At 44.6% G+C, this 144,179-nt stretch overlaps 1 protein-coding gene across 1 annotated transcript; it reads right to left on the reverse strand.

The window, feature by feature from the left end:
• Positions 1–20,433: 20,433 nt before the first annotated feature.
• Positions 20,434–103,022, reverse strand: LOC141110435 (uncharacterized). The gene is made up of 9 exons (XM_073601781.1): positions 102,874–103,022; positions 90,659–90,775; positions 87,754–87,903; positions 84,478–84,618; positions 68,635–68,775; positions 42,185–42,301; positions 35,174–35,323; positions 27,180–27,320; positions 20,434–20,920 (listed from the first exon to the last, which is right to left on the reverse strand). The coding sequence occupies exons 1-9, from the start codon at positions 102,923–102,925 to the stop codon at positions 20,727–20,729; spliced, it is 1,203 nt and encodes a 400-aa protein (XP_073457882.1). The 5' UTR covers positions 102,926–103,022; the 3' UTR covers positions 20,434–20,726.
• Between the last annotated feature and the right edge of the window lie 41,157 nt (positions 103,023–144,179).

Below are 144,179 nucleotides of genomic sequence, written 5' to 3' on the forward strand. Positions count from 1 at the left end.
ACCCACATCTGACCTCAGTGAAGAAGAAGGTAGCCAGCAGGAGATGGATAATACTATTCCACTGGAGGATGGCGCTGGATCCCCTTCTGACTGGGCCGCAGTGAGTACAGTATCACATCCCTATCAGGGCACTCAGACACCAAGTATACCCCTGGATAATGCTGAACCCACTCTCAGAGACATTCTCTCTGCAGTGACTATATGCAACAGATCCATCTCAACCCTGACTGATGAAGTGAAGGGTGTTAAAGCTGAGATATCCTTTGTGAGACAGGACATGCGAAAGCTGAGAGAGCGCACAGCTGCAGTGGAGAGCAGGGTCAGTGTAATTGAAGATGATTTAGTACCCATGCAGAGAGATTTAAAGTATAACTGCCATCTTGCAGATCAGCATGCAGCGCGTTTAGATGATTTGGAAAATCACATGCGCTGCAACAATGTCCGCGCCTTAGGATTCCCAGAAAGGATAGAGGGTAAAGACCCTGTCACTTTCATCGAACAATGGCTCCTCACTACATTTGGAAAAGAGGCATTCTCTCCGCTATTCGCGGTGGAGAGAGCGCATAGAGTGCCATCTCGTCCACTACCCCCTGGCAATCACCCTCGTGCTTTTCTGTTTAAGCTCTTAAACTACAAGGACAGAGATGCCATCCTTGCTAAAGCCAGAACCATGGGAAGTAAGTTGTCTATTGAAAACTCCAAAATCTCCCTGTTTCCGGATTTTTCGGCTGAACTTCAGAAGCAGCGAGCAAAGTTTATGGATGTCAAACGAAGATTAAGAGACCTTAACTTGCCATATGCGATGCTATATCCTGCCCGCCTTAGGGTAGTCGCACTCGGAGAAACCCGCTTCTTTGAACACCCGGACATGGCGGCTTAATGGCTAGATCGTGAGGATAGGGCCCTTAAAGCTGCCAGACCACAAAGAGATGTCCCTGCTTAAGAGATAAGCCCTAGATATGCAATACCCTGGCAAGACCAGGTCTATTTTTGCTGGGATGAATCCCTGGGCCGTGTAAAGGCCTTAGGATTCAAAGCAATTGTTGTCTACGGAGGACAGTTCCTACTCTCATATCCGATGTTCAGGCGGTCGAGGAGAACTGTTTGCTTGTATTACCCTCCTCCCCACACGGTTTTTTTTTTTTTTTGTTTCTTTTGCCCCCTTTTTTTTCCACATTTTTGTCTGCAAATAATGAAGCAATACGTGCCTACTGTAGCTGTGAAACCCCTACGGGAACTAACCTACTGGTTAACTAGGAGTTTTCAAGGCTTTTACCCCCCCCACACCTGTTGTGTGGGAAAAGTTAACACTGCAGCCAAGTGGCTGTGTGAGCTGCTGACCTTTAGATTCTTGCCATGCAGAGTAACATGCATTAAGCCAACAATTTACTGTCTTCTGTACCTATATACTAACCTAATAATGTATTTCACTTTGCCTTGCAACATGATTTCATGTCTACAAATACCTACATGTTCTCTGAAAGGAGAATTCAAGCATGATTTGGGGAGAGGGGGCCTATCCCCCCTTCCAGATAATATGTTATGGTATGACCTGGGAGGTCTGATGAGAATTATGCCGGCCTGGTCAATGATCCTAAAACAAGATGGGGATGGCTAAATTGTCCATTGTGACTTGGAATGTCAGAGGACTGGGAAATCCAGTAAAAAAAGGGGCGGTTATTAGACATCTCAGGTCGCTGAATGCGGGGGTAGTCTGCCTACAGGAGACCCATTTCTCTGCGGACCCTCCCCCCAGCCTCAGTCCACGATTGTATACTAACCAGTTTCATGCAACCCACTCCACTTACTCAAGGGGAGCAAGTATACTGTTCAGAAAAGATATTCAGTTCAATTGCATTAGAAAACGCATTGACCCGGCTGGCAGATATGTCTTTCTTTTATGCTCAATTACAGGCCTCAAATGTATTCTTGCTAGCATCTATATACCCCCACCGTATAACCCAGAGGTTATCAGGCACCTAGCAGGTTTTATGGCCCAATACCCAGAAGTACCCTTACTGGCAATGGGGGACTACAATAATTTCTTAAATCCTCTCAAAGATAAATTTCCTGTACCTACTGCTGGCACATCTCAGGTGAAAAGTAGCACCCCCTTTGCCAGAATACTTGAAGAAACGGGATTGATAGATGTCTGGAGATCCAGACACCCAAATGATAAAAAATACTCCTGCCACTCAGCCTCACATGACGGGTTATCCAGAATAAATTTGGGCCTTGGGAATGACAAGATGCTGCATTTAATAGAGGAATCTGGCTATGCAGACAGACATATATCTGACCACTCGGCACTCTGGGTAACTATCTCATTACCAAATAGATACAGACGGCCAATGTGGAAGCTCAATCCCTTTTGGCTCTCGCTGTTTGCCGAGCCAGATCCTATAGCCAGAGCACTTACACTGTTTCTACAGGATAATATTGGTACGGCTGGGCTGGGGGTGGTCTGGGATACAGCGAAGGCCTTTTTGAGAGGACAACTTATCAAAACAATATCACGGATTAAAACTGACACCAAGGCTTGGGAACTATTGGTACGAAATAGAGTCACCGAGACTGAAAACGATTATATTAATAACCCCACAGGAGACAATAAGAGGGCATGGTTGAGTGCACAGACAATGTCTGGGCAACTGGCGTTGCAGCTGGCGGAGAACAAACGCTTTTTTTTGCAACAATCACATTTTGAGGAGGGGGAGACGACTGGTCATATGCTTGCAGTAATGGCGCGGTCTCAACAATCGACCTCTCTCATCTCCGCCATCTGTGACGCACAGGGCGCTCTAAAATGCTCTACTCCTGATATCCTGACGGTCTTTGGTGATTTCTATGCTGATCTTTATACTTCTAAAGTTACACCCACTGAGAGTGCAATAACAGACTTCCTAGGTAGCTGTGAACTCCCCAGTCTGCCAATAGAAGATAGGGTCATGCTTAATGCCCCTTTAACTGCAGAAGAACTGGATATCGCCCTATCTCAAACTAAAAACAATAAAGCACCAGGTATAGATGGCCTCCCTTCAGAGATATACAAACGCTACGCTGATTCCATGCTCCCCACACTACTGAAAGTTTACAATGAGGCATTAAAGTAGGGCTCACTGCCAAGCTCAATGAATGAGGCGATCATTATTGTTATATTAAAACCGGGTAAAGATGCGAATTCCCCGGGATCTTATAGACCCATTTCATTGCTCACATCCAATATCAAGTTGCTGGCCCGGATGTTAGCAAACAGATTGGCCAAGGTAATTCATAAAATAGTACATAGAGACCAATCCGGGTTCATCCCCATGAGATCCACGGCCCAAAATATAAGAAGACTATTCCTGAACTTACAGCTCCCAGTGGACAACACAGGCAATAGAGCAATTTTCTCGCTGGACGCAGCTAAGGCCTTCGACAGTGTCGAATGGCCTTATCTGTGGAAAACACTACAAAACATGGGACTGGGAGATACCTTTATTCGATGGGTACAGCTTTTGTATGCTGCGCCCACGGCCAGGATACGGATTAACGGGGAACTTTCAGAACCTTTTCCTTTATTTAGAGGCACCAGACAGGGGTGCCCATTGTCACCCCTGCTGTTTGCCTTGGCCCTGGAACCTCTGGGAGCAAAAATTAGAGGAGACTCTAGAATAGCGGGATTCCAAAGAGGAATGAATAAAGACGTAGTGTCCATGTACGCAGATGATACCCTGCTCTACTAAGGAGACACAAAAGATTCATTACAAACAGTCATGTCCCTCATTAAGGACTTTGGGGAATTATCAGGCTTCTCCATTAACTGGGACAAGTCAGTGCTGATGCCGCTTGACCCCCTGAACACTCCATTACCACTAGGTGCAGAGATGATACAACAGGTAAGCTCATTCCGCTACCTAGGGATCCAGGTGACCCCTAGCCCAGCCACTTATGTTGAACAGAACCTAACACCCTTATTAACTAAATTCCGTGAAAAAAGCAGGGCCTGGTGTAAACTACCCCTGTCTGTTGTTGGTAGAATTAACCTTATTAAAATGGTCTGGGCACCACAACTGCTTTATATTTTTAACAATTCCCCGGTATGGATATCTAAAAAATGGTTCGATAGAATAGAGACCCAATTCAGAGAGCTCATATGGAGAAAAAAAATAGCGAGGATAAAACTATCAACATTACAATATGGCAAAGAGGAGGGGGGACTTGCAGTCCCTCATCCCAGGATGTATTATCTCGCTTCCCAGTTACAACAACTGGGAGGATGGGGCTTGCTGGACCCGAAAGACCCGATTCGTAAACTTGTAATACTAGAAGACAATAACTATTCAGCAATGACAAATTTGGAGGCGGGATTCATGCACTTAGACCCGGAAGCTCCTACAGTTAAATTATTGATTTCACTTTGGGCCTATGTCAAAAAACTAATAGGCATCACGGGCTTTCTGTCCGACACGCCTCTCTGGCGAAATAGACAACTGAAAGAAATACAAAAACTAAAAGGCTTCCAGAGCTGGGAGGACGCAGGCATCAAATATATCTCACAATTATACCAAGATAACACTCTCAAATCATTCCAGCAGATCCAAACAGAGTTTGGGATCCCACATAATAATTTTTATAAATACCTCCAATTGCGACATGCCTTACAAACCCAGAATAGAACTGTCAGGATCCAACCAACAGAACATCCGATTATACAGGATGTATTTATGGATGAAGTTAAAAAGGGCATGATATCTAGATGCTATAATACACTTATAGCACGAATACAAGACCCCTTTAGACTACCATGCAGGCAGCGGTGGGAGGAGGATATAGGAGCAATAGATGGAGACACTTGGGAGATATGCCTTATGAATGCCCCCCTGGTATCAATTTCTGCGTCACAGAAACTTTCACATCTTTACCTTCTACATAGGGCGTACAGAACCCCCCTTCAACTTTATAAATGGGGAATTAGGGACTCACCCCTGTGCCCAAAATGTGAACGGGATCATGGAAATTTACTCCACATGATCTGGAAATGCCCCAAGCTATTCCGATATTGGAAGGAAGTACTGGACACGATTTCAGAAGTATACATGATACCTCTTGAGAGAACTCCAGTGGTATGTGTACTGGGGGAATAGATGAAGAGTTAGCACCCCCACCTACACGTATAGCGCTTATTCGTTTACTATACATAGCGAAGAAACTAATTGCCCAGTGGTGGATTACCCCGCGAGTTCCCACCAAAGGGCAATGGATAGACAGCGTGAATAGGCTCCTAATAAGAGAAAAAATAACCTACCAACGTAGGAAGGCTCCACAAAAATTCCTCTCCATATGGCAGGCGTGGTTAGATGTTCCTGGTTTGGCCCCGCACCAATTAATTAAAGACAGGTTACTCTTGGGTTGATGTAGACTTGACTACTGTATAGAAACTATACGCATGCAAGGAAGTGTGAAATATAAAAAGAGACAGCCCCTGGGGGATATATAACAGTATATATGATGAGGTACTGCATGGCAAGGTTTTACTCTGCTTTGTTCCTATCTTTCTTTTTCTCTTTCTCCTTTTCTCTATTTCCCCTGTTTTTCTCTCCTATTTTCTTTCTTTAATTTACCGATGAATACTAGCTTGAATTAAACATAACAAATCAAGTCAAGGTTGTCGGAATTATAATGCAGTAGAGTTGAGTTTGATATTACTGTTAAATGAACAACAGGTTCGCTATTTTTATACTCTAAGATGATCAGAGATCATTAGAACTTTCAGCATATAAGGGTAATATTATTATAGCTGATATTTGCTTAAATTTGTACCTTATGTGGAGTCATACTCCTTGCGTATTATATTACATGTTAGACCTATTATAATTAAAAAGATAAGAGTACGATAGGTGATATTCCTGATAGGATATAATCGGAACTGTCTTACAATAATCTTAGATAGCTGATAAATGTTCCCATAACATGCTTTGTGAGAATTCTGAAATTTGTATATGTTATATACAAGTATCTGTATGCTATCTGTATTTGTTTTTTTTTTTTCTCTTATGCAAAATAAAAACCTTTCTGATTAAAAAAAAAAAAAAAAAGAAAAAAAAAAAAAGGATGATCTCTCCTGTGAGGCCCGCTTACTTGACTGCGTACTTTCCCTCCATTCCTGGTTAAAAAAAAAAAAAAAAAGGGGGGGGGGGGGGTGGGGGACCAAAACTGTCCAGGATACTGGAGACTTTACTTGTCTTCATGGAGCCCCTAGGCCAGAGAGATACGAGAAAGTCTAACCAGATGAGCATACGAAAGAGAACAACAATAGGCAAGTAAATAGCCAAGTTCAGGCTTCAGAGCGACTTATCTCTATGAATTCAAGGTTCGTTGTCTTGTGGGGCCAGCGGTCTTCTACGTTGCGATCTGTTGTTGCGTCGAGGTCTTTGAGGTCTGCCCGAAGGGTTCCCTGCCGGTATGTTAGTAGTAGGTGTCAGGACAAACGCCAGCCAGTTAGGTAGTGCCATTGATGGTAGCCCGAGGGTAGTGAGAAAGGTGGGAACATCCCTAGGGTGTCGGAGGGTGTATGTGCGACCTCCCTTCCTTGCTATCAAATGAAAAGGATGGCCCCACTTGTAGGTGATTCCTTGTTCACTGAATTTCTCCAATAGGGGTTTCATGCAACGACGCATCTGTAGGGTCCTGCGGGAAACATCTGGTAGGAGAGATATCTGGGCTCCATCAAAGTCAATATGCCCTCTACGCCAGGCTCTTTGGAGAATGTCCTCTTTAATAGAGTAATTATGCAGGCAACATAGAACATCTCTAGGCCTGTCCTCCACCGCATTTCTGGGGCCAAGGGTTCTGTGGACCCTGTCTATTGCGATAGGTGTTTCTGTCAGGCGCTCTAAGCAATCATTAAATAGAGCAGTCACTGTCGTTTTTAAGTCCGCTTGCTGGGTCGCTTCTGGCAGACCGCGGATTCTTATGTTACGCCTGCGGCTGCGGTTTTCCTGGTCATCTAGTAACAAGTGTAGCTGTGCGATTTGGTCTGCCATCTCCTCTTTTGTGTCATTTAATTCTGTGAAGCCCTGGCGCAGGGTTGTGGTTTCTTCCTCAATGGAAGTGACTCTTGCGGTGACTGCTGTTACTGATTGCTTAATTCCAGCAATCTCTCCTCGTAACGCTGCCTCCATTCTAAGTGCCACTGAGTCCAGGTCATCTCTTGTGGGCAGCTTTTGCAATAGAGCCCATAATGTCTGTTCTCCAGTAAACATAGATGGGGGCATATGTGCAGGCACAAGCAGTGGGGCAGAGCTCATGGAAGTCTGCTGTAAGATGGGCAGAGGCGCATCAGGGGTTAAGCTCTGTGACTGGGAGCGTTGTATGTCATGTGAATCCCACTGCGGTGTGCAGCTGGGTTCTCCTCCCGGGCTTGTAAATGATGTGAGTGATAGTGAGCGGGGGAGGCAGGGGGAAAGGTCGCTGCTCGGTGAGAACGGCAGCATGTCATTACACTGGACTTGTCTCCCCCCTCCTCCTGTCGGCGGGCCATGCTCCTCACCTTCGCTTGTGCTCAGCGCCATCTTAGGAATGTCCGGTGTAGAAGCTGCTGGCTGTTTCGGTACCAGGTATCTCTCCATTCCGCTCTCCGCTCACACCACACAGCTGAGCAGTCTTCCCTGGCCAAGAGGATAATCTGAGAGTCCAAAATGTGGGGTTTTCCTGTGCAGGCGATCTGTGAACAAGCCGCGACCCGGGAGCCCTCTGAGAAACACGGCCTCACTCCTCCATGCCGAAACCACGCCCCGGCCGTGGGTGGATTCTATAAGGAGTGGGGCTTATGAGAAGTGGGATGCGTCAAAAAGGAAAGATGGGGTCTGGTGCCCCCCCATTCTAAAACTTCACCAGCCGCCACTGGTGGCTACACTCACTCCTCCATTGTATCTATTGAAGGAGTCATGGTTTTGAAGCAATTGCATGCAAGTGGCCATGATCAGCTGTGAGAGCAGCCAGCCTCCCATTGCTTTCAATGTTGCTTCTAGAAGCTTATCCTAAGAACTCCCTCTGGGGTCTCCCTTCTAATTGCAGTGCCCATGCATTTGCAGGTGTGTTTTCTTATGGCAAGTATACTATAAAGCATAGTAGAACATAAAAATACAATTTGTAAGACAAATCATGACAATAAAAAAATATTTAAACACAGGTTCATCAGTGGATGTAAATGTCTTAGATCCAACCTTAAAGCTCTCAACCAAGAGATGGGGTTTACAGGGTTAGTTCACCTTTACAAAAAAACTGCCTATGCAGATAAGAAAAACAAACTCTGCAGCTCTGACTAAAGTTAAATAATGCCCTTGCTATTAGGTGTAGGCCATTTACATACCTCTTGAAGCCTGATTGGAATACTCCCAGAAGGTTGCTAGGACATTGGTAGGCGACGTCCAGTTGTTATTGCTCACCTCCTCCATCACCGGGGGGTAGGCTCGCAAATGCTGAGCTCAGGGTTACTGCATGAGGGGAGAGAAAGAGCATGTGAGTGGGTTTGAATCAGTGAAAAAACTCACTCCGGTGGAAAGCAGTGATGACTAGGTCACTTAGCAATGTCTTAGCAACGTCTTAAGAATATTCCAGCCAGGCTTTGGGAGGTATGTAAAATGACCTACACCAGGGGTCTCCAAACTTTTCAAACAAAGGGCCAGTTTACTGTCCTTCAGACTTTAGAAGGACCAGATTGTAGCCAGTGGGGTAGAAAATATCCTGTGCCCAGCATCACGAGAATAAATATGACCGCAGGGTTGGTGGTCAGCAGGAGGAGTGCCCCATCATTGGTATTAGTGGGAGCAATAGTCCTCATCACTGGTGTTAGTGGAAGAAATAGTGCCCCATAGTAGGTGTCAGTGGGAGGAATAGTGTCCCATATCATTAAAAGGAATAGTGCCCCATATCATTGGAAGGAATAGTGCCCAAGGGCCAGATAAGAGCTAACAAAGGGCGCACCTAGCCCTGGGGCCCCAGTTTGAATACCCCTGGCCTACACCTATAACAAGGGCATTATTCAACTTTAGTCAGAGCTGCACAGTTTGTTCTACAAAACACACCTTATCTACACAGGAAGATTTTTTTTTGAAAAGGTGAACCAACCCTTTAATAATAACAACCATAATATCCTAGTGTTCTGTTTTCTGAAACCTACTTCCATTTGCGTTACTTTATGTAGCTGCTGTGTTTTCATCACTTCAGGGTTATAAGATTAATTAGTAATTACAGGTTGAGAATTTTGGCACATTACAAATGCCTCCCTGACTGGGAGCAATGTAGTCTAAACAAGCCTGTGCCAAATAAAAAAAAAAAAAAAATGAGCTATTATTCTGCTGCTTCTACATTCTACTTCATACTCATCTATTATCAAGCAACGCAGAACATCTATACTCTATGTCCAAAAGTTTGTGAACACCTGACCATCACAGCTGTACGGGCATTAAAATGGAAATGCACCACTTCCCTTCTATTTGTGGCTATAACAGCCTCCACTAATCTTGGGAGACTATTCATAAGATTTTGGAGGTATCTGTAGGAATTTTTGCCTATTCAGCCAAAAGAGGTGTTGGATTTGTGGAGGGGTCATGTACTGATGTTGGATGAAAAGACCCGGCTCACAAATGGCATTCAAATACTTCCCAAAGGTGTTCAGTAGGGTTGAGGCCAGTCAGATTCCTCAACACCAAACTCATTAAACCATGTCTTATGGAGATGGTTTTGTACACAGGAGTACAGTCATGCTGGAGCAGAAAAAGGTCTTCACTGAACTGTTACTACAAGGCTGGAGAAGCACAATTGTCTAAAGTGTCTTTTGCATGCTGTAATATTAACGGTACCCTTAAAGGAGAAGTCAGCTGAAGTCCGCTCTCTGCTGACGTCTCTGCTGTCAGTCCAGGCACCACATCATCATGACAATAAAATCTGATGACTGACACCCCTATCAGCATCTCAGTGAGCCGCTGAGAGCCTGAGACAGCCCCCCTCTCAAGAGCCCAGCACTCCAATGAGAAAGGAGGGGGCAGAGCAGAGAGCTGTGACTGACAGTCTACAGCTCTCTGCTCGGGGAGCTCTGAAAAGCGAGTGATCTGCGGTGTTTGATCACTCGGTCCTCAGTGTAGAGGCACCAGGGGACAGATGCAGCATCGGACCGATGCTGCATCCACCTAGGTAAGTATGATTCAGAAAAGAAAAAAATCTTTACTGTACTCTTTTAACTGGAAATACGTAAACTCAAAATTCCATAGAAGTGTTCACAAACCTTTGGCCACATAGTCTATTTACTCTTAAAGAGAAATTTCACCTCTGCTTTTTGAATTCTTCCTCTTTTTCCTATCATGCAGGGTTGTCCTCAACTGAGATACACACCTGCCCAGGAATCCAGCGTTGTTCTGCTGCAATCCACTACTCAGGTAACCCAGCATGGCTGTTTTTGACATCATCAGGAGCCCTGCTACTTCCTCCTGGTTGTTTCACTGGGCCCCCGGTGATGTGTACCAGGCCCGCCCACTGGCTACTGTGAGTCCAACCTAGCCACTTCCGGGCTGCCCACCGTGTATATACGTCACTACTTTGACATTAAATACCTAGCTGCCATAAGCCCAGTATTTTTTACACAGTGGGTGATCCTCTTTCACATAAAAGTGGTCCCAGCAGCAGATTTGCCACGGAATCCCTTTTATGGACAGCGGGAGAGGTGCCCTCCCCTTCCCGATATGATCTGGTGGAGTGATGGGCAGGAAGTCCAGTAAGGGCAAGATGGCCCCCACTCGACTCTATGCCCTTGGAGGATCAGAGCAACGTCAAACGTCACTTCCGCCCTCCAGCCTAAAAGGGACAATTTTTTTTATGTGGAAAAGTAAGATTACTGGGCACTGGAGCAATGCCATATCAAGCTGACCAAGATTTTCCATAGATGCCAATGTTAGTTGTTACTGAAGCCGTGCCATGTCAAGCTGACCAAAATTTTCCATAGATGCCAATGTTAGTTGTTACTGAAGCCGTGCCATGTCAAGCTGACCAAGATTTTCCATAGACGTCAATGTTAAATGTTACGGGAGCAGTGTGATCTCAAGCTGACCAAGATCTCCCATTGTTGACACACATCTCCCAGGGGCCAGTGCAAAGCTGGAAATGAGCGCCGCACCGCCGCCCCTAAAGGAGGAAGTGACATTAGTTTAGGCATAAATCAGGTAAGCGAACAGAAAAAATAAAAATACATTTCCAATTCATTTTGAGGATGCACATTGGTGCTGCATGGTGAGGAGTGAAAAATATGTGTAGAACTCCGCTTTAAGCTCTTGCAGTGCCCCACTGGAAAGGTTCACAGAGTCTGATTTAATTAGAACTTGGATGAGTTTGGTAAGATAGTGTATCCTGTATGCAGGTAAGAATTAAACTGATCAATTCACAGGAATGGCTTGAACCCTTGAGCACACCTTTAGGGCTTCAAAATATATGGCAGAAGATGGTTGAATGAACACGGAAGGCCTCCTGGATGGGTAGCTGTCAAATTGTGAATAAACTGAATAAGAAAGTTATATTATGACGTACATGAAAAACTTCCAAGAACAATCATTGAAGATATTATATTTCACTAATCAAGCCCAACAGTGATATGGAATAGGCAGACTGACTTGGGCTTGGCCAGTCACAGGTGCCCTACAAGTCCATGAATGTGATGGTGGATGAAGGAGGGCCCAGCAGAGACAGCGCCAAACATGATCTACCGTATTTCACTTTAGTTTCTCTAATGGAGGACTAATTTACATTGTTGTGTAGCTTTGGATAATTAGGTTGATTTTTTAACCAATTTATTTGTTCGTTAGATTGCATAGTTAGATTTTTAAGACCATGTGTTGTTCAAGAACCAAGGCTCCCCCTATTGATATGCAAATAAACCAGTTGGACTAGTTCATGAGCTAAGCAGAGGAATCTCTTGAGTAACTGTTTAGTTTACTTATTGCATACATATTGTACATGCTTATTTTGCTAGAAAAGATAATTGGCTTGTGTATGTTGTAGGCATATTTTGTAACTATGAATTGTGTTTTGTGCAGTTTTACGTGCAAATTTTTTTATTAGACACCAAGTAAAACAATCGTAAAAGCTCAAATCTTTCCCCAATAATGCCAAAAAAGTATCAAAATTGATTGTTATTTATTATATTGCAGCTTACCAGTTCTTAGTAGTGGCTGCATTAATTCTTATACATGTGCAATTCGTTTTATTTCGAGTTTGTTCTTCGACAAAATTCGACAAATGTGTTCATTTGGAAATAATCGAATTAATGAAAACCCATTTAACAAATTTTTCCAAAAACTGAAAATTGAAAATTCGTAAATTCATAAATTCGAAAGTTCGAAAATAAGAATGAATATCCAAAAATACAAAAGAACGAAATTCCAAATATTTAAAAAACCGAAAATTCCAAAAGCCGAAATAATAACTAACTAACTAATAATTCTAACTATTACTAACTATTAAATTAAAGGTAATGGAATTTCCTTTCAAATTTGGCTGCTAGTGAATACAAATTTATCCGAAGTTACGAATTATTCAAAATAATGAATGGTGCATCTAAACAAATAGAACCTAACTAATTAATAATAATAATAATAAATTTTTTAATTAATTGAATAATTAATTAATAATAATAATACATTTTTTAATTATTATTATTTATTATTAATTCGCTACTGTCCATTCATTTAGATGCGGCATATGTTATTTCGGATAATTCATAACTTTGGATAAATTCGTATTTGTTACTTTCACTAACAGACACATTTTAAAGGAAATTCCAATACCTATAATTTAATAGTTAGTTATTATTGGATAGTTAGTTATTATTTCGGATTTTCGAATTTCCAAATTTTCGACTTTCCGAATTTCAAAATTTTAAAATACCGTATCTAAACGAATGGAACATAATGAATTCCCATTTTTTTTCAAAGTTATGAATTTATTCGAAGATAACAAATTTTGATCATAATGAATGACCCGAAAAAGGAAAGAAAAAAATGAATGAAACAAAAATGGAAACAAACACATTTTTTTGGCAATGCACATGTCTATTCATTTTCTTTTTAGGCTTTCTTCTATTTTCATCTGGTGATCCAGCCAGTAAGTCTGTTGGTTTGCAACAGAACACACTGTCCTGCAGACGTAGAGCAATTTAGTTGGTTGAGACAAACCATTTATCACTGACTGGGGTGCTGACACTGATCACTTTTTATTTATTTATTTATTTATTCAAAACTTTTATGCCAAAAGGGGGGAAAAAATGTTTTCTGTAACTGCTTATAAAGTGTGAGCTGGAGTCTGGCTTCAGTTTGTGAGTGTATCTAAATCTATTAGATCTAACACTCCCCCCCCCCCCCCAGACTGACAATGCTGCTTTGAAAAGGTGCCCCCTGTGCTCCTTCCTCCAGGGTGGGGACACTCTAATACAGGAGGTGTGTTACTGGCCAAACAACCAGGTGAAAACAGAGGGAAGAAAACCTAACAAAAACAAAAACAAAAAAACAAATGCAGCCACCACATCTAATGATTAGCAATAATGCAATCCACACATTTTTGCTTTTAGGTTTGCTTCCACTTTAAGCTGCTAGCTTTAATGTCTAATTTTGTAAAGTCTGTGATCTAGCCAATAGCTAACTTCCTTTACATACTGCTTTTTTATTTTATTTTAGAAAAAAAACATGAAATCTTTAGAAAGAAGGTCAACAGTCTGTCAACACACAATTCCCGTCGGAAAATCCAATCGTGTGTACGAGGCTTAACTGGTTCCCTATGATAAATTGATTGAAACCACAAAAAGAACAACACGACTTTGCCAAGATTTAATTATGCCTCTATACTGGCATATGTCAGATTTATTAAAGTATTTACCACTATATAAATGCCAATTTTTTACCCCCTGGTGTGGGTTATCTAATCACAAGTAGGGAATCGCTAAAGTATGAATGAAACATGACAGATGGAAATTTTTTAGCTTCTAGCTACAATGGCAACCTATATAAATTATTACTAAAAGAACCGTGCTAAGAATAAATCTTAATAAAGCAGCAAACCACCTGCCAGATATACACAGTAAATAGATAAAAAATAGATAGAGCTGCGCTACTTTCAAACAAATATAGTGACAAAATAAACTGTGCTAATCAAAGGTGACTTCATTATCCAACTAGAATAGCCAATAAATCAATATATACAGTGAAACAAAGTCCAGGTGAAGTAAAGTGTCCTTCCAAATTCTTAAAGTGTCCTTCCAAAATACTAGTGTCCACCACCACAGAATAGAAGTGCAACCTCCACCGCAAGAAATGCCTGCTAACCAGCTGATGGGGACCTCCTATTACAGAAGGTCACAATCAATTGTGGCTAATACCCAGCCAGGGCTTTTGTCCAGTGAAGGGGTTATCCCAATGGCACCTCTCACCAAGCCTGTAATCCAAAGACCAGGACTCCTATATGAGCACATCCATGCCCTGGTTTTTGGATTATGGGCTTGGTGAGAGGTGCCATTGGGATATCCCCTTCACTGGACAAAGGCCCTGGCTGGGTATTAGCCACAAGCGATTCCATAATAGGAGGTCCCTATCAGCTGGTAAGTGAGCATTTCTTGCGGTGGAGGTTGCACTTCTATTCTGTGGTGGTGGACACTAGTATTTTGGAAGGACACTCTGAGATTTTTTAGGAAATTGAATTACTGAAATAAATGAACTTTTTGATGATATTTTAATTTTATGAGATGTACCTGTATAGGGGACACAAGCAGAGTGCAACATAGTGTAAAACCAAACTTCAATTGTTTATTAAAATTATTTGGATACACTTGTACATTGTTGTGTGTCATGCCTGACACAAGGGGGAAACAGCATGGGTAAAGTACAGCGAGCACCACCAGTTCCATCCACATCCAAAGATTGGGAGCCTCTACGGGTTGATACGAGTTCAGGTCACCTCAGAAAATCCGCCTGAAATGTTTTGATGTATAGCCGTCATACCCATGGTCATACCCATGGCCTGTCCATTAAGAACGCATGTGTGCCTCCCCCCTATCCATGCATCCGGCCCCTTGCAGGATGCCAGATGCATGAATTCCAATGGGGGAGCCAGAGGCTCTAATAGGCTTCAAAATAGGGTGGGCTTGGGGGGAAGAGCCCACCCAGGTGTGTTACAGTAGCGAAGGAATATTTGCTAGTGTAACACTGATCCTTCTCCTGGCCAATCAGAAAGCGGGTCTTGAGACCCATCGACCATTTGGCTGAAAGGACAGGCAATCCTATTGAATGCCTAGGAGGAGTGGAGGAGCCGCACGGCAGAAGCCGCCATGATGGAGGAGAGGACACAGGAGCTACTGGCCCTTGGCCGCCGCTCACCACCCGCCACCTGCCACCTTGATGGGGTAAGTGCTGAACTGAGACAGCGAGTAGGGTGGGGGGGGGATTTGCCGCCTCCACCCCCAAAAAAAAACACCAGCCGCCACTGGTCATACCATTTCTGATGATGGCTATACATCGTAACATGTAAGGCGAATCTTCTGAAGTGACTTCAACTCATATCAGCCCGTAGAGGCTTTCCATCTGCCATGTTTCATTCATACTTTAGCGATCCCCTACTTGTGATTAGATGACCCACACAAGAGGACAAAATACTGAACTTTATATAGGGGTAAATACTTTAATAAATTTGAGATACGTCAGCATAGATTTAATTAAATTGCATTGGCCGTATTGTCACTTTATTTAAAGTTGAAGATTCCATAATAATTGTTTACACTTTTTGTACATATTGACCTTTTTTAGTACGGTCTTTATTAAACTGACAGTTATTTTCACATATATTGTGATATAGTACCTGCTGCTGATCCAAACTAATTTGATCCCATATCCATGGCGCAAATTTATTATACATTCACTTACCAGATAGTTATAAAGCCAAAAGCCCTCCCAAAAGAAAAGGCATTATAAAAGTCCTCTAGGTTGAAGTAAAGTAGATCTTGTATTGGGCACTGCCGGAAAACTTGAAAGACTTGTTTTTCAATTTGTACTGCCTTGCTCTGTAGTCATGATCATCTTAATATAACAGGAAACCTATGATGAACTTATTGGAACCACAAAAGACCTTACCAAGTTTCCATTACATCTCTGAGTTTGATTAACTCTATACTGACGTATCTCAGATTTATAAAAGTATTTACCACTATATAATGGCCAATATTTTGTCCCCTGGTGAGGGTTATCTAATCACAGGTAGGTGACTGCTAAAATATGAATGAAGCATGATAGATGGGACTTTTTGTCTCTCTTAAAACAATAATGCCTCAGATATATATATATATATATATATATATATATATATATATATATATATATATATATATATATATATATATATATATATTTTGGATCGGTGTGTGGCCTATATTGAATAAATATTCACACATTTGCTGGGAGAATTTCCAATTTTTTCATCTTGACTCTCTGGTTACACTTTGAAACGAGAGAGTAAAAATCTAAATCAGTGGTTTTCAATGTTTGAGTTAAAGGGGGCCTCAAATGCGGCCCCTGACATCACCAAAGGGGAGCACATATTGTTCAGTATATGTAATGTTTGAAAGGACTGCCAGATATGACAGCCCTAATAGAGGAAATGAGGGTCAGAGGGTCTGGACAGGATACATTGACGGCTGGGGATATGCCGCAGAAGACAATAAGAAGCTGAGAACATGTTACATGGGGCTAGTAGCGATCAATGCTATCGCCCTATTCAGTGTTCCTATTACACGTTGCTGAGGTCCATGGGCTGCACATCATATACCAAAGGGCCACATGCAGCCTTAGGGCCACAGGTTGAGCACCAGGGACCTAAATGAAACACTGGAACAATATTATTGAGATGGGCAACCTGGCACACCGATAACAACAACGTATATCAGACCTTTGATTGCTTGACTTGAGATCATTCATTATCTAATAACTCCATGTCCAGTATGAAGAGAAAATGTAGATATATAAAAAAAAACCTTGGACGGGATCTTTATTTCGTTAGTGAGCAGTGCTTGTTGGCCTAAAATCCTAAAGAAAATAGTATAGTATTTACAACCAAATTGGAAAATTGGCACACTGATCTCTGGGTAAGAGCAGGAAGGTCACACTGGAAAAGGGAGGGGAGATTTCCTAATATTGGTGGAAAGCAGTAGCGGTATAAAGTATCCATTACCTACAACTGTTCATTCATCATAGAACTTTTCACTAAAGTATGTGGGCTACTCTTCTTCTATAAAGAAGCAAAGCAAGTCCCAAAGTTATGCTAACACGTTCATTTTATACAATTCTTGAAAGGAGCAACTTTTGACCGGAGTAAAAATACAAATTTTATTCTGCGTTTATCTTTTGACTTTTGGTTAGCAGCAAGTATTGTGAAGCATATGTATAATTTCAATATTTCAGCGATATTTTTGGGACGTCTGGTTTGAATAGTTAGCTTCAGATCACACTATATAATTTTACCAAGATTGAGGTCAAGACTCTGACAGTTACAAAATATGGACTTAAAATACGTATCCCATACTCATTCACATGGGTGGGGGGTGGCATCTGGGGGCCCCCTTGTTAAAGATAGCTTCCAGATTCCGATAAGCCCCTGCTCGCAGACCCCACAACAACTGGCCATGGCTGTGGGGATGAGGCCCTTGTCCAAGGCAACATGGGGACAAGGTGCTCTAGGGTGGCAAACTCACCCCCTCCATGTTGAGGACATGTGGCTTGGTATGGCTCATTAGGAGGGCGCTCGTTCGCCCCTCCCCCTTTCCTGACCTGCCAGGCTGCATGCCGAATAAGGGTCCGGTATGGAATCTGGGGGGGACCCCACGTTGTTTTTTTGAGGCAGAGCCCCTCTGCCTCAAAGCAACCACCCCCATGTTGAGGACATGTGGCCTGGTATGGTTCAGGAGGGTAGGGCGCTCCACTTGTTCCCCCCCTTTCCTGACCTGCCAGGCTGCATGCTCGGATAAGGGCCTGGTATATACTGGGGGGGGACTTCCCAGCTCCACCGCCAGCTTCTTCTTGGCAGCAGCACAATGTAAGGGAGGGAGAGTGACTCTTTCCTTCTGATGGTGGGGGCTCCTGACAGCTGATGTAAGGGGGGGTGGGGTGCTTCAGACATCTAGTCTTAGGATACAACCAACCCTATGAGGGCAACCATAATGCTGATGTGGCCCACAATGAAATTGAGTTTCACACCCCTACTTTACACCATTCATACTCCTAGTATCTCTTTATTTTGTTTTCAGAGTCACACCTCCTGTTGTGCAACCTACATCTTTATTGTTTTTTGGGCAGGTAAAGGTAGCTGGGTTCCTTGACACCTTAGGTTTCCATGGTGTTGATGGCCTCACAGGCCAGTGCTCCTGGCTGCCTTGACGGGGTCAGCACAGTACACAGGGATTGGTTAAACAGTCAAGTCGCCCGGCAACAGGGACGCTAGACCCCACCAATCATATAGGCACATCTGAAAGAAGGATTAGTTTGATTATGCACATTTAAGACATATGGCTGCTACCCACAGTGATAGTAAATTTCCTCCTTCAACTGTAAATCCCTTCTTGACCATTTGTTTGACTGTTTAGGCGGGGGGGGGGGGGGGGGGGGGCAGCTCCTTTTACCTTGTTCTTGATTGGTGGATTTTACTTTAAATATCTTTGCACTGCTGTATGCACATATTGCATGCTTGACAAAGGGGTCCTGTATGATTTCAAATAGTGGCACTCTTCTTCTGTGATGTGATTGCTTTGAACAAAACCTTGGGACGTAATTTGAAGATCCATGGTGTGCTGGCAAATATGTACACTGATCTATGAAGTTTCCAGTCTCCAGCTGGGTGTTGCTGTAGCACTCGCTATCCCCTGGCCTACTCCCGTAACATGTGCCAAGGGCAGGGTCGCCGATAGGCTGGTAACACTGGACCTCCTGTAGGGGGCCAGGACACACAGGGGGGTCCAGACAGCAGGGGGACTGGCGCAGCGGGCGGGAAGACAATTACAGGATGATACACTGTGTCTGTGTCTCTCTCTCCCCCTGGCTTTTTTTCCTTCTCTCTCCCCATGGCTTTAAGCTGCTGGAGGGAGAGACACAGACACAGATTACAGTGAATCATCCTGTAATTGTCCTCCCGTCCTGCCACACCAATCCCCCTCTCTGGGCTGCCCACATCTGATTTCCTGCTGTCACTGTGCTGCCCCCCTCCCCCCACCCCACCCCAGTCCTTGGTCCCCTGCTGCGGGTGCACAGGCGGATGGAGATTGGGGAAGGGGCTAGTAAAAATGACATTTACTGGCCCCTCCCTTTTCTGAATTGAACACAGTGAGCGATCTGTGCAGATCGCTCTTGTGTGCATCCATAACTGAGCATAGTAACTGTGTTTACGATGCTTCGGTTCATGAATGGGGAGGAGCCTCTGTCTGCTGTTCATTCTTCTTCAGTGCAACTGAGGCTACGGAGAAAGGAATTGAAGAATCCGTGTCCACGATTCCTTTCTCTGTCTCAAAGGTGACATGTCAGGAGTCCAAAAAAACAACATGTCTGGAGTCTAACAAAAAAATGTAAAAAAATTATTAAAAAATTTGAAAAATACGTAAAGAAAATTAAATAAAATTGGAAAAAAACATTTTTAAAAATTGGAAAAAATTATTTTAAAAATGTTTTTAATGGGGCCCTGTGATTTCTAACAAGAACCCTGGCCATGAGAATATTGTTATCTGTTTGGGGGGGTAAGTAAAAACACAGCTTGCCTGCCTATTTGTACTACACCCCCCCCAAACTGCAAATGTAAATTAAGCCTTACGCAGCGTACACATGGTCGGAGTTTCCGACAACAAATGTTCGATGTGAGCTTGTTGTCGGAAATTCCAACTGTGTGTAGGCTTCATCGGACATTTTCTGTGGGAATTTCCGACAACAAAAATTTGGGATCTGGATCTCAAATTTTGGGACAACAAAATCCGTTGTCGTAAATTCCGATCGTGTGTACACAATTCCGATGCACAAAATTCCACGCATGCTCGGAATCAAGCAGAAGAGCCGCACTGGCTATTGAACTTCATTTTTCTCGGCTAGTCGTACGTGTTGTACGTCACCGCGTTCTTGGCGATCGGAATGTTCGACAACATTTGTGCGACCGTGTGTATGGAAAACAAGTTTGAGCCAACATCCGTAGGAAATAAATCCATGGATTTTGCTATCGCAATGTCCGTTCGTCTGTACGCGGCATTTGAAGTATATACCATGACCATACATGCTGAACGAATTTCAGATGGGACACAAACTCTTCCCTCTGTTATGCGCATTGGATTTCCAAATAACAGACAGTTGTAAATTTGTAGGCCACTAAAAAAAAAAAAAAAAAAAATGTATTACATTTTTTTATTTGTAACATAAATTGTTTTATTCAAGTGGTGAAAAATATGAAATACATCAGCAATTTACAAACACTGAAATTTCTAAAAGTGAAATTTACATCAATCTAGTGCCTCTATATGTTTCATGTAATCTGTGCTCAGCCAAACTTTATCAATTGTGTTTATATTAAAACGTTTATTTATTTATTTTTTTTAATTATCTACTACTTAAGATTTAAAAAAAAAAGCATATGTTCCACAAATCAACCTTTTTTTTTTAGTTTCTGGTCTAAAAATAAAAATGTTTTTCATTTCAGATCAATAACTTTAAAAAGAAAATACAAATCACAGCTGGGAGGTAGAAGCCTTTCTGGAGTCCAGTACTTCCACTAGTGCAGGTAAATTTAACCTCTGAGGATTGTCCTTGGCTGCTACTAGATTGGCTGCCTAAATCGCAGATGCTTTTTGTGGCACAACCACGCATTGCTGTTGCTCCTTCTATGCTGCCTGTAAAAACATAAATAGAAAAATAAATGAAAAGATTCAAACCGAAATGGCAATTTCATCTCTAACACCAAAACATATCAATAAGGTCCTAAAACTGGAGGCTCCAAATGTGCTCCACTTTTTTTTTCCCCTTAAAAGAGAATTTTTATTGAAAATTGTGAAGTTAACCAATTGACCTCCAAAAGGTTTACCCCCCTTAATGATCAGGCCATTTTTTTTGTGATACGACACTGCGTTATTTAACCACTTGCCAACCAGCCGCCGCGGTTTTACTGTGGCAGAATGGCACGGCTGGGCGAAATGACGTTATGTAACATCGCTTCGCCCTGTGGCCACTAAGGGCACGCGCTGCCCGCTGCTCGCCCCCGGAGCCGATGCGAGACCGCCGGGCTCCCGCGATCGCTTGTGACACACCGAGAACCGGGATCTGTGTGTGTAAACACATAGTTCCTGGTTCTCTGAGGGGAGAAGAGACGGATCGTGTGTCCATACAAAGTATGAACAGCGATCTGTCATCTCCCCTACACAGTCCCCTCCCCCCTTCAGTTAGAACACAGAGAGAGAACACAGTTTACCCCTTAATCACCCCCTAGTGTTAGCCCCTTCCCTGCCAGTGACATTTTTACAATAATCAGTGCATTTTTATAGCACTGATCACTGTATAAATGCCAATGTCCCAAAAAGGTGTCAAAAATGTCCGATGTGTCTGCCATAATGTCGCAGTCCCAATAAAAATCGCAGATCGCCGCCATTACTAGTAAAAAAAATAAATAATAATAAAAATGCTATAAAACTATCCCCTATTTTGTAGACACTATAACTTTTGCGCAAACCAATCAATATACGCTTATTGCGATTTTTATTACCAAAAATATGTAGAAGAATACATATCGGCCTAAACTGAGGAAAAAATTTGCTTTTTTTAAAAAAAAAGTGGTGGATATTTATTATAGCAAAAAGTACAAAATATTGTGTTTTTTTCAAAATTGTCGCTCTTTTTTTGTTTATAGCGCAAAAAATAAAAAACGCAGAGGTGATCAAATACCACCAAAATAAAGCTCTATTTGTGGGAAAAAAAAGGAAATCAATTTTGTTTGGATACAGCGTCGCACGACCGCGCAATTGTCAGTTAAAGCGATGCAGTGACGACTGGCAAAAAATGGCCCAGTCATTCATCAGCTAAATCTTCTGGGGCTGAAGCGGTTAAACTGACAATTGTGCAGTCATGTAATGCTGTACTCACATAAAATATATGTAATTATTTTCCCCACAAATAGAGCTTTCTTTTGGTGGTATTTGAACATCTCTTTTTATTTTTTGCCTTATAAACAAAAAAAGGCCGACGATTTTGAAAAAAAAATGCATATCCAATAAAAAAAAATAATCAAATGTATTCATCAGTTTAGGCCAATATGTATTCTGCTACATATTTTTGGTAAAAAAAATCCCAATAAGCGTATATTGATTGGTGTTATAGCATCTACAAACTATGGGATACATTTATGTAATTTATTATTTCTTTTATACTAATAATGGTGGTAATCAGCGACTTGTAGTGGAACCAGGGGCGGACTGACCCATCGGGCATGGACTGAGGGCCTGTGCCGCTAGGGGGCCCATGAGAGCCTCTGCATCTGCAATACATGCAGCATCCAGTGGGGATCAGGACGCGTCTGTAATAATACCTCTCACAGCGCGCTGCTCCCCGCCGGCTCTTCCTTCCCTCCCGTCCACCCCAGGTGCTTGTACATGACATCACCTGGGATGGACGAAAAGAGAGGAGGGGGCGGCGGGGAGCAGCGCGCTGTGAGAGGTATTCAGGCATCAGGTGACCGTGAGGTGCTGTTTTTCTTTGCTGGAGTCTGGAGGTACCATGGCCGCCATCGCGGGAGCGGGCCGGCAGACAGTACAGGTGGTGTAGGGGGCCCGGATATTCTCCCAGTCCACCCGTGTCCTCTCCCCCCACAGTGTACTCCAGACCTCCACCCACAGTGTCCCCCCACAGTGTCCTCCACCCACCCACAGTGTCCTCCACCCACAGTGTCCTCCACCCACCCACGGTGTCTCACTGTGTCCTCCACCCACCCACAGTGTCCCCCTGTGTCCTCCACCCACCCACGGTGTCCCCCTCTGTCCTCCACCCACCGTGTCCCCCAGTGTCCTCCACCCACCCACAGTGTCCCCTTGTGTCCTCCACCCACCCACAGTATCCCCCTGTGTCCTCCACCCACCCACGGTGTCCCCCTGTGTCCTCCACCCACAGTGTCCTCCACCCACCCACGGTGTCCCCCTGTGTCCTCCACCCACCCACAGTGTCCCCCTGTGTCCTCCACCCACCCCCTGTGTCCTCCACCCACCCACAGTGTCCCCCTGTGTCCTCCACCCACCCCCTGTGTCCTCCACCCACCCACAGTGTCCCCCTGTGTCCTCCACCCACCCACAGTGTCCCCCCCCGTGTCCTCCACCAACCCACAGTGTCCCCATCTCCTCTACCAACCCACAGTGTCCCCCTGTGTCCTCCACCCACCCACGGTGTCCCCCTGTGTCCTCCACCCACCCACGGTGTCCCCCTGTGTCCTCCACCCACCCACAGTGTCCCCCTGTGTCCTCCACACACCCACGGTGTCCCCCTGTGTCTTCCACCCGCGGTGTTCCTCTGTGTCTTCCACCCACCCACAGTGTCCCCCTGTGTCCTCCACCCACACACAGTGTCCCCCTGTGTCCTCCACCCACAGTGTCCCCCTGTGTCCTCCACCCACCCACAGTGTCCTCCTCCCAACGTGTCCCCCTGTGTTCTCCACCCACCCATGGTGTCCCCCCGTGTCCTCCACCCACCCACAGTGTCCCCGTCTCCTCCACCCACCCACAGTGTCCTCCTGTGTCCTCCACCCACCCACGGTGTCCCCCTGTGTCCTCCACCCACCCACAGTGTACCCCTGTCTCCTCCACACACCCACGGTGTCCCCCTGTGTCCTCCACCCGCGGTGTCCCCCTGTGTTCTCCACCCACCCACAGTGTCCCCCTGTGTCCCCCACCCACCCACAGTGTCCCCCGTGTCCTCCACCCACTGACGGTGTCCCCGTCTCCTCCACCCACCCACAGTGTCCCCCTGTGTCCTCCACCCACTCACGGTGTCCCCCTATGTCCTCCACCCACCACAGTGTCCCCCTGTGTCCTCCACCCACCCATGGTGTCCCCCTGTGTCCTCCACCCACGGTGTCCCCTTGTGTCCTCCACCCACCCACGGTGTCCCCCTGTGTCCTCCACCCACCTACAGTGTCCCCCTGTGTCCACCCACCCACAGTGTATCCCTGTGTCCTCCACCCACCCACAGTGTCCTTCTGTGTCCTCCACCCACCCACCCTACCCCCCTGTGTCCTCCACCCACACACAGTGTCCCCGTGTCCTCCACCAACCCCCTGTGTCCTCCACCCACAGTGTCCTCCACCCACCCTGTCCTCCATCCACCCACAGTGTCCCCCTGTGTCCTCCACCCAGCTACGGTGTCCCCCTGTGTTCTCCACTCACCCAACATGCCCCCCTGTGTCCTCCACCCACTCACCATGCCCCCCGTGTCCTCCACCCACCCATGGTGTCCCTCTGTGTCCTCCACCAACCCACCGTGCCCCCCCTGTGTCCTCCACCCACCCACGGTGTCCCCCTGTGTCCTCCACACACAGTGTCCCCCTGTGTCCTCCAACCACACAGTGTCCCCCTGTGTCCTCCACCCACACACAGTGTCTCCCTGTGTCCTCCACCCACACACAGTGTCCCCCTGTGTCCTCCACCCACACACAGTGTCCCCCTGTGTCCTCCACCCACCCACAGTATCCCCCTGTGTCCTCCACCCACAGTGTCCCCCTGTGTCCTTCACCCGCCCCCTGTGTCCTCCACCCACCCACAGTATCCCCCTGTGTTCTCCACCCATCCACAGTGTCCCCCTGTGTCCTCCACCCACTGTGTCCCCCTGTGTCCTCCACCCACTGTGTCCCCCTGTGTCCTCCACCCACCCACCCATGGTGTTCCCGTGTCCTCCACCCACGGTGTCCCCCTGTGTCCTTCACCCATCCACGGTATCCCTCTGTTTTGTCCACCCCCTCCGGCGCCTCGAATGTAGATTAGGGAGCCGGATGCATGGATGGGGGAGCGGCACCCCTGCATTACAGGCCGCCACCGGTTGGTTCTTTATATGTTATGGGATTGATTCAGTCAGATTGATTTCATTCATCCAATCTGTTATTTTAGTACACAGTCACAGGTTTTCACAATTTTAAAGGAACAGCGCACTGTACTAATGACAGGAAGGAGTTAAACATTTAGGGGTTAGCTGTGTGCCTAACCAGTGTTTTTGTGTACTGTGTTAGGTGCTTTTACTAGGGGAAGGGATCAAATGTACAAAATCCATCCCTTCCCCCCTGTCAGAATGGAGATCTGCCTTATTTACATATGCAGATCCCCGTTCTGTGTGTTTTACCCACGATCAGTGGGTTGCCAGCAGACATCCATTGCCCGACACCCACAGTTCCGCTTCTGCTGCGCCTCGCTCAGGCGGTGCAGAATCACATATATATATATATTCTGCACAGGAGAGCCGCCTTGTAGTAGTAAAATATGCTATTGGGTGGCCTTTAAAAGAGGACTACGGGTTTGGGGTTTTTTCCATATTCATTCGGTCCGATGCTGCATCTCTCCCCCAGCGCCTCTACTCTGAGAACCGAGCGATCGCATACAGCCGATCACTCGGTTTTCAGAGCTCAATGAGCAGAGAGCTGCAGACTGTCAACCACAGCTCTCTGTTCTCACCCCTTCTTGCTCATTGGAGCGCTGGGCTGTGGAGAGGGGGCGGGGGTAGGGAGCGGCCGTCTCAGGCTTTTAGCGGCTCGCTGAGAGGCTGAGTCTGGTGTCAGTCAAGGCACCTGGAGGATCCAGGCTTTATTGTTGGGATGAATCAGCAAGTCTCAGCCGTGAGTCTTTGCTGAGACCTGTTGACAAAATTCCACTGTGTCCAATCAGAACGGGAATCGGCTGGGAGGGAGGGAGGCGCTTGCATGTGCCCTGAACCCGGAATACACTGCCAACGTATAGGTACATGTTTGTGCCTGTAAGAGCCTCCCACCCGCAGTAAAAAGTGGTTAAAAATAGAAACATAAAAAAAGAACGGCAGAAAAAGAGTGAGTAGTCCATCATTGAGTCTGCCCATTTTATTTATTTATATTTATTTTTTGTTTTTGTTTTCTTTTTTTGGGGGAGGGGGGGTGTTCATTAACCTTGTTGTATGACTCTAGATACGGTTGAGCTCAAAAGTTTGCACACCCTGACAGAAATTGTGAAATTTTGGCATTTGTATTGAAAATATGACTGATCATGACAAAAAACTGTCTTTTATTTAAGGATAGTGATCACATGAAGCCATTAATTATCACATAGTTTTTTGGACACTTTTTAAATCATAATGATAACAGAAATCACCCAAATGGCCCTGATTTACATTTCCTGGAATGTTTGGCCTTGGTACAGACACAGAAGGTGGCACACACAGGTTAAAATGGCAATTAAAGGTTAATTTCCCACATTTGCGGCTTTTTAAATCACAATTAGTGTCTGTGTATAAATAGTCACTGAGATCATTAGCTCTTACTTGGATGCACTAAACAGGTTAGACAATGAGCCATGAGGTGGTAGAAAAGAACAGTCAAAAGACCTGCGTAACAAAGTAATGGAACTTTATAAAGATGGAAAAGGATATAAAAAGATACCCAAAGCCTTGAATATGCCAGTCAGTACTGTTTAATCACTTATTAAGAAGTGGGAAATTAGGGGCTCTTTTGATACCAAGTCAAGGTCAGGTAGACCAAGAAAGATTGCAGCCACAACTGGTGGAAGAATTGCTCAGGATACAAAAAACCTGAACCGTAGTCCACAGCCTTTGCAGCTCAGAGGAGTGGTTGGGGAGTGTAAAAATTATGCCCAACCTCATATTTTTATCACCATCACCACAAATGTAAATGAGGCCAAACGAGGTCCAGGACTGAAGTCAAAAAAGGAGTTCTGATCCTTCTCAAAGTCTAAAAATCTGTCTATAGATGCATTTTAATCTTGGTTCAAGATGAATGGCACCCCCAATGCACCTCACTGTGTGTAACGTGGAGCATGACACATAATAATAAAGGTCGTTTAAGCACGTTCTACTGCAATTCAAAATTGAAAATGGGTAAAAATTATTTATTTTTATTTTTTTAGCTTGGTATGTAATACTGACCTGATAGTTTTGTGGTCTGGAGAAGACACATGTTCTCCTCCCCCGTACACTGCATCGTATCTGAAGTGTAACACCAGGTGGATGTAGCAGACATGCAGGATCGGCACGTCAATCCATTGGATACTGAGCTGTCCCTTGGCACTAGGGTAAAAAAACATAACAGGTATATAATGGCATAAAATTAAACAGAACCTACAGTATCTCACAAAAGTGAGTACACCCCTCACATTTTTGTAAATATTTTCTTCTATCTTTTCATGTGACAACACTGAAGAAATGACACTTTGCTACAATGTAAAGTAGTGAGTGTACAGCTTGTATAACAGTGTAAATTTGCTGTCCCCTCAAAATAACTCAACACACAGCCATTAATGTCTAAACCACTGGCAACAAAAGTAAGTACACCCCTAAGTAAAATTTTTAGCCCAATTTTTTGTATAATGTATAAGATGATGTTACGAGTAAATAGATACCTAACGTTTTACGGTTTAAAATTGCGCCAAGCTTGTGGAATGGCGATGAACTTATCAGTGAATCAAGCCATCATTAGGCTGAAAAAACAAAACAAACCCATCAGAGAGATAGCAAAAACATTAGGTGAGGCCAAATCAACTGTTTTGAACATCCTTAAAAAGAAAGAACGTACCGAAGAATTCTTTCCCTGGTGAAGAAAACACCCTTCACAACAGTTGGCCAAATCAAGAACACTCTCCAGGAGGTAGGTGTATGTTTGTCAAAGTCAACAATCAAGAGAAGACTTTACCTGAGTGAATACAGAGGGTTCACCACAAGTTGTAAACCATTGGTTGGCCTCAAAAACAGGAAGGCCAAATTAGAGTTTGCCAAACAACATCTAAAAAAGCCTTCATAGTTCTGGAACAACATCCTATGGACAGATGAGACCAAGATCAACTTGTACCAGAGTGATGGGAAGAGAAGAGTATGGAGAAGGAAAGGAACTGCTCATGATCCAAAGCATACCACCTCATCAGTGAAGCATGGTGGTGGTAGTGTCATGGCGTGGGAATCTATGGCTGCCAATTGAACTGGTTCTCTCGTATTTATTGATGATATGATTGCTGACAAAAGCAGCAGGATGAATTCTGAAGTGTTTCGGGCAATATTATCTGCTCATATTCAGCAAAATGCTTCAGAACTCATTGAACGGCGCTTCACAGTGCAGATGGACAATGACCAGAAGCATACTGCGAAAGCAACCAAAGAGTTTTTTAAGGGAAAGAAGTGGAATGTTATGCAATGGCCAAGTCAATCACCTGACCTAAATCCGATTGAGCATGCATTTCACTTGCTGAAGACAAAACTGAAGGGAAAATGCCCCAAGAACAAGCAGGAACTGAAGACAGTTGCAGTAGAGGCCTGGCAGAGCATCACCAGGGATGAAACCCAGCGTCTGGTGATGTCTATGCGTTCCAGACTACAGGCTGTAATTGACTGCAAAGGATTTGCAACCAAGTATTAAAAAGTGAAAGTTTGATGGATGATTGTTAATCTGTCCCATTACTTTTGGTCCCCTAAAAAGTGGGAGGCACATATACAAACTGTTATAATTCCTACACCGTTCACCTGATTGGGATGTAAATACCCTCAATCTAAAGCTGAAAGTCTGCAGTTAAAGCACATCTTGTTTGTTTCATTTCAAATCCATTGTGGTGGTGTATGGAGCCAAAAAGATTACAATTGTGTCAATGTCCCAATATTTATGGACCTGACTGTATGTGTCTTAAATAAACAGGATTACACTATGTGCATTTTTCCTTGCATTTTATGACATTCTTTGGAGCCCTTGTACCTCTGGAACTCTATGGAAGATGATGATGATACAGATCTAATTGGTTGAGGAACACTTTCCTTAAGGCTGGTTTATTAGAGGTTTCTGGTCAGTTTAACCCCCTGGGGGAGTGTGCCTCACGCGGTGAAAAAATACGAGAGTTTGGTGGAAGGTGAACACTTGGACAATCGTTTACAATCACCTATAATATTTTGAACTGTTTTGCTTCATCATCACTACACACAAAGACTGTTCTGATGTGGTGTTGGCCACACGATATTTGCACTATTATTTTAAAATTAGCGCTGTTTTAGTATCTGATCATTACAGGAATTGGACTGTTTTCTTCCTATACTACATATATATATATATATATATATATATATATATATATATATATATATATATATATATATATATACATATATATATATAGTATAGGAAGTAAACAGTAATGTAATGTACAGTGCCCACCATGTGGTGAAAAAACGTAAGAGTATGAAGCGGTGTAGTTACCACTAGTAACAAACATCCACCATATCACTCCGCTGCCAGACTCCCATATATCACTTGCAGAGACAATGAACAGTCCTTTGCTGGTTTTGCTTTTGTTTATTCGGTGTACAACTTGGTTGGGGAAAGGGGGTATATGGGATGCCCATAGAATAATTCACTTTGCCATCATATTTAGAGATTTGTTTACAGATTAGCACATAATTTGAGTCTGAAGGGTTGATGTACACGTTTTAACAATTACAGTCTTTTCCCTGCATCACCATGCAGACTATTGCTCCTCCTCTGCTTAATTCCCGCAGACTATTACTTCCGGGACTTCCTCACCTATGACTGTGTAAGGATGAAGACATCACTCTTGACCGTGTAAGGGTGATGAAATCCTTTCTTCCTCCTGCACAAACTTATGCTGTAGTTAAAAGTGTAATGTCACATCTTCTTCTTTAAGCAAAAAGGACCCACTCTGAATGGTTCCTCATGCAGACTCATCTGCACGAGGAACCATTCAGAGTGGGTCCTTTTTGCTTAAAGAAGAAGATGTGACAGATCATATGTTCTGACAGCTTCACCTGCCCCTCTGCCCCAGGAATTCCTCATTAAGGACCGTGTAAAGATGAGGACATTGCCAATGAGGCAAAGTTCCTTCACAGTTCTCCCCGGGCGCCCCCCCCCCCCCCCAGATGGGGGTGCCCTCCTGCTGCTGTCTAGTATTCCATTCTCCACTTCACCCGGCCGACATCTCCCCCCAATGGCATGTCACCTCAGCTTATATAGGAGGCCCGCCCCCTGCCAGTACCAAATGGGGATCGTTCAGGGCTCCCATATGACCTGCCTGCCACTCCAGTTCTAGGCCCTGCCCCTCTTCCAGAACATTCTCCCTGGAAGCAGGGGAGGCAACTCAGAACTAGAGCACAGGTGGTCACACCCACTGCTACACTAACCACTCCCAACAAAGGAGCGGAGAATGGGATGACCTTAAAATTATGCCCCCCCTGAAAAAAGTTCTGAGGACGCCCATGGTGGGGACGTCCCCTCTCGCCCCTTGTAATAACAAGTGAGCGGCTGCTTAGCCTCATCAGTTGTTATTACTAGAAAGCCGATCATCGGCTATAAAAAAAATGGTACCGGGGTGATGCCTGTAGCTGCATGCATCACTCTGGTACAACCACTTCAGCAAAATGATGTACCGGTACATGATTTTGCGGGAAGTGGTTAACATAAACACATAAACATTCCACAATGGTTCGGTAAAGTAAAGTGGACACAATGCTAGTCACATCTCCAAGAGGATTAGCAGACAAAAACAATAGGTGACTCAATTAAGAATGGGGATTCACACCTAGGAGGCACACAATGGGGAATTATAAAATGAGGTGAAAGACACTTTAAAGTGATACTAAAGTCTTGTTTTTTTTTTTTCTTTAAAAATAAAAAACATGTTCTACTTACCTACTCTGTGCAGTGGTTTTGCACAGAGCAGCCTGGATTCTCCTCTTCTCGGGTCCCTAGCCGGCGCTCCTGAATTCTCCCTCCTGCCGGGAGCCCCCAAAGCAGGTAGCTTGCTATGGGGGCACCCGTGTCCAGCCGTGGTTTGGCCCTCCTCCTCTATCTCCTCATTGGTTAATTGACTTTTATTGACAGCAGTTTCTCAGTGAATCAGGAGGGACACACAGAAGGTTTTTTAATCTTAATACATAGAATGCATTATGATAAAAAAAACCCTTCTGTCTTTAGAACTACTTTAATAAACAGATTACACATAACAGCAGGAGACATCAGCATTAGGTTGTTTTGAGCTGATTATAGTAACATCTATTCTGAGTATGGCAGGGGGGGGTGAAGTAGTCATTTCTGGTTTGGGCACAGAGGCCCCAAATCTGTATCTGGGTCCTAGGTTCCCAGAGTCTGTGTTTTTCGGGGAGACATGGACACAAATCCAAAGCAAAACCACTTCAAAGGTCCCCCAGGCACACACCTCTCAAAGACTAGACCCCCCTTTAAAAGCCAGGGCCCATAGTCAGTAGACAAGAGGCTACCCTGAAGTCCCCTCTAAAAGCCCCTGTCCTGGTTGAGTTTGTCACAGTATGCACGTGCCCCAGGCCAGGTTTCAGTCTATACAATCACACCTCTGTTCCTCCAAAACTGTAACTAAAACTAACTACATGAAAAGATGGGAAGAAGAAATGGGGAAAACACTTGATGAGCAGATTGGAATTAGATATGGGCCTCCATTGCCAAAAAAAAAAAATACCAATATCTTACTGTTAGAAAACTCCTAAAAAATTGATGATGATGACAATGATGATGATGATGATGATGATGATGACGATGATATCTTCCTCTCGTACTACATATGAACTAAAGTAAAGTAAAGTAAATTCCAGACTACTCATCAAATGGATCCAGATAATGTTGGTAAGGAAGACGGCACAATGGCTATGGATAGGGGTCTATAATTTAATGAATTCAGTACTAATAAACAGACCCATCTATGACATTCCCAGTGCAGCAATTTAGCTCGTCAGCTTTATATTTAGTGTGACCAAACAATACTTCACTCATGGAAAACTCCCACAATAACCTTCTCAGAGGTCAAAGTAAATGGTACCATGGTCAACTAAAAATGGACTTCAATTCCACAGTTCCTGAAATATTGATTCCTGTGGATGGGGACAGGAGGTGAGGACAAGGAGTGGGCAGGAGGGATGCTGCCCTGGGTGCTGTGGTATCATGTGAGGTGGGGCGTGGGGGGCACCACAAGGAAATTGGGGGGAGGGTATTTGTTTTGAGAAGGGGAGTTTAGGGAGCGGCAGGGGGTAAGAATTGTTCTAGGAGGGCAAATTTGGGGCAGTGCGCTAGGAGTGGTGATTTGGGGGGGAAGGTTGTGTTGGGAGGGGGATGGGGGAAGAGGATTTGTGCTAGGAGGGAGGATTTGGGGGGTTTGTGTTAGGAGGGAGATGGGGGAAGAATATTAGTGCTAGGAGGGCAGAATCGGGGCAGGAGGATAGGGGCAGGAGGTGAGGACAAGGGGTGGGCAGGAAGGATGCTTCCCTTGGCGCTATGGTATCATGTGATGTGGGGGAGCACCAAAAGGAGATTGGGGGAGGGTATTTGTGTCGAGAAAGGGAATTTGGGGAGCAGCAGGGGGAAAGATTGTTCTAGGAGCGCAAATTTGGGGAGGTGCGCTAGGAGTGGTGATTTGGAGGGTTTGTGTTGGGAGGGAGATGGGGGAAGAATATTAGTGCTAGGAGGGCAGAATCGGGGCAGGAGGATAGGGGCAGGAGGTGAGGACAAGGGGTTGGCAGGAAGGATGCTTCCCTAGCCGCTATGGTATCATGTGAGGTGGGGGGGCACCAAAAGGAGATTGGGGGAGGGTATTTGTGTCGAGAAGGGGAATTTGGGGAGCGGCGGGGGGGGTAAGAATTGTTCTAGGAGGGCAAATTTGGGGAGGTGTTCTAGGAGTGGTGATTGGGGGGGGGGTTGTTGGGATGGGGAAGAGGATTTGTGCTAGGAGGGGGGATTTGGGGGGTTGTGCTATAAAAGTAATATGGTAGAGGGGAATATTTTTTTGGGGGGGAGGGGATTTGTGCTAATAGGGATTGTGTGTGTGTGCGTCTGTGTGTGGGGGGGTGTTGGGCTAGGAGGGGAAATTTGTGGGGAGGGTATGTGCTAGGATGGGGGGGTTGGGGGGGGGGATTTGCGTTGGAAGGGTGGAATTTGGAGTGGGGGAAAGGATTTGTGCTTGTAGGGGAAATTTGAGGGGGAGAGGATTTGTGCTAGGAGGTTTTTTCTTTTTTTGGGGGGGGGGACTTACAGATTAGTGCTCGCTTTTTATTTTATTTTTTTGAGGGAAGGGATTTTCACTGACACACAAAGCTCATACATCTTGGGGGGGGGGTTCCAATTTGGCATAAAAATACCTATATTATAAAACTTTAGAAGTGTCAATACAAAACAAATATGTATAGTGAGCAATGTTAAATACAATCCTTTTGTGAAAATACGCTCAAAAGTGCAACATGCAAAAAGGAAAACGATATATGCTTATAATATAGAATCCTGGGGCTGGTTGTGTAGCAATCAAGTGTCCACATCCAAAAAAATCAACTCATAAATAGCAAAAACTAAAGTGCAAATATATAATGTCCATAGAAGTTAGTGTTCATCATGCTCTTCCTTAATAGTGTCCACAATAAAACATGCTTCAGTGCTCTCCTGTGACCCCCACTCGTGCTTGCGCTCACCTCTAGGCGTGTGACACGGTAATTAAACCGTGTCTAATCACGCATTGGAGCCACTCCTAGGCTCATTCAGGGTATACTGTTGTAAACTCCAAGCCTCTCAGATGACATCAATAGTTTCACATAAAAGAAAGAAAAAGCTCCATAGTGTAATATAGCCAAAGATTTATTAAAAGTAGATTAAAAATTCCCAACAGGAGGGTACTCACAATATACAGGTGCGTGAGTGCACCAACCTATCCAGAGTGTGGTATACAAACAAACGCTCGTATGGCGTGCGGTGTGGTGTGCTCTCCTCTGCTCCTCTGTACTGACAGCTCCGTCCTACCCCTCCCCTACGCGTATTCGGCACAGGGATCACGTGCCTTCATCTGGGGGATCTGAGGGGAGGGGTAGGACGGAGCTGTCAGCACAGAGGAGCAGAGGAGAGCACACCACACCGCACGCCATACGAGCGTTTGTTTGTATACCACACTCTGGATAGGTTGGTGCACTCACGCACCTGTATATTGTGAGAACCCTCTTGATGGGAATTTTTAATCTGCTTTTAATAAATCTTTGGCTATATTACACTATGGAGCTTTTTCTTTCTTTTATGTGAAACTATTGATGTCATCTGAGAGGCTTGGAGTTTACAACAGTATACCCTAAATGAGCCCAGGAGTGGCTCCAATGCGTGATTAGACACGGTTTAATTACCGTGTCACACGCCTAGAGGTGAGCGCAAGCACGAGTGGGGGTCACAGGAGAGCACTGAAGCATGTTTTATTGTGGACACTATTAAGGAAGAGCATGATGAACACTAACTTCTATGGACATTATATAGTTGCACTTTAGTTTTTGCTACTTATGAGTTGATTTTTTTGGATGTGGACACTTGATTGCTACACAACCAGCCCCAGGATTCTATATTATAAGCATATATCGTTTTCCTTTTTGCATGTTGCACTTTTGAGCGTATTTTCACAAAAGGATTGTATTTAACATTGCTCACTATACGTATTTGTTTTGTATTGACACTTCTAAAGTTTTATAATATAGGTATTTTTATTCAGCACATTTTTATATTTCACTTTAGTTTTTAGCGCAGACACAATTATTTATATTTTTATTATGCACACGAAATGAAACGTGGTTAGTGTTTGCAGCTTATCTAGAATTGGTATATATTCCAGAGGCATTAATCCATCTGTGGCTCGCAAGATTTTTACATAACCTCCCAATTTGGCATGTTCGCCCTAAATCTAGTGAAACACTTCAGCTAATTTAAGTGCTCACAACCCCCTTAATGAGAGTTTGGTGCTCTCATTGGACTGAAAATATGAGGACTGTACTGTGTGGAAGAGCTGTGTAAATCTCAGAACTGGATGGACAGGAGTATAAATGGCAAGTAAAAATAGCCTTATATGTGTATTTAACCGTGTATAAGGAAACAGCAGATAGTCACTTACAGGAAGGAAGAGTCGGGGTGCATCCATCAGTTTCACAACACGATGTCCCCATCTTCACTCTCGCATTGTAGGGAAGGCTCATACTTCCTCTCATGTTACACTTGTTCTGCAGTGTACAGGACATCACATATGTTTTTGAAACAAGGGTACCTACAAGTAAAAAAAACTTTATCATTCTCTGCAACAAAAATAAACAACGACTTAGGAGTCCTTTTAGGCCCCTTTCACACGATCTGGCCGCCTGTCCATTTTTTTCAGGTGGATCCGGTCGGGCCACCCATTGACTTCTATGGGGAGGCAGATGTCAGCGGATGTGTGTCCGCTGCCACCCGCCTGCCATCCCATCCGACAAGATCTGCTCAAAACAGATGTATGGTGATCAGGGCTGCTGTTAGAAATCACGGGGCTCCATACAGCCTACCTGACAGGCACCCCGCCCCCTCCCCCCCGGCCGGAAGTGTCTGAGAACATCATAGATTTATCAGTCACTGTCTTTGCGGCCTCAGGTGCAAAGATTAATGAAATAGAAGAGCTCTGAAGCTTCTTGCTCATTCACAAGCTGAAGCACAGTAAACACAGTTTACTATGCTTCAGTGATGAATGGACACAGGAGTGATTGGTACCAATCACTTACTGTGTTCGTTCAGGAAGGGAAGGGGCCAATAAATCATATATTTGCTGCCATCTTCCCCCACTCTTTTCTTCCTGAACCCCCCTCCCCTGTGTGCCCGCAGCAGCTGACGCCAGGAGAGGAGGGAAGCTAGGAGCACTGCAAGGAAAGGGGCCCACAGGGGGGCGCAGGCAGCATATGGAAGGGGTGCAAGTACTAGAACCACTCCCCTGCAGTGCAGCTGGAGGGAGAAGCTGCCAGCGTTGCAGGGGAAGGTAGAAGAGGATCGGTGTCTGCAATGAGACAGTACAGCCGGCCCTCCTGCCCCGCGGGTGCCTGGGTCCCCCTTTTGACCTGATGGGACCCAGTACTGCCTTATCAGCAGCCCTGCTGATGATTGCAGCCTTCTTTAAATCATTAACCATTTATGAAACTGACTTAGGGTTGGCACCTGTCCGGAATTCACCCGGGCAGTCCGGGTTTTGATTTTGAAATATGTGTCCAGGTTTCAGTCCCCCTGAAACCTAGACACAGTATTCAGACAGGAATGTGGCTCAGAACGGGGCCTGACAGGAGGGTAAGGGGGCATTATGCATGCCGCATTATTATTCTCTTTGGCATGCCCAAAGGTATCCCAGGTGTGTTACAATCGTTTATATACTAAAGCAAAAAAAAAAAAAAACTGTGTGCCGCTAAAAGTTTCCGGGTTTGGCTTGTAAAAAAAAGTGGGCAGTACAGTGGTGTAGTGGGTAGCACTCTCACCTAGCAGTAAAAAGGGTTGCTGGTTCGAATCCCAACCACGACACTACCTGCCTGGAGTTTGCATGTTCTCCCTGTGACTGAGTGGGTTTCCTCCCACACTCCGAAAACATGCTGGTCGGTTAATTGGCTTCTGTCCAAAATTGTCCCTAGTATATGAATGTGAGTTAGGGACCTTAGATTCAATGGCGTTCCTAGAAGGGGGCCAGAGTGGGCCCTGACCCCCCAACATTATGCTGTGCCCCACCATGTACCACCCCCCAAAAAAAATTTTTTCTTTTTTTTTTTTTTTTTACAAAAAAGGCAATGTCTTTTTGTTTGCATTCATATCGGATGCGCCGCATCTTACTCGGGCTGCCGCTGGAGTAACACAGTCTCTATTGAGAGGGAGAGCGTCCCCAGTCAGCTCCTGCGGGTGATTCCTCCCCCCTCCCTCTGCTCGCTGACACTGCATAATGCGAGCGCTCACACAACCACGGCCGCCCGATCTGCTCCTTCCCCTGCATCCTCATTGGTAGGGAGAAGTGCGAGTTGCAGGAAGGACTCCACCAGGACTCTCAGTTACTGAAAAAACTCCTTAGGACAGGAGAACCAGCACGTAAATTCCAAGAGATGCCAGACCAGTGCTGTCAATAGCAGGGGCAGAACAGCAAGAGGAGGCCGGGGAACCCCACAGTGGCAGAACACCAGGGCCCGGTGGCAAGACAACCTTTGCAACCCCAATAGGTCTCCCACTGCTTTGGACCCTTATATTTTCTTGGCATGCTGGTGACATATATATCTTGTTTTCTGCCACCCTGGGGGGCCCCAATACAGTAGGAAAGGAGCTCACTGCAGAACATGTGAAAGGGCCGTTGTGGGATCATAGTAAAGGGTCCCAATATATATATATACATATATAATTGCATTTTATAGTTGCCCCCCTATTTTTGTCCCTGTCCCCCCATGTGCCCCCCCTAAATATGAAAGCTGGAGATGCCATTGCTTAGATTGTAAGCTCTTTGAGGGTAGGGACTGATGTGAATGTACAATGTATATGTAAAGCGCTGTGTAAATTGACGGCACTATATAAGTAACTAAAATAATAATAATAACCTCTAAACCAAGTTGATCAGCAGAAAAAATGTTCTCTGCTGATTGTCTCAGCACACTGAGAAGCTGGCACTGCCTGTAACAGAAACGGTCAGTTTACAAAAGTGTTATCTCAGCACCTCACTGGCAATCTCTGTGAAAATTCTCCCCCCTCTCTATCCGAGAGGGGGGAGAAGAGAGAATCGCCGGAGAACTGAGTGGAAAGGAGGACGTTCATTGACTTCCTTCTTCCTCAATCAGAGCCCCTAAGATAGTGAAAAAGCACCCTTGCCTTTCACAACCCCCCCCCCCCCCCCAAAAAAAAATCTGTAGAGAAGGTTAGAAACAGAATACGCATATATATACTGGTATGTGTAGATTGGTAGATTGTAAGCTCTAATTTTAGATTGTAAGCTCTAACGAGCAGGGCCCTCTGATTCCTCTTGTATCAAATTGTAATGTAACTAATGTCTGCTCTCAAAGCGCTGGGCAAACTGTTGGCGCTATATAATCCTGTATAATAATATATATATATATATATATATATATATATATATATATATATATATATATACACACACACACACACACACACACTTACAGTATCTCACAAAAGTGAGTACACCCCTCACATTTTTATAAATATTCTATTCTAATTTTTCATGTGACAACACTGAAGAAATGACACTTTGCTACAATGTAAAGTAGTGAGTGTACATCTTGTATAACAGTGTAAATTTGCTGTCCCCTCAAAATAACTCAACACACAGCCATTAATGTCTAAACCGCTGGCAACAAAAGTGAGTACACCCCTAAGTGAAAATGTCCAAACTGGGCCCAAAGTGTTAATATTTTGTGTGGCCACCATTATTTTCCAGCACTGCCTCAACCCTCTTGGGCATGGAGTTCACCAGAGCTTCACAGGTTGCCACTGGAGTTCTTTTCCCCTCCTCCATGACGACATCACGGAGCTGGTGGATGTTAGAGACCTTGTGCTCCTCAACTTTTTGTTTGAGGATGCCCCACAGATGCTCACTAGGCTTTAGGTCTGGAGACATGCTTGGCCAGTCCATTACCTTTACCCTCAGCTTCTTTAGCAAGGCAGTGGTCGTCTTGGAGGTGTGTTTGGGGTCATTATCATGTTGGAATACTGCCCTGTGGCCCAGTCTCCAAAGGGAGGGGATCATGCTCTGCTTCAATACGTCACAGTACATGTTGGCATTCATGGTTTCCTCAATGAACTGTAGCTCCCCAGTGCCAGCAGCACTCATGCAGCCCCAGACCATGACACTCCCACCACCATGCTTGACTGTAGACAAGACACACTTGTCTTTGTACTCCTCACCTGGTTGCCCCCACACACGCTTGTCACCATCTGAACCAAATATGTTTATCTTGGTCTCATCAGACCACAGGACATGGTTCCAGTAATCCATGTCCTTAGTCTGCTTGTCTTCAGCAAACTATTTGCGGGCTTTCTTGTACATCATCTTTAGAAGAGGCTTCCTTCTGGGATGACAGCCATACAGACCAATTTGATGCAGTGTGCGGCGTATGGTCTGAGCACTGACAGGCTGATCCCCCACCCCTTCAACCTCTGCAGCAATGCAGGCAGCACTCATACGTCTATTTCTCAAAGACAACCTCTGGATATGACGCTGAGCATGTGCTGTGTGTTGAGTTATTTTGAGGGACAGCCAATTTACACTGTTATACAAGCTGTACACTCACTACTTTACATTGTAGACAAGTGTTATTTCTTCAGTGTTGTCACATGAAAAGATAGAATAAAATATTTACAAAAATGTGAGAGGTGTACTCACTTTTGTGAGATACTGTGTGTATGTATATATATATATATATATATATATATATATATATATATATATATTACATACACACAGTATATCCTGGAGCACATGTATTAAAACAGGAGGGTGTTTAGGCCATGTTTAATATACGGTGTTTACATATATTTATATATATATATATATATATATATATATATATATATATATATATATATATATATATATAAAAATATATATAAACACTGTATATTAAACATGGCCTAAACACCCTCCTGTTTGGTTCGCAGCAGAACTCCCGAACAGGGGAATAGTTCTAACCCAAACGGTGAATCCCATTGAAGTCTATGGAAGCCGAACAGGAAAAAATCAAGAGAACACATTTTGAAGGCTTATTTGCAAGTAATTGCCCATAAAAGGGGTATAGGGGCCCGGGTACTGCCCCGGAGGACATGTATTAATATATATATATATATATATATATATATATATATATATATATATATATAAAAACAATCTTTTTTTCATGAACAGTGATTTTAATTATGCCTAAAGTGCAACATTAAAAATGGAAAATTCCATTAAATGTAGTGCCCAGGGGGTCCCTTTAAAGGAGTTATAAGGCAGAAGGTTTTTTTACCTTAAAGCATTCTATACATTAAGATAAAAACCTTTTCTGTGTAGCAGCCCCCCCCCAGCACCCCCTAATTACTTACCTGAGCCCCGTCTCTCTCCAGCAATGTCCACAAATGTCTAAGCCGTCCAGTACACTCCTCCTGATTCGCTGAGACAAAACAGCAGCGCCATTGGCTCCTGTGGCTGTCAATCAAAGTCAGTCAGCCAATTAGGGGAGAGAGGGGGCAGGACCGGGTCAGGGCTCCGTGTCTGAATGGATACACAGAGCTCTGACTCGGCTCGGGTGCCCCCCCATAGGAAGCTGCTGGCTGTGGGGGCACTCGATAGGAGGGAGGGGCCAGGAGCAGCAAAAAGGGACCCGAGAAGAGGAGGATCTGGGCTGCTCTGTGCAAAACCAACTGCACATAGGAGGTAAGTATAACATGTTTGGCCCTTCGGGACTGGTATGATTTGGAGGGGAATCCCGCACCAAATAAAAAAAAACGGTGTGCCCCCCCCCCCCAAATCCATACCAGACCTTTATCTGGGCATGCAGCCTGGCAGGTCAGGAAAGGGGGGAGGAGCGGCCACATGCCCTTAACATGGGGGGGGTTTGTACAGGGGGGGGCAGTTTACTATGCCACAGTTATAAATGAACACAGTGAGTGAGTGTGCTCAAAGTGTACATTTAGAAAATAAAGGGGCAGGTAAATTACGTAATTCCTATCCCCTTTCCCTGAAACAGGAGGGAAGCCAGCAGCACTGCGGGGTAGGGAGGGGGGCCAACACGGGGGGGGGGGGCAGTACGGGTAATCGGCAATGCCAGTAGAGATTAGGGTGTGCCCAGGCAAACATGGCACACCCCCTGAGCACACATATGGACACTGTAATGTGAAAGCAAAATGGCAACCATCTCAATTTATAGCAATCTTTTAACAAACAAGACAAAAGTTTCCCAGCACACTTAACCCCCCCCCTCCAAAAAAAATTCAAAACAAACTACACTGTCAATTCTTTGTATTAAAATGGAGGTTTTATTTGCACAACATTTACAAATATATGTAAAGGCTGTCTCGTTAAGGTCCTCCTGTATAGTGCGGTCCTAACCCTAATTTTTGAGGATCTCCATGTTAGAGGATATATAGCGATAGATAAAATAGTAGATATGTTTGGAGGCGGCCCATTTCTCCTTAAAGGTGGAGGGGCACACCAGAAGCCCAACAAAGCCCAACTGCAGATTTATGCCCCGTACACACAATCGCACATTCCGACAACAAAATCCACGGATCTTGGACGGATGTTGGCTCAAACTTGTCTTGCATACACACGGTCACACAAAGTGGGTCGGAAATTCTGAACGTCAAGAACGCGGTGACGTACAACACGTACGACGAGCCGAGAAAAACGGATTTTGTTGTTGGAAAATTTGAGATCCAGATCTCAAATTTTGTGTGACGGAAATTCCGATGGAAAATGTCCGATGGAGCCTACACACGGTCGGAATTTCTGACAACAAGCTCCCATCGAACATTTTCCGTAGGAAAATCCAACGGTGTGTACGAGGCAGAAGACTGGTATTTGCACATCTCCCAACATTTTGAGATGGGAATGAGGGACACCTACTAGCAAACCTATGTAGGCATAGGACACGCCCCCTTAAAGGAGAATTAATTAAAAAAAAAAGGTTCATTAAATCCACAAGGGATTTTTTTTACCACTACTATTCCTTTATATTGGCTTTTAATATTTACAAATGCAGCAATTTAGAATTTGGATGAAAGGTTTAGTGCTGGGAAACACTTTTTGAAAGATAAAAAGTGAATTTTATATACAACTCTATAGATCAGACCAAAATGAGGGACAAATGAGGAGGAAAGAGGGACAGAGGGACATTTGCTTGAAATCTGGGACATTCCCTCGAAATCCGGGACAGTCCCTCGAAAGCCGGGTCAGTTCCTCGAAATCCGGGACAGTTGGGAGCTATGAATTCGTACTGTGTCAGGATCTTCCTGCTAATTATAAATTGTGCACATAAAACATCAAATGGACATCTCTGGAGCAACAAAGTATCCGGGGGCCTCTGATGTGAACTGACGCTTGTGAAACACTGACATCAAATACACATAGCATTTTTATTGAATAACTTACCCAAAGCCCAGCTTTCTGTGTATACAGCTCCACACACAGAGCCAGAAGGACAAGTCTCTCTGGTGCCGGTACATGAGTCTGATGAAGAAATACACTGTGTACAAGAGAGCGAGTATCCTAAAGAGAGAAAAAAAACAGTAGAGAATGAGCATCGATCATAGCAATCCTTACGTTTGACCATAGCAGTTGTGTTTGCACTAAAATTAATTTCCTGAAAACATATGTTTGTTAACCACTTAAGGACCGGAAGGATTTGACCCCCTTAATGACCAGAGCACTCTTTTTTTACAATTTGGCACTGCGCTGCTTTAACTGGTAATTGCGCAGTCATGCAACGCTGTACCCAAACAACATTTTTGTCCATTTTTTCCCCTCACAAATAGAGCTTTATTTTGGTGGTATTTGATCACCTGTGGAATTTTTATTTTTAGCGATATAAAAAAAAGAAAAAAAAATTATATTTTCAACGTTTTGTTATTAAAAAAAAAAACACAATAAACTCAATTTCAGTCATACTTTTAGGCCAACTTTATTCAGCCACATGTCTTAGGTAAAAAAAAATGTCAATAAGCGTATATTGATTGGTTTGCGCAAAAGTTATCGCATCTACAAACTATGGTACATTTTCTGGAATTTACGTAGCTTTTTGTTTAACCACTTAAGGACCAGCCTCGTTTTGAGATTTTGGTGTTTACATGTTTAAAACAGTTTTTTTTTTTGCTAGAAAATTACTTAGAAACCCCAAACATTATATATTGTTTTTTTTTTCTAACACCCTAGAAAATAAAATGGCGGTCATCGCAATACTTTTTTTCACACCGTATTTGCGCAGCGGTCTTACAAGCGCACTTTCTTTGGAAAAAATTCGCTTTTTTGAATAAAAGAATAAGACACCAGTAAAATCAGCCCAATTTTTTTTTATACTGTAAAAGATAATGTTATGCCGAGTAAATTGATACCCAACATGCCACGCTTCAAAATTGTGCCCGCTCGTGGAATGGCGACAAACTTTTACCCTTAAAAATCTCCATAGGCGACGTTTAAAAAATTCTACAGGTTGCATGTTTTGAGTTACAGAGGAGGTCTAGGGCTAGAATTATTGCTCTCGCTCTACCGATCGCGGCAATACCTCACATGTTTGGTTTGAACACCGTTTTCATATGCGGGCGCTACTCACGTATGCATTCGCTTCTGCACGCGAGCTCGTCGGGGCGGGGCGCATTAAAAAAAAATGATTATTATTCATTTTACCTTTTATTTTTTATCTTTACACTGTTTAAAAAAAAATGTCACTTTTATTCCTATTATAAGGAATGTAAACATCCCTTGTAATAGAAAAAAGCATGACAGGTCCTCCTAAATATGAGATCTGGGGTCAAAAAGACCTCAGATCTCATATTTAGACTAAAATGCAGTTAAAAAAAAAAAAAAAATTGTAATTTAAAAAAATTATTTAAATAAAATGGCCCTTTAAGAGCTGTGGGCAGAAGTGATGTTTTGACGTTGCTTCCGCCCAGCAATTGTATGGAGACGGGTGGGGGCTATCTTCCTATCACTTGTCTCCATACCTGACAGGATGCAATCGCCTCCGCCGCTGCCAATGGCTCCGGTAACCGGCGGAGGACACCGGATTGCAGCGGGAGGGGGGGCTCTCCCGCCACCTGATAAAAGTGATCTCGCGGCAAATTTGCTGCAGAGACCACTTTTATCTTGTAGCGGACCGCCCGCTGAAGACGAGGATACCGGGGTTATGGTAGCTAGCTGCTGCCATAACAACGATATCCTCCTTCAAACGGCTGCCGTAAAACCGTGGTTAATAACCTAAAAGTGGCTTGCCAGCAGCAGTCCGTACGCCTCCTTCCTGGGACCTGGAAAACTGCTACCATTGGACTAATCGCCTCTGTGCCATATACAAATGCGATTTTTTCTTCAACCTTTGTGAATAGATTTTATCTTATTTTTAATCAATAAATCTGTCAAGGATAATGCACTAGGCTGGTGCGCTCTTTTTTTCTTTCTTTTCATTTAATATTAGGACATCCCATCCTTAAGAGCAGCAAGGCCGAAATCCACAGTCCTTCCTGAACCCTTGGGATCTTTTAGCTAATACACCTGTGCGCAAGAGTATTTTTGCATTTTTCTTCAAGTGGTTAAGTGATCCATTGACTCTTGATTACAGTTGACCCTGCCCACTTATCAACTCCATTACAATGTGCAAATGCTGCCAATGAGCAGATTTGTTATGGCCGGTGATTTGTACTGGATTGGGCCAGGGAGATATATGGCAATGTAAATGGATTCTTTGCTTTGTTGACGGCCACATTGGTTCTGGCTTTATTTTATGGGATGCCTGCTGCACTCAGGAGTTTGGGCTCCTGGTTCCTCACAGAGGTAGGAATTGAGTGGGTAGAACCATGGGCGTAGCATAAGGGGTTGCAGGGGTCACAATCGCAACCCTGCCCCTAGCTCCAGGGGGCCCCTGCAGCCTCCCTGTCATATTATCATATCCTCCACAAACTCCAGCTCCGATCTGCCCTAGGGCCCCACAGCCACGTTCCAGTACTGGGCTTCTACTACGCCTTCCACAGTCCACACCCCTCTGTTCCCATTGGCTGGGGAGAAGCTTTGAGCCATTTCCTGAATGGAGAGGAGCACGGGGTGAGAACAGCCCAGGATGGGGAAGTGTCTGTGCTGTGTGCTGGCAACATGGAATGGTAACTGAGCTCAGAGAGGCAAGAGTAAGGAGAATGCCGTCCTGTAGCCATAATGGGACGGATGTCACTGGTGAGGTATGACACTGCTCAGTGTCTCCTAGTCACCAGCTGGGATTCTCTGTACCCCCCCCCCCCACCTGGGGATATCTACTTACCCCATTTCCCTGACAACTAGGGAAAAGACACACTCCTCCGGGAGGTGACCTCCTGCCAACACTGACAGAGAAAACTTCAGAAATTGCTAAAACAAATCCCTTAACACCTCCTTAGGGGGCCCCTGAGGGGCTGCAGGCTCCAGATTTTGTGTCACATAGATTTGCCCTCCCAGATCTAAGTTGCCCCCTGACCACCCGCTCCACCCTGCATGCTATGCCCGGTTGCTGAGCTCCTTTCCCATTACAGCACTCTATACTGTTCCTCCTCCGCAGGGCTGAAATCACATTCCTTTACAACACAGCCAGTCAGCCATGATCTGCACAGGGTGTATCTGTCTTCTGCAACTACACTGCCGTTCTGACCAGAGAATTTTACAGGTCAGAAGGGCAACATAAAAGCCAGATACACCCTGTGAAGACTGACAGACTGTGTGTAAAGGAATGTGATTCCAGCCCTGTGTAGTGTGTGGGGGGGGGGGCTGTATACAATGCTGGGATGGGAAAGGAGCTCTGCCAAGTGACCTGCCAGGGGTCCCTGTCCTCTGATTCTTCAGCGGTGATCCCCATCCTCCGATTCTCCAGCAGTGATCCCTGTCTTTTGATTCTCCAGCGGTGATCCCTGTCCTCTGATTCTCCAGCGGTGATCCCTGTCCTCTGATTCCCCAGCAGTGATCCCTGTCCTCAGTGATCCCTTTCCTCTGATTCTCCAGCAGTAATCCCTGTCATCTAATGTAAAGAGGAACTCTGGGAACTCAAAACTCTTAAGCCACTTTGAGTATGTTGGCGTGCAGTGGATGTATCTGCATGCACGTTGAAAGTAGTGGTGGGGGGGCCCAGGTCAACTTTTGCATCGGGCCCACAAGCTTCAAGCTATGCCTCTGGATAGAACCAAATAACGATAGGCAGCCCTTGGTTTGAGGGATGGGATAAAACACATCCACAAACACATTTGCAACCTGCAAATTATTATATTTGTTTCTGGGATTAGATGTGGTTTTAAAAAGGTGATGCAAAGCTACAGGAATGCTTCGGAGGAGGAAGTTTCATTTTTGTTGGGGCTTGTGCCAGAACTGCTGTTGGCAGAAGCTTGCCCTGCTTGTTTGACATGCTTTGACACCCCAGGCTCTGATCCCACATAAGCAAAAACAGTCTTCAATTTTTATTCTATTTTTTTTTTTATATCCCAGTATTTGATGTTCTCCATGATACTCAAAATTTGCTCTGTTCCCGAAGGATCCTGCCTAAACTGGAAACATGTTGTCTGATCTGATGTGTGTCTGTTGGAGAATGTTCAAGATTTAAAGGCGAACTTCAGGCGGCACTGATAGCCACTGATAGGTGGCACTGATTGGCCGTACTGATGGGCACTGATTGGCACTGCTTGGTGGCACTGATAGGCAGCAATGATTGGGAATGATAGGTGGCACTGATTGGCACTATTAGAAAGCACTGATGGGCGGCACTGATAGGCACTGATAGGTAGCACTGATTGGCCGCATTTAGTGGCACTGATGGACACTAGTTGGCAGCACTGATGGGCACTGAAAGGCAGAACTGATAGTCAACACTGATGAGCACTGATAGGTGGCACTGATGGGCATTGATAGGCAGCACTGATGAGCACTGATTGGCAGCACTAATAGGTGGCACTGACAGGTGGCACTGATTGGCATCACTGATAGGCAGCACTGATGGGCACTGCTTGACACTGACAGGTGGCACTGATTGGCAGCACTGATGGGCAGCACTAATTGGCACTGATGGGCACTGACTGGTGGTACTGATTGCAAGCACTGATTGGCACTGACAGGTGGCACTGATTGGCACTGACAGGTGGCACTGATTGGAAGCACTGATTGGCACTGATATGTGGCATTGGTTGACACTAAAAGGTGGCATTGATTGGCACTGACAGTTAGCACTGATTGTCACTGACTGTCACTTACATGTGGCATTGACTGGTACTGACAAGTAGCACTGATTGGCACTGACATGTGGCAATGACAGGTGGCACTGATTGGAAGCAATGACTGGCACGTGGCACTGATTGGAAGCACTGATTGGCACTGACAGGTGGCACTGATTAGCAGCCCTGGCACTCTTTGCTACTGACAGGTGGCACTGATTGGCACTGACAAGCAACACTGGCACTGATTGTCACTGACTGAGGAGAGGGGGGTATCACATTGAGCAGATATTGGTACTTGTAAGATCCGCTCAGTGTGTGACACTGTCATCTATTGTAACTGCTTGCAGAGAGAAAGAGGAGCTGTCAGAATTCAGTGGTGATGCCTGGGGTGGGCGGGACTGATCAGCGATCGAACACCAGATCAGTTCTGGCACCAGCCATTTGATGGTGGAGAGCACAACCAATGGGAGTGTTACATTGTTTTATGGATGGGTGTACTTCCGCTTTAAATATTTCAAGTTTAGGATAATCAAATACAACCAAAGCATTTCAGGGCAAGTTTCAGGTCTCCCCCCCCCCCCCACTTCAGGGCTTGAACAATAGTTTAATAATAATATCAGGATGGCGTTCGGCATAGAATTTGACCAGATTTACCAGCATACCCTGAGGGCAGCCCGCTGGATCTAGAGAATTGTGCTCATAACAGGTGTCCCCATTGGAAGATCCTGTCCCTGTTACAACTATAACATTTTGGATTTCTCAGCACTCCCTACACTCCCTACACTGGAAACAATCCTCACAGGATACAAAGAGAAGGTGAATCACCCCAGTGGGGACACAGACAGCATTAGAAATACGATGGATTCCAAGCCCTTCTCTACTCCATCCGAAGTCTAAAAAATGTGGCTATAAATTACATTTTAATAAAACAAAAACAAAAAATAAGTACTGGCTATACCAGCAATCTGGTAAACACGTTAAATGTCTAAATGTCTTAATTGGTAAATCATTGGCAACAAGGTAAAGCATTCCCTAAGTGGTGCCTTTGTTCTCCTAAATGATCTGCTGAATCTGAGGAGCTCAGTGTATAAGTCTGTATTTGGATATAACATGTATTCTGAACCCCTCGCAATGTACAAGTCTTACCAAAACTTTATATGGATTTATACTGTATAATTCAATATCCCGGGGCTTTTTATCTGGAGATAAATGTAGTAAATTTCATATGGGATTTCCAAGTTCTAGGTCCTGGGGTGCTTAAAAGGACCAAATGTCCAGGTACCTTCTTCAGGATAACTCCTCTCTTCTAATATTTGATTAATCATGTTAGATAATGTTCTACATTTCTGAGTTGCGTCTGTAAAAGGGGCAAATATTCTTTGAAAGAAAAAAGGTGCATTCTTTTAAAGACATTTGTGAAGTATTTCTTAAAGATAAATAAGCACTTACCAGATGCTACTAAAGCCGAGAGCACACAGAGAAATTGGAGAAGAGATGTCATTATGAGAGGTTGCTGTATCTCTGGGTTGGAGTCGGGGAGAACTGATCGAGTGTGCTGGAAAACAGTTTTTTTAATTGAATGTGGGAGTGGACCTTTTGGAACAGATTATTATATTTACATTTCCGGTTTCTAATCCTTGGAATGCTAAGTCTGAAGGAGAAACGAAACTTTGAAATGTCTTCCTCTATTCTCATAATCATGAGAAATTAAACTGAAACATGATTTTCAATTTGCACCACATTAACCACTTCAGCCCCGGACCATTTGGCTGCCTAAGGACCAGAGGACTTTTTCCAATTTGGCACTGCATCGCTGTAACTGCTAATTGCACGGTCATACAATGCTGTACCCAAACAAAATTTGTGTCCTTTTCTTCCCACAAATAGAGCTTTCTTTTGATGGTATTTGATCACCTCTGCCATTTTTATCTTTTGCGCTATAAATGGAAAAAGACCGAAAATTTTGAAAAAAAATGATATTTTCTACTGTTTATTATAAAAAAAATCCAATAAACTCAATTTTAGTCATACATTTAGGCCAAAATGTATTCGGCCACAAGTCTTTGGTAAAAAAAATGTCAATAAGCGTATATTTATTGGTTTGCGCAAAAGTTATAGCGTCTACAAACTAGGGTACATTTTCTGGAATTTACACAGCTTTTAGTTTATGACTGCCTATGTAATTTCTTGAGGTGCTAAAATGGCAGGGCAGTACAAACCCCCCACAAATGACCCCATTTTAGAAAGTAGACACCCCAAGGAAATTGCTGAGAGGCATGTTGAACCCATTGAATATTTATTTTTTGTCCCAAGTGATTGAATAATGACAAAAAAAAAATATTTACAAAAAGTTGTCACTAAATGATATATTGCTCACACAGGCCATGGGCCTATGTGGAATTGCACCCCAAAATACACTCAGCTGCTTCTCCTGAGTACGGGGAAACCACATGTGTTGGACTTTTTGGGAGCCTAGCCGCGTACGGGGCCCCGAAAACCAATCACTGCCTTCAGGATTTCTAAGGGCATAAATTTTTGATTTCACTCCTCACTACCTATAACAGTTTTGAAGGCCATAAAATGCCCAGATGGCACCCCCCCCCTTAAATGACCCCATTTTGGAAAGTAGACACCCCAAGCTATTTGCTGAGAGGTATGTTGAGTCCATGGAATATTTTATTTTTTGACACAAGTTGCGGGAAAGTGACAATGTTTTTTTTTTTGCACAAAGTTGTCACTAAATGATATATTGCTCACACGGGCCATGGGCATATGTGGAATTGCACCCCAAAATACATTTAGCTGCTTCTACTGAGTATGGGGATACCACATGTGTGGGACTTTCTGGGAGCCTAGCCGCGTATGGGGCTCCGAAAACCAAGCACCGCCTTCATGATTTCTAAGGGCGTAAATTTTTGATTTCACTCCTCACTACCTATCACAGTTTTGAAGGCCATAAAATGCCAAGATGGCACAAAACCCCCCCAAATGACCCATTTTGGAAAGTAGACACCCCAAGCTATTTGCTGAGAGGCATGTTGAGTCCATGGAATATTTTATATTTTGACACAAGTTGCGGGAAAGTAACACATTTTTTTTTTTTGCACAAAGTTGTCACTAAATGATATATTGCTCAAACATGCCATGGGTATATGTGGAATTACACCCCAAAATACATTCTGCTGCTTCTCCTGAGTATGGGGATACCACATGTTTAGGACTTTTTGGGAGCCTAGCCGCGTACAGGGCCCCGAAATCCAAGCACCGCCTTCAGGATTTCTAAGGGCATAAATTTTTTATTTCACTCCTCACTACCTATCACAGTTTTGAAGGCCATAAAATGCCAAGATGGCACAAACCCCCCCAAATGACCCCATTTTGGAAAGTAGACACCCCAAGCTATTTGCTGAGAGGCATGTTGAGTCCATGGAATATTTTATATTTTGACATAAGTTGCGGGAAAGTGACAATTTTTTTTTTTTTTTTTGCACAAAGTTGTCACTAAATGATATATTGCTCAAACATGCCATGGGCATATGTGGAATTACACCCCAAAATATATTCTGCTGCTTCTCCTGAGTACAGGGATACCACATGTGTGGGACTTTTTGGGAGCTTAGCTTCATACAGGGCCCCGAAACCCAATCACCGCCTTCAGGATTTCCAAGGGCGTAAATTTTTTATTTCACTCCTCACTACCTATCACAGTTTCGAAGGCCATAAAATGCCAAGATAGCACAAAACCCCCCAAAATGACCCCATTTTGGAAAGTAGACACCCCAAGCTATTTGCTGAGAGGCATGGTGAGTATTTTGCAGCTCTCATTTGTTTTTGAAAATGAAGAAAGACAAGAAAAATGTATTTTTTTTTCTTTTTTCAATTTTCAAAAGTTTGTGACAAAAAGTGAGGTCTGCAAAATACTCACTATATCTCTCAGCAAATAGCTTGGGGTGTCTATTTTCCAAAATGGGGTAATTTGGGGGGGGTTGTGTCATCTGGGCATTCCATGGCCTCCGAAACTGTGATAGGCAGTGAAGAGTGAAATCAAAAATTTATGCCCTTAGAAAGCCTGAAGGCAGTGCTTGGTTTTCGGGGTCCCGTACGTGGCTAGGCTCCCAAAAAGTCTCACACATGTGGTATCCCCGTACTCAGGAGAAGCAACAGAATTTATTTTGGGGTGTAATTTCACATATTCCCATGGCATGTTTGAGCAATATATCATTTAGTGACAACTTTGTGCGTAAAAAAAAAAAAAAATTGTCTTTTTCCCGCAACTTGTGTCACAATATAAAATATTCCATGGACTCGACATGCCTCTCAGCAAATAGCTTGGGGTGTCTACTTTTCAAAATGGGGTCATTTGGGGGGGGGGGGGTTTGAACTGTCCTGGCATTTTATGCACAACATTTAGAAACTTATGTCACACATCACCCACTCTTCTAACCACTTGAAAACAAAGCCCTTTCTGACACTTTTTGTTTACATGAAAAAATTATTTTTTTTGCAGGAAAATTACTTTGAATCCCCAAACATTATATTTTTTTTAAATCAAATGCCCTACAGATTAAAATGGTGGGTGTTTCATTTTTTTTTTCACACAGTAATTGCGCAGCGATTTTTCAAACGCATTTTTTTGGGGAAAAAACACACTTTTTTAAATTTGAATGCACTAAAACACACTATATTGCCCAAATGTTTGATAAAATAAAAAAGATGATCTTTGGCCGAGTACATGGATACCAAACATGACATGCTTTAAAATTGCGCACAAACGTGCAGTGGCGACAAACTAAATACATTTTTAAAAGCCTTTAAAAGCCTTTACAGGTTACCACTTTAGATTTACAGAGGAGGTCTACTGCTAAAATTACTGCCCTCGATCTGACCTTCGCGGTGATACCTCACATGCATGGTGCAATTGCTGTTTACATTTGACGCCAAACCGACGCTTGCTTTCGCCTTTGCGCGAGAGCAGGGGGGGACAGGGGTGCTTTTTTTTTTTTGTTATTATTTTTTTGCTTTTTTATCTTATTTTTAAACTGTTCCTTTCATTTTTTTTTAATCATTTTTATTGTTATCTCAGGGAATGTAAATATCCACTATGATAGCAATAGGTAGTGACAGGTACTCTTTTTTGAAAAAATTGGGGTCTATTAAACCCTAGATCTCTCCTCCGCCCTCAAAGCATCTGACCACACCAAGATCAGTGTGATAAAATGCTTTCCCAATTTCCCAATGGCGCTGTTTTCATCCGGCGAAATCTAAGTCATTAAATGCTCGTAGGTTCAGGTTTCTTAGGCCATAGAGATGTTTGGAGCCATTCTGGTCTCTGATCAGCTCTATGGTCAGCTGGCTGAATCACTGGCTGCATTCTCAGTTTCCTTGTTGGGACAGGAGAGCCAGAGAAAAACATGGAAGACGGTGGGGGGGCATTCCCTCCCACTGCTTGTAAAAGCAGTCTAGAGGCTAATTAGCCACTAGGATTGCTTTTACATGAAAGCTGACCACTGGCTGAAAAGAATGATACCAAGATGATACCTAAACTTGCAGGCATCATTCTGGTATAACCACTCAAAGTCCAGCAACGTACCAGTACGTTGCTGGTCCTTGTTGGGCATATATTGTAAACTTTTTTTTCATGCAGCCTGTGGGCTGAACAAAAAAAAAAAAGAGATTGATCGGTGTCACGGCTTTATATATCGTGGAAGCAAACGCTGTTGCTGTCAAGATAAATAAATCCGCGCTGCAACTGAATGGCGTACCTACTAAGCAAATGATGGTTAACAATAAAACAAAGTAACATTACAGTATAACAGTAATGCCCCGTACACACGGTCGGACATTGATCGGACATTCCGACAACAAAATCCTAGGATTTTTTCCGACGGATGTTGGCTCAAACTTGTCTTGCATACAGACGGTCACACAAAGTTGTCGGAAAATCCGATCGTTCTGAATGCGGTGATGTAAAACACGTATGTCGGGATTATAAACGGGGCAGTAGCCAATAGCTTTCATCTCTTTATTTATTCTGAGCATGCGTGGCACTTTGTGCGTCGGATTTGTGTACACACGATCGGAAATTCTGACAACGGATTTTGTTGTCGGAAAATTTTATAGCCTGCTCTCAAACTTTGTGTGTCGGAAAATCCGATGGAAAATGTGTGATGGAGCCTACACATGCTCGGAATTTCCGACAACAAGGTCCTATCACACATTTTCCGTCGGAAAATCCGACCGTGTGTACGGGGCATAAGACTTACCATACCCGCAAAGCAAATACAAAAAAAAACATAGTAAAAAATAAAACATTTTTTAACGCAACCTGTGCCTAAAATATATACATTATATGCCGAAGCATGGGGGCATCCACCCACAAAAGTTAGGAGCAAATCGCTCCTCCACCCCTGCTGCCCTCATGCTTTGGCATATATGCTATTTTTTTTAACTGTGGTGGTGAAATCAAAGCTTTATGTATCGTGGGAGCAAACGCTGTTGCTGTCAAGATAAATAAATCCGCTCTGCAACTGAATGGCGTACCTGAAAACAAAAAAACGGTTAACAATAAAACATAGTAAACAGTAAAGTATAAAAAAAAGCATACCTATAAAGCAAACATGATAAAACATAATAACAATAAAACATTGCAGAATAGAATACAGTAAAAAAGAGCAGAACAATAGAGAGAGAGAGAGAACAATAAAACGACAACTATTTATGTTTTTTTATTCTATATATATTTTTGTGGGTTTTTTTACTTTTTTTTACACTTTTTTTTGTAACTAACTTTTGTAACTGTCGATGCCATGGCATCTTGGGAGACCCTGTGAAAGTGTGCCTAGTCTGTGCAGTGCTGTACCCTACGCTAATACTAGTGTATGGTAGCGTTCAAAACATTCACCAATGCAAAGCCCAGGATTGTCAGGACAGGAGGGACAATAATAGCGGGTGTCACACCTATATCCGCGCTTGCTGCAGACACAACATCTTTTTGGGGGGGCTCGTTGGGTAGGGGTACTCGGGAGGACATAAAGAAAATGCCTCTCATGCAGCCGGCTTACTGCATTTGGTTGGGGAAGGTGAGGTGGAGCACCGTATGGAAACAGAAGGGCTCTGTCGATCTCTTCCTGGAATTTAAGGAAGGATCCAGTCCATCCTGAAGCTCTGTATAGCACATAAGCGTTCAGCAAAGCCAATTGAAATAAATAAACAGACACTTTCTTGTACCAGCATCTGGCCTTATGGGCAATTAGGTACGGCTCCAACAACTGGTCGTTGAGGTCCACCCCTCCCATATTTTGGTTATATTCGTGGACACAGAGGGGTTTCTCCACAACACCAGTCGCCGTAGTAATTTGGACCGTCGTGTCTGCATGAAGGGAGGTAAGAACGAAAACATTATTATTGTCCCTCCACTTCATAGCGAGCAAGTTATTACTCTTGAAGCAGGCTCTCTCCCCCAGCCTAAGATGGGAATCTACAAGCCGCTGGGGAAAGCCCTGGCGATTAGGTCGCACGGTGCCACATGCTCCAATCTACTGATCAAAAAAGTGACTAAAAAGTGGCACGCTCGTGTAATAATTGTCCACATATAAGTGGTACCCCTTTCCGAATAAGGGTGACACCAAGTCCCATACAATCTTGCCAGCGCTTCCTATGTAGTCAGGGCAGTTTGTCGGCTCTACGTGGCTATCTTTGCCCTCGTAAACCATAAAACTACATGTATAGCCTGTGGCCCTGTCACAGAGCTTATACATCTTGACCCCGTATCTGGCACGCTTGCTGGGAAGGTACTGTTTGAATGACAAGTGGCCAGAAAACTTAAACAGGGACTCATCAATGCAGACAACTTGATGGGGAGTAAACAAGTCTGCAAAACGTTGGTTGAAGTGATTTACGAGGGGCCGAATTTTGTAGAGCCGATCGTATCCAGGGTCTCCATGAGGACGACAGAGTTCATTGTCATTGAAGTGCATGAACCGCAAGATTTGCTCGTATCATGCCCTGGTCATGGAGGCAGAGAACAAGGGCATATGGTGAATTGAGTCAGTGGACCAATATGACCGCAACTCACTATTTTTAGTTATGCTCATGTTGAGGGAAAGGCCCAGAAAGAGCTTAAATTCAGAAACCGTAATTGGTCTCCAATCTCTGGCAAGGGAGGACTGGGGAATAGTGGCGGTGTGTTTACCAGCGTACAAATTGCTTTGGTCCACAATAGATCTATAGAGATCTTTAGTGAAAAACAGCGAATAAAAATCAAGTGACGTAAAATTAACTGTTTCCACCTGAATGCCGGGTTGGCCAGTGAATGGGGGAAGTACGGGTGCTGCAGAAGTGGTGGGTTCCCAATTAGGATTGGTGAATGCAGTAGGAAGGGCACTATGAGCACGACGGGCCTGTGTTCATCTTTTTGGTGGCAGCAGGACACTACTTGTGCTTGCCCCCTCACCAGCTTGAACTGCACTTATGGGACTCGCCACGTCACCACGTGTTACTTCAGTGCTGGATGTACGACCAGGGTGTTCTAGGCCGATGAGTGACTTCCTCTCCACTATCTGTCATGCTCAGAAACGTGTAGGCCTCTTCACTAGTGTACCTTTGATTTGCCATTTTGGGCTCTAAATTTAGTGGTACACTAGTGAGACTCACAGGCAAAAAAAGCTCCTGACTGTTAGCGACTGTATCAAAACGCTACCAAAAAAACTGTTAGCGATCGCAGGGATCAGGCCTGACTCTGCGAATGCTGCAGTTATGTGTGTTTAGTGTTTTGTAAGTGACAGTTATCGATCGATACTGCACTTGGGTGGGCTGGGCAGGGCTGGGCCGAGGGGCAAAACGCAGGTGCTAGCAGGTATCTGGGCTGATCCCGCTAACACTGCATTTTTGGAACCCTAAACTGCTGGAGACACTAGTATAGATCTGATCAGATATTGATCCATTCAGATACTATACAACTAAGGGAGGTGTATACTGCGTGCGTGGGTGTTAGCGGTACTGGCGCTAACCTGACGCTGCCTGGGGCAACGCAGACCCTATCTGACCCTAAAACTTAACTTATATCACCGCTGGGTGATCAGGGGGCTAAACCTTTATTAGGTGATAAACGGCGGGTGCCCTGAAACTATAAAAAACAAACTAACTAACCAGCATCACCTGTAACAGTTATACGGTGATCACTGGTGAAAGTGTTAACTAGGGGGCAATCAGGGGGTTAAAACCTTTATTAGGTAGTATATGGGGGTCCCTGACGCTATAAAACGCTGACGGTGAACCTAAATACTTACCTCCCTAACTAGCGTCACCTGTGGCACTAATACAGCGATCAGAAAAACGATTGCTTAGTGACACTGGCGAGGGGGGGTGATCACGGGGTTAAACCTTTATTGGGGGGGTAGGGGTGTATCCTAGAATTAAAGGGGGCTAACACTAACTGCCCTACCACTTATAATTATCACAAATTGACACCAATGCAATAATCAGTAAAAAAAAAAAATGCTATTGGTGTCACTGTGACAGGGGGTACAGGGGGGTGATCGGGGGGGGGGGGTGATTGGGGGGTGATGGGGGGTGAAAAGTGTGCCTGAAGTGTTCTGCTGTACGTGTGGTGTTGTGCACTTACTTGATGTCTTCTCTCCTCTGTGCCGGAAGGAAAAAGACCGATTCGAGGAGAGATGACATCACTTCCTCTGCCGCTGTTTACATTACAGCAGCAGAGGAAGATTGTCATTCATTGGGAACGATCGCGAGGGGGTGGCCACGAGTAAGTGACCTCCCCCTCACCTCGGATCGCTCCCCTAATGATGCCGACCACCTTGGTACGTGATTTTGCCTGCCTGTGACATTCTGCTGCAGTATATCTGTGTTAGGCGGTCGGCAAGTGGTTAAGCCCCGTACACACTATTGAATTTTCCGACGGGAAATGTTGGATGTCAGGCTGTTGGCGGAAAGTCCAACTGTGTGTACGCTCCATCGGACAATTGTTGTCGGACTTTCCGCCAATAAACGTTGGCTAGCATGTTCTCAAAATTTCCACCAACAAAATGTGTGTTGTCGCACTTTCCGATCGTGTGTACACAAGTCCGTTGGACAAAAGTCCAAAGTACAAACACGCATGCTCGGAATCAAGGACGAGCTGGAAGCGCTCGGTCTTGTAAAGCTAGCATTCGTAATGGAGATATCACGTACGTCTTGTACGTCACTACGTTTGTAATTGTTGGCCAACATTTGTGTGTATGCAAGACAAGGTGGAGTCAACACCCTTCGAACAAAATTCCATGGTTTTGTTGTCGGAAAGTCTGATCGTGTGTAAGTGGCATTAGAGTGGCTACACTCACTCCTCCACTGTATCTATTGAAGGAGCCATATGCCGTGTACACACGGTCGGACTTTTCGGCTACAAAATTCTGACAGCCTGTCTGACAGACTTTCGACGGACTTTTGGCGGACTTCCGGCGGACTTTCTAACGAACAGGCTTGACTTTAACCGCTTGGCATCCGCGCTATAGCCGAATGACGGCTACAGCGCGGACCTACATTCCCGGGAGGACGTCATATGACGTCCTCCCCTGTGCGCGCTCCCTGCGCGCGCCCAGCAGGGCGCGCGCCGGGCGCGTTGTGATCACCGAGTCACTGAGACTCGGCTGATCACCGATCTGTGTAAGGGGCCGGTCCTGGCCCCTTACCATGTGATCAGCTGTCAGCCAATGACAGCTGATCACATGATGTAAACAAAAGATCGGTAATCGTTTTTTTTTTTTACTCACGCTGACAGCGCGAGTAGAAAAAAAAGCCGATCACCGGATCGGATGTGAGGGACATCGGTCCCTTAGTGGAAGAGGCACATCTGCCTCATCAGTGCCCAATAAAAGTGCCACCTAATAGTGCCCACAGTGCCACCTAATAGTGCCCACAGTGCCACCTAACAGTGCCCACAGTGCCACCTAACAGTGCCCACAGTGCCACCTAACAGTGCCCACAAGTACCACCTATCAGTGCCCACAAGTACCACCTATCAATGCCCACCTGTAGTGCCAATCAGTGCCACCTGCCAGTGCTGCCCATCACTGCCACCCATCAGTGCCCATCACTGCCACCCATCAGTGCCCATCACTGCCGCCCATCAGTGCCCATCACTGCCGCCTCATCAGCGTACATCAATGAAGGAGAAAAATTACCCGTTTAAAATTTTTTAAAACAAAATATAAAAAAATAAACTTTTTTTTAAAAAAAAATTCAGTTTTTACATTTTTTTAATAAAAAGTAAAAACCGCAGAGGTGATCAAATACCACCAAAAGAAAGCTCTATTTGTGGTGAAAAAATGATAAAAATTTCATTTGGGTACAGTGTAGTATGACCACGCAATTGTCATTCAAAGTGCGTCAGCGCCGAAAGCTGAAAATTGGTCTGGATAGGAGGGGGGTTTAAGTGCCCGGTAAGCAAGTGGTTAAACAATCACACAAAAGTCCGACAGCCTAGTACGCAGTGACGTACACCAAATCTGACGAGACTATAAAACGGAAGTTCAATAGCTCGTACGACACACTTTGGGCTCCTTCTGCTAATCTCTTGTTTATCTCGTGTTAGTAGAAGTTTGGTGAGAGACGATTAGCGCTTGTGAGACTCGTATTTTTCACATCGTTTTAACTGTTGCTCAGTTTGTGCTTCTGAGGTTTGTATCTGCTTTTCAGTGCGTGTGGTCAGTTAGCATTGAGTTATTCAGTGTCTTAATTGTGCGCTCTTTGCTGATTATCATTTCGCTCTTCACAGGCCTTGCTGTTCTTCAGTGCGTTCTGACCAGCCGACCGTTTTGAAGCCATGTTACGTGCACGTACTCGTCGTAGAGCTTGTGCATTGTATGTGCTTGGTGCTATATTTCATTCTTCAGCCCAAGCCTAGTCCATGAACAGGGCGAGGAGGAGTTCATGGACCAAGAATTGGTTGCTCCAGCGTGACCAATTCTGTCACATGCCATTGCTCCGTGAGATCCGTGAGAATAATCCTGAGGATTTGAGGAACTTTCTCTGGATGACGGACCCCGTTTTTGACCGTTTGTTGGCTTTGCTGACCCCTTATATCAGCAGGCAGGATACCTGCATGAGGCAAGCCATCACTCCGGAGAAGAGGCTAGTCGCCACTTTGCGTTACTTGGCGACAGGGAGAAGCCTGCAGGACCTTACGTTCTCGACAGGCATCTGCCCCCAGGCTCTGGGGATCATTATCCCGGAGACCTGTTCTGCCATAATTCAGGTGCTGCAGAAGGACTATATTAAGGTAAGGATTTTTATCCTTTAACATCACGTTTTATTGTATTTAATGTTTGCTAATATAATGTATTTCTTTACTCGAACACTAATTACCATCATTGCAATATAGTGTAAATGTCCCCTTTGTCGTCATGCATGCTGTAATCTTTTAATGCCCTTTTTTGTCCTGCATACATATTTGCCTTCACTAACCTCCCCAGCATGCAATGCTGGGCCCATATCCACCTAGTCTACTCACTTAATATATTTTGTCAGCTGCATTGTAGTTCTTTTACCCTCAAATTAATCAAAATAGTCTGTGTGTCATTAACCTAATTTAGAATCCCCTCCCCCCTAAAATTCATCCAAATAGTCTATGTGTCATTAAGTTGATTTATAATTCCCCCCCTAAAATTCATATAAAATAGTCTGTGTGTCATTAAGCTGATTTTGAATCCCCCCCCTAAAATTCATCCAAATAGTCTGTGTGTCATTAAGTTGATTTAGAATCCCCTCCCCCCCTTAAAATTCATCCAAATAGTCTGTGTGTCATTAACTTAATTTAGAATCCCCCCTAAAATTCATCCAAATAGTCTGTGTGTCACTAACTTAATTTAGAATCCCCCCCTAAAATTCATCAAAATAGTCTGTGTGTCATTAAGTTGATTTAGAATCCCCCCTAAAATTCATCCAAATAGTCTGTGTGTCATTAAGTTTATTTAGAATCCCCTCCCCCCTAAAATTCATCCAAATAGTCTGTGTGTCATTAAGTTTATTTAGAATCCCCTCCCCCCTAAAATTAATCCAAATAGTCTGTGTGTCATTAACTTAATTTAGAATCCCCCCCCCTAAAATTCATCAAAATAGTCTGTGTGTCATTACCCTAATTTAGAATCCCCTCCCTCCCTAAAATTCATCCAAATAGTCTGTGTGTCATTAAGTTGATTTAGAATCCCCCCTAAAACTCATCCAAATAGTCTGTGTGTCATTAAGTTGATTTATAATCCCCCCCTAAAATTCATCCAAATAGTCTGTGTGTCATTAAGTTGATTTATAATCCCCCCCCCTTAAATTCATCCAAATAGTCTGTGTGTCATTAAGTTGATTTAGAACCCCCCCTAAAATTCATCCAAATAGTCTGTGTGTCATTAAGTTGATTTTGAATCCCCCCCCTGAAATTCATCCAAATAGTCTGTGTGTCATTAACTTAATTTAGAATCCCCCCCATTCATTAAAATAGTATGTGTGTCATTAAGTTGATTTAGAATCCCCTCCCCCCCTAAAATTCATCCAAATAGTCTGTGTGTCATTCACTTAATTTAGAATCCCCCCCTAAAATTCATCAAAACTGTCTGTGTGTCATTAAGTTGATTTAGAATCCCCCCCCCCCCTAAAATTCATCCAAATAGTCTGTGTGTCATTAAGTTGATTTATAATCCCCCCTCCCCCCTAAAATTCATCCAAATAGTCTGTGTGTCAATAATTTGATTTATAACCCCCCCTAAAATTCATCCAAATAGTCTGTGTGTCATTAAGTTGATTTTGAATCCCCCCTAAAATTCATCCAAATAGTATGTGTGTCATTAAGTTGATTTAGAATCCCCTCCCCCCCTAAAATGCATCCAAATAATCTGTGTGTCATTAAGTTGATTTATAATCCCCCCCTGAAATTCATCCAAATAGTCTGTGTGTCATTAAGTTGATTTATAATCCCCTCCCCCCTAAAATTCATCCAAAAAGTCTGTGTGTCATTAAGTTGATTTAGAATCCCCCCCCTAAAATTCATCCAAATAGTCTGTGTGTCATTTAGTTGATTTTGAATCCCCCCTAAAATTCATCCAAATAGTATGTGTGTCATTAAGTTGATTTAGAATCCCCTCCCCCCCTAAAATGCATCCAAATAGTATGTGCGTCATTAACTTAATTTAGAATCACCTCCCCCCTAAAATTCATCCAAATAATCTGTGTGTCATTAAGTTGATTTATAATCCCCCCTAAAATTCATCCAAATAGTCTGTGTGTCATTAAGTTGATTTATAATCCCCTCCCCCCTAAAATTCATCCAAAAAGTCTGTGTGTCATTAACTTAATTTGGAATCTCCCCCCTAAAATTCATCAAAATAGTCTGTGTGTCATTAAGTTGATTTAGAATCCCCCTCTAAAATTCATCAAAGTAGTCTGTGTGTCATTAAGTTGATTTAGAATCCCCCCCCTAAAATTCATCCAAATAGTCTGTGTGTCATTATTTTGATTTATAACCCCCCTTAAATTCATCCAAATAGTCTGTGTGTCATTAAGTTGATTTATAACCCCCCCCCTAAAATTCATCCAAACAGTCTGTGTGTCATTAAGTTGATTAATAATCCCCTCTCCCCTAAAATTCATCATAACAGTCTGTGTGTCATTCAGTTGATTTATAATCCCCTCCTACAAAAATTCATCCAAATAGTCTGTGTGTCATTAAGTTGATTTATAATCCCCCTCTAAAATTCATCCAAATAGTCTGTGTGTCATTAAGTTGATTTATAATCCCCTCCCCCTAAAATTCATCCAAACAGTCTGTGTCATTAAGTTGATTTATAATCCCCTCCCCCCCTAAAATTCATCCAAATAGTATGTGTGTCATTAAGTTGATTTATAATCCCCTCCCCCTAAAATTCATTCAAATAGTCTGTGTGTCATTAAGTTGATTTAGAATCCCCCCTAAAATTCATCCAAATAGTCTGTGTGTCATTAAGTTGATTTAGAATCCCCTCCCCCCATAAAATTCATCCAAATAGTCTGTGTGTCATTAAGTTGATTTAGAATCCCCTCCCCACCCTGAAATTCATCCAAATAGTCTGTGTGTCATTAAGTTGATTTATAATCCCCTCCCCCCTAAAATTCATCCAAATAGTCTGTGTGTCATTAAGTTGATTTAGAATCCCCTCCCCCCCTAAAATTCATCCAAATAGTCTGTGTGTCATTAAGTTGATTTAGAATCCCCTCCCCACCCTGAAATTCATCCAAACAGTATGTGTGTCATTAAGTTGATTTAGAATCCCCTACCCCCCTAAAATGTATCCAAATAGTCTGTGTGTCATTAAGTTGATTTAGAATCCCCCCTAAAATTCATCCAAATATTCTGTGTGTCACTAAGTTGATTTAGAATCCCCCCCTAAAACTCATCCAAATAGTCTGTGTGTCATTAAGTTGATTTAGAATCTCCCCCCCCCCTAAAATTCATCCAAGTAGTATGTATGTCATTAAGTTGATTTATAATCCCCTCTCCCCTAAAATTCATCATAACAGTCTGTGTGTCATTCAGTTGATTTATAATCCCCTCCCCCAAAAATTCATCCAAATAGTCTGTGTGTCATTAAGTTGATTTATAATCCCCCTCTAAAATTCATCCAAATAGTCTGTGTGTCAATAAGTTGATTTATAATCCCCTCCCCCTAAAATTCATCCAAACAGTCTGTGTCATTAAGTTGATTTATAATCCCCTCCCCCCTAAAATTCATCCAAATAGTATGTGTGTCATTAAGTTGATTTATAATCCCCTCCCCCTAAAATTCATTCAAATAGTCTGTGTGTCATTAAGTTGATTTAGAATCCCCCCCTAAAATTCATCCAAATAGTCTGTGTGTCATTAAGTTGATTTAGAATCCCCTCCCCCCCTAAAATTCATCCAAATAGTCTGTGTGTCATTAAGTTGATTTAGAATCCCCTCCCCACCCTGAAATTCATCCAAATAGTCTGTGTGTCATTAAGTTGATTTATAATCCCCTCCCCCCTAAAATTCATCCAAACAGTCTGTGTGTCATTAAGTTGATTTATAATCCCCTCCCTCCTAAAATTCATCCAAACAGTATGTGTGTCATTAAGTTGATTTAGAATCCCCTACCCCCCTAAAATTTATCCAAATAGTCTGTGTGTCATTAAGTTGATTTAGAATCCCCCCTAAAATTCATCCAAATATTCTGTGTGTCACTAAGTTGATTTAGAATCCCCCCTAAAATTCATCCAAATAGTCTGTGTGTCATTAAGTTGATTTAGAATCCCCTCCCCCCTAAAATTCATCCAAGTAGTATGTGTGTCATTAAGTTGATTTAGAATCCCCTCCCCCCTAAAATTCATCCAAATAGTCTGTGTGTCATTAAGTTGATTTAGAATCCCCTCCCCCCTAAAATTCATCCAAATAGTCTGTGTGTCATTAAGTTGATTTAGAATCCCCCCCTAAAATTCATCCAAATGGTCTGTGTGTCATTAAGTTGATTTATAATCCCCCCCTAAAATTCATATTCATTCAAATAGTCTGTATGTCAATAAGTTGATTTATAATTCCCTTCCTCCCCTAAAATTCATCCAAATAGTCTGTGTGCCATTAAGTTGATTTATAATCCCCTCCCTCCTAAAATTCATCCAAATAGTATGTGTGTCATTAAGTTGATGTATAATCCCCCCCCCCTAAAATTCATCCAAATAGTCTGTGTGTCATTAAGTTGATTTATAACCCCCCCAATTCCTCCAAATAGTCTGTGTGTCATTAAGTTGATTTATAATCCCCCCCCCCTAAAATTCATCCAAATAGTCTGTGTGTCATTAAGTTGATTTATAATCCCATCCCCCCCTAAAATTCATCCAAATAGTCTGTGTGTCATTAAGTTGATTTATAATCCCCTCCCCCCCTAAAATTCATCCAAATAGTCTGTGTGTCATTAAGTTGATTTATAATCCCTCCCCCCCTAAAATTCATCGAAATAGTCTGTGTGTCATTAAGTTGATTTATAATCCCCTCCCCCCTAAAATGTATCCAAATAGTCTGTGTGTCATTAAGTTGATTTAGAATCCCCCCCCGCTAAAATTCATCCAAATAGTCTGTGTGTCATTAAGTTGATTTAGAATCCCCCCCCCGCTAAAATTCATCCAAATAGTCTGTGTGTCATTAAGTTGATTTAGAATCCCCCCACCTAAATTTTTTAAAAATGTTCTGTGGGGTTGATTTACTAAAAGCAAATATATGTTGAACTTTGCAAAATGCATTTGCACTCTGCAAGTGAATTTGCTGCAAGGCTTTAGTAAATGAGCAGAAGCTGTGCTGACTTCCATCATCCAATCATGTGCAAGCAAAAATGTTGTTTTATTAATTTCCCTTGCATGTGATTGGGTACTCTTTGCAACATGAAGCCTTACCTCATTTACTAAGCTCTGGAGCAACTGCACTTGCAGAGTGCAACAACTGCACTTTTCAAAGTGAACCGTCTTGTAGCCTTTAGTAAATCAACTCCTGCGTGTCCTTAAACTTGATTTATAATCCCCCCCCCCCTAAAATTTAACAATGTGCCATCAGAGGGGTTGAGCAATCTGATAAGTGGCCTTTGTATATTATTTTTAAAATAAGATGTCAATTAATGTTATACTGATTCTGGGCAATAATGTTTTTTAGTGTAATGTGCTTGCAATGTTATGTTCAAAATTACTGATTTTTTTTTCTGGTTTGAATCCCCAGTTTCCTTCAACGCCACAGGAATGGCAGACTGTGGCATCCCATTTTGCCCCAGAGAGGAGGGTTTTTAACTTCCGACTGGCCAGAGCAAGAAGAGTTGTGGAGAATGCTTTTGGGATTCTGGCCAGCCGGTTCCGCCTGTTTCAGACAGCTATCCACGTGGCGGAATACAAACTAAATCCTGCACAATTATTTAAACAAACATTCAACCAATTATGTGGTATCACTTTGGCCTGAGGGCGGACTTACCGACAATCCTCTGACGGGCCTGGATACTGGCCGTACTGGTTTGGCCCCCCAAAGTGCCCGTCAAGTTCAGGATCAATATGTTTATGTTTTTACAGGAAGGGGGGCCATTGCAATGCCACAGAATATCAATTTTTTTTTATATTAAAAAATCAGGATCTGATAAAATCTAGAATTATATTTATTGCTTGCCTTTCCTTTTTGGTTTTCTCCTAGGTATATACATATAAATGTGTGTGTGTGTGTGTGTGTGTGTGTGTGTGTGTGTGTGTGTATATATATATATATATATATATATATATATATATATATATGTGAATGATATATATGTGTGTGAAAATATATATATATATATATATATATATATATATATATATATATATATATATATATATATATATATATTTATAGAGATAGATAGATAGATAGATAGATAGATAGATAGATAGATAGATAGATAGATAGATAGATAGATAGATAGATAGATAGATAGATAGATAGATAGATAGATAGATAGAACGATGTTTACTACGATCGTTTAAAACGTACGTTAAGGAAAAACACATGGAGCAGTATACAAGGTAATAAACTGAATATGAACACACAACTTACTTTTTTAAAACACTTTATAGATCCGTCTGTACTGATCCGGCTCCCGGAGTTTAAGGTTGGACCATCTTTTCCTAAGCTGATCTTTTGAGCACCGTACCCCAAAACGAAGATGCAAAGTCTTCACCACCTTCGCCATTATTTTGGCTTTCCGTAAATTGGGCCAGGCGTACGGTCCATACTTCCCATCATAGTAATTTTGTCGCAAAATTGCCACCATCTCCACCGTCTCTTGAAAGGCCATATTGGAGGCCTTAAATCTCCGCTTCCCGGATCGGGACGTTCCGGGCTCCGGGCTTTCGTCACTACCTGACTACTACACACCTGATGTGTCTCCGCCATTGTTTCTCCCACTATGCACCGTAGAGAGAAGGGGCAGAGAATATTCGTTAAAAAGGAATGTCAGGGGCAGGCGACGCAGGCAGAGTTTCACGCATGTGCAGTGTTTAAAAAGTTATTACGCATGTGTCGTACGTATGTTGTGTGTGTAGAGACCAGGGGGCGCAGAATATTAGTTAAAAAAAGAACATCAGGGGCGGGCGACGCAGGCAGAGTTTCACGCATGCGCTGTGTTTAAAAGGTTATTACGCATTGTGTCGTACTTACGTTCTGTGCGTAGAGGATAGAGGACCGGAAAGCCAGAAGCAAAGGAAATTTTTTAAATTTTTTTCATTTTTTTTTTGGGTAAACTTTGTAGCAAGCAGCTGATACTGCTTAAAGATTTCTTAGGCCTATGTTGGGATAAGATGATGAGGGTTTAGGTGAAACATTAGTGTTTTTGTCTTGTGTCTTATCTTTTACAGAAAACATGAATGCCAAATTTAAGGACCCAGAATTTATGTCCGCATTTATTGATAAGTACAGGGAGATGAGGAATCTGTGGGAGGTCAAACACCCTCAATATTATATCAAACCAGTGAGGAAGTCAACGCTGGAGAGACTTCTGGCAATTTATGTCAGCATTTATTGATAAGTACAGGGAGATGAGAAATCGGTGGGAGGTCAAACACCCTCAATATTACATCAAACCAGTGAGGAAGTCAACGCTGGAGAGACTTCTGGCATTTGTGCAGACTTTCATCCGAGAAGTAACCGTGGAGATTTTGGAAAAGAAAATTTTTTTCCGCTCGTTCGTCCCCCCCTTTCCTGACCTGCCAGGCTGCATGCCGAATAGGGGCCGGTATGGATTCTGGGGGGGACCCCACATTTTTTTTTTTTTTTGGCAGAGCCCCTCTGCCTCAAAGCACCCACCCCCATGTTGTGGCCTGGTATGGTTCAGGAGGCTAGGGCGCTCACTTGCTCCCCCCCTTTCCTGACCTGCCAGGCTGCATGCTCGGATAAGGGCCTGGTATATACTGGGGGGGGGAGGGGCACGCCGCTTTTTTCTTCTTTTTTTTAACCAGCATTTTCTTTTTTATGCAGCTTTCGGGCAACGCATTGACAGCTGATAACTCATCGGTTGTTAAGAATGCCACTGCCAGCTTCCCGGCCCTGCTCCTTAATAACTAGCTTATACTGTGCCCTGATTGGGCAAAGCGAACACCCTGCAAATTCGGGTGTTGGACGAATGGGCCAAACAGCCAATGTTCGGGCTGAACTTATGCTTGGGTGGAAATGTTTGCCCAACACTATTAATCAGGAAGCCAACAATCAACAAAGATCATGCTCCCTACTGGTTGTAGAGCTTTAGTTGTGATTCAGCACAGGGTGTTGTCTGACCTCAGCAGAGGGACCACTGCATCCGCATGGAGAGAGCGAGATTCCTTTGCTTTAGCATGCTGGCAAGGAACAGGCTTTTCTACTCAGGCCGTGGCTGCTTTTTAAATAAAAACAGTTGTAAGACTTTGCACACGTTTTCTTGCACCTGGAAAGCATTTAGGTCTCATTCACACAGAAAAAGGAGCTCTCCTGCGAATACTGAGTCTCACTCATGGATGATGATCATTTATGTAGTGTGATTTTTTTGCCACCACTGTTAACTATTATTATTTATTCTGTGATCTATGTATTAGTTTTTTGCTCTAAATTTGTTTTTAAATGTTGTATATCAATAAATTCAATTTAATTTTCTATACTATCTTCAATCTATTTCTAATTGCCCTTAAAATCCCATTATCTAAGGTTTTTCCATTTAGTAAAAACACAGCTTGCCTGCCTATTTGTACTACACCCCCTCCCCCCGACCCCCCAAACTGCAAATGTAAACTAAGCCTTACGCCGCGTACACACGGTCAGAGTTTCGACAACAAATGTTCTATGGGAGCTTGTTGTCGGAAATTCTGACCGTGTGTAGGCTCCATCGGACATTTGTTGTTGGAATTTCCGACAACAAAAATTTGAGAGCTGGATCTCAAATTTTCCGACAACAAAATCCGTTGTAAATTCAGATCATGTGTACACATATCCGACGCACAAAATTTTACGCATGCTCGGAATCAAGCAGAAGAGCCACACTGCCTATTGAACTTCATTTTTCTCGGCTCGTCGTACGTGTTGTACGTCACCGCGTTCTTGGCGATCGGAATTTCCGACAACATTTGTGTAACCGTGTGTATGCAAAACAAGTTTGAGCCAACATCCGTCGGAAATAAATCCATGGATTTTGTTGTCGCAATGTCCGATCGTCTGTACGCGGCATTTGAAGTATATACCATGACCATACATGCTGAACAAATATCAGATGAGACACAAACTCTTCCCTCTGTTATGCACATTGGATTTCCAAATAAAACCGAGACAGTTGTAAATTTGTAGGCCACTAAAAAAAAAAAAAAAAAATTGGATTACATTTTTTTATTTGTAACATAAAATGTTTTATTCAAATGGTGAAAAAAGTGAAATTTACATCAATCTAGTGCCTCTATATGTTTTATGTAATCTGTGCTCAGCCAAACTTTATCAATTGTGTTTATATTAAAACGTTTATTTATATATTTTTTTAATTATCTACTACTTAAAAAAAATGCATCTGTTCCACAAATCAAGCTTTTTATTTTAGTTTCTGGTCTAAAAATAAAAATGTTTTTCATTTCAGATCAATAACTTTAAAAAGAAAATACAAATCACAGCTGGGAGGTAGAAGCCTTTCTGGAGTCCAGTACTTCCACTAGTGCAGGTAAATTTAATCTCTGTGGATAATCCTTGGATGCCATAAGATTGGCTGCCTAAATCACAGATGCTTTTTGTGACACAACCACGCATTGCTATTGCTACTTTTTTTCTGCCTGTAAAAACATAAATAGAAAAATAAATGAAAAGATTGAAACCGTAATGGCAATTTCATCTCTAACACCAAAACATGTCAATAAGGTCCTAAAACTGGAGGCTCCAAATGTGCTGATTCGCTTTTTTTTTTTTTCCCTTCAAAGAGCATTTTGTTTGAAAATTGTGAAGTTAACCAATTGACCTCCAAAAGGTTTACACCCCCTTAATGATCAGGCCATTTTTTGTGATACGGCACTGCATTATTTAACCACTTGCGGACCAGCCGCCATTTTACCACGGCAGAGTGGCACGGCTGGACTTAATGTCGCTTCGCCCTGTGGCCACTAGGGGCGCCTGCTGCTTGTCCCCGGAGCCGATGCAAGACTGCCGGGCTCCCGCGATCGATCGTGACACACCGAGAACCGGGATATGTGTGTGTAAAAGAGATGGATCGTGTGTTCATACAAAATATGAACAACGATCTATCATCACCCCTACACAGTCCCCTCCCCCTTCAGTTAGAACACAGAGAGAGACACAGGAGGCCTGTGATATTCTCCCGGTCCTCCCCTGTCCTCGCCCTCCACAGTGTCCTCCAGACCTCAACCCACCCACAGTGTCCCCCCCACAGTGTCCTCCACCCACAGCGTCATCCACCCACTGTGTCCTCCACCCACCCACAGTGTCCCCCTGTGTCCTCCACCCACAGTGTCCCCCTGTGTCCTCCACCCACCCACTATGTCCCTGTGTGTTCTCCACCCACCCAGTGTCCCCCTGTGTTCTCCACTAGGGATGAGCTGAACACCCCCCTGTTCAGTTCGCACCATAACTTGCGAACAGGCAAAAACCCACGGTGTCCCCCATGTCCTCCACCCACCCCCCGTGCCCCCCTGTGTCCTCCACCCACCCACGGTGACCCCCCCTGTGTCCTCCACCCACCCATGGTGTCCTCTCCTATGTCCTCCACCCACCCACGGTGTTCTCCACCCACCCACAGTGTCCTCCACCCACCCACGTTGTCCCCCCGTGTTCTCCACCCACCCTCTGTGCCCCCCGTGTCCTCTACAAACCCACCGTGCCCCCCCGTGTCCTCAACCCACCCACAGTGTCCTCCACCCACCCACGGTGTCCCCCTGTGTCCTCCACCCACCCACAGTGTCCTCCACCCACCCACGTTGTCCCCCCATGTTCTCCACCCACCCTCTGTGCCCCCCGTGCCCTCCACCCACCCACCGTGCCCCCTGTGTCCTCCACCCACCCACAGTGTCCTCCAACCACCCACTGTGTCCCCCCTGTGTCCTCCACCCACCCACGGTGTCCTCCCCTGTGTCCTCCACCCACCCAGGGTGTCCTCCACCCACCCACAGTGTCCTCCACCCATCCACAGTGTCCTCCACTCATCCACGTTGTCCCCCCGTGTTCTCCACCCACCCTCTGTGCCCCCCGTGTCCTCTACCCACCCACCGTGCCCCCCCGTGTCCTCCACCCACCCACAGTGTCCTCCACCCACCCACGGTGTCCCCCCGTGTCCTCCACCCACCCACTGTGCCCTCCCTGTGTTCTCCACCCACCCACGGTGTCCCCCTGTGTCCTCCACCCATACACAGTGTCCCTGTGTCCTCCACCCATCCCCTGTGTCCTCCACCCACAGTGTCCTCCACTCACCTACGGTGTCCCCTGTGTTCTCCGCCCCCCGTGTCCTCCACCCACCCACCATGCCCCTGTGTCCTCCACCCACCTTGCCCCTCCTGTGTCCTCCACCCACACACAGTGTCCCCCTGTGTTCTCCACCCACATAAAGTGTCCCCCTGTGTCCTCCACCCACCCACAGTGTCCCCCTGTGTCCTCCACCCACCCACAGTGTCCCCCTGTGTCCTCCACCCACCCACAGTGTCCTCCTCCCAACGTGTCCTCCACCCACCCACAGTCTCCCTCTGTGTCCTCAACCCACCCACGGTGTCCCCCCTGTGTCCTCCACCCACCCACAGTGTCCCCCTGTGTCCTGTGTCCTCCACCCACCCACGGAGTCCCCCCGAGTTCTCCACCCACCCTCCATGCCCCCCGTGTCCTCCACCCACCCAGCGTGCCCCCTGTGTCCTCCACCCACCCACCGTGCCCCCCCGTGTCCTCCACCCACCCACAGTATCCTCCACCCATTGTGCCCCCCCCCGTGTCCTCCACCCACCGTGCCCCCCCTGTGTCCTCCACCCACCCACAGTGTCCCCCTGTGTCCTCCACTTACAAACAGTGTCCCTCTGTCCTCCACCCATCCCCTGTGTCCTCCACCCACAGTGTCCTCAACCCACGGTGTCCCCTGTGTTCTCCGCTGCCCGTGTCCTCCACCCACCCACCGTGCCCCTGTGTCCTCCATCCACCCACCTGGCCCCCCCATGTCCTCCACCCACCCATGGTGTCCCCCTGTGTCCTCCACACACAGTGTCCCCCTGTGTCCTCCACCCACACACAGTGTTCCCCTGTGTCCTCCACCCACAGTGTCCCCCTGTGTCCTCCACCCACCCACAGTGTCCTCCTCCCAACGTGTCCTCCACCCACCCACAGTGTCCTCCTCCCAATGTGTCCTCCACCCACCCACAGTGTCCTCCTCCCAACGTGTCCTCCACCCACCCACAGTCTCCCCCTGTGTCCTCCACCCACCCACGGTGTCCCCCCGTGTCTTCCACCCACCCACTGTGTCTCCCCCCGTGTCCTCCACCGACCCACGGTGTCCCCCCCTGTGTCCTACACCCACCCACGGTGTCCCCCTTGGTCCCCACCCACACACAGTGTCCCTGTGTCCTCCACCCATCCCCTGTGTCCTCCACCCATAGTGTCCCCCTGTGTTCTCCACCCACCCACAGTGTTCTCCACCCACCCATGGTGTCCTCCACACACCCACCGTGCCCCCGTGTCCTCCACCCACCCACTGTGTCCTCCACACACCCACCGTGCCCCCCGTGTCCTCCACCCACCCACCGTGCCCCCCCTGTGTCCTCCACCCACCCACGGTGTCCTCTCCTATGTCCTCCACCCACCCACTGTGTCCCCATGTGTTCTCCACCAACAGTGACCCCCTGTGTTCTCCACCCACCCAGAGTGTCCCCCTGTGTCCTCCTCTTACCCACGGTGTCCCCCTGTGTCCTCCACCCACCCACGGTGTCCCCCTGTATCCTCCACCCACCCACGGTGTCCCCCTGTGTCCTCCACCCACCCACCGTGCCCCCCCTGTGTCCTCCACCCACTCACGGTGTCCCCCCTGTGTCCTCCACCCACCCACGGTGTCCTCCACCCAGCCACGGTGTCCTCCACCCACCCACAGTGTCCTCTACCCACCCACGTTGGCCCCCCCGTGTTCTCCACCCACCCTCTGTGCCCCCCGTGTCCTCCACCCACCCACCATGCCCCCCTGTGTCCTCCACCTATCCACAGTGTCCTCCACCCACCCACGGTGTCCCCCCATGTCCTCCACCCACCCACCATGCCCCCCTGTGTCCTCCACCCACCCACGGTGTACCCCCTGTGTCCTCCACCCACCCACCCACGGTGTCCTCCCCTATGTCCTCCACCCACCCACAGTGTCCTCCACCCACCCACGTTGTCCCCCGTGTTCTCCACCCACCCAGCGTGCCCCCCTGTGTCCTCCACCCACCATGCCCCCCCTGTGTCCTCCACCCACCCACAGTGTCCTCCACCCATTGTGCCCCCCCCGTGTCTTCCACCCACCCACCGTGCCCCCCCTGTGTCCTCCACCCACACACGGTGTCCCCCTGTGTCCTCCACTTACAAACAGTGTCCCTGTGTCCTCCACCCATCCCCTGTGTCCTCCACCCACAGTGTCCTCCACCCACCCACGGTGTCCCCTGTGTTCTCCGCCGCCCGTGTCCTCCACCCACCCACCGTGCCCCTGTGTCCTCCACCCACCCACCTTGCCCCCCCGTGTCCTCCACCCACCCATGGTGTCCCCCTGTGTCCTCCACCCACACACAGTGTCCCCCTGTGTCCTCCACCCACACACAGTGTCCCCCTGTGTCCTCCACCCACAGTGTCCCCCTGTGTCCTCCACCCACCCACAGTGTCCTCCTCCCAACGTGTCCTCCACCCACCCACAGTGTCCTCCTCCCAACGTGTCCTCCACCCACCCACAGTCTCCCCCTGTGTCCTCCACCCACCCACGGTGTCCCCCCGTGTTCTGCACCCACCCAACATGCCCCCCGTGTCTTCCACCCACCCACTGTGCCACCCCCCGTGTCCTCCACCGACCCACAGTGTCCCCTCCTGTGTCCTACACCCACCCACGGTGTCCCCCTTAGTCCCCACCCACTCACAGTGTTCTCCACCCACCCACAGTGTTCTCCACCCACCCATGGTGTCCTCCACACACCCACCGTGCTCCCCATGTCCTCCACCCACCCACAGTGTTTTCCACCCACCCACGGTGTCCCCCTGTGTCCTCCACCCACCCACGGTGTCCCCCTGTATCCTCCAACCACCCACGGTGTCCCCCTGTGTCCTCCACCCACCCACCGTGCCCCCCCTGTGTCCTCCACCCACCCACAGTGTCCTCCACCCAGCCACGGTGTCCTCCACCCACCCACAGTGTCCTCTACCCACCCACGTTGGCCCCCCGTGTTCTCCACCCACCCTCTGTGCCCCCCGTGTCCTCCACCCCCCACCATGCCCCCCTGTGTCCTCCACCTACCCACAGTGTCCTCCACCCACCCACGGTGTCCCCCCATGTCCTCCACCCACCCACCATGCCCCCCTGTGTCCTCCACCCACCCACGGTGTCCCCCCTGTGTCCTCCACCCACCCACAGTGTCCTCCACCCACCCACGTTGTCCCCCGTGTTCTCCAGCCACCCTCTGTGCCCCCCGTGTCCTCTACCCACCCACCGTGCCCCGTGTCTTCCACCCACCCACAGTGTCCTCCACCCACCCACGGTGTCCTCCCCTGTGTCCTCCACCCAGCCACAGTGTCCTTCACCCACCCACAGTGTCCTCCACCCACCCACGTTGTCCCCCCGTGTTCTCCACCCACCCTCTGTGCCCCCGTGTTCTCCACCCACCGTGCCCCCCTGTGTCCTCCACCCACCCACAGTGTCCTCCACCCACCCATGGTGTCCCCCCTGTGTACTCCACCCACCCACGGTGTCCTCCCCTGTGTCCTCCACCCACCCACCGTGTCCTCCACCCATCCACAGTGTCCTCCACCCATCCACGTTGTCCCCCCGTGTTCTCCACCCACCCACAGTCTCCCCCTGTGTCCTCCATCCACCCACGGTGTCCCCCCTGTGTCCTCCACCCACCCACAGTGTCCTCCACTCACCCACGGTGACCTCCACACACCCACGGAGTCCCCCCGTGTTCTCCACCCACCCTCCGTGCCCCCGTGTCCTCCACCCACCCAGCGTGCCCCCTGTATCCTCCACCCACCCACCGTGCCCTCCCCTGTGTTCTCCACCCACCCACAGTGTCCTCCACCCATTGTGCCCCCCGTGTTCTCCACCCACACACAGTGTCCCCGTGTCCTCCACCCACAGTGTCCCCCTGTGTCCTCCACCCACCCACAGTGTCCTCCTCCCAACGTGTCCTCCACCCATCCACAGTCTCCCCCTGTGTCCTCCACCCACCCACGGTGTCCCCCCTGTGTCCTCCACTTACAAACAGTGTCCTCCACCCATCCCCTGTGTCCTTCACCCACAGTGTCCTCCACCCACCCATGGTGGTGTCCCCTGTGTTCTCTGCCCCCCCCCCGTGTCCTCCACCAACCCCCCATGCCCCTGTGTCTTCCACCCACACACAGTGTCCCCCTGTGTCCTCCACCCACCCATGGTGTCCCCCTGTGTCCTCCACCCACAGTGTCACCCTGTGTCCTCCACCCACCCACAGTGTAATCCTCCCAACGTGTCCTCCACCCACCCACAGTCACCCCCTGTGTCCTCCACCCACCCACTGGAGCCGCTGCCCAGACCCTGCACCCACTATCCTGGAGCCATTGCCGGACCCGGCACCCGCTAGCCTGGAGCCGCTGCCCAGACCCTGCACCCGCTAGCCTGGAGCCGCTGCCCAGACCCTGCACCCGCTAGCCTGGAGCCGCTGCCCAGACCCTGCACCCGCTAGCCTGGAGCCACTGCCCCGACTCCGCACCCGCTAGCCTGGAGCCATTGCCCGGACCCCACACCTGTTAGCCTGTAGCCGCTGCCCAGACCCTGCACCCACTAGCCTGGAGCCACTGCTCAGACCCTGCACCCACTAGCCTGGAGCCACTGCCCGGACCCCACACCCGCTAGCCTGGAGCCATTGCCCGGACCCCGCACCTGCTAGCCTGGAGCTTCTGCCCAGACCCTGCACCCGCTAGCCTGAAGCCACTTCCCAGACCCTGCACCCGCTAGCCTGGAGCCGCTGCCCGGACCCCACACCTGCCAGCCTGGAGACGCTGCCCTCACCCCGCCACGCTGGATGACACCCCCTATCTATCTGGATCTATGTATCCAGTTAAGTGCCAGACCAACCGGCAGACATGTGTAGCGCTGGTAGATTTGCAATCTACCGCAGGTTAGGTAAATTTAGTAAATTGTGCGTTAGGAAGGTTAAAGTTTGCCTCTGTTCCAGCTTGGCTGACGTTGTGTGTGCTTCTGTGCTAACCAGTGGGTGTCGCTGTTACCACTGGTCAGGGTTGGAAAGGCAACGTGTTGAAGCGAATGGATGCTCCTCTGTCCCGGAGGCAAACTCGGTGGAGGTGGTCCTCCGAGTTGCATTCTGGGCGAGCGTATTTATGGGACAGACGCCATATTTTGGGATTCGTTTTACAGCCACCTGCTGGCCCTCCTGGCCAGCCCACACAGTGTCCCTGTGTCCTGTGTCCCAGGTATGCGTTAAGGAGCTCCGATCGGGAGGCCCACGATACGGTGGCGCAGGGGTGAGTCCGGAGGCTTGTCTGGAGCCTACCACCGCGGCTGAGGAATGGTCCTGATCTGTCGGTCCTGTGTGACGAAGCTGGACAGCCGAGGAGATCCCAGGGGAGGACCCGTCTTGGAGAGATCACGCAGCGTGCTGGTCTATAGAGGGGCCTGGTGACTCGGTTGGAGGACGTATACAAAAGTAACTATACAGCATAGTGTTGCCGGCTCGGCTTAAAGGTTCAAGCACTGTGACTGACGTTCACTGTAGAAAACCCTATACATCCTGTGGCAGAGGATTGTACGGATTTTGTTCCCAAACAAGTCTGTGGCAGAGACTTTGATTCGTGCTGCGTACTGGCTGCTAGACCGGTGAGAGAGGCCTATCCAGACGAGCAAAGAGTGTGTCCCACGAGGGGAGTGCATTTCAAATAGTACTTGAATTCTACCAGGACATTTTGTCAAGAGAACCCTACCAGAGAATATTTGAGTTTCTTATGCAAGTTTCCTTTCTACCTCTTTCCTGCTACTTCCTAAGTCGTTTGTTTTAATAAAGCATTGAAAACGTACTCCAGTGTTGGTGCGTGTGTTGTCCAGGAGTAAACTCAACGGAACCCTAGACCCGGTGGCGGTGAAACAGAGGGAAGCAGAGTGAAGGTAACAGACCTGCTTAAACCAGCAGCTCCACCGTGAGTTAGTGCTACACGTGCGTGGGGGGGTTGAGTTGTTAGTGCTGTGCCGCCGGTGGGCTGGTTGTTTTCCGCCCCCCCCGAACAAAAAAACGACCAGTCGCCACTGTTTAATACTTTTTTTCTTATTTGTGCACTTCTATTTCATTTGTGAATTTTCATTTTTGTGATCAGAGCAAATTTATGCATATAACTTATGTTAGTTGGTTCCTTTATATGTTATGGGATTGATTCAGTCAGATTGATTTCATTCATCCAGTCTGGTATTTTAGTACACAGTCACATGTGTTCACAATTTTAAAGGAACAGCGCACTGTACTAATGACAGGAAGGGGTTAAACATTTAGGGGTTAGCTGTGTGCCTAACCAGTGTTTTTGTGTACTGTGTTAGGTGCTTTTACTAGGGGAAGGGATCAAATGTACAAAATCCATCCCTTCCCCCCTGTCAGAATGGAGATCTGCCTTATTTACATATGCAGATCCCCGTTCTGTGTGTTTTACCAACGATCGGCGGGTTGCCGGCGGACATCCATTGCCCGACACCCATAGTTCCGCTTCCGCTGCGCCTCCCACAGGCGGAAGTGCAGAATCACATAATATATTATATATGATTCTGCACAGAAGAGCCGCCTTGTAGCAGTAAAATATGCTATGGGGTGGCCTTTAAAAGAGGAGTATGGGTTGTTTGGGGGTTTTTCCATATTCATTCGGTCCAATGCTGCATCTCTCCCCCAGGGCCTCTACTCTGAGAACCGCGCGATCACGCACCGCCGATCACTCAGTTTTCAGAGCTCAATGAGCAGAGAGCTGCAGACTGTCAGTCACAGCTGTCTGTTCTTCCCCCTTCTCGCTCATTGGAGCGCTGGACTGTGGGAGAGGGGGTGGGGGCGGGGAGCGGCCGTCTCAGGCTCTCAGCGGCTCGCTGAGAGGCTGAGTTGGGTGTCAGTCCAGGCACCTGGAGGATCCAGACTTCATTGTCGGGATGACGCGGTGACTGGACTGATTTCTGTGACATAAAAAAAAATCCCGAACTTCTCTTTTAATACAGTGATCAGTGATAATACTTGACATATCTAGGACTTAAGCCCAGTCTCCTGATACACCTTTTGCCCCCTTGACGGCCTTTTATTAACCAATTATAACATTAATTAAATAACATCTTCATAAATAACCATTAAACTTTAACATATACTTGTTTAGTGTCATAGAAGGAAAAACAACATAGATTGGTCACTGCAAACAACTTCTTTAAACTTTAGGCCTCCAGTCGGAAACCCCTGACTCGGAGGTGGTACCCAACATTCACAGTGACCTGCCCTTTTTAACCCTTCCCGGTTAACCCCTCGTAACCTGAAAGTACCATAAACAACCCCCATCCCATGGATGGGTACCAAAAACAACCCCCATCCTTTCATGGATGGGTACCAGAAACGACTCCCATCCTTTCATGGATGGGTACCAGAAACAACCCCCATCCTTTCATGGATGGGTACCAGAAACAACCCCCCATCCTTTCATGGATGGGTACCAGAAACAACCCCCATCCTTTCATGGATGGGTACCAGCAACAACCCCCATCCTTTCATGGATGGGTACCAGCAACAACCCCCATCCTTTCATGGATGGGTACCAGAAACAACCCCCATCCTTTCATGGATGGGTACCAGAAACCACCCCATCCCATGGATGGGTACAACATGTTCCATACATGTAACCTCTATCTTCTTCTTCTCCATCGACCCAAAACTGCCACAGCACGAAAGGGGTAACCCCTTACCCTTGCGTGCACCCCCACACCCTCAGCCCTCGCTGTACACCATCCTGAAAGGACAGTGCCTAAAAAACAGTCCCCACATCATTAAGATGCACCCCAACTCTCCTCAGATACCTCCACGTATCCAGCACCAGCTCTAAGTGGCGTATGGCCAACCCCCATTTTACGAAAAAACCTACTCACCCACTTAAGCGGGCACAGTCCACCTTCTTACTAGACCAAGCCCACTGCCATGACCATCTGCCCCACTATATCTAGACCGTACTATAACCATACCTGGGTAAGCCGCTAATAACGTAAAAAACATAAACATTGTTACGTAACGAATGGGGTCCATAATAGATATAACTCCCATACCGTTTTCCCCACGAGTAACCGAAAACATACAAGGACAATTCCAAAATGGGGGAACCTGTGTACTTCCCCCAACCCTGTCCCACTGCATGCCAGGGCCACAATGCACCAGACCTGCACCTCAACCTGGGGATGCTTGACTGCTTACCGTTCGGCCGAACCAAAGCTCTTCTGAAACCCCCAAAACGCATAGGGGGACCAAGTATACAAGCTGGCCCGCCTCGCGACCCGTGAACAATAAAAATTGACAGCACAAACCACATCGAACATCAGTCACCAACACCGTATAACAATAGCCCGCAGTATGTGAAACCTAATACCGCATAAAATGTGTGCGAATGTACCACTTACATCTAACCGAATCACACGCACCAATCATCCAAACTGTTTCCTATAACAGACCCGCATGGACTACCCCGTGACTGCCCCATCCGAAAGGTATGAGAAAAGAAACTTTTCTGGTCGTACCCAGCCGCCAACACCCCTCTTCTAACCGCTACACGCTGGAACTTTGATAAGGACGCACCTGTCCTCATGTAGAAGAAAGGACTCCTAGACTCTAGGCCACCTGTCCCAACCAAGGAACGCTAGTGCAACTGCTGTCCCAATAAAGCCCTTGCATAAAGAGAGCTGTAGACCTTTAGCAAACCAAAATACAAAACCTGTAACCTCTAAAAGACGAAAGGGCGTAACCCATCCCTCTCCTTGTCCCCCACCTGTACCCCTACACCGTCTGTGTTAACCTAAAGACTCCTTGATGTGGGACGTTGCCCTTGCCACTTAACAAGAAAGGCCAACCCGCCCACTCGCGGTAATAGCAGCTGCCGAGATACCCATTCCAATACCATATTAATCATAGAGGGAGCAGCATATGCTGCGTAATGACCTGCTGGGGACCTACAATCCTGTTAAGCAAGCGAACCAGACCTGCATAACCTTAAAATAGGCGTACCAAGTAGCCTTACTATAAGTTGGTTATCCTCTGTACTGCAGTCCCAACGTAGGACCGTTTCTGACGACAACTCCCTAAACCTGTCCCCACTGAAACCAAACCAAGCCACCGCCAGAGTGTTATCAATCCCTAATAAGTGTCCAGCGTAGATGAATGTATCCCTTGTAAGCAGTGCAGTACCAAATGGCCCCACAAACTTCACAACCGGCACGGATGCCCTAGTCATTATATAAAACACCTGAACACCCCCAAGATTGTGCCAGTTACAACAGACCTTTTGGTCGCAGCAGGGTTACCCCCCAAATTTGTCAGGTAACACAATTTGAACCATCACACCGAAACCAGGTTCTGTCAAAACCCGGCCTTGAAACAAGCTGAGGGCCACGGAGCAGTGCTCCATGGTCCCTAGAAACCAGGCTACCGCCACACAGAGTCTGCAGCATCCGTGACTAGTTCCCAGTCACCATCGCTGATGGGACATGACATCCAAAAACTCACCCGTTGATCGATTCTGGGAAATACTGCCGCACCCACCAGTCCTCCCAACAATAATTAGTAGTGCTCACCAAGTGAGCGGGAGCCCCAACGCCTGCAGTTGCCGCCACCCGTACCATAAAAAACTATGCTCAAGGGGATAATGCTGCGCCAGACAACAAACAGTTTCCCCTGCACCCATTGTAGTTGACGTACTAGTACCTTGCGTACTCTAAAGGCCCCTTGGACTTCATCTTATAGCCTCTCTGGCTTGTAACTCGGAAGCCCGCACTACATACCAAAAGAATCCGTTGCAATTTTTAGGAATGTAATGTTTGCCGTGAGGCCCTCTGTTGTCCCCGGAGCTAAGGGAACCCTAAAATGTACCTCCTGATGCTAGAACGTCCCACACCGGACGGCTCAGGTATTGGAACCCGCCGGGCAAAACAGACAACTAAACCAGGTAAGGCATGCTCGCTGAGATACCCAAAAATTCCCCTGACGGGCCATTATAAGAAGGAGCTGAACGTTTCGCAAAACGGCACCCTATATGGAGCAACCCATCTGCAATCCACGATCCCATACTGTGCCACAGTTCCTGTACTGCCCATCAGCCGAAAGAGGGCCGTATGTACCGGAAATAGCCTAATAGCCAAATCAATGCCTGCATATAAGGAAGTGTACTCTACCCCCTCTTCAGGGGCAGTTGCCTCGCAGACCGACCCACCTTTTTTAATGGCCAGGTGATGAATAAATTCGTACCTGGCGGGCTCTTTCTGGCAATCACCTCCAGTGGAGGGACCACGCCTTCCGGAAGCGGCCTACTAAAGGTGTCTGGCCCTGAGCCTAAACGCAACCTCCTTCCCAGTTTTTCCAAAACCAATGCTGTATGACGCAGGGCCGCCTGTCACTTCTCAGCCTAGGGTTAGACCTTCGTCAATGCCCGAAGTTGTACAAACACTTAATACAAAAAACCTTCCCCTACAAAATGCTGCTGCTTGGTCCGGGAACTATTGATGAAAGAAAGCATCCTTTCCAACCGTCCCACATGGCACGTCTTTTTTTTTTTTTTTTTTTGTCAAAACCCTTGTGCAGAGAATAGGATCCCGCACCGCCCGAACACCTGTGCTGGACTAGACAGTGTTTTCCAAATTTTCATTAGCCAGAAAAACCAATCAGGAGCTCACGCCGCTGCCGTAGCTTCATCCCCCCGCTGACGACCTAATGGGCCCAGCGTAGGGCCAATCATACGGCCATGCGTCGCCGAAACTATGCGTCATGCCTTGGCCAAGCCACACCGCCCCAAGTCATGTGTGTTTAGCTAAAGGCCTGTAAGTGAACCAACCGAGCCGAACATTGTTCGGGGTCCTTTTCTTATTACGCTCGCCTATATGGCAAACGCCCGTAGCCACTTGGCCAAGGAACTAGGACTCAACCGATATCCCCGTCATTCCTAGTCCACCATCTTGCTTTCTTCTGGCTGTAACCTCCCCTGACTTGCCCTGGCTATACTGAGCCTATGCATTAAACCGGGAGACTCACCTACCGCTGAGGCCGTCCCCATTGCTGTCGCAGCTGTCTCTCCTCCACCCTGAGGGCGCCCCCTGCCATAAGAGAGTCATGTGTCGGAGCCCATGCCCGCCCCGGACTACTTCTTATGCCCGACTCAAAGCGCTGCCCTAACTCACCTAGCCCCGATGGACCCTGTCCGGAGTCCGATGTCCCCCCCAAGTCCCACAATTACCCCTAAACCTAAAGACCCCGGTCGACTAGCCCGACCCTAACAGACTTATCAGAAAAAATTAGAATCAAGTAAAGAATCGCACTCACCAGGCTGCCCAGGCAAGGGGCCCACCAGCCGTCACTCCTGGAACTACCCCTGCTGGATGTCCTTGGCTATCGTCACACTCCGACCCGGACATTATGCCCTCCGATCCGTCGCTGCCCATTTCCCTTCTCCCGACCGTAGGCTTCATCCCCCGCAGTACCCACTCCGTTTTCTTTGTGTCTGTAGTGTTGCTCTCGCCATGCTCTCCAACCCGTCCCGTCAGACCAGCTCTTTCTCCCCCGTGACGGGCTCCGGCGCTTACTGATTGGCTGGGTCCTCGTCGCCCGACCTCTGCCGTCACTCCCCACACTGCTGCGCTCCTCTCGGACCCTGTGCTGTGCTGCGCGGGATTGTGGGCCGTAACGGCTGTCTAGCCCCCCATCCTAAGTTAGGTGTTCCTCCGTTGGGCCGGCTGGCTGCACAGATCTGCCCCTACAGCCCTGGCCGCATGTTCTGTGTATCTGCGATGAGCCAGGGGGAGCAGAGCCGTGCGCTGCACTGAGCTCCCCCCGCCGTGCTTTTGTCCCTTTTACAGGTCCCGCTCTGCTACCTGTACCTGGTCTTCTGTCTCCGCTGTGTGCTGGGGTCGGGGGGGTTCACTCCCCCTTGCCTGTCGCTGCCACCCCCGTGAGCCACCATAGCCTGATACCGCACTTCAGGCGGCCGTGACCGCCGCACACGAGGTGACGCCGTCCCCCCCCCGTCATTTGCCGCTCCCGCACCGCCTCCATGGCTGCCATCTGCGCTTGCAGCCGGTCCGCCCTTTCTGTATAAACTGCCGTTCCGAGCTGAGCGATGAAGCCCTCCATTGCTGCACAAGCGAGGAGAGGAGGTTACAGAGCGATGAGGGTGAGTGTGCAATCGCTTCCTCCTCTGCTCTGCGACTGACGTCACTTCCCCCTCTCCCTTCCTCTCTCCAGGTCTGAGAGCCGCCCTCACCAAGCCCCCTCCCCTTTTCTAAAAGGGGAAACCCTGCTCTTAAAGTGGCTACTGTGCCGTCCATAATGTCATGTTGTCCCTCCACCAATTTCTCTCCTTTTCATGGCTCCGGGACTCTCTGTAAACTGTCACTGTAGTAACGGCACTGGCTGGGAAGGGGTTAACATCTCTGGGTAATCAAGGGGTTAAGTGTGTGCCTAACAATGCTTTGCAGGGAGATGGAAGAAACAAAGAGATTTTTCCCTCTGTACGGAGCCCTGTGTTGTTTGTCAACACTCAGCTCTGGGCTGTGATTGGACACAACCAATCAGCAAGTCTCAGCTTGGGGCGCTCGCATGTGCCCTGAACCCGGAATACACTGCCAACGTACAGGTACATGTTTGTGCCTGTAAGAGCCTCCCACCCGCAGAGTGGTTAAAAATAGAAACATAAAAAAAGGACGGCAGAAAAAGAGTGAGTAGTCCATCAAGTCTGCCCATTTTATTTATTTTATTTATTTATATTTATTTATTTGTTTTTGTTTTGTTTGTTTGTTTGTTTGTTTGTTTGTTTGTTTGTTTGTTTTTGGGGGGGGGTTCATTAACCTTGTTATCTGACTATAGATACAGTTGAGCTCAAAAGTTTGCATACCCTGGCAGGATTTGTGAAATTTTGGCATTTGTATTGAAAATATGACTGATCGTGGCAAAAAACTGTCTTTTATTTAAGGATAGCAATCACATGAAGCCATTTATTATCACAGTTTTTGGATACTTTTTAAATCATAATGATAACAGAAATCACCCAAAAGGCCCTGATCAAAAGTTTCCATCTCCTGGAATGTTCGGCCTTGGTACAGACACAGAAGGTGGTACACACAGGCTAAAATGGCAATTAAAAGGTTAATTTCCCACAATTAGTGTCTGTGTATAAATAGTCAATGAGATTATTAGCTCTTACTTGGATGCCCTAAGCGGGCTAGACAATGAGCCATGAGGAGGTAGAAAAGAACAGTCAAAAGACCTGCGTAACAAAGTAATGGAACTTTATAAAGATGGAAAAGGATATAAAAAGATACCCAAAGCCTTGAATATGCCAGTCAATATTGTTTAATCCCTTAATAAGAAGTGGAAAATTCGGGGCTCTTTTGATACCAAGCCAAGGTCAGGTAGACCAAGAGATTGCAGCCACAACTGGTGGAAGAATTGCCCAGGATACAAAAAAAACCCCCCACAGGTAACCTCAGGAGAAATACAGGCTGCTCTCCAAAAAGACGGTGTGGTTGTTTTTAAGGAGCACAATACAACAATACTTCAACAAAAAAGAGCTGCATGGTTGAGCTGCATCGTCTGTGTCTGTACCCTCTCTGGCTATTTTAATCCATAAAAACCCACATAACCGCACCCCAACCATGTCCATTGCATACAGTTGCAGTGCAGCCCCATTCAGGAGGGATCATTTTTGCCACACCAGAACCGTAGTCCACAGCCTTTGCAGCTCAGAGGAGTGGTTGGGGGGTTGGGGGTGTAAAAATGAGGCTCAACCTCTTATTTTTATCACCACCACCACAAATGTAAATGAGGCCTAACGAAGTCCAGGACTGAAGTCAAAACAGGAGTTCTGATCCTTCTCAAAGTCTAAAAATCTGTCTATAGATGCATGTTAATCTTGGTTCAAGATGAATGGCACCCCCAATGCACCTCACTGTGTGTATCGTGAAGCATGACAAATAATAATAAAGGTGTTTCAGCAAGTTTTACTGCAATTCAAAATTTCAAATGAGTAAAAACTTATTTTTTTTAATTTTTTGGCTTGATCTGTAATACTGTAATACTGACCTAATATTTTTGTGGTCTGGAGAAGACACATGTTCTCCTCCCCCGTACACTGCATCGTATCTGAAGTGTCACACCAGTTGGAGTTAAAAGACATGCAGGATGGGCACGTCAATCCATTGGATCCTGAGCCATCCCTTGGCACTAAGGTAAAAAACATAACAGGTATGTAATGGCATAAAATTAAACAGAACCTACAGTATCTCACAAAAGTAAGTACACCCCTCACATTTTTGTAAATATTTTATTCTATCTTTTCATGTGAGAACACTGAAGAAATGACACTTTGCTACAATGTAAAGTAGTGAGTGTACAGCTTGTATAACAGTGTAAATTTGCTGTCCCCTCAAAATAACTCAACACACAGCCATTAATGTCTAAACCGCTGGCAACAAAAGTGAGTACACCCCTAAGTGAAAATTTTAGCCCAATTTTTTTGTATGATGTAAAAGATGATGTACGCCAAGTAAATAGATACCTAACGTTTTACGGTTTAAAATTGCGCACACTCGTGGAATGGCGACTAACTACGGTACTTAAAAATGTTAACGATTACTTGTTTAGAGTAACAGAGGAAGTCTAGTACTAGTATTATTGCTCTCACTCTAATGCCCCGTACACACGGTCGGACTTTGTTCGGACATTCCGACAACGAAATCCTAGGATTTTTTCCGACGGATGTTGGCTCAAACTTGTCTTGCATACACACGGTCACACAAAGTTGTCGGAAAATCCGATCGTTCTGAACGCAGTGACGTAAAACACGTACGTCAGGACTATAAACGGGGCAGTAGCCAATAGCTTTCATCTCTTTATTTATTCTGAGCATGCGTGGCACTTTGTCCGTTGGATTTGTGTACACACGATCGGAATTTCCGACAACGGATTTTGTTGTCGGAAAATTTTATATGCTGCTCTCAAACTTTGTGTGTGGGAAAATCCGATGGAAAATGTGTGATGGAGCCCACACACGGTCAGAATTTCTGACAACAAGGTCCTATCACACATTTTCCATCAGAAAATCCGACCGTGTGTGTTCCCAGAGTCTGTGTGTTTTTCAGGAAGATATGGACCCAAATCCAAAGCAAAACCACTTCAAAGGTCCCCCAGGCACACACCTCTCAAAGACTAGAGCCCCCTTTAAAAGCCAGGGCCCATAGTCAGTAGACAAGAGGCTACCCTGAAGTCCCCTCTAAAAGCCCCTGTCCTGGTTGAGTTTGTCACAGTATGCACGTGCCCCAGGCCAGGTTTCAGTCTATACAATCACACCTCTGTTCCTCCAAAACTGTAACTAAAACTAACTACATGAAAAGATGGGAAGAAGAACTGGGGAAAACACTCGATGAGCAGATTGGAATCAGATCTGGGCCTCCATTGCCAACAAAACCTACCAATATCATACTGTTAGAAACCTCCTAAAAAATTATATGATGATGATATTGATGATGATGATGATGATGATGATGATGATATTGATGATGATGATGATGATAATATTGATGATATTGATGATGATGATGATGATAATGATGATAATGATGATGATGATGTTGATGATGATGATGATGATGATGATGATGATGATGATGATTTGGAAGATGATTTGGATGATGATGATGATGATATCTTCCTCTTGTACTACATATGAACTAAGTAAATTCCAGACTACTCATCAAATGGATCCAGATAATGTTGGTAAGGAAGGAGGCGCAATGGCTATGGATAGGGGTCTATAATTTAATGAATTCAGTACTAATAAACAGACCCATCTATGGCATTCCCAGGGCAGCAAATTAGCTTGTCAGCTTTATATTTAGTGTGACCAAACAATACTTCACTCATGGAAAACTCCCACAATAACCTTCTCAGAGGTCAAAGTAAATGGTACCATGATCAACTAAAAATGGACTTCAATTGCACAATTCCTGAAATATTGATTCCTGTGGATGGGGGCAGGAGGTGAGGACAAGGGGTGGGCAGGAGGGATGCTGCCCTGGGTGCTGTGGTATCATGTGAGGTGGGGGGCACCACAAGGAAATTGGGGGGAGGGTATTTGTGTCGAGAAGGGGAGTTTAGGGAGCGGCAGGGGATAAGAATTGTTCTAGGAGGGCAAATTTGGGGAGGTGCGCTAGGAGTGGTGATTGGGGGGGGGGGTTTGTGTTGGGAGGGGGATGGAGGAAGAGAATTTGTGCTAGGAGGGAGGATTTTGGGGGGTTTGTGTTGGGAGGGAGATGGGGGAAGAATATTAGTGCTAGGAGGGCAGAATCGGGGCAGGAGGATAGGGACAGGATGTGAGGACAAGGGGTGGGCAGTAAGAATGCTTCCCTGGGAGCTATGGTATCATGTGATGTGGGGAGCACCAAAAGGAGATTGGGGGAGGGTATTTGTGTCGAGAAGGGAAATTTGGGGAGCGGCAGGGGGTAAAAATTGTTCTAGGAGCGCAAATTTGGGGAGGTGCGCTAGGAGTGGTGATTTGGGGGGTTTGTGTTGGGAGGGAGATGGGGGAAGAATATTAGTGCTAGGAGGGCGGAATAGGGGCAGGAGGTGAGGACAAGGGGTTGGCAGGAAGAATGCTTTTCTATCCACTATGGTATCATGTGAGGTGGGGGGCACCTAAATGAGATTGGGGGAGGGTATTTGTGTCGAGAAGGGAAATTTGGGGAGTGGCAGGGGGGTAAAAATTGTTCTAGGAGGGCAAATTTGTGGAGGTGTGCTAGGAGTAGTGATTTGTAGGGGGGGGGTTGTGTTAAGAGGGGGATAGGGAAGAGGATTTGTGCTAGGAGGGGGGATTTGGGGGGTTTGTGCTATAAAAGTAATATGGGGGGGGGGTTGTGCTAGGAGGGGAAATTTGTGGGGGAGAAGATTTGTGCTAGGAGGGATTTTTTTTTTGGGGGGGGTGACTTGTACTGGGAGAGGGGGAATTTATGCATGCAGATTAGTGCTCGCTTTTTATTTTATTTTTTGAGGGAGGGGGTTTTCACTGACACACAAAGATCATACATCTTTGGGGAGACGTCCCCCAATTTGGCATGTTCGCCCTGGTCTCAAGATCACCAAGTCCTGGCACTGATTACACTAAACACTAACAGCTAATTTAATTGCTCACAACCCCCTCAATGAGAGTTTGGTGCTCTCATTGGACTAAAAATATGAGGACTGTACTGTGTGGAAGAGCTGTGTAAATCTCAGAAGTGGATGGACAGGAGTACAATCGGCAAGTAAAAATAGCCTTATATGTGTATTTAACCGTGTATAAGAAAACAGCAGATAGTCACTTACAGGAAGGAAGAGTCGGGGTGCATCCATCAGTTTCACAACACGATGTCCCCATCTTCACTCTCATATTGTGGGGAAGGCTCATACTTCCTCTCATGTCACAATGGTCCTGCGGTGTACAGGACATCACATATGTTTTTGAAGCAAGAAAACCTAGACCAAGAAAAAAAACTATCATTCTCTGCAACAAAAATAAACAATGACTTAGGAGTCCTTTTAGGCCCCTTTCACATGATCGGGGCCGTCTGTCCGTTTTTCAGGCCGATCCGGTTAGGCCACCCATTGACTTCTATGGGGAGGCGGTGAAAACATGTTCTCTGCTGATTGTCTCAGCACATTGAGAAGCTGGCACTGGCTGTAACAGAAACAGTCAGTTTACAAAAGTGTTATCTCAGCACCTCACTGGCAATCTCTGTGAAAATTCTCCCTCCTAGATTCTCTATCTGAGAGGGGGAGAATCAGAGAGAGAAGAGAGAATCGCCGGAGAACTGAGAGGGAAGGAGGACGTTCATTGACTTCCTTCTTCCTCAATCAGAGCCCCTAAGATAGTGAAAAAGCACCCTTGTCTTTCACAAACTCCCCAAAATCTGTAGAGAAGGTTAGAAACAGAATATGTAGGTTTTTTTTACCTTAAAGCATTCTATACATTGAGATAACCCCCCCCCCCAGCAACCCCCTAATTACTTACATGAGCCCCATCTCTCTCCAGCAGTGTCCACGAATGTGTAAGCCGTCCAGTACACTCCTCCTGATTTGCTAAGACACAGCAGCGGCGCCATTGGCTCCCATGGCTGTCAATCAAAGTCAGTCAGCCAATTAGGGGAGAGAAGAGGCAGGACCGGGTCGGGGCTCCGTGTCTGAATGGATACACAGAGCTCTGACTCGGCTCGGGTGCCCCCCCATAGGAAGCTGCTGGCTGTGGGGGCATGATAGGAGTGAAGGGCCAGGAGCAGCAAAGAGGGACCCGAGAAGAGGAGGATCTGGGCTGTTCTGTGCAAAACCAACTGCACATAGGAGGTAAGTATAACATGTTTGGCCCTTCGAGACTGGTATGATTTGGAGGGGAACAAAACAAAACAAAAAAAAAAAAACAGTGTGCCCCCCCCCCAAATTCATACCAGACCTTTATCTGGACATGCAGCCTGGCAGGTCAGGAAAGGGGGGAGGAGTGAACCCCCCCCGAACCATACCCGGCCACATGCCCTCAACATGGGGGGTGCTTTTTGTACAGGGGGGGCAGTGTACTATGCTCAGTTATGAATGAACATAGTGGGTGAGTGTGTTCACAGTGTACATTTAGAAAAGAAAGGGGCAGGTAAATTACATAATTCCTATCCCCTTTCCCTGAAACAGGAGGGAAGCCAGCAGCCCTGCGGGGTAGGTTGGGGGGCCAACGCGGGGGGGGGGCCCGGGCAGTGGGGGTAATCGGCAATGCCAGTAGAGATTAGGGTGTGCCCAGGCAAACATGGCACACCCCCTGCGCACACCTATGGACACTGTAATGTGAAACCAAAATGGCAACCATCTCAATTTATAGCAATCTTTTAACAAACAAGACAAAAGTTTCCCAGCACACTTAACCCCCCCCCCCAAAAAAAAAACAATTCAAAACAAACTACACTGTCAATTCTTTGCATTAAAATTGGGGTTTTATTTGCACAACATTTACAAATATTTGCAAAGGCTGCACTGTCTCGTTAAGGTCCTCCTGTATAGTGCGGTCCAAACCCTAATTTTTGAGGGTCTCCATGTTAGAGGATATATAGCGATAGATAGAAGAGTAGATATGGCTGGAGGCGACCCATTTCTCCTTAAAGGTGGAGGGGCACACCAGAAGCCCAACAAAGCCCAACTGCAGATTTATGCCCCGTACACACAATCGCACATTCCGACAACAAAATCCATGTTTTTTTTTCCGATGGATGTTGGCTCAAACTTGTCTTGCATACACACGGTCACACAAAGTTGGTAGTTAATTCCGAACATCAAGAACGCGGTGATGTACAAGACAATACGACGAGCCGAGAAAAATGAAATTCAATAGCCAGTGCGGCTCTTCTGCTTGATTCCTAACATGTGTGGAACTTTGTGCGTCAGAATTGTGTACACGCGTTTGGAATTTCCGACAACGGATTTTGTTGTCGGCAAATTTGAGATCCAGATCTCAAATTTTGTGTGACGGAAATTCCGATGGAAAATGTCCGATGGAGCCTACACACGGTCGGATTTTCCGACAACAAGGTCCCATCGAACATTTTCTGTAGGAAAATCCAACGCTGTGTACGGGGCAGAAGACTGGTATTTGCACACCTCCCAACATTTTGAGATGGGAATGAGGGACACCTACTAGCAAAACTATGTAGGCATAAGACACGCCCCCTGCCACACCCCCTTAAAGGAGAATTAATTTTAAAAAAAGGTTAATTAAATCCACAAGGGATTTTTTTTTTACCAGTACTATTCCTTTATATTGGCTTTTAATATTTACAAATGCAGCGATTTAGAATTTGGATGAAAACACTTTTTGAAAGATAAAAAGTGCATTTTATATACAACTATATAGATCAGACCAAAATGAGGGACAAATGAGGTGGAAAGAGGGACAGAGGGACATTGCCCCAAATTTGGAACAGTCCCTCGAAATCCGGGACAGTCCCTCGAAATCCAGGACAGTCCCTCAAAATCCAGGACAGTCCCTCAAAATCCGGGACAGTTGCGAGCAATGCATTTGTACTGTGTGAGGATCTTCCATGTGTACCTTACTTTAAAAGCTAATTATAGATTGTGTTCATAAAACATAAAAATAGACATCTCTGGAGCAACAAAGCATCCGGGGGCCTCTGGTGTGAACTGACGCTTGTGAAACTCTGACATCAAATACACATAGCATTTTTATTGAATAACTTACCCTGAGCCCAGGTTACTGTGTATACAGCTCCACACACAGAGCCAGAAGGACAAGTCTCACTGGTGCCGGTACATGAGTCTGATGAAGAAAAACACTGTGTACAAGAGAGCGAGTATCCTAAAGAGAGAAAAAAAAAACTACAGAATGAGCATCGATCATAGCAATCCTTACATTTGACCAAAAAGTTGTGTTTGCACTAAAATTAATTTCCTGAAAATATATGTTTGTTAACCACTTAAGAACCAGAAAGATTTGCCCCCCTTAATGACCAGAGCACTTTTTTTTACAATTTGGCACTGCGCTGCTTTAACTGGTAATTGTGTGGTCATGCAACGCTGTACCCAAACGAAATTTTTGTCCATTTTTTTCCCCCACAAATAGAGCTTTCTTTTGGTGGTATTTGATCACCTGTGGAATTTTTATTTTTAGCGATATAAAAAATGAAAAGATGAAAAACAAATTATATTTTCTACGTTTTGTTATTAAAAAGAACCCAAATAAACTCAATTTTAGTCATACTTTTAGGCCAAAATGTATTCAGCCACATGTCTTAGGTAAAAAAAAATTCAATAAGCGTATATTGATTGGTAGGGATGATCCGAACACCCCCCTGTTCGGTTCGCACCAGAACATGCGAACAGGAAAAAAGTTTGTTTGAACACGCGAACACCGTTAATGTCTATGGGACACGAACATGAATAATCAAAAGTGCTAATTTTAAAGGCTTATATGCAAGTTATTGTCATAAAAAGTGTTTGGGGACCTGGGTCCTGCCCCAGGGGACATGGATCAATGCAAAAAAAGTTTTAAAAACGGCCATTTTTTCCAGGAGCAGTGATTTTAATAATGCTTAACCACTTGCCGCCCGCCATATAGCAGAATGACGGCGGCAAAGTGGTTTCAATAACCTGACTGGGTGTCATATGACGTCCTCAGGATATTGAGCTGCTGCGCGCCCCCGGGGGCGTGCATCGCGGCGATCGTTGTTGAGGGGTGTCAGTCTGACACCCCGCAACACCGATCTAGATAAAGAGTCTCTGACGGAGACTCTTTACCACATGATCAGCCGTGTCCAATCACGGCTGATCACAATGTAAATAGGAAGAGCCGGTGATCGGCTTTTCCTCACTCGCGTCTGAACGACGCGAGTAGAGGAGAGCCGATCGGCTGCTCTCCTGACAGGGGGGGTCTGTGCTGATTGTTTATCAGCAGAGCCCCCCCTCGGATTCTACCCAGGACCACCAGGGAAGCTGCCCAGGACCACCAGGGAAGCCACCCAGGACCACCAGGGAAACCAGCCACACTGGACCACCGGGTATGCCCCCTAGAGCCCCAGGGAAAAACTAATCAGTGCAAAGGCAGCTGCCAATCAATGCCCAGGCAGCTGCCAATCAGTGCCCACTCCAATGCTTTCCACTGCCAGTGCCACCAGGGATGCCTATCAGTGCCGCGTATCAGTGTCGCGTATCAGTGCCCATCAGTGCCACGTATCAGTGCCCATCAGTGTCGCCTATCAGTGCCCATCAGTGCCACCCATAAGAACCCATCTTTGCAGACTATCAGTGCCCATCAGTGTCACCTATCAGTGCCCACCAGTGACACCCAGTGCCACCCATGAGTGCCCATCAGTGCCACCTATCAATGCCCATCAGTGCCACCTATTAATGCCCATCAGTGCTACATATCAGTGCCACCCATCAGTGCCGCCTACCAGTACCCATCAGTGCCGCATATCAGTGTCCATCGTCAGTGCCTGCTCATTGGTGCCACCTCATCGCTGCTGCCTTATCAGTGCCTGTCAGTGCCGCCTTATCAGTGCCCATCAGTGAAAGAGAAAATGTACTTATTTACAAAATTTTTAAACAAAAACAAAAGCAAAACTTTTATTTTTTTCAAAATTTTCAGTCTTTTTTTATTTGTTTCGCAAACAATAAAAACCGCAGAGGTGATCAAATACCACCAAAAGAAAGCTCTATTTGTGGGAACAAAATGATAAAAATTTAGTTTGGTGTACAGTGTAGCATGACCGCGCAATTGTCATTCAAATTGCGACAGCGCTGAAAGCTGAAAATTGGTCTGGGCAAGAAGGTGTATAAGTGCCCTGTATTGAAGTGGTTAAAGTCAAACAATAAAAGTGTAATATCCCTTTAAATTTCGTAGCTGGGGGTGTCTATAGTATGCCTGTAAAGGGGCGCATGTTTCCCATGTTTAGAACAGTCTGACAGCAAAATGACATTTCAAAGGAAAAAAATCATTTAAAACTACTCATGGCTATTAATGCATTGCCGGTCCGACAACACACATAAAAGTTCATTGATAAAAACAGCATGGAAATTCCCCACAGGGGAACCCCGAACCAAAATTAAAAAAAAAAAATGACGTGGGGGTCCCCCTAAATTCCATACCAGGCCCTTCAGGTCTGGTATGGATATTAAGGGGAACCAAGGCCAAAATTAAAAAAAAAAATGATGTGGGGGTCCCCCTAAATTCCATACCAGACCCTTGAGGTCTGGTATGGGTTTTAAGGGGAACCCCGCGCCAAAATAAAAAAAAAAACAGCGTGGGGTCCCCCCAAAAATCCATACCAGACCCTTATCCGAGCACGCAACCTGGCAGGCCACAGGAAAAGAGGGAGGGACGAGAGAGCGCCCCCCCCTCCTGAACTGTACCAGGCCACATGCCCTCAACATTGGGAGGGTGCTTTGGGGTAGCCCCCCAAAACACCTTGTCCCCATGTTGATGAGGACAAGGGCCTCATCCCCACAACCCTGGCCGGTGGTTGTGGGGGTCTGCGGGCGGGGGGCTTATCGGAATCTGGAAGCCCCCTTTAATAAGGGGACCCCCAGATCCCGGCCCCCCCTGTGTGAAATGATAAGGGTACCCATACCATTTCACTAAAAAACTGTCAAAAATGTTAAAAATGACAAGAGACAGTTTTTGACAATTCCTTTATTTAAATGCTTCTTCTTTCTTCTATCTTCCTTCATCTTCTTCTTCTGGTTCTTCTGAATCTTCCTCCGGTGTTCTCGTCCAGCGTCTCCTCCGCAGCATCTTCTATCTTCTTCTCCTCGGGCCCCTCCGCACCCATGGCATGGGGGGAGGCTACTGCTCTTCTCTTCATCTTCTTCTCGTCTTCATCTTCTTCTCTTCTTCTCTTCTTCATCTTCTTCTCCGGGCCAATCCGCATCCATGCTGGCATGGAGGGAGGCTCCCGCTGTGTGACGCGTCTCCTCTTCTGACGGTTCTTAAATAACGGGGGGGGCGGGGCCACCCGGTGACCCTGCCCCCCTCTGACGCACGGTGACTTGACGGGACTTCCCTATGACATCACGGGGAATGCCACAGGGAAGTCCCGTCATATCCCGTGCGTCAGAGGGGGGTGGGGTCACTGGGTGGCCCCGCCCCCCGTTATTTAAGAACCGTCAGAAGAGGAGACACGTCACACAGCGGGAGCCTCCCTCCATGCCAGCATGGATGCGGAGCGGCCCGGAGAAGAAGGTGAAGAAGAGAAGAAGAGAAGAAGAGAAGAAGAGAAGAAGATGAAGAAGAGAAGAAGATGAAGAGAAGAGCGGGAGCCTCCCCCCATGCCATGGGTGCGGAGAGGCCCGAGAAGAAGAAGATAGAAGACACCGCGGAGGAGATGCTGGACGAGAACACCGGAGGAAGAACCAGAAGAGCCAGAAGAACCAGAAGAAGAAGAAGATGAAGGAAGATAGAAGAAAGAAGAAAGAAGAAGCATTTAAATAAAGGAAATGTCAAAAACTGTCTCTTGTCATTTTTAACATTTTTGACAGTTTTTTAGTGAAATGGTAGGGGTACCCTTACCATTTCACACAGGGGGGGCCGGGATCTGGGGGTCCCCCTGTTAAAGGGGGCTTCCAGATTCCGATAAGCCCCCCGCCCGCAGACCCCGACAACCACCAGCCAGGGTTGTGGGGATGAGGCCCTTGTCCTCATCAACGTGGGGACAAGGTGTTTTGGGGGGCTACCCCAAACCACACCACCAATTTGTTGCTAGAGGTTACTGCACATTATTACTGCTCACTGGTTGCTAGAGGTTACTAGAGGTTACTGCATATCCCTACCTCTCAATGATTGGTTGCAAAAGGTTAGTGCACATCATTACTGTTCACCGATTGGTTGCTAAAAATTACAGTACATCATCTCCTCACTGCCTGCATATCATAGACTGGGGAGGTGAGGGAACCCATCAACAGACAGAAAACTTCTGGGATCAGTGGCAATACTGGGGGAGGCTGGTGTGTGATCAGTGGCATCACTGGGGGGTTGAGGGGATCAGTGGCAGTGGTTTGGGGGATGGGATTAGTTTGGAGGCAGTGCACTGTGGCAAATTCTAAATCATGAATAGCAAAGCTGGAAATCTTTGGCAAGTATATAGTGGGGGATTCTACACTGACCACCAATGTAATGGGGAATTTACAATGACCACCAATGTGAGGGGGGGATTTACACTGACCACCAATGTAAAGGGGAATTTCCACTGACCACCAAGTAAAAGGGGGTTTTACATCACCTACCAATAAAAAGAGGGATTTCTACATGGACACCAATGTAATAGGTGCATTTACACCAACCACTACCGAAAGGGGGGATATACTATACAATGACCTCCATGTAAGAAGAAATTTACACTGACAACAATTTTCGAGGAAATTTGTACTGACCACCAATGTAAAGTGACACTTCTACACCGACCACCAATGTTAGGGGGGTTTACACTGACTAATGTAAAGGGGGATTTACACTGACCACCAGTGTAAGGGCAACTCTGCGCTTGTAAAGGGAAATGTACACTGATCCTAATGTAATAAGAATTTACACTGACAACCAAAGTAATGGAGGAATTTACATCAACAACCAACAAAGCAAAATTTCTACACTGGCCACCAATGTAAGGGGGGGGGATTTACACTTGCCACTAATTTAAAGGGGGCTTCTACATGGACGACCAAAGTAAGGGAGGATTTCAAAACTGACCACAAATGCAAGTTTGGATTTTTTTACTGATTACCAATATAAAAAGAGGAGTTTCTACACTGGCCACCAATGTAATAGGGATTTACACTGACCACTAATGTAATAGGAGCATTCTCAGTAACCACCAATGTAAGGAGGGATACACTGACCACCAATGTAAGTGGGACCTTAACACTGGCCACTAGTGTGAATGAAAGGATTGTATACCAAACCCCAATGTAATGAGAAGATTTACACTGACCACCAATGTAACTGAGACATTTAGCCTGCATTCACATTTGTGTGTGTTGGGAACGCATACAAAATCACTTTCATGACACCATAGAAATGTTCTGCCCTTTAGCAGATACACAGTAGTGCCCTTAATTGTTAATGACACCCTCATGCATCTGCTGAGATGTGCGTATTCACGTGCACCAAAATTCACAATGCTGTGGTATTTTGAAAAAGGGTTAATGACCACAATTGTAGGCAGGACTTTCCAGCTTGGCCCTTTACCTCCCCAGTGGGCAGCATTCTGCAGAAGTGATGGTGGATATGACCTCATGGAGCACGATATACATATGAATGCCGCCTCTATTTACATATCGATGCCCCCGGTCTGGGGCTATTTACATATTAATGTCGCCGCTATTTACATATCAATGCAGGTTATTGACATGTAAACACAGGGTCTGCAGGGGAGTCATCTGTACACGGCAATCAGGACACAGCACAGGACTAAAACTTAAAGGAACAAAGGAATTTAAATTTGGATAGTTGGCAAGCATGAGGCAGCTGCTTTGGGCCCCATCATTGTTGTGGCAGCTGCCCCTTTTGCCCTGCCTTAAAGACGGCCTGGATGGCCATCTAACATCTTTTGAGGTCCTGTGTCAGTGTGCCATAGGACTGCGTTGTGCTATACCCTACGCTAATACTCCACTAGTGTGTGGTAGCAACGGAAACAGTCACGATGCAGAGACCAGGTTGGTCTATTTACTCAGCGTAACATCATCTTTCACATTACACAAAATTGTGGTAATTATTGTGGTTTTTTTTTTCATTAAGTTGTATTTTTTCCCCAAAAAATTGCATTTAAAAGACTGCTGTGCATATACTGTGTGACATAAAATATTGCAACAATTGCCATTTTATTCTCTAGGACCTCTGCTTAAAAAAAAATTTAAAAATATTATATATACAGTTGCAATTAAAAGTATGTGAACCCTTTTGGAATGATATGGATTTCTGCACAAATTGGTCATAAAATGTGATCTGATCTTCATCTAAGTCACTAAAAATAGACAATCACAGTCTGCTTAAACTAATAACACACAAAACACAATAACACACTAATAACACACAAATAATTAAATGTTACCATGTTTTTATTGAACACACCATGTAAACATTCACAGTGCAGGTGGAAAAAGTATACGAACTCCTAGACTAATGAGATCTCCAAGAGCTAATTGGAGTGAGGTGTCAGCCAACTGGAGTCCAATCAATGAGATGAGATTGGAGGTGTTAGTTACAGCTGCCCTGCCCTATAAGAAAACACACACCGGTTCTGGGTTTGCTTTTCACATGAAGTATTGCCTGATGTGAATGATGCCTCGCACAAAAGAGCTCTCAGAAGACCTAAGATTAAGCATTGTTGACTTGCATAAAGCTGGAAAGGGTTATAAAAGTATCTCCAAAAGCCTTGCTGTTCATCAGTCCATGGTAAGACAAATTGTCCAGGTAGTGTCCTGTAAAGATGACTGCAAGAGCACAGCCCAGACTGCTCAATGAGGTGAAGAAGAATCCTAGAGTGTCAGCTAAAGACTTACAAAAGTCTCTGGCATATGCTAACATCCCTGTTAGTGAATCTACAATACGTAAAACACTAAACAAGAATGGATTTCATGAGAGGATACCACAGAGGAAGCCACTGCTGTCCAAAAAAGAAATAGCTGCACGTTTACAGTTTGCACAAGAACACCTGGATGTTCCACAGCAGTACTGGCAAAATATTCTGTGGACAAATGAAACCAAAGTTGAGTTGTTTAGAAGAAACACACAACACTATGTGTGGAGAAAAAGGGGCACAGCACACCAACATCAAAACCTCATCCCAACTGTGAAGTATGGTGGTGGGGGCATCATGGTTTGGGGCTGCTTTGCTGCATCAGGGCCTGGACGGATTGCTATCATCGAAAGAAAAAATAAATTCCGAAGTTTATCAAGATATTTTGCAGGAGAACATAAGGCCATCTGTCCACCAGCTGAAGCTCAACAGAAGATGGTTGTTGCAACAGGACAACGACCTAAACCATAGAAGTAAATCAACAACAGAATGGCTTAAACAGAAGAAAATACGCCTTCTGGAGTGGACCAGTCAGAGTCCTGACCTCAACCCGATTGAGATGCTGTGGCATGAACTCAAGAAAGCGATTCACACCAGACATCCCAAGAATATTGCTGAACTGAAACAGTTCTGTAAAGAGGAATGGTCAAGATTTACTCCTGACCATTGTGCACGTCTGATCTGCAACTACAGGAAACGTTTGGTTGAAGTTATTGCTGCCAAAGGAGGTTCAACCAGTTAATAAATCCAAGGGTTCACATACTTTTTCCACCTGCACTGTGAATGTTTACATGGTGTGTTCAATAAAAACATGGTAACATTTAATTCTTTGTGTGTTATTAGTTTAGGCAGACTGTGATTGTCTATTGTCTATTGTTGTGACTTAGGTGAAGATCAGATCACATTTTATGACCAATTTGTGCAGAAATCCATATCATTCCAAAAGGGTGACTGCCATATATATATATATATATATATATATATTAGGGCTGTTACTGATTAAAATTTTCATGTTAGATTAATCTATTTATCGACTAATTTTGATTAATTATTACGCACATACAGATCCAACAACTTTTAGCTGATCTCCTTGCATTGCAACTCTGCATAACTCTGCATTAGTCAATGGTAAATGTGGTATACACTATATGCAATCACCCGACACTAGTTAGTTTCCACAATCCATTACTTTACTTCACAGTTCACACAAATACAAAAAGACCACCAGCAAAGAGACTGCCCAGCAAAGAGACTGCCCAGCAAAGAGACTGTCCAGCAAAGAGACTGTCCAGTAAAGAGACTGCCCAGTAAAAATACCACTACCAGTAAAGAGACTACCCAGCAAAGCGTGCCACTGCCCAGCAAAGAGACCACCCAAAACTGTCAGGAGACCACTCAGCCCACAGACCACCCAGCCAAGTCCACCACAGCACAACCCCATTCAGCAGCATTTTTTTTCTCCGGCGGAGAGATGAGTACCGATCGAAAGAGTTAACGATTAATCGAGGAATTAATCTTTAATTTCCGCAGCCCTATATATATATATATATATATATATATATATATATATATATATATATATATATATATACACACATACACACACACTATATTGTCATATTTAATATTTTTATTACTAGTTTAAGAGGAAGAAAGGCATACACTTTACCAACATCAAATATAACATATTATGCATATCTATATGCTAATCTAATATACAAATAAATTATTTTTCTTCTAAAGCCAAGACCATGCTCTCTAATTACAACAAAATCAAAACCTCATTACAATCCCCCAAACACATTAAGGCAGAGATCCTCTCCCGCCCTTAATTAAAGTATATCTCCAACTCCGTCCTGGGGGATTCTATCTATATTTTCCTTAAGTGTCTAACTCTCTCTTACCTCTATATTTACAAAAAAAAAACACAAAACAATACACACAAAAAAAAAGGAGGGGCACAGCCCATCTCCCACCTCCCCCTCTCCCGCCTCCCCATCCCCTCCTCCTCCCCTCTCCCCCACAACCCCCTCCCTTACTAAGAATCTAATGGCCACATCTTCTATTTTCAGTCATTAAGATTTACATCTATAAGGGTATTTCCCTCTTCTGTATCAATGAAAAGATTCCATGGAGACCATGTTTTCAGATAAGTCCCTCTTTTTTGCCGGGATGTCCAAACCAAATCTTCCATAAGGTTCAATTGCTCTACTCTTTTAAGCCACAATCCTACCGTTGGTGGTTGTGTCTGCTTCCAAGTGAGTGGAATACATGCTCTGGCTGCATTCAGCAGGTGACATAGAATAGATTTCTTATATGATTTAACTGGGATTTTAGTACCTTGTAAGAGGAAGAAAGATGGATCCTCCGGAATCTCCTGATCGCTAAATTTTTTAGCAATTCTCCGGACTTCTTTCCAAAAGTTCTCTATTCTGGGGCAGGACCAAAAATTATGCATTAACGTCCCCTCCTTACCCCCGCATCGCCATCCGATTTCAGTCACGAGGGTGTGACGTAACGCATAACCGGAAGCCGTTCACCGCAAACCGGGAGTTTACCGCGAACCGGAAGTGGTCACCGCGGACCGGAAGTGACGTATGAGGTGGCGAAAACACGCTGTTTCTGGTCTTTGTTTGGCTTATCCGTCATTTGATTGATGTAAGCATAATTTTTATCTTTAATAAATTGGTCTTTTGTGGTTATACACTATTGGAGACTATTCCTTTACATGTGGATCCGGATACCGGGCTGGAGGAGATATTCACCTATTGCATCAAGAAAACATCCCCTATCCAGTTTGAGTGTGGGCTCCAACACCGAGGTGATTGTCCTAGGAATAGTTCAAGGCATTTGATCCATGCCCTCAAGGTAAGGGCAATGGGAGCACAATGAAGGGATAACATTTGAACCACGGTGAACACATTATCTACTTTTCATCTGTTGGTGAAGACTCTTGAAAGTTTTACACATTGGAATTTTTTATTTTATTTTTTTAATTTTTTTATGGGAACTTTATTTAGTATTTTGACTGGATACATTGGGTGTTTTGCACATCATTTTTGAACACTTTATGAACATTCTTTATATACACCCCCTTTTTTGATGTTTATAGCTTGCACATGTATTGTGTTATGTATTGATCATTCCTATTCTGTTACACATGTGAGCACATTTTTTGTATATGAGTTTATTGGTGGAAAGTTTTATCATTTGTTGGTGACTTTGTCGCACACACGATTATTTTCAGCACCTTTCTCAACCATTCACTGCTAACTGAGATTTATGCGCAAGATCACATATAATTTAATTATATACTTTCTAGTTTATTTAGGTGACTAGTGATCACTATATTGATTTTGCAGCATCTCCACATTCTTTGTATATATATTTTTTATTTTGTATTCATTTCAGATTTATAGTAGCGCAGAGGTTCTGTATCTTTATTTACGGTATTGTGGTAATATTGAAATTTATTGAGATTTCCATACATTAAAGGGTTCCACCATTATTGTTAAGTTATTGATTAGTAAGTTCATAATGAAAAATAAAAAAATATATATAATGAAAAATATTACTTTAATTCTTTTTATTTTTATTTTTCATTATTTTTCGTTATGGACTTGTTTATTTAGCGCTGCAATGTCTTTCTAATGATTTTACTTCAGGGATTTGAAATTTTGACCCTTGGTGTTCAGCAGCTAATATTTTAGTGTTATTTTATTGCGCTGATTTGTTTTCTCTTTTGATTGATTAGTAGGTTAGTGATGCACTTTAAAAAAAATTGTGGTGTGGGAACACATAACAGTGCTTAGCGGCAGGCCTTTTACTGACACTTTTATTTTACCTCCAGTAGTTTATTGTAAATAGTAGTGTGGTGATTACCTATTATACTAAAGATTGTCGTGTGGCATTAATAAACATCAACAGATTTCAGTTGTGCCTCACCAGGCCGGCACCCCATGGACAATGTGCCTGTCAGCTGAGTTCATCTCCCCATCCCTGCACTCAGTGCACTGATGGGCACTGACAGGCAGCACTGATTGACAGCACTGATGGGCACTCATAGGCGGCACTGATTGGCCATACTGATGGGCACTGATTGGCACTCCTTGGTGGCACTGATAGGCAGCAATGATTGGCACTCATAGATGGCACTGATTGGCATTATTAGAAAGCACTGATGAGCGGCACTGATAGGTAGCACTGATTGGCCGCATTTAGTGGCACTGATGGACACTAGTTGGCAGCACTGATGGGCACTGAAAGGCAGTTTCATTGTAACTGCTTGCAGAGAGAGAGAGGAGCTGTCAGAATTCAGTGGTGATGCCTGGGGTGGGCTGGACTGATCAGCTATCGAACACTAGATCATTTCTGGCACCAGCCATTTGATGGTGGAGAGCACAACCAATGGGAGTGTTACATTGTTTTATGGATGGGTTTACTTCCGCTTTAAATATTTCAAGTTTAGGACAATCAAATACAACCAAATCATGTCAGGGCAAGTTTCAGGTCTCCCCCCCTCTTCAGGGCTTGAACAATAGTTTATAATAATATCAGGATGGCGTTCAGCATAGAATTGGACCAGATTTACCAGCATACCCTGAGGGCAGCCCACTGGATCTAGAGAATTGTCCTCATAACAGGTGTCCCCATTGGAAGATCCTGTCCCTGTTACAACTATAACATTTTGGATTTCTCATCACTCTCTACAATGGAAACAATCCTCACAGGATACAAAGAGAAGGTGAATCACCCCAGTGGGGACACAGACAGCATTAGAAATATGATGGATTCCAAGCCCTTCTCTACTCCATCCAAAGTCTAAAAAATGTGGCTATAAATTACATTTTAACAAAACAAAAAAAAAAACAAAATAAGTACTGGCTATACCAGCAATCTGATAAACACGTTAAATGTCTAAATGTCTTAATTGGTAAATCATTGGCAACAAGGTGAAAGCATTCCCTAAGTGGTGTCTTTGTTCTCCTAAATGTTCCGGGATCTGCTGAATCTGAGGAGCTCAGTGTATAAGTCTGTATTTGGATATAACATGAATTCTGAACCCCTCGCAATGTACAAGTCTAACCAAAACTTTATATGGATTTATACTGTATAATTCAATACCCTGGGGCTTTTAATCTGGAGATAAATGTAACAAATTCCATATGGGATTTCCAAGTTCTAGGTCCTGGGGTGCTTTAAAGGACCAAATGTCCAGGTACCTTCTTCAGGATAACTCCTCTCTTCTAATTTTGGCTTAATCATGTTAGATAATGTTCTACATTTCTGAGTTGCATCTGTAAAAGGGGCAAATATTCTTTGAAAGAAAAAAGGTGCATTCTTTTAAAGACATTTGTGAAGTATTTCTTAAAGATAAATAAGCACTTACCAGATGCTACCAAAACCGAGAGCACACAGAGAAATTGGAGAAGAGATGTCATTATGAGCGGTTGCTGTATCTCTGGGTTGGAGTCGGAAGAACTGACCGAGTGTGCTGGAAAACAGCTTTTTTAATTGACTATTGAGTTTGGGAGTAGCCCTGTTGGAACAGATTATTATATTTACATTTCCAGATTCTATTCCTCGGAATGCTAAATCTAAAGGAGAAACAAAAAACTTTGAAATGTCTTCCTCTATTCTCATAATCATGAGAAATTAAACTAAAACATGATTTTCAATTTGCACCACATAGAGCAAGACCCTTTTGAGAACACTTCCCTTTATGTCAGCTAGATACTCAATTTCTCAATTCATCATGTGCAAAAAGCACATTTACTGATACTTGTTTGGTTTGGGCCTTGTGCACACTGGATGTTTTTACAGCTGCTTCTAGGGGCGTCTTGGTTATTATTTTCTGCCTCTAAACGCCCCATCATGATGAGCAAGAACAATTTGCATCACCTAACAGCACTGAAGACAATTTCCATTTACTATATTAAAAACCAAAACCAAATATTTTATCTATTGCCGTTTATTCGTCCTTAGATATAGTGGCTACAATCATTTTCTTTTATTTTTTGTGGGGGCTTCATTTCTTTAATTTCATCTGGTAAGCCTTGAGAATAACACACGTTTTGCCTTAAGCCCCGTACACACGACCAAATTTTCCAATGGGAAATGTTGGATGTCAGGCTGTTGGCGGAAAATCCGACCGTGTGTACGCTCGATCGGACAATTTACTAAAAAAGGTGCGCTAATATCACTATGCTCCGAATACAAAAATAAATGAGTGCTATGTGCTATATTGATCAATGTGGGTATCCTTACTATTATACAAAGTGCAAAATTGCTAGAAAACAAGTCTAATGCCCCGTACACACTGTCGGATTTTCCAATGGAAAATGTGCGATCGGAGCTTGTTGTCGGAAATTCCCACAGTGTGTGGGGTTCATCGGACTTTTTCCATCGGAATTTCCGACACACAAAGTTTGAGAGCAGGCTATAACATTTTCCGACAACAAGATCCGTTTGCGTAAATTCCGACCGTGTGTGGACAATTCCGACGCACAAAGTGCCACGCATGCTCAGAATAAATTCCGAGGCGGAACTGCTCAGTCTGGTAAAATTAGCATTCGGAATGGATATAGCACTTTCGTCACGCTGCAGTGTTTTAAATTGTTTAATGCAGCGCACTCTCTTCTTCTTTATAATGCTAGAAGAATGAAGTTGTTTTTCTACTGATATTCACATAGACTTCTCACAAACTTCTTTCTTTATTATTTATCGTGATTTCATGAATATAATATTTTTATTTGTCACATCTCCCGAAAAGATTTTTTTTTTAATGTTTTTAGATTTTGTATTATTTTTTTTTGGTTTTTGAAATCCTGATCTCCTGTTTATTTTTGAAATACTGTAGTATAGTTTTGGGTGTGTTTTGTGTGTCAAGTTACCACAACACCATTATTATCTTGTATTATTTAATCTCAAGGAGGTTGCTTGGTGTTGGTGTCTCTTGTTAATTTCACATTGTATTTTTGAAATGTACCTGCCTCCTCACAAACAAACTGTCCTTTTTCAAGGAAAACACACATAGGCGAGTATTATAAAAAAAAAAAAAAAAAAATATTAAGGGGTCATAACCAAAGAAAGAGGGAGGCAACGCTGGAGAAACATCAGAAATTGGTGAAGCCTTTGGCCCCCAGGGCACACATCAATTATTTTAATGCAAAATTGGTGTCCTGAGGAGTCCATATATAAGGGAGTACAAACTGGTCCAGAAGTACAAGAGATCATGAACAGCAGCAGATTACATGTATGTCCCCAGGCTGTGGTCATACAAGAGCCTGCATCTTTTGTCAGACCAGACTGAACCCAGGTCATCACTTTCTTGACTTCCTTCCACTCTTCCTTCCAGGCTGTGTCTGTGGTGTTGGAGTTGTGGCAGGAGGAGGAGGAGGATGATGCAACTCACTCAGGTGGGTATTGGGTGTGATTTCACCCCTCACCCCCTTATTTAATGTTTTATAAATGATTTCCTCACACGTGAGGCGTTGGCCCTCCTGCATGTCCTGCAGTTTGGTGGCAGCCATGCAGGCAAAGGCCTCTTCACGAGTGGGGGTGGCTCTGAGGGATGCAGAAGCCTCCTGAATCAGCCTGAGCACTGACTCCTCCACGTTACTCCCCTTCCTGGGTCTTTTGCTTGGAAGGCGGAGGGCTTGCGATTCTATGAGGCTCTTACTGGGCCGGACCACCTCCTGGCTGCCACTTACCCCCGCCTCCTCCTGGCTGCCACATTCCACAGCCTCCTCCTGGCTGAGATCTTCCTGTGTATGAAAAAGGGACATAGTTTTAGTTTTTTCTTCATCAATCACACACAATTTTCATCTCATGACTGTTGCAAATTGAATGTTAATAAATAGAACAGACTATCATTCTGAGCCCAGCATTTTTCATTCTTATCCCAATTATTTTTGCCCACTACTGTCGACTGATATGTAAAACACTTTATTAAATCAGCAATTAGTGATCAATAATAACATCTAGTAAACATCATTTATTTATTGACCAGAAATCTGTAGAAGAATGCTATACCTGGCTCAAGCTGGGCTCCTCCACTTCTTCCTGGCTGGAAGTCCCAGGTTGGACATCGAAAGCCTCAGCTGGGGTGGAAGATAGGGTGGAAGGAAGAGTGTATGGTAGGGTTGAGAGGGATTCCCTGACTTCAGTCTGGTCTGACAGAAATCGCAGTCTCTCATAGTACCACAGCCTGGGGACATAAACATCATCTGCTGCAGCTCCGGATCTCTGGGAATCCTGGACCTTCTTGCGCTCCCTAAGATAAGTGCTCCTCAGGCCACCAATTTTGGCTTTTAAATAGGGGATGGTTGCTGTGGGGACCACCGGCTTCACCAACTCCAGTAGTTTCTCCAGCGCTGCCTGCCTCTTTTGTTTATGATTATAATGTGGATGTTTCACCTGCAACAGACAGGGCAGCTCCCTGTATTTGCCTATGAACAGGGGGAGGAAGTTGTGGTCATTGAAGCCATCCATTTTATCTGCAATACACAAGACAAACCCTAATGTCAGGCTAAAGTCTCCTAATCTTGTCCCAATATAGGCCTCAATCTATAAGCAGTATAGACCCAACTTTAAATGGTACCTTCGTTATCACGATCGGCGCTTCCAATACTCCTTCCTCCGCTCACAGATCGTACGTACGACGCACGTGTGTTACGCTTTATATACACTGCGCATGCGTGAAACTCCGCCCGCCCCTTACGTTCTTTCTAGTCTATTCCCTGCCCCTTCTCATTCGGCGCAGTGGGGAAGAGCACATGGCGGAGACACAACAAGTGCATGCTAATAGCAGCAACGAGGAGGAGGAAAGCCCGGAGCCAGAAACGTTCCGATACCGGAGGAGAAGATTTAAGGCATCAAATATGTCCTTTGTTGACATGGTGGAGATGGTTGACATACTAAAAAGGGCCGACTATGACAGGAAGCATGGACCTTACCCAAACCCAAATCTTAGAAAGGCCAAGATCATGGCGAAAGTTGTGAAGAGTCTGCACAGGAATTTTGGGGTACAGCGATCCAAGGATCAACTGAGGAAGCGGTGGTTGGACCTCAAAATCAGGGAGCAGGATCAGTATAGAAGGATCAGGAGAGTGCTGCAAAAAAGTAAGTAGTTGTCCTGTGTTCCTAATCTTTATTTTTATTATGTTCGTGCTGCTCCATGTGCTTTTCTTTACTGTTGTACAGTTTAAAATGGCAACTTTTATGTTCATAGACACATTATTCGTTCGTAGGAAGAATGATACTTCTTTTTGACACGAAGAATAATGGCCTGAATTTAGATATTGGTTTCCTTACACATTATGCTAAAGTTTTACGACCGCTCTGTGACTAGCATCCCCCCCTGCATTCCCCCCTAGCTCTCCCTCTGTCTTATCTCACTAACTCTGCTGCTATCTTTATTACCATTGATTTGTATGTGTTTGGTTTTCTCTCTTTTTTTTTTTTTTCTTCTTCTTTAACATTCTGCTTAAAAATTTGTGAATCAGTACTGCTTGGACCTTGAAGAAGGGGACATACCCCGAAAGCTTGTCTTGAAAAATTGTATGTTAGTGCAAATAAAAAAAGTATCACGGACAGTACTCAATTTTCTCTGACATATTATAGAAAAGCCAAATTTTGAAGATGCACACAGTGTGTCAACATGTGCGATCTGCCATCACGGGAGATCAATGTACGCATTTTGTGGGTTCAACCCCTTCCTCAATAATAAAGTAGCTGAGAGGAAGGGGTTGCACCCACAAAACACGTCCCCTGATCCCCCGTGATGGCAGCTAGCACATGTTGACACTAGAAAAGCTACAATTTCTGGGGAAATTGTGAAAAGTGTTCTTGCCTCTACAACTGGAGTGGGCGGAGTAACTGGGTGGAGTGGCTTGAGTAACTATTTTAAAAAGTATCAATAGTAGTAAAAAAGTTGAAGAAGTCCCATAATTAGCTGAAAGAGCTGAACATTTTTTTCAAAAATGAATTTTTTTTTTTTTCAAAAATGATTTTTTTTTTCAAAAATGATTATTTTTTTCCAAATTTTTTTTTTTTAAATGATTTTTTTTTCAAATTTTTTTTTTTTTTTTTAAATGAATTTTATTTTTTTTTTTCAAAAATGAATTTTATTTTTTCAAAAATGATTTTTTTTTTTTTCAAAAATGATTTTTTTTTTTTTTTCAAAAATGATTTTTTTTTTTTTTTTCAAAAATATATATTTTTTTTATTAGGCGGTCATGTTTTTTCTGATCATGGGGTGGTCATAATGTTTTGACTGATCATGGGGTTGTCAGCTTTTGTCACCTCCCACTCTAGTTTTGAACATTTCGCCATTCATTCCTATGGGACCAATTTCGTCGCAAAAACGACGATATTTCGTGAACCATTTGGCGAAACGTTCCACAAAGTAATAGCACACCAATTAAATGACATTGAGGCCGGATTCACACTGGTATTTTTCAGCTTTTCACAAAGTTCCACAAGGTAATAGCACACCAATTAAATGACATTGAACATTTCGCCATTCATTTCTATGGGACCAATTTCGCCGCAAAAACTACAATATTTCGTGGACCATTCGGCGAAACGTTCCACAAAGTAATAGCACACCGATCGGGAACAATCCTCACCTTCGGTATATTACTGTCTATGTAGTTTAAAAGCTGTGGGAGGAGTTAGGGTGGTATGATCATGGGGTTGTCAGCTTTTGTCACCTCCCACTCTAGTTTTGAACATTTCGCCATTCATTCCTATGGGACCAATTTCGCCGCAAAAACGACGATATTCCGTGAACCATTCGGCGAATGTGTAAAAACTGTGGGAGGAGTTAGGGTGGTAAATTATCAGCATTATCAAGCATCGCAGATGAAGGTATGGCCACATGCATTTGGGGGGTTTCAGCATCTTGTGTTTACAACCACTGTTTCCTAGCAACGCTCATGTACTGTTTATGCTTCACACGCACTGCTCAATACACAACACAATGTAATTTCTACACAATACAATTCCTATCAAAACTTCCCCATCATATTGCCAACATTAAAACTGCCCCATCAGAATTGCCCTATCAAAACTGCCCCATCATATTCCTCTATTATAAATCAGTACATGGTGTGTCTGTCCCCTCCCCCGGGCTCTGTAATCACAGCTGAGATGCTCCAGCCACCTCCCCCCTTGTGTATAACAGAAGCTTTGGTAACCATGGCAACAAAACAAACACAGTACACTCTGATTAATGGCTAAAATTTCCTGAAATGACCTCTAAACAAAAAGCTTTTTCCCAAAAACTATAAATCCTACAGCGAAGATCTTTATATTGTGAGAATCACAAGACCCAGACCTAGATTTTGATGTATAGTATGTCTCTGAAATATTAAAAATGAAGGCACAGTCGCAGTTTAGAAATTGCCCTTCAAATTTGAAGGGGCTAGAGTGTAGTTTCAATGAATGTCAATGGACGGCGTGAGTTACAAACAAATGGTCATATTGTGAAAACTATCAGGACTATGGCTTAGCCGTGGACATGTTTAGTGGCAGCAGGGATAGCTGAACGTTTTGATATAAGATTTGTGTAGGTGGGCTTGAAAATAAGGGAGTGGTGGCAGTTTAGAAATCATGTTCTGATTTTTCAGCTTTTGTCACCTCCCACTCTAGCTTCCCCATTCATTCCTATGGGACCAATTTTGCCGCAAAAACGACGATATTTCGTGAACCATTCGGCGAAACGTTCCACAAAATAATAGCACACCATTCGGGAACAATCCGCACGTTTCGGTATATTACTTGTCTATGTAGTGTAAAAATTGTGGGAGGAGTTAGGGTGGTAAATTTGGCTATAATAAGAATAATAAGCATAATATATATGTGAGATAACATGTCTATGTTAATCAGAAGGCAGCGTGGCTGAGCGGTCTAAGGCGCTGGAGTAAGAGCTCCAGTCTCTGCGGAGTCATGGGTTCAAATCCTATAGCGGTCTAAGCCGCTGGAGAAAGCTCCAGTCTCTGCGGAGTTGTGGGTTCAAATCCCATAGCGGTCTTAGGCGCTGGAGAAAGCTCCAGTCTCTGCGGAGTCATGGGTTCAAATCCCATAGCGGTCTAAGGCGCTGGAGAAAGCTCCAGTCTCTGCGGAGTCGTGGGTTCAAATCCCACCGCTGCCTGGATTCTTTTTGCTTTGTCATTAAAGAGGAATTGCAGTCTGCTCACATAATAATTTGTAACTAGAAAAGGTACAATTTCTGGGGAAATTGTGAAAGTGTTCTTGCCTCTACAACTGGAGTGGGCGGAGTAACTGGGTGCAGTGTGCGGAGTAACTGTGAAAAGTGTTAAAAAGCTTAGTATTTTAAAAAGTATAAATAGTAGTAAAACAGTTGAAGTCCCATCATTAGCTGAAAGAGCTGAACATTTTTTTCAAAAATGATTTTTTTTTTCAAAAATTATTTTTTTTTTAATGATTTTTTTTTTTTCAAAAATAATTTTATTTTCAAAAATGAATTTTTTTGGTTCAAAATTTTTTTTTTCTTTAAAATAAATTTTTTTTTTCAAAAATATTTTTTTTTTTTTCAAAAATATATTTTTTTTCTCAATAATATATTTTTTTTTTCAAAAATGAATTTTTTTTTTTCAAAAATATTTTTTTTTTTTTTTACATGGGGTGGTCATAATGTTTTGGCTGATCATGGGGTGGTCATAATGTTTTGGCTAATCAGGGGGTTGTCAGCTTTTGTCACCTCCCACTCTAGTTTTGAACATTTCGCCATTCATTCCTATGGGAAACATTTCGTTGCAAAAACGTCATTTCGTGGACCATTCGGCGAAAAAAGTTCCACAAAGTAATAACACACCAATCGGGAACAATCCGCTCGTTTCGGTATATTACTTGTCTCTGTAGTGTAAAAACTGTGGGAGGAGTCTACAAGCATTATCAAGTCTAGCAGATGAAGTCACATGCATTTGGGGTGTCTCAGCATCTTGTGTTTACAACCACTGTTTCCTAGCAACGCTCATGCCCTATTTATGCTTCCCAAATACTGCTTCATCAAATCTGCCCCATCAGAATTACCCCATCAAAACTGCCCCATCATATTCCTCTATTATAAATCAGTACATGGTGTGTCTGTCCCCTCCCCCGGGCTCTGTAATCAGAGCTGAGATGCTCCAGCCACCTCCCCCCCCTGTGTATAACAGAAGCTTTGGTAACCATGGCAACAAAAACAAACACTAACAGTACACTCTGATTAATGGCTAAAATTTCCTGAAATGACCTCTAAACAAATGGCCGTATTTTAAAAACTATACATCCTACAGCGAAGATCTTTATATTGTGAGAATCACAAGATCCAGACCTAGATTTTGATGTATAGTATGTCTGTAAAAAATTAAAAATGAAGGCACAGTCGCAGTTTAGAAATTGCCCTTCAAATTTGGAGGGGGCTAGAGTGTAGTTTCAATGAATGTCAATGGACGGCGTGAGTTACAAACAAATGGTCATATTGTGAAAACTATCAGGACTATGGCTTAGCCGTGGACATGTTTAGTGGCAGCAGGGATAGCTGAACGTTTTGATATAAGATTTGTGTAGGTGGGCTTGAAAATGAGGGAGTGGCGGCAGTTTAGAAATCATGTTCTGATTTTTCAGCTTTTGTCATCTCCCACTCTAGTTTCCCCATTCATTCCTATGGGACCAATTTCGCCGCAAAAATGACGATATTTCGTGAACCATTTGGCGAAACGTTCCACAAAGTAATAGCACACCATTCGGGAACAATCCGCACGTTTCGGTATATTACTTGTCTATGTAGTGTAAAAACTGTGGGAGGAGTTAGGGTGGTAAATTTGGCTATAATAATAAGAATAATATATATGTGAGATAACAGTAAGTGGTCTTGCTATGCAAGAACACTTAATTAGGCAATTTGTGTGCATCTTCAAAATTTGGCTTTTCCAGGGGTGACATCACCCCATCTGCTGAACGCAATATCAAACACAGTTTATAAATACTCATGTCTGATATTGCCTTCACTTTATAAAAGTTGAACTTTGTAAGTTCCAGAGTTGTGTATTTTTTTATGGTTTTAAACATGCCTGTTTTACCTTAAAAGGCACTTTCTACTTTTAATGTGACCAAAAAAATGGTTATACAACAAACATGTTGGTTTGTTCAAAAACCCTTTTAGAAATGCACACGTGATTGTGCTTTGATTAAAAAGATTGATAATCAACAATGTGTGGCTTCTTCTTTCAATGCTCAAAAGCATTTTTAGGAGTAAAGTTGTTGTTTTCAGTGACAATGGGGGTTATTTACTAAAGGCAAATCCGCTTTGCAATACAAGTGCAGTTGCAGTGCAGTCTCAACATCACAATACTATTGAACCCGTTGTAATTATAATAGTATGAACCAGAGTTGGGTGGTGGGACGATGTGGATGTGTTTGCCATCAATTGCCCCGACGCAGTTAGGAAAGTCCCACCGCTGGGCAAAGTGGGAGGCCACAGTCTGCCATTCCTGTGAATTGGAAGGAAACTGTGGAGTCAAACAAGAAAAAAAAAATTTTGCACATAAACATTGAAAGCGGATTAGACACAAACATTCTTGGCCAACATCAGTATAACATTTATTTTAGGGAGTATTTAAAGACAAAAGTATAAGATCCACCTATCAGATTCCCCCCCCCCCTCTCATGGGCCATTTTAAAAATTTTAGGGGGGGGGATAGATGTTTTGGACAGGTAACCCTCTCCACTTCATTGAGAGCAGAATGCATAAATAATGTGTATTATTTTGGCCAGCCCCTCCTTACTTTACACTATTGGCAGCCCACTGGACAGGTAAGAAGTGTCATAATACAAAGATATAAATACACACTGTACACATTTTAGCACATTTTTACATTCTGCTTTTACCTATCAAGATAATAATAGGATACAAAAACTTTGAACATTATCATTTGAAAGTATTCAGGCAGGCCCTTGCATTACATGCTTTGGGGAATAATAAATCTGACCACAAAAGAAGTAGGTATAGTCTATAGTCTGTATGGGTTTGATAAAGTCAGCAGATAGAGGATTGGTATCAGCTGAGTTATCAGTTGGGGGGAGGGAGGGTTCCAAATGATTTGGGGACCACCAAAAAACAAGCCTCTGGCACTCTGCCAGAATTTAAAGCACAAAAAATATTTTACACATTTTAAGGGTTGTTTAGGGTAAAGCAGTACTATGGAGCTGACAAAATACAATGTTAAGTGACTAGACGAGACTGATGAGATTATAGGCACCTCGGAGGTCTAGCTTGGAGAAAATTCTGGCTGATCGAAACCGTTGGAATAATTCAGGAATGAGCGGCAGCGGATACCTGTTCTTGATGGTTATATTATTAAGCTGTCGGTAGTCCACACATGGCCTTAGGGACCCATCTTTCTTCCCTACAAAAAAGACGCCAGCTCCGGCAGGTGAGGAAGAGGGACGAATGAAGCCCTTCTCGAGATTTTCATCAATATATTGTTTGAGGGCTTCTAGCTCGGTTTCTGATAATGGGAATATATGGCCGAATGGAACCTCTGAACCAGGCAAGAGATCAATCGGACAGTCGTATGGCCGGTGAGGTGGTAGACAGTCAGCCATTTGTTTTACTTCCTGAAACTCGAGGTATGCGGGAGGAACATGTTGGAGGTTGTCAGGTGTGGTTGTGATTGCTGTGCAAACCTTCGGAGCTGTGGGGAGGCAATGTTGGGAACAATACAGAGATGAGAAGGATACTGACTTGGTACTCCACTTGATCCGTGGGTCATGTGCCTGAAGCCAGGGCAGGCCGAGTATAATAGGGAAGATTGGGGAATGAATGATGTCTAGCTGCAGAAATTCTTGATGGCCGGAGTCCGTGGTTACGAGAATAGGTTGAGTCTCCTGGGTGATAGGGCCTGAGCGGGGAAGTGACCCATCTGCTAGGTGTATTTGTAAACCTTGTGCCTTGGTTTGAAGGGGAATATGCAGACTGTGGGCCAGGGTAGCGTCTAAGAAGCAGCTGCAAGCTCCCGAATCAATGACGGCCGGTAAGCGAGTTTCCCCTTCCGTTAGCTGTAGGGAGACAAATAACATCACGTAAGTTTTAGGAACAATGTTGACTTGACAGCCCATTAAATGTGGCCGATAGGACTTACTGGGTCTTACTGGGCAGCTGCGCAGGAAGTGTCCGGCAACCCCGCAGTATAGGCACAGGTTAGATTGCTGTCTGTGTTGTCTTTCTTCAGGAGTCAGCAGAGCCCGAACCAAGCCGAGCTGCATAGGCTCGACTTCGGGTGTGGGTGTTGCAGCTGCAGTTGGTGACACCTGTGTTGGAATGGGTCTAGACGATGTCCAGGCTGGGCGTGGACCCTGAAAACGCTCAGAGCATCGCTCACGCAAGCGCCTGTCTAGTTTGGTGACTGCCTGAATTAACGCAGAGGCACGGGTTACCAGCAGGTGAGTACTCCGACGGTAGAAGGACTGAATTCAAGGTGGAGGTTACCAGGAGCTGACTGGAGGTGCCGATGCAGAGTCAGAGGATCAGGCCCGGAGTAAACAGGAAGTCCATAAAACTAGCCAGGGGTCTCAACCAGGTAATCAGAGTTTGTAGCAAAGTCCATTTGGGTAGCCAGAGGTCAAGCACAGGTATCGGATATTTAAGCAGAGTCCGTTTGGAAAGCCAGGGGTCAAGCACGGGTATCAGATATTTAAGCAAAGTCCGTTTGGGAAAGCCAGGGGTCAAGCACATGTAATCAAGTAGTTAAAGCAGAGTCCGTTTGGGAAAGCCAGGGGTCAATCACATATAATCAGATATTTTAGCAGAGTCCATTTTGGGAAGCCAGGGGTCAAGCACAGGTTATCAGGTAGTTTTAAGGCAGAGTACATAGTGAACGGGAATCAGGGACAGCTGACAACAAACCAACAACCCGACTGGGGGCTGGAGCCGTCTGAAGTAGCCCACACAGTGCGCGCGTCAGCGTGACATGCTATTGTGCACCCACACAGGCGACCGTGCGCACTCGGGGACCATTGAGCACTTGCACGCGCCGCACCATTGGGCCGCGAACGGGTGTGCGCTGAAGCGCCAGTCCATGCGCCCCGGAGCACGGTGAACAGAGGCAGAAGCCGTCCTCTGACAGTATATGAAGCCAAAAAAAAAAAAAAAACACAACTCCTATCTATATTACCCTCTTTCTTTCACACAATTTCTCCATTATGAAACTTCTGACATCCATGTATAAATCTCACCTAATGTCTCCACCAGCCATGCGGGCTTCAAGGAACTTGCCAGACCACCACCAGACCAGAGCGGCTGTGTACATTCCCCGCCTCCTCTACTGCTCTCCATGGAATGTGCAGGGCAGGGAAAATTTCCTGCAGCCGCCGGGAGAGAATCACTGTCACATGTGAACACAGAAACCCAGCTTATCTGTATAGAAGTGACAGGCAGGGTTGGCTAAAAAAAAAAAAAAAAAAAAGCCCTGGTTACATGGAAGCCTCACAGACTTTCCGAGGAAGGGTTGTTTTCAGTGAGGTTGTTGCTTTGGCGTGGGGGTCCCCCAGGCACCCCAGGCACTATATACTCTGAACAGCAGTATATATACTATACAGCCTGCCCTATATACTCTGCAGAAACTTGAGCCTTAGGTGTTGGTGGTACCACAGCACTGTAACCCCTCACAGATACTTGTGTTGGGTGCAGGAACGGGCCCTGCTTTGGAACATGACTGCCAGTTTCTTGTCCTTCTGTGGCATCCCCTCTCTCTAGGCTCACGTTACTCCCTTCCTCAACCTGGGAACCAACATCGGAGCCTTCAAATCGCTGCGCATTCTCCAGCAGCATATAACCGACACTGTGGTCGAATAATTCTGGGGACTCCTCCGTGCATGATGGTGGGGCTACGGAAAGAGTGACTGTGGACAAGGAGTCGGTGGAATAGGCCTCTTTGGCAGCGGCGTTGGAAGGCAAACTATTCTGAGCCTGGGTGACAGAGGATGATGAGGATGAGGACGGCTTCGTTATCCACTCCACCAATTCTTCTTCATGTTGTGGCTCAAAAACATGGTCAGCAGCAGCAAAAAGAAAAAGCGTGCCCACAGCCATCTGCAGAGGATGCACCATGTTCACGACCATCACTGTTGACTGCAGACACAGAGCCTGCTTGCCCTCTTTTAGTGGCCTGTGAGTGTCTACCTCTCCTTGGTGGCCTTCCGGACATGATGTATATTTTGTTTTGCAACACCACACTGCACTGTATTAGATACTGTGTACACCGCCTCAAGTGTGTTAGAAAACTGTACAATGGCTGCACTGTATTGTATACTGTGTACACCACCAGAAGTGTAGTAGAAACTGCACACACTGTATTAGATACTGTGTACACTGCCTGAAGTGTATTAGAAACAGTACACCACGCACTGTAGATATAGGCTACACTGAATGCAGAGTAATATATATTGATATTGGGGTGTTTAGCTCAAGCGGATAGATGCATTTTTGTGCAGTTAGTCCACATCAGGCAGGCATATATAGTTAAGGGCCTGGTAGCCCACGTTTATTAAAAGGGAAAAAACAAAACAAAAGTCCATCTAGAAATCCCACGCAGGGATTTAACTTCATTAAGCACTCATGAATGAAAATATACCAAGCCATCTGGCTCTCTCTTGTCAGCAGTTCCTCTGCTTGCTCTCAGAGTTGATTCTTTCCAGCCCCCTGGACTCACTGGCTTTCGTAGTCTTCCAGACTCTCAAGGCTGGCCAGCCTTTCCCAGTCCCTGGGCAAAGAATCCCCCTTACACAGGCTACAGTCTCCCACAGGGAAGACCACTCTCCAAACACAGGTTTGTCTTCAAACAGCAGCAGCAGCAAGATGCTCACACTCCACCTTCCTTCTCTCACCAGTCCCTCATTATATGGGCTGTGTGCACCTGGGCACACACCCTGCTGGCTATCCACAAGACCTGGACACAGGGTTGGAGATCCCGTCCCACCCAAGACTCTGAGGGATCTCCAAACTACACAGCCCCATCCGTCATATTAATTTAGTTTTGTCTATTTGGCTGTCTCTTTACACCACAAACACAAGGCCTGCAGGACAAATCTGGCCCACTAGGCCATTTTATGTGGCCCTTGCACCTCCCCTGCAGCCCCCACCTTGTCTCAGCAGTTAGCAACAGATAGGAGAATATAGCTCCTTCTACAGGTCATGTGACTCTCTGTGCAACCGCAGTACCCCCTCTTCTCCGCCTCCTCCGGTCTCAGTATTTAGCAGACTCCAGCAGCTGACTCTAGCCCTCCTCAGGTCCTCCTCCAGACCCTGCACTTTCTGCTTTCCAGCTCCACCCCCAGCTTCTTCTCGGCAGCAGCACAAGGTAAGGGGGTGCACTGTAACGTAAGGGAGCGAGGGTGACTCTTTCCTTCTGAAGGTGGGGGCTCCTGACAGCTGACGTAAGGGGGGTGGGGTGCTTCAGACATCTAGTCTTAGGATACAACCGACCCTTTGAGGGCAACCATAATGCTGATGTGACCTACGATGAAATTGAGTTTGACACTCCTGCTTTACATCATTCATACTCCTGGTATCTCTTTATTTTGTTTTCAGAGCCTCCCCTCCTGCTGTGCAGCTTGCATCTCTATGATTTTTTTGGGAGGCGGAGACTAGAGTTGCCACCTTTTCTTCATGCCAAACCCGAACACTTTAGCGGTGCATGGCAATTTTGTTTGTAGTACACACTATAGGATTTCAAAAGTGGTTTCAATATCCTGACTGTGCATCATATGACGTCCTCAGGATATTAAGCCGCTGACACACCGCAACTCCGATCTAGGTAAAGAGTCTCTGACGGTGTCCAATCACGGCTGATCACGATGTAAATAGGAAGAGCCAGTGATTGGCTTTTCCTCACTCGCGTCTGACAGACACGACTAGAGGAGAGCCGGTCGGCTGCTCTCCTGACAGGGGGGGTCTGTGCTGATTGTTTATCAGCACAGCCCCCCCTTGGATCTCGCCCAGGACCACCATCATGCCGCCCAGGACCACCAGGATGGCCATCCACACTGGACCACCAGGTATGCCCCCCCTAGACCCCCAGGAAAATACTAAACTGTGCCCAGGCAGCTGCCAATCAGTGCCCACTCACAATGCCTACCACTTCCAGTGCCACCAGGGATGCCTATTAGTGCCTCATATCAGTGCCGCGTATCAGTGTCCATCAGTGCCCATCAGTGCCACATATCAATGCCCATCAGTGCCCCCTATCAGTGCCCAGCAGTGCTGCCTATCAGTGCCCAGCAGTGCCGCCTATCAGTGCCCAGCAGTGCCACCTATTAGTGCCACCCATAAAAACCCATCTTTGCAGCCTTTCTGTGCCCACCAGTGGCCATCAGTGCCCACCTGTGCCACCCATGAGGGCCCATCAGTGCCGCCTATCAATGCCCATCAGTGCTGCATAGCAGTGCCACCCATCAGTGCCACCTACCAGTGCCCATCAGTGCCGCATGATAGTGCCCATCGTCAGTGCCCGCTCATTGGTGCCACCTCATAGGTGCTGCCTTATCAGTGCCTGTCAGTGCCACCTTATTAGTGCCCATCAGTGAAAGAGAAAACTTACTTATTTACAAAATTTTATAACAGAAACAAAAGCAAAACTTTTATTTTTTTCAAAATTTTTGGTCTTTTTTTATTTGTTTAGCAAAAAATAAAAACCGCAGAGGTGATCAAATACCACTAAAAGAAACCTCTATTTGTGGGAACAAACTGGTAAAAATTTAGTTTGGGTACAGTGTAGCATGACCGCAATTGTCATTCAAACTGCGACAGCACTGAAAGCTGAAAATTGGTCTGGGCAGGAAGATGTAAAAGTGTCCGGTATTGAAGTGGTTAAACACCTTTGGGTGCTCCAGGCAGAGTAGTAATGTGGTGTGCTAAACACGCCAAGGCGAGCAGTAGGCGTGACCATATTGAGTCAACAGATGACAACAGATTTATGTGTGACTACCTCTGTTACTTGGGGAATCACAGTTCATCCTGAATAATGTGTCCGGGTTTCATGCGGACTGAAACCCAGATACAACGGGGTTGTGTAATGTTATCTTCATTTATTAGCAGGTGAATGCGGCTCTCCATGCATTCACATACATTGAATTCCCTTAAGTGGAAAAAGTTTGCTGACCCTTGCTTTACACCATTCGTGCTCTTGGTATCTCCTTATTATGTTTTTTAGAGCCAGCCCTTCCCACTGAGCCACCTGCATCTTTATATTTTATTTGGCAGCTGGAGATGACCAGACACCCAGGCTTTAAGAGTTGCCAAGATATCAGTGTTTTCACATCCACGGTGTGCTGACAAATATGTTTTTCTTGTATTTGCATTTACTATGGCAATATTACATGGTTGAGTCACTGCTCTGCACAAATAATTTTGCAGCACCTGCTATCCCTCAGCCTACTCCAGGAACATGTGCCAAGGGAATATTGACATTGGTTGGGTTAGAAACACGGCTCAACTGCTCTTTTGTACCACACATCCCAACCACAGGTGTGGTCCAAGCCGTAGAAGTAGATGCTGCGATTACACGTGATGCAGCTGAAGGAATTCAGAGGGGACTCAAACCCTTCCCTCTCTGCTTTGCACATTCGATTTCCAACACAAACTGAGACAGTTGTCAATTTGTAGGCCATTAAAAAATGTCTTATTATATTTTTGTTTGTTACATAACATGTAATCAAATAGTGAAAAAAAGAAAAAGAAAGAAAGAAAACAGAAGAATTTTATTAAAGTGAAAATTAAATTAATTTACTCCTTCAATAGTTTTCATATACACTATTGTCAACAAAAACATAATGGATTGTGGTTATGACAAAAAAAAAGGTTTTCTTAAAAAAAATGATCTACTAGTTACTGAAAGATTTTAAAAAATCTGTCTGCTCCACAAATCAACCTTTGAATCAACCTTTTTGTTTTCGTTTCTAGTCTAGAAGGTATATTTTTTTTAGACATTTCAGATCATTAATTTTAAAAAGAAAATACAAATCATAGCCAGGAGGTAGAAGCCTTTATGGTATGGAAGTATGGAAGAGCCCTGGGGCCATTATAAAAAAAAAACAGAATTCTGACTTTGAAACTCAGAATTCTGAGAGTGAAAGTCAGAATTGTAAGTTTAAAAAAAAAAATTTTCTACAGGATTCTGAGATTCAAAGTCAGAATTATGAGATTCAAAGTCAGAATTCTGAGTTTTAAAGTCAGAATTCTGAGATTCAAAGTCAGAATTCTGAGATTAAAAGTCAGAATTCTGAGTTTCAAAGTCAGAATTCTGAGATTCAAAGTCAGAATTCTGAGATTCAAAGTCGATTTTTTTTTTAAACTTACAATTCTGACTTTGAATCTCAGAATTCTGACTTTAAAACTCAGAATTCTGACTTTGAATCTCAGAATTCTGACTTTGAATCTCAGAATCCTGTAGAAAATTATTTTTTTTTAAACTTACAATTCTGACTTTCAATCTCAGATTTCTGAGTTTCAAAGTCAGAATTCTGTTTTTTTTTTTTATGATGGCCCCGGGGCTCTTCCATACTTCCATATTTCTGGAGATCAGTACTTCAAGTAGTACAGATAAATTTAAGGTCCACGGATAGTCCTCCGGAAGGAAAAGTTTGGATGCCTAAATCACAGACACTTTTTGTGGCACAACCACTCATTGCGATTGATTGATTTCGTCCTGCAAAAAATAAATGCATAAAAAGTTTGGGAAATTTACATTTTCCAACAAATATTTAAAAAAATGAAAACTGTAATTTGATCTTAATAACACTATCACATATTAATGAGGTCTTAAAAAATAAGGCTCCAAAGGTGTCAATTTGGTATTTTTTTTTTTTTTTAATTGTGTTACGTGTTTTTCAATCAACATTTTGTTTAACCTCCTTGTGCTTAAAGTGGATGTAAACCTACTCTCATCATTTCAAAATTACTTCCATAGTGCTTATCTAAAGGGAAATACATGCCTCCCACATGTATCCTTACCTGTCAAATATCTCCCTTTTAGCTGTTTGGAGCCTTGCAATGCTCCGGATTCTGTGGGCAGGTCTGTTGTCCAGGGCTCAGTGGGTGGAGTTGTGATGTCAGTAGACACCCTGCCCACCTCTACACTCCCCTTGGCCAGGCATCGATATTTCTTACACTGAACCTCTGCTGGTCTCATGGATTATGCCATGATCACTAACATCCAGTCAAAACCCAGGAAAGTCACCACATGACTTCAGCATGCCCAATCATGCTGAGGTGTGGAGCAGCCAATCCTGAGAGAGCTGGAGAAGAAAGGAGGGGGGTGTGAAGTACACAGAATGCCTCTCTCACACTGGTGCATGAGATAAGTAAAACACCAGTCGCTCACAGCAAGGGGAAAGAAAGGGACATCTATTTCTCTGTGTGTCTGTTTTTATCTTACTGAAGAAAGATAAGAGAATTGCTCAGAGCTGGATAAACTCTTCGTGGCAAGACTAGGCATAGATGAAATGACATCCTCTGCTGTAACAGATATGAGTCTTAATTAAAAAAAAATATTTGGGTTTACACCCACTTTAAGGGTAAAACAAATCTTAAAGGGGTTGTTAACCTTCCATTTTTTTTCACCTTAATACATCCTATGCATTAAGGTGAAAAAACATCTGATAGTTACAGGCCCCCCAGCCCCTCGGTTTACTTTCCTGAGCCCTCGAAAGTCCCACGTTGAGAACATGCTGGCTTCTCGGCTCTTCTCGGCCCAGTCTTCTCAGCTGTTCATTGGATAGATTGATAGCAGTGCAGCCACTGGCTTGCGCTGCCGTCAATCAAATCCAAATGACGCGGCCGCCGGGGGGGCGAGACCGAGACATACACTCTGTGCCTATGGACGCAGAGTGTATAAGACGGGAGTGCGCCCGCAAGGTAACCCCCTTCGGGAGAGAGCTTCCAGAGGGGGTTAGCTATTGTGGGGAGGAGCCGAGAGAGCCGCCGTGGGACCCCAGAAAAGGAGGATGGGGGCCACTCTGTGCAAAACGAACTGTACAGTGGAGGTAAGTATGACATGTTTGTTATTTTTAAAAAATAAAAAATGAACCTTTACAAACCCTTTAATGCTTAAGTTCGATTTTGCAACTTTGACATGTGTTAGTAAAAATGTTTATATCATATCAACTACGTTGTGTATCCAGGTGGACGTACCTTGGTTTTTTTTGTTTTTTTTTAGGATAGATTGGGCTTTCTTTTGGTGGTAAATGGTAATGGATATCTCCTGATTATTTTTTTTATTATTATTATTATAATCAAGGAAAACTGGGCCAAAATAGTAAAAAAAAAATCTTTTTTTTGCTGCGGGGGGGGGGGGGGGACCCCAGAAGAGGAGGATTGGAGCTGCTCTGTGCAAAACCCTTACACAGAGCAGGTAAGTATTAGAAGTTGGTTATTTAAAAACAAAAAAGAAAAAAACTAACCTTTACAATCACTTTAAGATGAACAGCACCTAAATTGCACCTTACTGTGTGTAACATGTAAAATAATGCCTAATAAGACACCACATTTTACTGCAATGCAACTGCAATTCTTTTTTTTCTTTTTTAATAACATTGGTTCTGTCTGGAATACTGACCTGATATTGTTAGAGTCTGGAGAGCACACACGGTCTCATTCCCCATACACTGCATTGTATCTGAAGGGGAACACCTGGTAGAGTCATTAGTCGCGCAGGATGGGCACGTCAATCCATTGCATTCGGAATCGCCATCTAAACTGTCATTTGGCACTAAGGTAAAAAACATAACATGGAGATACTGTATTTATCGGCGTATAACACGCACTTTTTTCCCCTTAAAATCAGGGGAAAATCGTGGGTGCGTGTTATACGCCGATCCCCTGCGATCCGGAGTTGTCAGATTTTCAAAATCGCCGACCGCGATTTGAAAATGGCGCCGCCGGCGCCGAAATACACAATGCCGGTCCTCGGCTCTTCTCGGCCACTTTCGTCTTCACTCGAGCGCCGCCCGAACCTAGCCGAGTGTACTCGGCTAGGTTCGGATAGCTCCGCTCGGGACTACGAGTGGAGCCGAAAGTAAACGAGAGCCGCCGAGAAGAGCCGAGGACCGGCTCTGTGTATTTCGGCGCCGGCGGTGCCATTTTCAAATCGCGCTCGGCGATTTTGAAAGACAGGATGGCAGGGATCACAGGATGCAAGGCTGCATTGGGGAAGGCTGCATTGGGGAAGGCTGCACTGGGGAAGGCTGCACTGACAAGGCTGCACTGGGGAAGGCTGCACTGGGGAAGGCTGCACTGGGGAAGGCTGCACTGACAAGGCTGCACTGGGGAAGGCTGCACTGACAAGGCTGCACTGACAAGGCTGCACTGGGGCAAGGCTGCACAGAGAAGGCTGCAATGATGGGCATTTAAATGTAAGTTTTTTTTCCTTCAACTTCCCTCCTAAAAGTTTTTTTTTCCTTAAAATTCCCTCCTAAATTGGGGTGCGTGTTATACGCCGGTGCGTGTTATACGCCGATAAATACGGTAATTTCTATAAGATTAAAGAGCACCTATATTTTAATAATAAATATAGGATCACTACAGTTGGTCCTTCCAACAATGAAGATGTTAATAAAATGTTATGATGAAGGCCTACTTCAACCTTTAGTGCTTCCATGCTGTTTATCTGCTGACATGGGTGCTCTGGCCAGGAGGTTGGTTTGTGAGTGAGTATCATACACTTGGTGGGAAACTAATGAGGAGTTTTCTCTTGCACCTCTTTTTCAACACCCCTGGAAATGGTCACAGGGAGTCTGAAGACACAGAGTTGCATGACTACCAGAGTAGCAGGCAGTGGTGACTGTTGGGTATGTAGGCCAGATGACTGTGTGCTCCCAACCTCTTGCCTAGGCTGACAGCACTGAAATCCCAACCAGTGTTGTCAGTCTTACCTACAGGATGACAGAACTTCTCCTCTTACTATTCTTCTCTTTTTTTTCCTAGCAAAACAATGCTGCTGCCTTGAGTTTCAAGAACCTTCTAACACACAGTGTGTAGATAAATGGCTCTTGGGAGATGTAGTTCTGAAGGCGTGCCCATGTCAATAGAAACCAACCTCCCAGCAGCTGTCCATGCAATAATTTTATTAACATCTGGTGATGATGTCACAGGTACTAATAAAAGATGTTCATCAATACAAGAACAAGGTGAATGCTTGTATGCTGAGTAAGGAATGTTGACACGCATTACTTTCATTGTGTGTCTGCCGCTTCTGAGTGGTCTAAGACAGGGATCTCCAAACTTTCAAAACAAAGGGCCAGTTTATTGCCCTTCAAACTTTAGGGGGGCCAGACTGTAGCCAGTGGGAGTAGAATATGCTCTGGCATCGTTGGGAGTAAACAATGCCATAGGCTAGGTGGTAAGTGGGAGTAAAAATAAAATACACCATTGGTGGGTGGGATGGAAGGAATAGTGCCCCATAATTGGTGTCACTGGATGTAATAGTGTTTGACCACTGATGTCAGTGGGGGAATTAGTTCCCCATCTCTGGTGTCAGTGGGAGGAATAGTGTCCCATCATTGGTCTCAGTGGAAGGAATAGTGTCCCATCAATGGGGTCAGTGTACGGAATAGTGTCCTATCATTGGTGTCAGTGGAAAGAATAGTGTCCTATCATTGGTGTCAGTGGGAGGATTGGTATCCTATCATTGGTGTCAGTGGAAAGAATAGTATCCTATCATTGGTGTCAGTGGAAAGAATAGTATCCTATCATTGGTGTCTGTGGGAGGAATAGTGTCTTATCATTGATGTCAGTGGAAGGAATAGTGTCCTATCATTGGTGTCAGTGGAAGGAATAGTATCCTATCATTGGTGTCAGTGGAAGGAATAGTGTCCCACCAATGGGGTCAGTGTACGGAATAGTGTCCTATCATTGGTGTCAGTGGGACAAACCAAAAGTAGAAAAATAAAAAACTAAATAACCAAAAACACACCCTGAAGAGTAAACTACACAATAATTTATTGGCTATGATAAGCAAAATACAAGGATATTCACAACCACCCCTTAAAAGATAGATATGGTGGGTATACCCAAAACAATGGGACCCCACCAAACTATCTGACCCTCCCTGTAAACAATTTGATCCTACATGAATAAGTAGGGGAGCCCGCGGTTATAGAGCCCTCCCTTCCCCAATATATAGACACCTAAGACACCTGTAATACCCCCGGCTACCTTCGGGTGGAGGCTGAACTGTGAAATTCCTGAAGGAGCAGCGTGATTTTGCAAATGCAAAAATAATTCACGCTGTTTCCATAAACGAATATCTCAGTAGATAGCCAAAACCTGCAGTCAGTCAGTCAGTCAAAAGATTATGACGAAAAATGATGGACAAAAAAGTTACAAAAAAAGTATCAGGGCAAGGTATTAGTCCAAATGATGGATAATAATTGGAAAGTAGGAAGAGTCAATACTTCCTCAAATAGTGACCAGTCCCATTATTCTCATCCTGTATGTAAATTGTCCAATATTGTAAATTCACCACTGGATTGGAAGGATAAAGGCCATAGAGTTGGAACATCTAGATGTATGACATACAAAATGGCTATATACCAGGGTATCTGTAACATACATATGTATCCTCAAAGCTGAAAATGCTGTATAAAGATATTGTTTCAATGAACATCTGATTGCTGTATGTCCTCCAGGTGTTAATAGCAAATAGAGTATAAGACAATGACAGCCAGGGTTACTCACTCATAGTTGATCATGCGGATATGTCTCCAGTGCACAATGATGTAACATGATCGGTCAAGGAGCGGTCTTGGTGCATGTCTGTATGATGTGTACGTCCAAACGATGTTCCAATACATCCACATAAGGAGCAAGGCATAGGTGAATCTACACCTGAGATGTTAGACTGATCGGCGGGGTTTATATCCATTCCATGACACCTGCTGCTGGTTTAATCTATGGCGGCTCATCTGAGAAATGAATGTGTTTGATCGTTTCCAAGAATAGGTGATCAGGTAGCAGTTCAGTGCCCCAATATCCTCAAATAGGTATAAGCTGGGGGGGGGGGGTGCATGACGGAGGTGCTTTCCCAGCATAAGAAAGCTTACATGTTTCGTTCCTTTAATTCATGGAACTTCGTCAGAGCTTGGGGATTGGTCGGTCATCGTCTGTTTAAATAAGGGAGCCACAAACCACCCTCAAATCAGTGTAATTAAAAACAGGTGCTACCCACCCTTCAAGCAAATACAAAGTGATATACGTGAAAAAAGACCTTAAAAACATTCCTCCAATCTGGTGTGCCGCCCGTGTAACAAATTACATAGTATCAAGTATTGCCTGTATGTCCATAAAGGCTCAATGCTAACAAAGATGCTGAATGAACAGGAAATAGTAAATAAATAAATGTTAGGAAGAATGTTCACAAAAGTCTAGAAGATACAATGTTGCAGAAGGGATAAAAATACCTCATAGTTTTACTCATTTAGATGATAAGTGAGAGACACATTTCTTCATAAGGCTGTTGTTTCGTTATCCTATGGGTACAGATCTAAACATTATAATGCATGGGGAATTGGGGTGCAAATATTATATGAACACTTGTAACAAGTTCTCATTTGCAGGGCTGTCTTTAGGGCAGGGCAAAAGGGGCAGCTGCCCTGGGCCCTGTCATTGTTGTGGGGCCCAAAGCAACTGCCTCATACTTGCCAACTATCCCAGTTTAAATTCCCTTGTCCTTTGAAATGTTAGTCCTGTGCTGTGTCCAAATATCTCATTGTGAAGTGCTGGTACTAATGATGCCCAGCTCTGCCCTATTGTGTACAGATGACTCACCTGCAGACCCTGTGTTTACATGTAAATAAACAGCATTCATAAGTAAATAGCTGAGGCCGACGGCATTGACATGTAAATAAAGGCGGCATTGATATGTATATCATGCCTCCCTGCAGTAAGGAGATGATGTGCTGTAACCTCTAGCAACCAATCAGTGAGCAGTAATACTGTACTGTAATCTCTAGCGACCAATTAACAAGCAGAAATATTTTGCTGTAACCTCTAGCAACTAATCAGTGAGCTGTAATGTGTGCTGTAACCTCTAGCAACCAGTCAGTAAGCAGTAATGATATGCTGTAACCTCTGGCAACCAATCGCAATTGCTGCCTGATCTGATACAGTAAACTGATTTTAAGTCTTGCTGCTATTTATTGTATGTCTCAGAGCAGGTGGAGAGTGAAATTGCATGGGGGGGGGGGGCAAGAAAATATTTGCCCAGGGTCCAATCAATATTAAAGACAGCCCTGCTCATTTGGTCACTCTAGAGGCTGCATGATTTAGGTACATATACCTATGTGGTTTAATAGAGTCTAATTAGTCATTGTAGGTGTTTGTATATTCATAATTTATACATAGGTTTTTCCAAGAGCCGTTTTTCTGAAAAGACACTCCACTAGTGAAAATCTCCCATTCATTAGCCCCTCACTCTATTCTCCCAGTTGGTCGGTGAAGTAACTAATCCATTAGATTTGTGTGATAGATCTAATCCCCCATATATGTGCCGATCTCGTTTGAACTAAGCAAATTCTTGCCCAGTTGAAGATCGAGGTCGGGACATCCATCAGAACAGATTGCAGCAAAGGACTGGCTACACATGAAAGTATAGGTATGCACACAGAATATCCAAAAATCGTCACATGAATAGGCAGGTGCGTTTATATCCATCTGAATGACAATTACATATTTCAATATATAGAGTGTACATGTCCCCCCTATACTGTTCACAATCTTCCAGCCATTCCGATCCATAAAAACACAGGAACCTCTAGATATACAAGACATGGTCCTTTGCACACATGTATTTCACAGCGATACAATATATTTCGGACAAAGCCGTTGCTCATCAAAATATATGATGAGCTAGTTTCATTCTTAAGAGGGAAAAGGATTATACTTAATGCGTGTGTCATTCATTATTTAATTATAAGTTTTATCTTCCAACTGGAAATACAAAGTGAGAGGACAAGAAAATCAGGCAAATTCTACTCAGACCCATACGTGAGATCAAAGGAGAGGGGGGAGAAAAAAAGGTGTTATTGCGTAATGTAGTGGCACATAGTAAACCAGACCTTAGGCTCTTGTTATAGTTAAACATTAGTCCAGGTTTGTTATTAGATTGCTAATCTAAAGCAATATGTTGACAATGTAATCATAGCAAGAAGCATATCTTGCCACAGATAAGGGCATATTAGTACCCAAATCAATTCCACTGCATTTAGTGTCTAACCTTTAAGACATATTATACATACATAAACCGATCTCATTGAGATCGGTTATAGGGGATGTTTAGATGCTATGGGAATTGTGTATGTCTACATATTATTAAATAACTAACCATATATGATTAGATATCAGGATTTGGCCAACATTAGTACCGCTAAATTACCCTCTCCAGAAACCAAAGGAAAAAACCCAAGGAACCCCAGATCTATACACACAGTCACATTTTTTGGAAGTAACTGATGTATATAACCTCATAAAGGGGTGTATATAGTTGGAAAAGGTATCATCGTTTAGCCGATCGTTTGTCCACTGTTCCGGGTGTACATCCATTTAAACATACATACATTCCATAGATTCTATTATAGACTAATGTTAGTCAGTTCACTAAGAGCAGCGAGACACAGGTCCAAAAAATGAGCCTGCCACTATATCACTGTTCTATGAATGTTCAGGGGCAAATGGACAATCATGATCGATCTAAAACAGACCTTTAGCAGAAAAGAATACAACTAATAACAGTGATAGCGGGAAACTGTAGCTGTCACTGACAGATTCCTAGAGGAAACATTGTAAGGACATGTCTATGTTTAACCCCCTAGGGGTCATAGAGTTCAATAAAAAAAAATCCATTTAGCCTCCTTTTGCAATAAAATTTTGTCCCAGTCTCCCCTCCTATTAGACATCTCAAGTTTATGAATAATCATACATTTAAAGCCTGTTGGTTTAGCTCCATGATGATCTCTAAAATGGATTGCTACTGGTGATTTGTCATCTTTAGTAAATATGCTTGAGATATGTTCACCCAGCCTTTTTCTAAACTCTCTTATTGTTTTTCCTACATATATCCTCCCGCAGGGACAGATGATTTGATAGACGACATGCGTTGTGGAACAATTCACAAATGGTTTTATCTTAAATTCTTGTTTTCCAGTGGAATCCCTAAATGTATTGGTTTTCATGACATATTTGCATATTGAACAATGTCCACATGCATGCATGCCTTCCATTTGTGGAATGGAAAATAAACTGGATTGGCTTTTAGTTCTTTTCTGAATATATTCACTGTGTACCAACCCATCACCTATTGTAGGTGCTCGTTTTGCTATCAAATTAGGTCTGGGCCCCAAAATGTGTTTGAGTCTATTATCAAGCATGAGCAAATGCCAATGTCTGCCTAATAGATTTTTCAAGTAGTTCCAATGAGTACCATATGTCATCACTAGTCCTATTCTCTCTTGGGGGACTCTGTTTTTTCTTTCTTCCTCCTGATCTAGGCCCAAAATAACTTCCCTACGCTTCTTATGCGCTTTTAATTTAGCTTGTTTGATAATAGAGTTTGGGTATCCCCTCTTTCTGAATCTAAGGGTTAAATCTCTACTTTATATTACAACATCTCTAAACTTGGATGTGTTCCTTGTCAACCTTATAGGTGAGCCATATTAACATATATATATCTACTAACACAGACCAAAGTATACAAAAACAAAATTTGCACAAAAAAAGGGGGGGGTGTGCAGGGCGGCACACCAGATATTAGAGGGGTTCACATATACTCCCTTCCCCGATATAGATTTCTTATATCTGGTGTGCCGCCCTCCACCCCCCCTTTTTATCGTGCAAATTTTGTTTTTGTATACTTTGGTCTGTGTTAGTAGCTATATATGTTAATATGGCTTTTCAAATTGATACAGTAATGGAAGAAGAGATTAGAGCATTATTTAGTAAAGATGAAAAAAATGTTCCTAAACGCCAAAATGAATTTAGAGAATGACTTAGGAAACATAGTAATTTGACTATTAAACACTTAAAGAGAAAATTGAATATTATAGCATTAGAAGCATATCCAGAGGCACAAATAATACCATGAGGATTAAGGGAACGTATCATACCTGCTGAGCATCTGCATAATGATCGATTTCTTAAAATATGGATTGATGAATCCGTCAAACATGGATTACATATGATAGAACTGATTATTCAGGAAGAGAAAACACAGCTACAGGAACTTGAGATTCAGTTGCAAGATAGTATCAAGCATCTGGACAAATACCAGGATATTGAGGAATTTGAGAAATTTAATGATAGATTAAAAAAAGGAAGTTGAGGAATTTCAAAAAGAGCAAAAAATAGGTAAACAGAAAAAATTCCAGAGAGACACAGCTGACTTTGAAACAGGGAATATATTAGACCTGGATAAAAAGAGAGGAAGAAGTAGGTCCCGTAATAGATCTAGCAAACAGACTGGTAGGAACAATAGCCAAGAGGAAGGAAAAACAGTCACTTTTTTAGAGAAAACTTTAAAAACAAAGGAAAGTATACTCAGGGGGACAAGCATAGAAGGAAAATACGTAGGAGAAAAAGAAACAGAACCATCATCAACAATGCACAGTCAGAAATCATCTAAGACCGGGAACTCTATTTCCCAGGAGAACAGGATGACAACAAGATTCCAGAGAAGTCAAACCTAAATGTTATTAACCTTACAGAACATGTGCTTAATTCTGACCATCTGTCTGTGTTAAGCAAAGGGTTGGGTTTTTCCCCATGTAACAAAGGCATTTCCTTTGAAATATATGAGGATTTATGCTTTTTTCTTAGATGGGTCAATTTTAAGCTCATGTTCTTTGGAAAGGAAAAACAAATTCAAAAAGAAAACCCAGATAAAACCATCCTGGAGATTGAGGAATCCCACTTAGTAGATTATTTTGAAGGGAATATGTGGTTTGACTCTGAGATGCTGGATCCCCCACCTTCATCAGGTTTAGCTAACAAGTCACAGGGGTTTCCCAGTTTCACTAACAATAAATACTTGCAAATGTTTTTGGAAGCAACTACAGATGATATACGAACTATTAAATGGGATAAGATAGAACCGACCACTGACAATCTCTCACCTAATGAAAGGAAGGCCCTTCAAGAGTTAAAAACTTTGCCTAATTGTATTATAAAACCTAGTGATAAGGGTGGAAATATAGTTTTGTGGCCTAAAAGTGACTACCTGGAGGAAGTTCATAGGCAACTGAATGATAACAGTTGCTATGAGAGATGGCCAGACAACCCCTTCCCAGCATTGGTGGACGAAATTAACTATCGTTTGACCAATGCTCACGAAGTTGGGTTACTAGGCCAGAAGGAGTTTCTATTCCTGAAAATCACTCAATTTAACATATCAACTTTCTATGTCACACCAAAAGTTCACAAACACCTAAAAAAGCTCCCTGGGAGACCGATTGTGTCGGGGATGGGGGGCCCCCTTGAAAAAGTGGGCAAATACATTGACCAAAGAATCAAACATCTAGTAAGGGAACTGCCATCTTTTGTACAAGACTCTGCAGATATATTGCGAAAACTAAATAATATGGAGATTTCTGAAGACTGTATACTGGCAGGTATAGACGTGAAGTCCCTTTGTTCATCGATTCCCCATTCGGTGGGGATACATGCAGTATCCCAGTGGTTGGACACCAGACACCCACTGGCAGGTCCACATAATGAATTACTAATTGAACTATTGGAACTGGTTTTAAACAACAACTATTTTATCTTCGGTGGTAAATTATTCCGTGCAAATATGGGGAGTAGCCATGGGGGCATCCTGTGCTCCGTCCTACGCATGCTTACATTTAGGCTGGTGGGAGAAAGAAGAGGTCTATCAACATCCGGCCTTCCTTAGCCATGTCGCCCTCTGGGTACGATTCATTGATGATGTCCTGGTGGCTTGGAGGGGTACTGTGTCGCAATTCGAGTCATTTATTAGGGAACTCAACAATAATACCAGAAATATCTTTGTCACCTATAAGGTTGACAAGGAACAAATCGAGTTCCTGGATCTGTTAATTCGCAAAGAAAATGGTAGGATCGTGACCAGTACTTTTAGAAAACCCACAGAGGGGAATACCCTCCTCCATGCCACCAGCCATCATCCTTGGCCCCTTATTAGGGGGATCCCAGTAGGCCAGTTCCTGCGGAAACGCAGGAACTGTTCCAACTTTAGAGATTTTGTAATGGAAAGAAGGGATTTAACCCTTAGATTCGGAAAGAGGGGATACCCAAACTCTGTTATCAAACAAGCTAAATTAAAAGCGCAAAAGAAGCGTAGGGAAGTTATTTTGGGCCTAGAACAGGAGGAAGAAAGAAAAAAACAGAGTCCCCCAAGAGAGAATAGGACTAATGATGACATATGGTACCCATTGGAACTACTTGAAAAATCTATTAGGCAGACATTGGCATTTGCTTATGCTTGATAATAGACTCAATGACATTTTGGGGCTCAGACCTAATTTGATAGCAAAACGAGCACCTACAATAGGTGATGGGTTGGTACACAGTAAATATATTCAGAAAAGAACTAAAAGCCAATCCAGTTTATTTTCCATTCCACAAATGGAAGGCATGCATGCATGCGGACACTGTTCAATATGCAAATATGTCATGAAAACAAATACATTTAGGGATTCCACTGGAAAACAAGAATTTAAGATAAAACCATTTGTGAATTGTTCCACAACGCATGTCGTCTATCAAATCATCTGTCCCTGCGGGAGGATATATGTAGGAAAAACAATAAGAGAGTTTAGATAAAGGCTGAGTGAACATATCTCAAGCATATTTACTAAAGATGACAAATCACCAGTAGCAATCTATTTTGGAGATCATCATGGAGCTAAACCAACAGGCTTTAAATGTATGATTATTCATAAACTTGAGATGTCTAATAGGAGAGGAGACTGGGACAAAATGTTATTGCAAAAGGAGGCTAAATTTATTTTTTTATTGAACTCTATGACCCCTAGGGGGTTAAACATAGACATGTCCTTACAATGCTTCCTCTAGGAATCTGTCAGTGACAGCTACAGTTTCCCGCTATCACTGTTATTAGTTGTATTCTTTTCTGCTAAAGGTCTGTTTTAGATCGATCATGATTGTCCATTTGCCCCTGAACATTCATAGAACAGTTTTATAGTGGCAGGCTCATTTTTTGGACCTGCCTCTCACTGCTCTTAGTGAACTGACTAACCTTAGTCTCTAATAGAAACTATGGAATGCATGTATGTTTAAATGGATGTACAACCGGGACAGTGGACAAACGATCGGCTAAACGATGATACCTTTTCCAACTATATACACCCCTTTATGAGGTTATATACATCAGTTACTTCCAAAAAATGTGACTGTGCGTATAGATCTGGGGTTCCATGGGGTTTTTCCTTTGGTTTCTGGGGGGGGGGCTATTTACTTATGAATGCCGTTTATTTACATGTAAACACAGGGTCTGCAGGTGAGTTATCTGTACACAATAGGGCAGAGCTGGGCATCATTAGTACCAGCACTTCACAATGAGATATTGGGACACAGCACAGGACTAAAACTTCAAAGGACAAGGGAATTTAAACTGGGATAGTTGGCAAGTATGAGGCAGTTGCTTTGGGCCCCACAACAATGACAGGGCCCAGGGCAGCTGCCCCTTTTGCCCTGCCTTAAAGACGGCCCTGCAAATGAGAACATGTGGCAAGTGTTAATATAATATTTGCACCCCAATTCCCCATGCATTATAATGTTTAGACCTATACCCATAGGATAACGAAACAACAGCCTTATGAAGAAATGTGTCTCTCACTTATCATCTAAATGAGTAAAACTATGAGGTATTTTTATCCCTTCTGCAACATTGTATCTTCTAGACTTTTGTGAACATTCTTCCTAACATTTATTTATTTACTGTTTCCTGTTCATTCATGATCTTTGCTAGCATTGAGCCTTTATGGACATACAGGCAATACTTGATACTATGTAATTTGTTACACGAGCGGCACACCAGAATGGAGGAATCTTTTTTAAGGTCTTTTTTTCACGTATATCACTTTGTATTTGCTTGAAGGGTGGGTAGCACCTGTTTTTAATCACACTGATTTGAGGGTGGTTTGTGGCTCCCTTATTTAAACAGAGGATGGCCGACCAATCCCCAAGCTCTGACGAAGTTCCATGAATTAAAGGAACGAAACATGTAAGCTTTCTTATGCTGGGAAAGCACCTCCGTCATGCACCCCCCCTCCCCCAGCTTATACCTATTTGAGGATATTGGGGTACTGAACTGCTACCTGATCACCTATACTTGGAAACGATCAAACACATTCATATCTCAGATGAGCCGCCATGGATTAAACGAGCAGCAGGTGTCATGGAATGGATATAAACCCTGCTGATCAGTCTAACATCTCAGGTGTAGATTCACCTATGCCTTGCTCCTTATGTGGATGTATTGGAACATCGTTTGGACGTACACATCATACAGACATGCACCAAGACCGCTCCTTGACCGATCATGTTACATCATTGTGCACTGGAGACATATCCGCATGATCAACTATGAGTGAGTAACCCTGGCTGTCATTGTCTTATACTCTAATTGCTATTAACACCTGGAGGACATACAGCAATCAGATGTTCATTGAAACAATATCTTTATACAGCATTTTCAGCTTTGAGGATACATATGCATGTTACAGATACCCTGGTATATAGCCATTTTGTATGTCATACATCTAGATGTTCCAACTCTATGGCATTTATCCTTCCAATCCAGTGGTGAATTTACAATATTGGACAATTTACATACAGGATCAGAATAATGGGACTGATTCCTATTTTAGGAAGTATTGACTTTTCCTACTTTCCAATTATTATCCATCATTTTGACTAATACCTTATCCTGATACAGTTTTTTGTAACTTTTTTTTGTCCATCACTTTTCATCATCATTTTTTGACTGACTGACTGCAGGTTTTGGCTAGCCACTGAGATATTCGTTTATGGAAACAGCGTGAATTATTTTTGCATTTGCAAAATCACGCTGCTCCTTCAGGAATTTCACAGTTCAGCCTCCACCCGAAGGTAGCCGGGGGTATTACAGGTGTCTTAGGGGGTGCTATATATTGGGGAAGGGAGGGCTCTATAACCGCGGGCTCCCCTACTTATTCATGTAGGATCAAATTGTTTACAGGGAGGGTCAGATAGTTTGGTGGGGTCCCATTGTTTTGGGTATACCCACCATATCTATCTTTTAAGGGGTGGTTGTGAATATCCTTGTATTTTGCTTATCATAGCCAATAAATTATTGTGTAGTTTACTCTTCAGGGTGTGTTTTTTATTTTTCTACTTTAGGTTTATATAATGTATTGATTACACCCCCCGATATTTATTCGGTGAGTGCTACCTTGAGTGTACTTAGGCGGGACTCCCATTTTCCATTTTTGTCTCTCAGTGGGACAAAGAATGCCTTGTATCAGTGGAAGGAATAGTGCCCCGAAGGGCCAGATAAAGGCAAGCAAAGGGCCACATCTGGCCCCCAGGCCGCAATTTGGAGACCTCTGATCTAAGACTTTTAATTTGTAACTTTTTTAAAATACCAGTTTCAGTAATAAAATGAATTTTACAAACATCCATTTCTTTAATTCATTCCCCATGCAATTTAGTAAGAGATCACTAAATTATTTTTTTTAACAGTTTTTTGAGAATAAACCACAAATAGACACACAGTGGAACCTCGGATTGCGAATAATGCAGTTTACGAGCGTTTTGCAATACAAGCTATTTTAAAAAAAAAATCCTGACTCAATTTGTGAGTGTTGTCTCGCAAGACGAATAGGATTCAAGCTGCTGTGGTGTGCAGTACTGCATTTGGCCACAGATGCGGGGGCGCCGGTGACGCTCGGAGACACTAGGTTCCCTAGTGTCTCCGAGTGTCTCCAGTGCCCCCGCACCTCTGGCCACATGCGGTACTGCATACACTGACACCCCTGCACCTCTGGCCACATACAGTACTGCATACACCGGCACCCCTGCACTTCTGGCCACATACAGTACTGCATACACCAGCAGTCACTGTGGAACAACGAGTTTTCATTGATTCCTATGGGGAAACTCGCTTTGATATACGAGTGCTTTGGATTGCAAGCATGCTTCTGGAATGGATTATGCTCATGATCCAAGGTACTACTGTACATTTAAAAGAAAAGGCCATAACATTAACCCCTTCACGCCTAAGGGTAAAACAAATCTAAATGCCTAAGCACAATTTTGCACATTTGACATGTGTTAGTAAAACTATACATATCATCACAACTGCGTAGTGTATCCAGGTGGATTATACCACATCCAGGCTTAAATGACAAATTTTGTCGAGCCTTGATGTTCCAATACCTAAAACAAATTAAACCTCATGTGGTGTTTTTGCAAGAGACACACTTGGATGGTGCTGACCTTGCGTCGATCCTGGATACAGCTTGCATTGCATGCAACATATTCCACCTACGCCAGAGGGGTGTCAATTTTAATCAGCGAAACGGTACCCTGTACCATACATCAAGTCATCTCTGATCCAGGTGGTCACTTTTTAATCATGATAGCTGATCTTAGCATGCATAAGATGGTCTTGGTAATCCTCTATATCCCTCCTCCCTTCCAGGTACAGGTATTATATGACCTTATTGGTAAGTTGGCTCCCTACATGCATCTCCCCCTTATTATAGCAGGGGATTTCAGGGCCATACTATCTGCCGCCCTGGACACTTCAAATACTTCTAGGGTGGCCTCCGCAGATCTTTCTGCCTGGGCGGCCATGGCCTCCCTGACAGAACTGTGGAGATGGAAAAACCCCACCACAAGAAGCTTCTCTCATTTATCTAAAACTCTTATGCCACGTACACACGGTCGGACTTTTCAGCTACAAAAGTCCGACAGCCCGTCCGACAGACTTTCGACAGACTTTTGGCGGACTTTCAACAGACTTTCTAACGACCGGACTTGCCTACACACGACCACACAAAAGTCCGACGGATTTGTACGTGATGACGTACACCGGACTAAAATAAGGAAGTTGATAGCCAGTAGCCAATAGCTGCCCTAGCGTCGGTTTTTGTCCGTCGGACTAGCATACAGACGAGCGGATTTCTGGGTCTGGCGGAGTTATGACGTAAAGATTTGAAGCATGTTCCAAATCTAAAGTCCGTCAGATTTGCAACTGGAAAAGCCCGCTGAAGGTCCGGTGAAGCCCACACACGATCGATTGTCCGCCGGATTTGGTCCGTCGGACAAGTCCGGTCAAAAAGTCAGACCGTGTGTATGCGGCATTAGGTCCTCTTCACGGATTGACCTGGCCTTCGCCAATGCACCAATGTTACAACTAGGGGGGGGTGCAAACTATCTGGTGGGTGGTCTCTCAGATCATGCTCCTCTTTCAGTTCATATTGGCATACCCTCGGTACTCGGGGGGGGGCATGGAGATTGAACCCGGGTTGGTTGGAGGTAGAGGCGGTGTTGTCCCAGGTGGCACCACATTTTTCTGGCTACTGGGATGACAACCTCACTTCAGCAGATTTAGCTGTTGTTTGGGACGCGTTTAAGGCATGCATGCGAGGGCAGTACATTTCGGCCCTTAAACAGGCACGTAGGGCCCACAATAACAAGGCGCAAGAACTACAAGACAAAGAAAGGTCTTGTGAACTTGCTCATGCAAACAACCAGTCAGATGTTACATACTGTATGCAGAATTATTGGAGGTGCTCCGCACTCTGGCGCTGCACTTCACTGAACTCACACATACCTTCTTGACAAAAAGGGCTGAGTTAATTTTTGAACAGGGGGATAAAAATGAAAAATTACCGGCTATTCTCGTGGCAGAACAGAGAATACAGACAAATATACCATGCATTAAAAATGCTCAAGGGGACGTTCTCACAGACCCAGCTGATATTATGGACACGGTTGTGGAATATTACAAAGCACTGTATGCTCCTATTCTGGCCTATGGTGACCGGGATTTGGAGACTTTACTATCGTCTCTGAACATTCCTGTCCTGTCTGAGATGGATAGGCATGGTTTGGAGGCTGAGATAACAGAGAAGGAGATAGAAAATGCCATCAGAGCCTTTCCCCCTCACAAATCCCCGGGCCCGGACAGCATGGTACAGGCTCCATCTGGCGGCTTTAGTACCCAGATTACGAGCCCTATTCCATCACTGCTTAAAACACAGATGCCTTCCGGACTCGCTGCTAGAAGCGCAGGTGATTCTTTTGCCTAAACTGGGCAAGGACCCCTTGTCCTGCTCCTCATACAGACCTATAGCACTCCTAAATTAGGATCTTAAAATTCTGACGAAGATACTGGCCACAAGACTCTCACAGGTTAACACTACCTTAGGGGAGATAGATCAGACAGGCTTCATATCGCAGAAATTCACAGACACTAACCTTCGTAGACTGTTCGCACACTTACAGATAGACCATACTAACCCCGGGACCAGGGTGGTAGTCTCCCTTGACATGGCAAAAGCCTTTGATTCCATGGACTGGAATTATATGTTAACAGTACTGCGACATATGGGGTTTGGGGACGTTTTTCTGACTTGGATTTCATTGCTGTACATTAAACCCCGGGCGGCTCTTAAGATGGGCGCGTTGGTTTATCCCCAGTTTGCGGTGGGTAGAGGTACGTGTCAGGGGTGCTCGCTCTCGCCATCTTTATTCGCTCTAGCGATAGAACCCCTGGCCATAGCTCTGCGGAAATCACCAGATGTAAAGGCACTAGAAGTTGGTGGGATTAGGGAATGTGTTGCACTTTACGCAGACGATATGCTCCTCTTTCTGTAAGACGCGGGAACATCATTAGAGGCAGTATTTGATATTTTAGGTAACTTTGCAAATTTTTCAGAACTACGAGTGAACTGGGAAAAGTCCAGTGTGATGGCTCTTCATGCGGGTGCCCAGGCGCTGGCGACAAGAAAGGTTCCCATTGCCTGGGTACCTGAATTTAGATACTTAGGCATAAGTATTTCTTCCAGAGTAGGGGATTTTATGTCTTTCAATTTACTTTTGGCCAAGGTAAAGCTGCAGCTGGATGCCTGGAGACATCTGCCACTGTCCCTGATTGGAAGGGTTAACCTTTTAAAAATGAAGATTCTGACGGTCTTTTTGTATTTTTTACGGAATTCTTCAATCTGGGTCCCCTGCTCATTTTTCAGGTGAGTGAACAGCTTATTTAGTTCCTTCTCATGATCCACAGCTCACTCTAGAATTAGTCTACGAACCTTACAAGAACCCTCGGGTCAGGGTGGACTAGCCTTACCAGATTTGTTCAAATACTTTATAGTGGGTCAAATGGTATTTGCTCTACGCTGGTTAATAAGAGGTGATGGGGGTGCAGCAACTGTGTTGAAGGCAGCCCTTACGGGATCTTATGAGAGCCTGTTCTATTTAGTATATAGGGGGCCCCAAGCCTCGGCATCTTTGACTGGCTCAATGCGCGTTACTATATGCGCATGGGACAGGGCTCAGGTGTTGATGAAATCTGTGGATGGAGGTTGGTCACAAGACCCCCCGTTGTGGTTTAACCCTAGACTACCCCACTTTAGCGCAATACCAGACCCAATAATATGGGCCAGAGTGGGCATTAAACAACTAAAACATATAATGGGGGGGAGAAAATGACTTACTTTTGACCAACTCTAGGATAGGCACAACCTGCCCAACTGGTATTTCTTCCAAAATATACAGTTGAGACATGCATTCCTAACTCAGTTCAGCTCAGATACACTGGAGCTGGGGTCGACCCCGTTGGAGCTCTTGCTGCTCAATAAAGCCTTTCAAAAACTGTTATCAGAAGTTTACAAGGAACTATTTGTGGAAAGACCAAGAACGCTTAGCAAATGCAAAGACACATGGAGTGCTCTGATAGCTGATTTTGGGAATGAGGACTGGGATGATATGTGGGATCACCCATTCCGGACTGGATAGGCTTATGCAATTTAAACTTCTACACAGGGTATACTATACCCCAGAGAGGATAGCCGGCATTTATGGCACTGGTATGGCAGAGTGCTGGTGCTGTACAAATGCCGATACGGGGGTTCTGGACGGGGTTACTCGCACCATCCAAAATCTGTTGTCTCTACCCATCCCTCTGACCAGGGCTTTTTTTCTCAAACAATAGGTGCTGGAACTCAACTACGACCCCCCCAAAACCCCTCCACCCACACACACCCTCCAAATCACATCAAATAGTGGGTGTGGTCGTATTTCACAAACAGTAGAAGGGTCTTAAAGGGGCATTATATATCAGGATTGCATTACACACAGAGTGCAGAGTTCATGGGGGTTACATACAGAGTGCAGAGCTGTCACTTGTAAACACAGAAACCAGACTTCTGTATTTACAAGTGATTGTGGTGAGCAGGCACCAAAGGGTCTGAGCCAGAGGTGGCGGACAAGAGGCCCACCAAGTTCCCCCTGAAAAAAAAGCCCTGAATCTGACGGTCTCGGTATGTTTGCTGGGCCTGATAGAAGAGGTGGCGCCTCGAAGGGCCCAAAGGACCATGATATCCCTTTCTCTGTTTTATGCGTGCAAGGCTATCTTGTTGTGCTGGCAAAAGCCTGAACCACCCACAATCTCATACTGGAAGGATTTGATTAATAAAGCATTACCCTTTTATAAAGCAACATACCTCAGTAGAGGCTGTATAAACAAGTTCGAGAAAGTGTGGCAATGCTTGCTTACTGCCAATGATACATTACTCTAGATCATACGGTGAGGAATGCTATAGTAGGGACCTACGTGACAGTTAGGTGAATTAGAGGATTAGTAGATGTTTAGTTATATGATGAGCCAGTGTATTCTATATGGCTTTGGTTTAACGATGCTTATTGATAGGGCTATGAGCAAACATTGTAATCCTGTATTGTTTTGAAACGTTGCTCAGGGACCGGGGGGGGGGGGGGGGGGAGGGGGAGTTGGGGGGGGGGGGATTTGCATATGTGTACTGTATGTGTGTAAAAAATGTTAATAAATATAAATTTTCAAAAAATATATATATATTTTGTCATATTTGGATACAAGAGAGGTCAAACAGGTCCTAAAGAAGCGTGAATTCCGAGAAACGTGTCAACATTCTTTCAGCATACCTGTAACATTCCATGTGGGGTGTCCAGGAGATGTTTGGTTGGTATTATTCACTTGTACATATGATATTATGAATATATAAGGATGATACCTCCTTCAGGATATTTAACCAGTTCCCGTCCAGCCTATTACAATATGACATGAAAACCAGATCACGCCCAGGAGGAGGCTGCGGGGCCTTTTACTAGGGGAAGAAATGGAATTCATTTGACATCAGGTACCCGGTACCTGCCAATCGGCTCCTGCTGTGTTTAACCACTTAAAGACCAGCCTCGTTTTGGAATTTAGGTGTTTACATGTTTAAAACAGGTTTTTTTTTGCTAGAAAATTACTTAGAACCCCCAAACATTATATATTGTTTTTTTTCTAACACCCTAGAGAATAAAATGGCGGTCATTGCAATAATTTTTTCACACCGTATTTGTGCAGTGGTTTTTTGGGAAAAAATTCACAATTTTTTTGAATAAAAAAATAAGACAACAGTAAAGTTAGCCCAATTTTTTTTATATTGTGAAAGATAATGTTACGCCGACTAAATTGATACCCAACATGTCACGCTTCAAAATTGCGCCCGCTCGTGGAATGGGGTCAAACTTTTACCCTCAAAAATCTCCATAGGCGAAGTTTAAAAAATTATACATGTTGCATGTTTTGCGTTAGAGGAGGTCTAGGGCTAGAATTATTGCTCTCGCTCTAACGATCGCGGTGATACCTCACATGTGTCGCTTCTGCGCATGAGCTCGTCGGGACAGGGCGTTTTTAAAAAAAATATATTTTTATTATTTATTTTACATGATTTTATTTATTTTTACACTGTTTTAAAAAAAAATAAATTGTGTCACTTTTATTCCTATTACAAGGAATGTAAACATCCCTTGTAATAGAAAAAAGCATGACAGGACCTCTTAAATATGAGATCCGGGGTCAAAAAGACCGAACATCTCATATTTACACTAAAATGCAATTTAAAAAAAGAAAAAAAAGTCATTTAAAAAAATGACATTGAAAAAAAATGTGCCTTTAAGACGTATGGGCGGAAGTGACGTTTTGACGTCGCTTCCGACCTGCAGTGTCATGGAGACGAGTGGGCGCCATCTTCCCCTCACTCATCTCCATGCACAGCTAGGCAGCAGACGCGATCGCCTCCGCCGCTGCCGACGGCTCCTGTAAGCGCCGGAGGGCACCGGATAGTGGCAGGAGGGGGGGGCTCTCTCCCGCCACCGATAAAAGTAATCTTGCGGCGAATCCGCCGCAGAGACCACTTTTATCTTGTAGCTGACCGCCGGACAAAAATGGGGATACCGGGGTTATGGCAGCTAGTTGCTGCCATAACAACGATATCCGTCCCCAATAAAGGGATGTACATCGGCGTGCGGCGGTCGGCAAGTGGTTAATCACAGCACAAACGAGCCGCCGGTGGCACTCATTCGCGCCCCCTATCTGGAAGTAGATCACGTATGTATGTATATATATATATATATATATATATATATATATATATATATATATATATATATATATATATATATATATATATATATATATATATATATATATATATATATATATATATATATATATATATATATATATATATTAGGGCTGTTACTGATTAAAATTTTCGTGTTCGATTAATTTCGATTTTTTTTTTTTTTAATCGATTAATCGACTAATTTTGATTAATTATAACACACACACAGATCCAACTACTTTTAGCTGATTTAGCACCATTGTTATGGCAACAGCCAAAGCCGGACATAGCGGGGCATGACTAGGACATCACACGTCATAATCTCAGCCAAACCGTGCCCATAATTGCAGCCTCACCGTGCCCATAATTGCAGCCTCACCGTGCCCATAATGCAGCCTCACTGTGCCCATAATGCAGCCTCTACGGGCCCATAATTGCAGCCTCACCGGGCCCATAATTGCAGCCTCACCGGGCCCATAATTGCAGGCTCACCGGGCCCATAATTGCAGCCTCACCGTGCCCATAATTGCAGCCTCACCGTGCCCATAATTGCAGCCTCACCGTGCCCACAATTGCAGCCTCACCGTGCCCACAATTGCAGCCTCACCGTGCCCACAATTGCAGCCTCACCGTGCCCATAATTGCAGCCTCACCGTGCCCATAATGCAGTCTCACCGTGCCCATAATGCAGCCTCACCGGGCCCATAATGCAGCCTCACCGTGCCCATAATGCAGCCTCACCATGCCCACAATCCAGTCTCACCGTGCCCATAATCGCAGCCTCACTGTGGTCAGTGCCTGTGCCTGGATTACACAGTCTGCGGGCATCTCCCGCTGTGTGTCTCGGAGCCGAGTGTGAAAACTTTGGCGGCGCTGTGAGAAAAGTCTCGCCCTCCTCCTAGATCAGCTTGTGTGATAGACAGAACACTGGGTCTATGACACAATCTGATCTAGGAGGAGGGCGGGACTTTTCTCACAGCACGGCCAAAGTTTTCACACTCAGCTCGGAGACTCCCAGCGGGAGATGCCCGCAGACTGTGTATAACATATAGTGGAGGAGGAGGAGGGAGCGTAGCACTTCGCTGCAGCCACAGCTTGACCCAAAGCGGCCCCAGGGCAGGCAACCTACCGATCAAAAAAATTAACAATTAATCGAGGAATTAATCATTAATTTCTGCAGCCCTAATATATATATATATATATATATATATATATATATATATATATATATATATATATATATATATATATATAATGAGCAATGTACTGTTATTTAAGCCAAGGGCTCCCTCTAGTGTTCATCTCATTTAATGTGAACAGGACTTTGTTGTTTCATACAAGAACGTGCTACAAAGTATATGCAGGAAGTGACTCACAGGTTGGAAGGAGCAAAAGACTCAATTACCCACAGTGCCTCACTACCTACCCACAGGGCTAAATGACAGAATTGCCTGGTGGGTAGGGATATAAAAAGGGCAGGCGTGACACGTGTCGCCCTCTTCTTCCCGGGACGTGAGACCTGCCTGCAGGAACCTGTGGGTGTGTTCAGAAGAGTCTCGGCCTGCTCGGCGTGGAGCAGATTAAAAGCCTCAGGAGAGGTTTGGGACACAGAGTACTGGATCGGAGTGTGTTCGGATCGGAGGATCCAGGATACCCAGCGGAGTTCAGCGAGATGGTTCCCGGTCATCTGATGGAGCAGTGCGGCTTGTCGGTGCTAATTTGGAGCAGGACTGAGATTACGGAAGCGGAGCAGTACAACTGTCCAGGCCTGGTGTGGTGAGAGGGCGGTTGCCCAAGATTTATATAATGCTTTGCTACGGTACAGACTAATTCAGAGTGTTGCTGAGATCTGTAGTTCTATGGAGCGGTCTCACTTAAATAGACTGAGTTGAACCAGGCCTTAAAGTTTGTATTTCGCATAACACTGAGTGACGTTCCCGCTGCACTCTTTATAAAAGAAGAAGTTTGCAAGTGTTTTACATAACCAAGTTTACAGTTGTC

The sequence above is a fragment of the Aquarana catesbeiana genome, linkage group LG10, assembly GCF_042186555.1.
Source record: "Aquarana catesbeiana isolate 2022-GZ linkage group LG10, ASM4218655v1, whole genome shotgun sequence".
Classification (NCBI taxonomy): Eukaryota; Metazoa; Chordata; class Amphibia; order Anura; family Ranidae; genus Aquarana; species Aquarana catesbeiana.

Excerpts from the sequence above, each read along its gene's own strand:
- LOC141110435 (XM_073601781.1), bottom strand. The coding sequence starts at position 102,925 with ATGACATCTCTTCTCCAATTTCTCTGTGTGCTCTCGGTTTTGGTAGCA. Across the intron at positions 90,776-102,873 it reads CTCGGTTTTGGTAGCATCTG|GATACTCGCTCTCTTGTACA; the intron begins GTAAGTGCTTAT and ends TTCTCTCTTTAG. Across the intron at positions 84,619-87,753 it reads CACCCCGACTCTTCCTTCCT|TGCCAAGGGATGGCTCAGGA; the intron begins GTAAGTGACTAT and ends TTTTTACCTTAG.